This window comes from Eubalaena glacialis, chromosome 14 (genome assembly GCF_028564815.1).
Source record: "Eubalaena glacialis isolate mEubGla1 chromosome 14, mEubGla1.1.hap2.+ XY, whole genome shotgun sequence".
Taxonomy (NCBI): domain Eukaryota; kingdom Metazoa; phylum Chordata; class Mammalia; order Artiodactyla; family Balaenidae; genus Eubalaena; species Eubalaena glacialis.
Window position 1 is genome coordinate 8539504 of NC_083729.1, and position 143109 is coordinate 8682612.

Here is a 143109-nt window from a genome sequence, read left to right on the forward strand (position 1 = left end):
TGTCACATCTCATCTCTTACTGTTACTGTCTCTTGGAAGTGTGTTACCTTGCCTTTTCATTTGCCTCCTCATTTTTTCTTGAAAGCTGGACATCTTGGTAGAACTGTAGAAACTTAGACAAATTGCTTTTAATCTCTAGAAATGGACCCACTTTTCCTCCTGGCAGGCCCTTAGCGTGGGGGTGGGAGTTAACCTGGGTAGAAGGTGGGCTGGGTTTGAGGTTCCTTGTTGCTATGGTTACCCTCAGTGCACTGAACTCTTCAAATTCCTGTGGGAACACCTTGTGTTTCAGGGTGTGGTTTGCCCAAGAAATACTTGCCTGACTCTCAGCTTTAGACCTTCCCTTTGCACTGGGCCTCACAGAGGGTCCCTTTGCCTGTTATTCTTCCTCTCCCTGCCGTTCTTGTTACCCTGCTGTTGTTTCTGTTATAGCTCGGAGGTGTGGGGTGGCAGAGGGAGACATTCTCTGTTGTTCTGACTAAGTCCCAGTGGCTGCCTCCTGTCCTTGGTTCTCCGAGGTCTGGCTGCCTTGGTTCCCCTGTCCCTGAGCAGCAGATCGAATAACAACCAAAATTTTTAAGTAGTAATGAGTGTCTAGGATATTTCTCAATATCGTCAGCAACTCTGTTGCGGTGTGAAAATATCTGCGATCTGTAGTTGGTGGCGTTGGTTGTAGGCACTGTTGGTACCATTGTGTATTGTTGTCCTACCTTCATAATTGAAGGGGACACTACTAAATGTGAGTTAGAAGTTAGTGAAATGAAGATTTAATTTTTTCCACCTTGAATTCGTGAATGTGTGCTTTCTCTCCGTGGATCCTTTGGACTCCCAGCATGCTTTGAGAGAGAAGTTGCGGGATGAGGGATGGCCAACAGTAACCACTTGACCTGGGACCGGAAGCAGATTGTAGAGCTTCTCTCCTGAGTTAACCTAGGCCACCCCATACCGCACGCTTCCCTGTACTGGCTCGGGGAACCAAGGGGCAGGAAGGCTATGTCCTGAGGACAGCCAGGCCGGTGCTGGGACACAACATTGAAAACAAAATCTCCACCCAGCCCAGAAAACCTCCACAAAGGGAGACGAGAAAGAAAAGCGTTTAATTATCGAATAAGCATTAAACCAGGCCATCCAATAAGAGACTGCAAAGACATTAAGGGATTTCACACGTTCATGCAGCCAGGCTGACATGTGTTCTCGGGTTAAACGACAACCAGTCCTCAGTAAGAGGACCTGACAGCACCACTTGTCACACACGGTTCACCTGGTAACGGGGTGGCCATCTGTGTTAGCTTATTGCCTTTATCCAAAGGAAAAATGAAACTTCTAGTTCCTTTGTGACAAGAGCTAGTTTTGCACCGTGGAGCGAGGCAGGAAACCTGCCAAAGTTAGGCGCCTGCCCTCCCAGAGACGCTGGGAGACAGGGGCGCCATCTTTCTGTCTACATTTCCGAGAGGTGGCTGCCAGGTACTAGGAATATTTCTGAGTTGTACAGGTGCCCAGAGGCTTATTTAGCTCTTAGAAAGATTTACTTTTTAAGATTTACTCTCAAAGGGGCAGAGAAAGAATGTATAGCAAGTGTCCAATAGCAAACGTGCTAAGAAAAGCGGGGAGGGGCAGGCAACCTCTTTCCCTTGTTGCACCAGGGACGATGGAATTTTGTCTTGGTTTGTACTGACCGTCACATCAGAAAGGAGCAGTTGAGTTACAGCTCTGTACTTCCTTCCACAAAACGGAAGGGACGAGGGGTGGAGAGAGAGGCCAGAGGTTTACTGAGGCAGCGTTCCCATGGATGCCGGAGGAGGCGATGTGGACACTCCATCATCTTTGACGCTCCTCGTAGGTGCACGTCATTTTGCTCATGTGTGATGTTAATGTCCTGCTTTGGGTCAAGGGAAAATTGACTTTAGCTCTCCTAAGCACAAAGGAACGTGTGCTTTAATCCAGGAAACTGACTTTAACTCTCCGGAGTGGTTAATCCCTTTCCCAGGCTAACTAAACCTAGCCAATCAATTCATCAGTCCTTCAACGTGTCCTCTGAGACCTCCCTGGGGGCCCAGCATGCACTGGACACCATGGAAGAGAGACGGGTATGAATTCATTCTTGCATTCAAACTGGGGAGTCCACGCCACATTTGAGCCACAGGGCACCGAGCTCCCCATTTCCCCACATGCCTTCATGGGGCCTTTCCACGTGCTGGTCCTTCAGCCTGAAATACCTCCTCCCACTCACACGTCATCGGTCAGGAGTCTTTCCCATCCTGAAGGCCCAAAATGTGATACTGTGTTCCTTATCAGGCGTCTAAGTGTTCAAAATAAATAATAATAATGATAATAGTAGTAGTAATTATCATTACTATTATAAAACTCACCAGAGTGGACCATGTATATTGTGCCAGGCATTGCACTAAGTACTTTAGATCATTTATTCCTTCAAACAGCCCGTGAAACAGATATTTCACCCCTGTTCAGTAGAAAAGGAAACTGAGGGTCAGAGAGGTCAAGATCACATAACTAGCAAGAGGTGAAGCTGGGATCAGAGCCCAGCGTGGAGCCCCTCGCCCTGGCGTCTCCCATCAGGCTTGATCCGGTCTTCTCCGCTCTTCCATAGCACCTGCTTCTCTTCCTCCCTCAGTACTCCCTGACATCAAGGCTCGGACGTTTGACAGACTTAAGGAGGCCTTGAAGGAAGGTGCCGTGTCTGGCTCACGGCTCTCTCTCCTACAGTGTTGAGCACTGGGTCTGGGGTACGCTAGGTGCTGGGAAAGGGGGTATGAGCGGAACTGGGAAGCACTGGACCAGGGATGGACAAGCAAAGGTAGTCATTCCTAGGATGCTAGTGACCTGAGACTGTGTACTGTAGGCGGAGAAGATGACCCGAGTCAATACTATTTCTTCCTTGAAATTTTGGGGTTAGGGGAACTGAGGTAGGTGGTCATGTGAAGGAAAGAGCTACCTGGTGAGCTGTGTGCAGGAGGCAACCCTGGAGAGGAAGCAGAGGAAGCAGCTGGGAGAGGGGAAGGGGGCAGAGCTAAGCAAGTGGAAAGACAGTGAGGGACAGAGAGAAATCTGCCACAGTTCAAGGCCCATTTCTGGAATCCCTGGCCCCTTTCAATGTATCATGCTCCATACACACACACACACACACACACACACACACTCACACTCACTCACTCACTTTACTTGAGTTGTCTTGTATGGGTTCTGTTATAAGGACATTTAGAAGGAATATAAATTACATGTTGACCCTTGGCACAGGGTGCTGGGAGAGGAGATGGTGGGCTTTGAGAGAGGGAAGGGCAGCCGGCCAGGGTACAGGATGAAGGGAAGTGGACTTGGAGAACACCAGGTTGTAAACGTGACTGTGCATTCGAATCTCATGGGAGTTCTGCGATATACCGATGCCTGGGTCCTGGCCCCGGAGACTGCGGTTACTTGATGTGAATGCTGGTCTGGGCATCGATAGTTTAACAGTTCCCCAGGTGATTCTAATATGTGAGAAGTTTTCGTGGTAAACACTGCTTTACCGTGTTAGGGGTGGGTGAGAATGTCCAATTCAGAATGATTTCACTTATTCTAAGAACAAGAGATGATGAGAGCGATGACTTGAAGTCCTTGAGTACAGAGTGACTTTCCTCAACCAACCCCAGGTTCTAGGTCAACAATTAAAGAAGTTGTGTTTAGTTAAGCTCCAGGCAACGAGCAGATGCCAATGTGGATGGCTATTGGTGAGTTTAAATGCTGCATATTTACAGATATGATAATTTGTTGGCAAATCCAGTCCCTTCTGCTTTCTTAATTGTTTGTTTAGAGACGACAAAGGATTATATCAGTTAGCATCTTAATTGGGTGCAAAGGTCTATCAGCTGAAAATTCTAGTAGCTGAGCAATGACCTTGGGGTTGGCCCTGAGCCCACGTGCTATAACGGGTTGCCTAGTGTCTTCTTGCAGGAACCTGATTTTATTCTGTAGCCAGCTTCCCTCACTGAGGTCAGAGGCTGGACCACTATGTTTAGCTTTGGGGGTCCAGCTTTCTGGTGGGGCTCCACCTTCATGATTTCATCTACAAGCCTAATTCCCTCCCCATCCCAAATGCCATCACACTGGGAGTTAGGGCTTCAACATATAAATTTGGGGGGATATAAACATTTAGTCCGTAGCAGATGCATTTCTCAGTTGAATTCCAAATATGTTTTCTTCTCAGGTAGATTCATCTAGTATGGCCTTGCCAATGATTAAAATACCAGTCACCAGTCACTGTCGCAAGTTCCCTACGTGGCCTCATTCCTGCCACCTCATCTCTCCTCTTCCCTTCACCTCCCAACCTTCTCCATAATCCAGCAGGACCCTGCTCTGCTGTGCTTTATATCTGTTCTCATTGGCAAATGCTTGTGCCAGACCAAACAGAGTGACTATCAGTCCTGGGTCTGGCAAAGGAGAGACACTTGTTCACTACAAGGCTGGGGTAAAAACAGGGAGGGAGGAAAGCTATAAAGTGGAACTCAGCATGGCCACAGGGCGGCACTCAACACATGAGTACTGAATGAAGGCGGGAAGACAGTCGGGGCTGGGGGTTGCGGGGCTGGTGACTGCTCTCCATGCCAGGCAGTGTGGCCCGCCGGCCACTGGGGGACCTGCATCTCCCTCTGCCCTGAGGCTGGGGGCTCTCCTTGCTTCCCCGCTGCACTGTGTGCCTGAGCCCCATGAGTCTTGGACTCTGCCCGGCGCGTGGCCCAGGGGAGGGCTCACCGTGCTGTCTGATTAATGTATCTGTTAGGGTGAATTAGGGTGGTGTGGCCTTCAAGCTGTGGCCAATTGTCAGCCGCTCCCCTTAATCTCCCTGCGACTTCTTTTGCCCTCTTGGATGCCTCAGCCCTCATCTATGATCCTCCCCCTAATTTGGGGGTGGGCCCTCTGTGCTTTAGTTCCAAGCATTCGCTCCCCCTGGTGTACCCTCCCTCCTCCTCCTGTGGAACCCAGGACCTCTCATACCTGCCTCTTCCCCCAAGAAACTTGCTTTGGTTAGCCCACCCACGGGCACCCCACTGGGATGGGACCCACTCCACCTCTGGTGGATTTCCAGGCTGCTCTGTGCCCTGCCCTCCGAGGGGGCGAGGCAGCACCGGCTGGTCCCGGGTTCCCATCTGATTCTTGAGGCCCCGAGCAAGGGAGTGGAGTGCCTGTGCTGAAGTCGCCAGGCCTCCAGCCAAACCCTGGCCTTGCATCCTGCGGGAGATTCCCTCCCTCCCTAGGAGACCAAGTCAGGCACCAGAGACAAAGTATAGCCCTCTGGGGGAAATTCATTGTTCTTTCTCTGGGATCCTTTCTGCCCAGGGCATTTACAGAGCTAGCCACTGTTGTCACTGTCAGATGAGTCAATTGCACACCCACCTGCATTGTTTCACGAGACTCAGGTGAAGAGGGGTGAGCATTCACCCTCCTGTCTCCCCTCCCCCTTGCAGAGCCCTTTCAGTTGTGTAGGTAGTTAATCTGGAAAACTTCAGAATTCCCAGGATTGTTATTGTCACTGGATAGAAGGACGGAGATGTCCAGCTAGAATAGGGCGGCTTAGAGCATTCTCGTGGCTTTTCTGTGTAGAGAAAAGTTCTGCCAATCGAGGAGTTGTAATTGTTTAGCCTTACACATCATCAGCCTCCTCTAGGTGTCCCTCCTAGGAGGAAGGTCAGCAGCCTGCTGAGTCTTGAGGCTGGGCAAGCCGGGCACTCTCTGTATCACAGCTGGGCTAAGCACTGAACAAATCCTGGGAATCACCACTCCTTAATGTATAGGGCTCTAGAACTTAAAAATCTTTCACGTGAGCAAAGGCCATGTATTTCACATGATGGCCATTTCCATCCTCAAAGTGGATCTATGTGTTGAGCATCTGCCTCCCATTTTCCAGATAGTGAAACCGAGTCTGAGTCTTCTTAGGATCGAGGGTGCTTGCGTCGCTTTGCCCTGGCATCACTCCTCCCTCCTTCCTCCTCCAGAGGCTGGAGCAAGTTTACTCATCCCTGTGGTTTCCTTCTCCTCTTCCGAGTTGGGCTGAAAGCAGCAGGTCCAGGGATTGGCCCAGGGGATCACCTCAGCTGTCCTGGCTGAGTCACAGCTGGGTGACTGCTGGGTTGCAGACAGAACGGCAAGGGCCCTCCCAGGGGGACTCCAGCCAGGGCAGGATCAGCAGGGCAAGGGCTTTGGTGAATCCAGCTCAGCTTATACTGAAACGTGATCTAGTGTTTTCTCCTCATTGCTTGTTGGAAACAAATTCTCCCTGCAGAGTCTGGACTTGTTTAGATGTAGTGGAAGTAATGGGGATAGCAGGGAAACATAGCAGATGACCCTAAACTTCTACCTAGAGCCAGCCGGCTTCTTCAACGAGCACCAGAAGCCTTCCCCTTCCCGACATGTCTGGGATGGCTGGAAAAAATCTCAGTCTTGGAGTGGCCAGAACTGCACTCGTGTTTCCTTCCAAGCCCGCATCTTCCGTCTTCCCTCTGCATCTCAGTAAAGAGCACTAAGGTAGGCGAGGAAGGAGGGGCGGGCTGCCCCGGCACTTCCTGCGAGGGAGGCTCTGCCGCCTGGGGCCGGGCGGGCCCTGAAAGCAGCCGAGTGGCCCGAGTCTCGTGAGGGCCCTCGCGCCACCCCGCTCGCCCCGCCCCCGGGGGCCGGGCCGCGCAGACTGGGAGCGCGAGGCGGGCTGGGTGTTTGCATACAAAGGCGGCCAAGCGCGCGGCGCCGCAAGGTGAGTAACAGCCTCCCCGCCGCCTGCCTCCGGTGTCGAGTCTCCGTGGAGCCCCGGCCAAACCCCGGCCGCCGCCGAGGTAGGGGCCACAGCCTCTGCAGGGCCGGGCTGGGCAGGGCGGGGCGCGGCCCGGGGGCGGGGGGCGCGGTCGGGCCGCTGCCGGCCGGGGGATGCGGGACGACGTGATGCCCGGGGACCACACTCTGTCCCCGCGGCCCTTTCGGGGCAAGTGTTTCGGGGAGGGAGGCGGAGAACAGGCCCAGGGACCCGGCGGCCTCGTGAGCATCCCTCGGGCCTTCTCCCAAAGGGCTGACCTTGATCGGCGTGGCGAACTCGAGGGGTGGCCACGGGACTCCGTTCTGGCAGGACCTGTGGGTTGTACCTGGGCAGCAAGCAGCCCTTGCTTAGCGCCGGGGACTTTTATGAAACTGTTCGGGGAGGTGGGGGTGGGTTATTTAGGATACCTGCTTTGCTGTGGAGGAAACAGGCTCGGGGAGGTTGACTTAGGTGCCCAAGGTCACACAGCTGCTGGGCCCAGGCTGAGCCCGGGTTGGAATCCTGGTTCTCGGATTACATACAGTCTGGTCCCTCCTCTGCCAGCTTCTGTGCACCTTTCCTGCAGCCTGATGGGTGCTAGGCCTTCCATCAGATGCCCCTGCGAATAATTTTATTTTGGGGAAGGCGGGGAAGATGTGGGATGAAAAGTAGTGTTTTGGAAATAACTTGAAGTGCCGTGGAGCAGCGTGTATAGATAACTGGCTGATAATTTGCGTGGAGGGTAGTGGCTGGAGAACGCAGATGTCAACCCCGTTTTTGACCAACAAACAGGAACTTGACTAAAACAACTGGCCGTGTTAATTCAGAGAGTTTTTAGAGCCCAGTAGTTTCCAGGAGTGGTTTGGAGAGATGAGCTTGTCAACTGTTTTTATGGGAGGGGGCGGGTAATGGGGGGGTGATTGTGAAATTTACTGTTTGTCCCTGTTCTATATTTTGGGTCTTATGAATTAAAGTAAACAATTGCGGAATGTATAGCAACTGAGAAATAAACACACACGTACGCGTCTTCCCCCCAGAAATGGTGGAAATCTAAGAGTTTGTCTTCCGGTTCTGTATTTTGATAATGCTTCATTCACATCTGCCGACATCTGTTTTATTATCGAGTGTTTTTGTGTGTGGGTGTGTGGTTGGAGCTTTTATGCTCGTTTGTGTGGAGGGCCGTATGGTGTGGAGCCAGGCCTGGACAGAGCCCTGGACCTGAACTTAGTGGGCCTGGAGGCCTGGGCTCTCGTCTGGGTTCTGCGTTAGCTTGGCATTGGGGCCCTGCCCAGGTGCCTTCACCATCCCGGGTCTCAGTTGTCAAAAATCTCAGCACTCTGGAAAAGAATGGCTGCAGGGGACAGACCTGCTGAGTCTTGTTGCAAGGGAGAGAACTTGGGCACTCGGGTGGGGCACCGATGGATCTCCTGGTCTTGAGGGGACCTCGGAAAGGCTGGGAAGTCTGCCCTGGGAGGGGGTAGGGTGGCCAACCTGGCCAGAAGGAAGTCTGTAAGCCTGCCCACCACCCAGTCAGCTGTGTTCAGGGCCCTGGACCAGAGGGCGGGGGTGGAGGGCAGGAGATGGAGAGAGATTTCAAAAGAAGGAAGTCTGTAAGCCTGCCCACCACCCAGTCAGCTGTGTTCAGGGCCCTGGACCAGAGGGCGGGGGTGGAGGGCAGGAGATGGAGAGAGATTTCAAAAGAAGGGCCTGAAGCCTATGGGGCACACAGGCTGGTGCAAAGAACTTGGCTTTGTAGTTTTGGCCACTTACCCACTTGTAACTTGGGCCAAAGACACATTCTCTTGAGTGTCTCTCGAGTGTTTCTTCTCCTAGGAAATGAAGGGAGAATCACACCCATTTGCAAGTTATGGTAAAAGTTCATTGAGATATACAAGAGCCCCTGGGAAAGAATGCGGGGTCCCTGTGGTCATTGTTACTTTAAGAGAGGAACACAGGGTGCCAGTGAGGAGGGCTAATTGTAGAGTTGGGACAATCCTGCCTGACACTGGCCTCTGGGCTGTAAATCAGCGCTGTGGGACCCCCTCTCACACTGTGAGTGGGCCTCCCCTGGGTCCTTTCTCTTCTGGGTTCAAGGTCTAAAAGGTACCTAAATGTGATGAATTGATTTAGGCAGGGGTGCCGATGGGGATGGGTGAGGCTGCAGGCAGCTCATTCCAGGGAAGGCCTGTTGGCGGGGATGGCTTTTGGAGCATTTTGAAAAAGACCTGGAAGACGGTGGTCCAGTTAGGACACTGAGGCTGGTGGTTTGACCTGTTTGCACTTCAGCTTCCTCAGTGTGACCGAGCCATGAGAACTGGGAGCTGTTGAGGTGACAAGGAACACGCGAGGCCGTGATGCACGGTCAGTGTTGGGGCGAGTGCCCTGGGGGTGGGGGGCGGGCCAAGTCCCACTTCTTAGGTTTCACTGAACCCTGGCGGGGTTTATTACGCCCTAAGCCCACTCACTCAGAATCGGAGTGGGATTTGTGAAAAAAAGCCGAGCAAAGCCCGAGCAAGCCCATCAGCGGGAGCTTTCTAATCTGTGAGCAGAGGGTCTAGAGAGAGCAGGGGCCTGACACCTGCTTTCATTCCTGGCAGCAGGTCCAGCTGGGGGAATGCAATGTGCCGGGCTCAGGAGACCCTCCTGACAGTAGGGGGGGCTGTCAGGGAGACTGTGACCTGCCCCCCTGTCCTGTGTCCTCCACACTTCCCTGTGTGCCCCTTCTCCTTCCTCTTCCCATGTCTCCCCCCGACCCCGCCCCACCTTTTATTTAAACAGTAAGAAGTGAATACTGGCGCAGGCCAGTATTCTTCACAGCGCAGCCTGTCACCCTCTGGTCCTAAAATCAGTTTAGTAGACCCATGGGCATTTTAGAAAAGGTGAAATAGAATAGCAAAGAAAATCCCAGACCCGGACATACTAATCTGAGGTTAGGTATTGTTTTGTGAAACTTGTTTAGCTGAGATGCGTGTGCGTGTATGTGTGTGTGTGCACGCGTGCCCCCGCGTGCGAGCTCTGGTGGAGGGAAGGGGGGTGTGTGAGACCGAGTGCCTGGTGTGCGGGGAGGGGCCTGTGTGTGTCAGATGTTGGCCCCCGGCAGTCACCGCCTGCTGGGAGGTGGCCCAGGGCGGTTCTTCCGCATCCGCTGTGCAGCTGGAGGGCGGGTGGGAGCGAAGGGACAGGGCTCCGCCTGGAGAGGATGCTTTTCCGCGCCGGTGATGGAAACCACATCTCTCAACACACCGAGCAGGTTTGGGATTCTTGCGACAACGGTTTTTCCTGGTGCTGGACGCTGGGCTTTCGAGTAAAGAGCTACAGGTTGTTAGAGCAGAGTCATGGCTCTGCCTCGACTGCCTGTTTACTCCTAAGGCCGACTGCAGACCCTGCATTCGAGACACCCTGCGTGCGCAGTGCTCCTGGGACACGATCAGCACGCTTCCACCATGTGCCCTGTTCCCGGAAGGCCCGTTATCTCCTTGGACACATGTCTTCTCTCTTTTGGGTGAAATCTTCCTCTGCATTCACTGGTCTCTCTAGGCATCCACCTTTGGTTTACAGAAGATAGAAGCAGCGAGGGTCCTGGGTTAACGGGGCACCCACAAGGCAGCTCCCCGCTTTGGCCAGAGAATTTCCTGCCGGTGAACTCTGCATCACCCCAGCCTGTGGCCCAGTCTTCGGGTTGCCTTTGGGCTCAGATTTTTGGATAAAATGGAAATGTATTCCCAGCCTATTGGAATCTAACCATACCCTTCTGATATTTCTGTATTAATTTCAACCAGTAGTATTCTTCGGCCCTGTCTTTTCGGGAGGGTGCGACCTAAATAGCTGAGTATGCAAAGCGCTGTCAGGCTGCAGCCTTAACTCACAGTCCGGCCTTTGGCGCCGTTGGTGACCAGAGGGTTAGCACCTGGCTTTCGTTTGGCCGTGCACTTGGAAAAGAACTCCACGTACACCCATCCTATGAGGTGGGTGCTGTTAGGGTCGTCCGTTTTATAGATATGAGACTGAGCGGCCGAGGGGTCGGTCAGTCGTTCATGGTCACGGCTTAGCAGGTGGTGGAGCTGGGAGGTGAAGGCCAGCTGTCTGCCTCCGGGGCTCAAGCTCTTACCCCTGAGCTGTAGGCAGCACTCTTGAGCATCCAGGTGATATTTGGGTGGAGGGAGCAGGGGTCGTGCAGAAGTCGCAGAAGCAGGGCTTTCTTTTTGGCCAAGACACAGACCTGGACAGGGGGCCCTTGCGGGGGTGCAAAGAGAGGCTGCAAGCCCTGTGCTCCATTCGTGAGTTACAGGGTCAAGAGCTGGGGGATCGGGGTCTAAACCTGGGCCTGTTTTTCCAGCACATTGGCCACCGGGGTAGTTCAGCCGCCTCCACCCTCCACCCCCCCCAGGCCTTTTGTGCTCCTTGGCAGGGACCTGAGAACACTGAGCACACGGGATTGTGAGATTGGAGCGTTGCACAATCCCAACGCTGGAGGAGCGGTCACCCATCTGACCTTTCCAACCAAAGCAGGACCTCCCCGCATCGCCCCCTCCTGTCCAGCAGTTTCAGTGCTGGGGAGACCCTGACACCGAGCAGACCAGAGTTTGCCATCCCTCCCCCAGTTCTCTGAGGTCATTAAAAATTAACGTTAAAGCAGTACATGCGCATGTAGAAAACAAAACCCAGGAACCAACGCGGTGGAAATATTCGTGATGAAAAGTGAAGGTCTCCTCCCCTTCCCCAGGCCTGTTCCCTAGGGTGAGCCTGTGAACCTTGTTTGGTATGTACATCAGTCCATAATTTTTTTGTGCATATGAGAATATGTGTAAATGTAATTCTTAAAAATGGGTTCATATTATAAATATTTTTGTACTTTTTTCACACAGTATATATACCTTTTCATGTTAGTATTTGGAGAACTACCTCTCTGTCTCTTTTTTTTAACAGCCTCATAATATTCAATTATATGGTGTGGGTGGTCCCTAATTTACTGAACTGAAGTCCTGTAGATATTTGTTTCTAATTTTCCTTATTATAATCAGTGCTCTGATTACTGTTTTGTACATAGCAGAAGAATTGCTGGAGTTGGCTGGTGTGTGCAAAAAATGACAGCTGTTGCCACAGTGCTTCCCCTGTTTATTACCCCACTGGCAGGGAGTGGTGAGTGTTTGTTTTTTTCCTGTTCTCACCAGCCCCTCAGGTTTTTACAAAATGCTTTGATTTTGGACCACCTGAAAGGCCTCCTTTGATTTGCATATCTTAAATTATGAATAGGATTGAGTATCTTCTCATACTTCATTGACCAAATGGACTTCTTTCTCTGTGAACTCTCTCTTTTGCTCATTTTTCTATTGGGTTGGTCTGAGGCCATCTTAAATTGACATTAATATTTTAGAGGTGGATGGTATTAGCAAAACCACAGGGTTACGAGAGCTGTGGCTGGGGTATTGAATTTTGGCAGAAGTTCCAAGAAAGCAGTGTTTCTTGGCAATCTGTGAACCCTGGAGAAGGAGTCTGCCAATTTTGGATGAAATGCTGATTTTTCTGATGTAACAATGAGGTGAGAAGTCATGAGACCTCCATTACCTCATGTTGACAAGTGTTCGCAGCGCTGCCCTCTGGACCCGTACGAGACTGGGGTAGCTGGCGCGTTTGTGCATCTGCTGTGTGCCCGGAGTGTGGGGGCTCCTCCCGTGTGGGCGGCCTTCAAGGAGGAGAAAACCTCCTGGGCCTTCCCTCTGTCTTTGCTGAGTGTCTGGAGTTATTCTGGACGCCCACTTTCCTGACTGACTTCCGCAGAGTGACAGCCCCCTGCATCCTGGACACACTCACGCCCCACGCCTCCTGCCGTACCCTGAGTCCTGCAGGATGGCCTGGAGCTGGCTCGCCCTTCCTCTGGGCCTGGAGCTGAGCTGTGACGGGCAGGACGCGCTTAATTCAGAGAGGGCTTTGGCGCGGGGACCCCAGGGCGGGCAGGTTTTGCTGCTTCATCACTTTTGTCAGGAAGTATTGATATTAGTCTGATCTGCAAGCTTTTCAAAAGCATCGCAAGTTTTTCTGGTGAATTTTTCTTACTTTGGACCAGAGTGTCTCCTGAAGAACACTGGCCTGCCAATAAAGTCCCTGCATCCCCAGGGGTACTGACGGACACAGAAGTTTGCTCTCTTGCGTACGATGTTTCTCGTAGCGCTCCGTTCAAGATGGTCGGACTAACACCAGGGGCAGCTGCTGCCAGACTCATCTGGTCCAGACTGGCCAGGGGGAAGAGACTTGCCCCAGCGTGTGCTGTCAGCGCGGCAGGGGTGGCGTGAAGCCCAGGCACCTGGACTTCCAGTCTGGCGTTGTTTACCCTGCATCACGCTGCACCTAAGTCATACTTCCTCGTTGGTCTTTTGTATATAATTTATCACACTTGCCAACTGATAAATATCAATGCACAGTGCTCTGAAGAAAGACTTCCTCTTTGCCGTTACTATAAATAGCAAGAAGAAGATACGCTGTTTATAAACTAATTTCATTTCCATGTAAGTCTTATTAGTCAAAATATCATTTTTGGAATTTCTTAGAAATTGTCTTTTTTTAATGCTTTGTATGAAAACCAGCGTTTGCCTCGTGACCTCCCAGGTGAATGTGATCTTGGCCAGTTCTGAAGCAGCACGATGTTTATATTGTTACTCAGAGCTGGTCAGACCTCACATTTGGACCCCAGACGTGGAGACAGAGTCTGGAATGTGCTCAGCGGAGATCAGCCAGGGGTGATGGGTGGAGGCCCCCCACCCATCCCTGTGAGGCCCGGCTAGAGTGCTAGGGCACAAGGGGCAGTCACATAGCCGTCCTCAGATGAAGAGAGAGACGTCCCGGGGCTTCGGGGAGCTGCGGGGAGAACCCCAGGGAGGCAGCTTCTGTCGTGTCCTTGAGGAAGAATGGTCCTAGCTAATAAAAGCCAAATGGCTTAAATACGCCCAGTGGCAGATGCTCAGTCTCCCAGAGCAAATTCTTCAGCGTCCAGAAAGGTTATAGATGGACGTCCACGTTCAGTTGTTCAATAACTGAGCCAGCTAAGATGTAAGACTTTCAGCTTCTCAGGACAGGAATTAGCCTTGGCTGGTGCCAAGCCCACTGCCGGGCACAGGTGAGCGTTTGTGTCATCTGCTGGGTGCAGGGGGAGTGGACGTGTGTGGGAAGGGGTGGGATTGGCTAGTTACTCACCAGTCCTCAGAGGTGACTTTCAGACGCTTGAGGTAGACCTGGATAAAAAGGAGGAGGAGAAGAAGGTTTTATCCATGGGTATTTAATTTAGATTTTAATGGTAAAATCTCTTTGCCCATTTTCTTCGTTAACTCAAAAGTAATGAGACCCTTTCCAGAGCTGCCAGGTCCCTGGGGCATGGCCCTGACTATTAGCTGGTGGCAGGGCTCAGCCGAGCCTGTGCGCCTGCCCCGAACACCTTCTGCTTACCTGCGTGTGCCACCTGGAGATGTCAGAGGATGAGGCTGGTCTGCCGCTCCTGGACCAACCGGCAAGCACAGACATACCCCTGGAGCAAGCAGACCAATTTCCAAGCCAGCAGATAAAACTCTTAAAATGTACCGTGGTGGATAACTTTGCCTTCACCGTTGGAGAAGCGAATATATTTTTAAATGCTGTGCGTTATATTTACCTTTCCGCAGGTATAACTTAAAGTCTGCGTGCGCTGCCCCCTATGTAGGTCGGACCATCAAGTCATACGGGAGGTTGGCAGGATTGTCATAGTGTTGGATATAGACTGAACCTGGGTTTGGATAGTACTTCCACCCCTTACCCTGCCCAGGTTATATATAGACTCTCTGCAAACTGGGAAAATTATATCCCTTGCATCATTATGATAACTAAGCAAACAATTTAAACTCCTGATTATTATCCCATCTGGACAGTGTACCAGCCTTAATGGTATGTGAAAACGGACAGCAGGTTTAAAGGTTTGTGTCACGCTGGTTTGCTGCGTTATTGTCTTCACCTAGCGTTGCCAGTAAATATCCACTCAGTGGACGTTGAGAAGTCCCTCGGAGGCGCTCCTTTGAGCAGAGCAGCTGGCGGGCCGGCACGCTGGCCCCGGAGAGCAGTAGCTGGTTGGGTTTCTGTGGGGGTAATCCTGCTGCTGATCACAGGAACACAAAGTCAGAGGCCTCGCCCTGCGTGATGTTGGGTTGCTTTTCCAATCAGGACACTCCCTGCATGTGTCTTAAACCCAGATTCCGCAGGAGTCCCTTAGGCATCTGCTGTGAGGGGAGAGGTGACAGCACACGGCTGCGTGCACAGGGGGTGGATTCCTGGCAGGCTCGCTCCAGGAAGCCATGAGTCATCCTGAGGACAGAAGTGCCAAAGATGTCTTCAGATCCCAAACTGAATGAAGGAGGCTGTCTGACCTTTTAGGCCTTGAGGACTGTGGGGGAAGCTTTTGGATTGACCTTCTGCAGCCCCGAGGAGGGGGTAGCTGAGGGAGGTGTGAACGCTTGTGAAAATGTCACACCCAGAGCCCATGACTGAGTCCGACTTATCGAGTCATTTGCTCAGGGAAGAAATGGCAGACGTTTGGCCTGTGCTTTCCAAGGGCAAAGACCTTTTCAAAGTCACTGTCTTGTACCTCGCTCTTGGTGACAGCAGCGAGGCCTCATCAGAGAGGCCGTGTGAAGACCTGGCCGCCGTGCACACAGCTCACAAGTGCCGGAGGAAGGCGAGCACATCCAGGCCTTTGGAGCCCCATTGACTAAACACACATGCGCACCTGAAAGCGGGGAGCTATGTTTGTCTGTGACCTTACTGAGGACTACAGCCTGGGTGCTCCAGAGAGGCAAGGGGGGAGCCAGGGGATAGAGGAATTTTTTGCTGAAAACAAAAAATGTAGTTGAGCAGCGAAAGACTACTGCTAATGACAAAACCCCAGACATGTCAAGTTAAAGATTTGAGGGCTTGTCTATGAACGGGAAGATGCAAGAGTCTGGGCTCATTGAAATGAATTCTCTGAAATATATTTTAATTGTCTAGAGCCGGTATCCTGTTTTTCTCCATCCTGAGTTCCCTTCAGGGTGCACCGTTGGGGTGGCTGCAGTGGCGGTGGGTGGCTTGATGGTGGGGCGACATTCACTGTTTACCAGAATGGCAGGCAACGCTATTTGTTTACTGAAATGGCAGGCAGCATTTTTTTTTTTTTTGGTCCACACCCCCAATTTTATGCAGTTTCTATTTTTCATACTTATCCTTTATCTTTCATGGCCTGTTTGTTGTCAAGAAACGTGTTATGAGCTTGTTACCTAAACTGCGTTTGTAGTGAATTTAGTTGGGGGCATTGTCTCCATGAGTTTCATGTTCCTGGGAGAGAACAATTCCCGTTTTCTTAATTTCTTCTAATTTTTGAATTTTAGCGCTGTTCTCCTCATACCCAGACTTGCTAAGCTACTTTGAGGTGGTGTGTGCACGTCTGGAATTTTTTATGATGGGACAAAAAAAAATTCCCAAACAAATCCCTCCCCCCTACATCCCTGCTCTCCCCCTCCCCCCACCAAAAAACAAAAAAACAAACAAAAAAAACCCCAACAACCCTAAAACAAAAAAACAACTCCAAACCCCTGGTTTCTTGCTTGGGATGAAAACTTGCTTTTATGATGTTGTTATGACCAGGTCATAGAATCATCAACTTAGAGCCCCATTCTTGAATTTCCTTTACGGCCTCTTTGTTGGATCGTGGTTGAGATTCTTTGAATACTCCCATTGATGCTGAGCTCACTCCCTGTAATGAGTCAGTTCTCTTAGAAGCTTGGTCTCATAGATTGTGCTTTCCACCCTGGCTCTGGGATGGCCTCTCTCTGATTCCGACTTTAATTACAATCTCTGATCACCTGGGTAGCACTGGATACCCTGTAAACGTGTGCCGAACGTTACCGACTTTTAAAACTAGACGACTGCCATCTGTTTTGCTAAAGCCACACGACTGGTTTTTCTCTGACTGGGCCTCACCCGTTTATACCAGTTCTGTCCAGCAAGAAGGGGAGGCAACGCTACGCACAGCAGGACAGGGAGTTCCAGGGGTTCAACCTGGGCCCCCGTCCTCACTGCCGCTTACCAGCTGTGCTGCCCTGAACACCACGCATGCCCGGCGCCCCAGTTCCTTGTCGGAAATGGGATAATGATGTCGGTCCTGAGTACTCACCTATTATGCAAAGGAGTTTCATAGATTTGCATCAGATGAGCTGCCCTGGGCAAAGGAGTTTCGTGTGTCGTGAAGTGCTGAACAAATGTCGTGTGGAGGCTTGCGTGGCCTTTCACCTGGGATTCAGGAAAAGGTGATTATTAGTGATGAGTGGCCTGCTGAGGATTTGCAGCACCCACGGGGTGGGCGTTGGGTCTGATGGCTTTGGAGTATTCCTTGTTCTCCAGAGTCGGTAGGCACCCGTCGTGGTTTTCCAAGCCCATTTAAATCTTTCTCCAAACCATCATTTTATCTTCTTGCCTCCACTTATTATCCCTGGAGTTCCTGGTTGTTGCGTCAGGTAAGAAGCATGTGTGTCCAGACTGCACCTGCAGCTCCCCGGAGAGCCTCACGGAAACAAGGATCGGTCTGGGGGCGGGGGGGCTGGGGTGACCGACAAAAAGTTAACATCATACGGCAGTAGAATTTGTTTTCTCAGAGAGCCTGAAATTCTGTTTCATTCTGAATGTCCTTTCAAAGATGATCCACAGGTTAGCCTTTGCTGAAATTCTAGTAGAGTTAGGGAATTTGTTTTCAGTAGTTCTCTTTCATTAGCTTCTGGTACGTTTCCTCATTTCTCTTTATGTGATGACCTGTCTCCTCGTTCCTCATTAAAGCACTAGAATATTGTGCCTACCCGTGTCGCCATGTCTGCCCCGGGGGCCCCCTCTGTGACATAGCTCCGCATCCCCCTACCTGCCACCGCTCCAGTCCTGTTCTGCCACGATGGTCACCAGGGATAAATAGGCTTCGCCTGCACTCTGGTCCGTCACTCTGGGACGTGCGTTTGTTTCAAAGTGATAAGAGTAGGACCGAGGCAGCTTTGATTGTGCATCCTCTGTTTCCATCGAACCAATGCAAAAGCGTTCCCAACCAATGAATCATTTTCACTTTTTGGAAGACAGTCACCATATAGATTTAATTCAATCACGTCATTCCACACGTACCTAGCTTAATAGACAAATACAAGAGATTAGGCTCCTGGCAAATGCTGATGAATGTAGTCAAAGGCAGCCTGGGAAGTTAAAGGAAACGTGGTCGTGTGTGGCCGCAACATTTCCTGGGTCCCTGGCCCCCTCCCTGTCCTCAAGGAGGGCAGACAGCTTGGTGGATGGGGTCTCTCCAGCCACTTGACAAATGACAGCCTGCATTTATCAAGCAACTGCCCAGGATGGGAGGGGGTGGTGTTAACTGAACAGGAGGGCCAGTGGAAGGTTCAGTTCGCAAAACAATGAGTGATTTTGGGCGTGTAGATGAACAAGGTATCCTGACATGCAGATGAGGACGTGGAGGACGCGAAGGGAAATACAGGTTAAGGGGTGATTGTAGAACTCTTGCGGAACTTAAAGAGATGAAGGTAGAAGGAAATGATGAAGGTGAGAAAGGCTTAACAAAAGTGGTGATTCTGAGAGTTGTGTTTATTGAGACAGTTTTGCACTCTTTGACCTTTGCTAAGGTGAGGTTTCTCAGCCCCGAGTCGAGACCCACCAGCCTTCTTGGAGAGGAGTAGCTCCGACTTGGATGTTGCCTATCGTAGCACCACTGTGTCACGGCCAGGAAACACAGCCACAGTACGAAAATGGAGACACTGTTATTTCCTAGATAACATGCCTTCGATAATAGTCTCCTTGACAGAACCGGGAAGGGAATTAAAATCACTTTTATCCACTTGCATAATAAATGAGCGGGAATGATTCCTGAATTGACGATTAAAGGGGTTGGCCTAAAATAATTCAAAGCCCCGTATTTAGGTTCTTTTTTTTTTTTTTAATTAATTAATTTATTATTGGCTGCGTTGGGTCTTTGTTGCTGTGCGTGGGCTTTCTCTAGTTACGGCGAATGGGGGCTGCTCTTCGTTGCGGTGCGTGGGCTTCTCATTGTGGTGGCTTCTCTTGTTGCGGAGCACGGGCTCTAGGTGTGCGGGCTTCAGTAGTTGTGGCTCGCAGGCTCTAGAGCACAGGCTCAGTAGTTGTGGCGCACGGGCTCAGTAGTTGTGGCTCGGGGGTCTAGAGAGCAGGCTCAGTAGTTGTGGCACATGGGCTTAGTTGCTCCGCGGCATGTGGGATCTTCCTGGACCAGAGCTCGAACCTGTGTCCCCTGCATTGGCAGGTGGATTCTTAACCACTGCACCACCAGGGAAGTCCCTAGTTTTAATAATTGATGCTCTTCAAGCTGAAGACGCTGTTGATTATGAATGTTGTAGCTAGAATCCCCAGTGGGGATACGCTTTTGGATTTTTGTGTTCCGTGGTGTATTATCTATTTGGGTCTAATACCACTACTGCAGTGGTTTCTAACTTAGGGAAGAGTATCCGGAAAGACACTGTTCCAATGGCATGGAAAAATCTTAGAAAGTTAGTAGTATTGCAGGAGGTCAATCTGGAAGATGTCATGTTGAGAAAAATATATTTACCTGTTTCCTAACCTCAGAGTTAAGCACAGCTTAGAGAGCCCCAGTTTGGCCAGAGGGTTTTTTTGGAGTTTTGGCTCAGCTTTGCTAGAAAAACTTTTTTTTTTTTTTTTAAATTAATAGCTACTGTATTTATTTATTTATTTATTTATTTAGGGCTGTGTTGGGTCTTCGTTTCGTGCGAGGGCTTTCTCTAGTTGCGGCAAGCGGGGGCCACTCTTCATCGTGGTGCGGGGGCCACTCTGCATCGTGGTGCGCGGGCCTCTCACTATCGCGGCCCCTCCCGTTGCGGGGCACAGGCTCCAGAGGCACAGGCTCAGCAGTTGTGGCTCACGTGCCCAGTTGCTCCGCGGCATGTGGGATCTTCCCAGACCAGGGCTTGAACCCGTGTCCCCTGCATTAGCAGGCAGATTCTCAACCACTGCGCCACCAGGGAAGCCCGTAGAAAAACTTTTGAACGAGGGTTGTGGAATCCCGTTTCACATGGTCAGTGAAGCCTTGTCAGGTGAAGCAGGTGTTTCCTGCCAAATTCTGAGATTAAAATCAGGAGATTGAAAAGTAACTTGGAATGGGGTGAGTGGAGGACAGGTGTCTCGAAGCTGTTCAGTGGAACTTGCAGCATTTGTTTTGTGTACAGGTTTTGCTCATCTTTGGCTTCTCTTGAGGTCCAGAAGGCACTTTCTTCTCCAGGGCAAACGTTCCCCTCAGGGCCTGCTCGTGTGTCTCCGCGGACACCGTGGCAGGAGGGAGGTGAAGGGTGGCAGGGAGGGGGACTCTGGCTGGCCTGGCTTCTTCACTGACATCAAATTAGCTTCTTCCTTGAGCCTTTTACTTCAGACAGAACTGACGGAAGTGAAACTTGGGAACCGGTGCCCAGCTGGTTTATTCTTGTATTCGGTACCTATTCACCAGCATGTATTTACAAGAGACCCTGGACGAGGGGAAGGTCCAGGAGAGTGTGGTTGCCTTCACGCCCCTCGGCCAGGCAGGCACCGGAGGTGACGTGGGCCCAAGCTGTCACTCAAAGAAACTTTTTAACCAAATAATGGTTCATCTTCCTGAAATGAGTTTTGGTTAAGGCAGTATTTTCCTTTACCCTCCTTGTAAAAAAATTTTAAAACGGTGGTAAAATGCACATGACATAAAATTTATTCTTTTAACCACTTTTGAGTGAACAGTTCAGTAGACTTAATGTAATACATGCACGTGGTTGTGCATTTACACGGTGGACGGCCACCCTCTAGCTCCAGAACTTTTCTCATTTTGCACAACTGAAGCTCTGTCCCCGTTAGACACGAACTTCCCCTGCCCTGTCCCCACCCGCTGGTAATCACCGTTCTGCCTTCTGTTTCTATGGGTTTATCTGCTCTAGGTACCTCAGATAAGTAGGAGCATACAGTATTTGTCCTTTTGTAGCTGGCTTGTGTCGCTTAGCGTAATGCCCTCAAGGCTCATGCATGTTGTAACATGTGCCAGAATTTCCTTCCTTTTTAAGGCTGAGTAGTATTCCATTGTGTCTATAATACTGCATTCTGTTTATCCATTTATCCATCTGTGGCCGCTTGGGTTGTTCCCAGCTTTTGGCTGTTGGGAGTAATGCAGCTGTGAACACGGGGGTGCAGGTTATCTCTTTGAGACCTAGCTTTCAGTTCTCTCGACTGTATACCCAGAGGTGGCATTGCTAGGTCATGTGGCAGCCCTGTCTTAAGTTTGTCGAGGGGTCGCCACGCCGTCGCTGCACCGTTTTGCAATTCCTCCAACAGTGCAAGTGGGTTCCATTTTCTTTACATCCTCACCAGTGCATGTTTCTTCCTACTTTTTAGGTAGCAGCCATCCAAATAAACGTGAGGTGGTAGTGTTCCCCCTTCTAAAAAATTGTCAGCGCCCAGTTTTGGCAGCCCCAGGGTGTAGATGTTGACAGTTCCTAGGAGCGTGTTGCCAGGTGGGACCCTGACCCTGTCATCTGTTAAGGATTATAGACCAGATTTTCTGCCTCCAAATGGAGATGTCTTCAGATTTGTAGATAAGTTATTCAATAGAGGGGGGAGCTAAAGATATCAAAGCAACTTCTGATAATTTGTGGTCGGAAAAATACACCAGCCAATCCCGTGGCCCCCACAAAGGGAAGATCACAGGGCTGGAAATCAAGGAATCTGAGTCCGGCTCCGTCTCTGCCGTGGGGGGAACTTGGCCTGAGTCACTTACCATTTCTGGGCTTATTTCTTGAAAACGAGGGTGTTGGGGCAACAACTCAGTCCGGATCCTGCCAGCTTCGGAATTCTCAGGTTCTGCACGATAACCTGGAATTTACTCGTTAGGAGGGGGAGGGATGCTTTGGTCTTGAGGACAAGAGCAGAGAGCAACATTTCGTTTAAGTTATTAAAGATGCCCTTTCTGTTGCTAAGGATTGAGGAGTGCAGCCTTTATCTTTGGGACAGTTGGAGCTGGAATTGGACCTTGCAGGTCACCTAGGCCAATGTCCTCATCTTACAGATGAGAAGCTAGGATGCAGAGATGGCAATAGCATCCAGTCATGAGCTTTCTCTTTCTTATGAATGAAAAATACTGGCTGGCGGGGCCTGACGCCTTCTCAGGAGCGGTGCCCCCAGAGCAGTGAGCTGGCGTGGGTTCCGGACCTCAGTGCTGGGGAGGTGGTCCCTGTCATTCGGGGTGAGCAGGGCTCCTATGTGAGGGTGATGAAGTTGGGGGAAGCCGTGGGGGATGGGAGAGGGGGCTCGACAGAACCAAAGCTGAGGTAGGATTCCAGGCCTGTGATCTTGGGCGTTTGCCTCACTGCACGATTGCTTGTCCTTAAGTTTTCCCATCTGAAAGGCCTTATATCTACAGGGTTATTGTGAGAATCACGTGAACATGAGGCCATGCATATGAAAGAAATCATACAAAAATGTTATTTTTACTGCGGGTACCCCTGTTGAGTTAGAAGTTTATCTCTCTTAGTGAGCCCAGTATGTTAAAATCTAGGTTGACCATTGTGGTGATGATTTCTTTTATAAAATGATTCCCTAGAGGGAGTGTCAAGGTTACAAAGAATCCTTTTCTGTATTGTTCAGGAACTGTCCCCCCTCGCCTTTTGCATGAAGTTAGTTAACCTGCGCCACTAAGCAGACTTAGAAGGTGCGTGATCTTCTGTATTCTCGTGCCTGGGCCTTTGTTAGCGGTGGGCGCTGCACAGCTAGGGAGCCAGGTCTTCGCGTCTGAATGTGTCTTCGGAAGGTCTGCCTGCTTCCTCCTCTGAGGGAATCCAGAGGGCGTCGTTTATTAAAGTTGCACAGCGAGCCAGAGGACTTTCTCACGCTCTTTTCTTCGAAGCTTTTGTTCACTGCCTTAGGTCTCTGGCTTGTTCTAAATGAGAATTAAATCAGCAGTTCTTGTTTGCCTGCAGGGCATTTGACCGACCACTTTTGAGCCTCCGTTACCTCGTTTGTGAAGCAGGGATGCTAGTATCACTTCTGCTTGTGTCGTAGGGGGTGAGGTGAGGCTTATAAAAGGTAGTTTTTGGGTTTTTTTTTTTTATAACTTGAAAGGACCAGGCTTGATCCTTGGCCTCCAGGAGAATCTGGCTTCGCCGAGTGACAGGAAAACCACCTGTTCCAGTGTAACAGAGGCTCGTCAGGGCCAGGTGTGCACACGCGCTGTGGCAGCTGCTGGAGCCGTCGTTGGGGACCTGGGGCGGGTGGCGTCCGTGTGGTCCCACGTGCTCCTGAGTGGGTTCCCTGAGGAACTGGGCTGTGTGGGCGAGGGCTGGAAGTCATGCTGCGTGAGCCCTGCGTGCTCAGGTGATACTGGAAGCCTCCAGAGCGTTAAGTGTGCAGAGAGGAGGGCACACGAGAGTCTGGACTCAGCCCCGAAGTATAGGCGTAGCTGGGGCTGGAGAAGGAAGGACCCGGCGGGGGAAGGACCACTGAGCAGAGCCGCGTCCCCGAGGGAGGCCGGGCCAGTCTGAGTGTCCGAGTCACATCAGGGTGGGGGACGGGCAACTGGAGGGCGGGCCAGGCCGGCTGGGCAGCCAGGAGGGGTGGCTCACACCGGGGTGGCCGTCAGAGCCCCAGCCGTGAGGAGGGCCAGGGCTCGGTGCTGGCGGGGCTCCCATTGCCCTGTGCCCCAGCGTCTCCCGGATTGGCGCTCTGCCTCGTTTCTTCCATCACTGCCGCCCTTCAGGCTGGCATCCTTTCTTGTTCGCACCATCACCAGAAGCCACAGGTTGGTCTTCCTGCCTTCAGTGTCTTTTCTTGCCTGCCTTCTCTACATTTTTACCGCAGTGCTCTTTCTCAGTCACACATCGAATCCTGATTTTGTGGTTCCCAAGTCCCCGACGGCTTCAGTTGCTACAAAACACCTTCCGAGTCTCCTGGCCGGTGTCGGCTCTCGTCCTCCCCCTGCGTGTTCTGTGCCGCAGGCGCCACCCCCTCTGTGCCTGTGCGCACACCTGTCTGTCCCCCCTGCGTGTTCTGTGCCGCAGGCGCCACCCCCTCTGTGCCTGTGCGCACACCTGTCTGTCCCCCCTGCGTGTTCTGTGCCGCAGGTGCCACCCCCTCTGTGCCTGTGCGCACACCTGTCTGTCCCCCCTGCGTGTTCTGTGCCGCGGGCGCCACCCCCTCTGTGCCTGTGCGCACACCTGTCTGTCCCCCCTGCGTGTTCTGTGCCGCAGGCGCCACCCCCTCTGTGCCTGTGCGCACACCTGTCTGTCCCCCCTGCGTGTTCTGTGCCGCAGGCGCCACCCCCTCTGTGCCTGTGCGCACACCTGTCTGTCCCCCCTGCGTGTTCTCTGCCGCGGGCGCCACCCCCTCTGTGCCTGTGCGCACACCTGTCTGTCTGCCGCGGCCTGTCCGCCTTCCTCTCCGGGGGGCATCCCAGCCCTGCTCCCCACCCGTCGACTGTCGGCCCCTCTGGGATGGCGCTCCTCTTTGCCTGGACGTAAGTCCCTCAGCGTCTCCTTAAGTCCAAACAGACACAACCACACGGACGTGTATTCTCCTTCTCTCTCCTTCACGAGCCCGAGTCCCTCCGGGGGACGGGGTCTGCGTCTTTTTAACCTGTGTTCCCAGCACCAGGCCCCTCGTGGAGTGTTGGCCCTGCATGTTTGCTGAGTGGACTTCGGTTGATCGGCTGGGCAGACAAACCGAAGCCGAGCACGAGTGTCCCTCGAGATGTGAGAGCATCAGGCGGGCAGAGAAGGACCAGGATGGAAACTGTTCAAAATAAAAGTCACTTATTTTTTCCTTCTCAAGTAAAAATAGCCATTTTTTTCTACTAGCATTATTAAACACCTACCCTTTTTGGCGTGGTGGGGAATATGAAGAGATCTCAAATACAGTCTCTCTTCTCAAGAGTCTTAAGATTTGGTCTGTAAAACCTGCACATGATGACAGAGCAAGAGCCACATGTACCGTGGACTCGGAGAGGAAGAGCCGGTGACGACTGAGATCAGGCCTCCTGGGGTGGCCAGGGTTTGGGGTGGGGAGCGCTGGGTGAGGCCCATTCCAGGGGAGCCAGATGCCCTGAGCTGGGTGTCTTTGAAGTCGGGCATGCGGCATGTGCACGTTCACCTTGACTGGCTTTAGAGCCTGCCCCGAGTTAACCGTTTGTGCGCCTTGCTTGTGTCTCTGTTTCCTAGGCTCAAACCATGAATTACGTCGGGCAGCTGGCAGGCCAGGTGTTTGTCACCGTGAAGGAGCTCTACAAGGGGCTGAACCCTGCCACTCTGTCCGGATGCATTGACATCATCGTGGTCCGCCAGCCCAACGGGAGCCTGCAGTGCTCCCCCTTCCACGTCCGCTTTGGGAAGATGGGGGTCCTGCGTTCCCGAGAGAAGGTGGTACGTGACCTGGGGGACGGGTTCTCTCCTTAGAGAAAAACCCTCGCACTTCTGCGGCCTTACGTATCCGGAGCTCCTCGTGGACCCCGAGTTTTAGCTTTCCGTTGGAAAGGGCTGGTCCCTGAATTGACAGTTACTCAGATTGTTCTGATTTCTATGACTGTGTAAATTTCTCCAAGATTTAGTGGCATAAGCCAACAGTTTATTAAGCTCCGGGGGTTCTGTGGGTCAGGAATTCACACCAAGTGCAGCAGGCTGGCCCGTCTCTGCTCTTTGCCGCCTGGGGCTTCAGCTGAAGACTCAGGGCTGGGGGCTCGGATCCTGTGTAGATGCACTTGCTCACTCGGCTGGTGGCCCTTGGCTGGACTCTTGGCCGAGGCTGTCACCCAGACGCCTCCACGTGGGCTCTCCGTGTGGCCTGGGCTTCCTCACACCATGGCGGCTGGCTGCAAGGGCAAGCATCATCCAAGGGAGGGAGCCGGGCGGACTCTGCCTTCTTTTTCTGGTCTAGCCTCGGAAGCCACGTGGCCTCACTTGTGTTGTGCTCTACTCACTGGGGCAATCACAAGCTTGCATGGACCCAGGATGGTGGTGGTGGTGGGGGAGTAGACTCCGTTTCTTGACCAGAGTGACCAACGGAGGTTTGGAATTGTGAGATATTTTGGGGATGTATGTGACTGAAGCGTATGTAGAGACCTGGTCATTCCCCGTGAGGTTTCCTGTTGTGATGAAGAACATGTGTTTTTCCTTCAGGTTGACATAGAAATCAATGGGGAAGCAGTGGATTTGCACATGAAACTGGGAGATAATGGAGAAGCATTTTTTGTTCAAGAGACTGATAACGATCAGGTAAGGAAGGCTGGGTGGTGAAGCTTACTCCCGCGTTTTGAGCGTTGAGCAGCGCTCATCTGGGAGCGTGTGTGGAGAGGTGATACTGGTGCCGGCTGTGTGGGTGACGGCAGAGGAGAAAAGTGGCTGTTTACCTGTCCTGGGGATTTGAGCCACAGGGTGAGTGTGTGCTATGCCTACCCAAGACTGAGCAGTCCCAGCCTGCTGCGTTTGCTCCCGGTTTCCAGGGAGACAGAGGAGTTGAATGACCCTGGCCTGAAACCATCAGTCCCAGCCTGCTGCGTTTGCTCCCTGTTTCCAGGGAGACAGAGGAGTTGAATGACCCTGGCCTGAAACCATCATCCAAAGCATACAGGTTATACTCGTGTGTCAAATCTCAGACGGCTGAAATGTTCTAATTTTTGTTTAGTGAGTGACCAAATCACATTAATTTTTTATTATGAAAAAATGTTTAACAGCTCTATTGAGATATAATTCTCACACCATGTGCTTTAGCCATCTCACGTGTACTGTTCTGTGGTTTTTAGTGTTTTCACGGATACGTGCAAGTCATCCCCGCAGTCAATTTTAGAACAACTTCATTGCCTCAGAAATAGACTCTGTACCCTTAAGCTACACCTCCCCTATCCCTAAAGCCCTAACTCCCCACCACCCTGGGCCCTAAGCAACCACTAATCAAACTTTCTGTCTCTATAGATTTCCTTAATCTGAACTTCCATCTGAGTAGAATTACATAGTTTGTGGTCTTTTGTGCCTGACTTCTTTCATGTACCATAATGTTTTCAAGATTCATCCGTGTTCTGGCTGTGTCAGTACTTCATTCCCTTGTATGGCCGAATAATATTCCACTGTATCTGTATACCACATTTCGTTTATCTTTTCATGTGTTGGTGGACACTTGGGTTTGTTTCCACCTTTTGGCTGTTGTGAATAACACTGCGTACAAGTTTTCGTATAGACACATGTTTTCATTTTGGGGGGTGTATACCTGGGAGTGGAATTGCTGGGTCATATGTAACACTGAATTTACCACTGAGGAACTGCCAGACTGTTGTCCAAAGCTGCTGCACCATTTTACATTCCCACCAGCAGTGCACGAGGGTTCCGATTTGTCTATACCCTCATCGATACTTGCTCCTTGACTTTGTGATTCTAGCCATCCTGGTGGGTGTGAGGTGGTATCTCATCATGGTATTGATTTGCATTTCCCTAATGACTAATGATGTTGAGCATTTTTTCTTGTGCTTATTGGCCATTTGTATGTATTCTTTGGAGAAGTGTCTATTCAGATCCTTTGATTGTTTTTTATTGGGTTATTTGTCTTTTTATCCTTGAGTTATAAGAGTTCATTATATATTCTAGATATGAGTTCCTTATCAGATAGATGATTTGTAAATATTTTCTTCCATTGTGTGAGTTGTCTTTTCACTTTCTTGATGTTGTCCTTTGAAACACACAAGTTTTAAATTTTGATGAAGTCCAATTTATCTGTTTTCTCTTTGTGGCTCGTGCTTTTGTTGTCACATCTAAGAATCCTTTGCCGAGTTCCAAGTCATGAAGATTTACCCCCATGTTTTCTTATAAGACAAACCATTTCTTTTTACTCTTTCATTCACTGGGAAAGCCACTTTGAAGGGATCTGATGTAGAGATTCCTCAATAAAAACCACTTGAACTAGTTCCTTTATGAGAAGATAGCCTATATAGAGGAACGGCTCTAAATAGCTCCAGGCTCTAAAATGAATGCCCATAGTTTCAATTTCAGGACAAAACCATCCCAGGCTCTGCTTCCTTTTGGTCTTCCCAAAGGTGCTATGGTCTCTCCCAGCCTCAGCCTTACCGCTCAGATGTGGATTTTATACGTGTAGCACATTGTCTGATGCTCTCTAAGCCACTTTATTTATTTATTTATTTATTTTTGGGCCATGCCGCGGCCTGCGGGATTTAGTTCCCTGACCAGGGATCGAACCTGAGCCCCCTGCAGTGGAAGTGCGGAGTCTTAACCACTGGACCGCCAGGGAAGTCCCTCTCTAAGCTACTTTAAACTATCAGCAGCATGCTTGTTAATCCCCTCTCTTTTGTATATATTCTTTACTTCTTTTTTTTCCCTAGATTTTCTTTCAAACTAGTTTATTTAGGGGTTCCATTGTCTCTCCTCAGTACATTTTATGTATTTCTCATGTGCTTCTTCACTCATTAGTTCACCTAGTTCCGGGTGTCATCTTGATCGGCCAACCATCTTCGTAACAAGATCTATTGACAAGTCCTGGATTTTCTGATAGAGCTTCATTAATTTCATTTACTTCTCCTGATAGAGGAGAATAGAGTTCACGAGCAGCTTTCACATTTTCCAAAGCATCAAACTCCTCTTGTTTGTTCAGTTCTGTTGCAACTTCAGGCAGATTACAGTAAACAACATCTCCCAAAGCTTCCTATGTAAAACTGCTGATTCCCACTGTTCCAATACCGTTTTCTGTTGTTATCCATTCATGTTTGTCTGTGAATTTTTGCATATGTGTCAGGCTGTATGTACAATAGTTACATTGTTCCATTTTATCTAACAATGCTGTAAGGTCGGGATTATCATTTCCATTTTTCTGATGAGGGAAACAGACTCAGAAGTTAAGTGACTCTGCCCAAGATCACATAGCTCATCAGAGATGGAACCCTATTTTTTACTACTTGTTACCAGGTTTCTGATAAGAAATGAGTCATTTGATAATAAAATGATTGCTATAGTTTTTTAGAAAACTGGTGAATCATTATAAAACAACTATTAAATTGACAGGCGGTAGAGGTTTTTTTTTTTTGGTTGTTGTTATTTTTGTTTTTTTGTAGAGAAGAGGGTCAGTACCTAATCACTTGACAGCCACATACCTAGGTGTGCCCTGGTGCAGGTGGGCACTTGGGGCACGGTGTGGGGACACTGTCAGATGTTTTCTTTAAAAATTATTATTATCCTCTTAATTCAGTGCATGTTAAAAACACACACACACATTCTCTCTTACACACACACACACCCCCACACACACTAGAGTGCAAAACGGAGCCCAGTTCCCAGGGTAATGACTCCAAGCCCATTTTTTCCTCTTTACTCTGGAAATTTCAGACCAAGTTGAATTTTGGTAGCCTGAAATAACTGATAATTACCTCACTTTGTTATAATTACGAAAACGCAGGATTCAGTACAAAATGGCAGTTAGTGACTTGTCGACTTTATGACCACCTGTCAAATTCGGCAGCCGCATCTGCAGATCGCCGTGAGCGCCCCGTGCTCCCCACTGCCCATGGTGCTTGGGCTCCGGAATTAGCACTGGTGGGTCGTCGGCACCACCAGCTCCTTAAACCCCAACTAACAACACTCCTTCTTGGAAATGTGTTCTGTCTTTTAGGAGGTGATCCCCATGCACCTGGCCACCTCCCCGATCCTGTCGGAAGGAGCCTCGAGGATGGAGTCCCAGCTGAAGAGGAACTCCGTAGATTGGATAAGAAGCCTGGACCCCAACACGTCAGCCCAGGTCTTACCTCCCAGCGAGACCCCTTCAAGTGGCTCTTTAGTGAAGAAGCGAAGGAAGAGGAGGAGGAAGTCGCAGCTGGACAGCCTGAAAAGGGACGACAACATGAACACGTCCGAGGATGAAGACATGTTCCCCATAGAGATGAGCTCGGACGAGGAGGCCGAGCTGCTGGACAGCAGTAGGTAAATGTGGGTGAAAGGGAGGGCCTCAGTTAGAACTGGGTGAATTCGTTGTTTAGGATGATCCTTTTTTTTTTTTTTTTAAATTGACGTATAGTTGATTTATAATGTTGCGGTAGTTTCAGGTGTACAGGAGTGAATCAGTTTTTTTAATATATACGTATATATATCTGTTCTTTTTCAGATTCTTTTCCCTTATAAGTTATTACAGAATATTGAATAGAGTTCCCTGTGCTCTACAGTAGGTCCTTGTGGTTTATCTATTTTGTATATAGCAGTGTGTATCTGTTAATCCCAAACTGCTAATTTATCCCTCCCCCCTTTCCCCTTTGGTAACCATAAGTTTGTTTTCTATGTCTGTGGGTCTATTTCTGTTTTGTCCATTTGTATCTTTTTTTTTTTCGATTCCACATATAAGTGATATGGTACGATATTTGTCTTTCTCTGTCTAGCTTACTTCACTTAGTATGATGATCTCTAGGTCCATTCATGTTGCTGCAAGTGGCATTGTTTCATTCTTTTTGATGGCTGAGTAGTATTCCATTATGTATATATACACCACATCTTCTTTATCCATTCATCTACTGATGGACATTTAGGTTGCTTCCATGTCTTGGCTGTTGTGAATAGTGCTGCTATGAACATTGGGGTACAGGTATCTTTTCGAATTGTGGTTTTCTCCATATATTGGCCCAGCAGTGGGATTGCAGTAGGATTATTCTTATAAACTTTTTTTCCCCCAGAATTTCTTACTCTTCTGTTAATGCATTTGAGACTGAATTTTGGAATCCTGCAGGCCCGATTCTAAAGTAGCATAAAGATGGGATGTAGCTTGTGACAGAGAGACGATTGGTAACATCCTTGGTGATAACTCCAGCTTTCCAGATCAGAACCAAGAAACAGGAGCTCAGCGAATGAATACTTCATGCATGAAACCGTTGTTTCAGAACCCGCTTATTCCTATTTGAGCACCACCTATGAGCCCGGCAGTTGGGCTGATGGATAGCTGGAGGCCGATCTGTTATAGACTTAGGGCCACAGGTGAATGTAGAACATGACCGGTTTCTCCACAAGCAAACTTTTCAATTTGGATGAGGCCCAAAGTTGAATGGACACCTGTTATTTTTCTTTGCTTTTAATAGTGTGGTGGAATGCTGTTTCTGGGTATTACTATTTTGGTGAAAAATGCCATTTTAAAAAGCCAAAACATTTGTAAAGAATATTTGATGTTTCATATTTTTATGTAATTCAGTGTAATTTTTGATCATTGTTTTTGTGTCTTGTTAACACAAAAGAAGGGAGAAGGATGGATAACTGAATCATGTTGCTGTACACTTGAAACTAACATAACCTTGTAAATGAGCTATACTTCAATTGAAAAAAAAAAGGGAGAAGGAACATCAGGATTAACCTCCTGCTTTGTTATTTAGAATAGGATTTTTTTTTTTTCCCCTGGCGAAAAATAAAGGCACATTGGCAACGTCGATTTTCCTAACTGTGGCCTCTGATCTGCTGTGGGCTCAGAAGCTGGGTGGTTGGGTTTATTACAGTCGCCTTCCCTGCGTGGCTTTTAGTTCCAGAACTTAGTGTTAGGTATTTCAGATAACATCCAAAAATAGAGACCAGTGGCCTCTGCGTGAGTGAAATAGTGAATCCTATTTCGTTGAGCATGCTATACCTGAAACGAGGTAGATTTGCAGCCATTTCATAATTATAAGACTACGATTGGGGGCTTCCCTGGTGGCGCAGTGGTTGAGAATCTGCCTGCCAGTGCAGGGGACATGGGTTCGAGCCCTGGTCTGGGAAGATCCCACATGCCGCGGAGCAACTAGGCCCATGCGCCACAACTACTGAGCCTGCGCGTCTGGAGCCTGTGCTCCGCAACAAGAGAGGCCGCGATAGAGGCCCGTGCACCGCGATGAAGAGTGGCCCCCGCTTGCCGCAACTAGAGAAAGCCCTCGCACAGTAACGAAGACCCAACACAGCCATAAATAAATAAATAAATTAAAAAAAAAAAAAAGAATGCAAGAGAGCAAAAGTTCACAGTTTAAAAAAAAAAAAAAACTACGATTGGTTGTGACATTTATTTATTCTGCTAGACGAAACATTATCTGTGTACGGCCATACAGGGATTTGGTAGCTCACTCGTGCATGGCAAGAGTTTTATTAACCCTCTGGGTATGGTTTTGGGCCCAATCTACCTCTCAGGCTTTTGCGACATGAAATGTGAAAGACAACTCCGTAGGCCCTACGGTGTAAGTAACAAGCAGTGTGGTCATCGAGCCCATGTCTAAGTCCCAATTCTTGAACAAAATCACTTTACATTTATAATTCAGCCAAAGCATGAGCACACAAAACATTTCTCTGAGTCACTTTTTTCCTGTCCACATTCCTGGAATGTGCCTGGAATATGCCTGGGTAGTTTATTTATTTTATTTTTAAAAATTTTATTTATTTATTTATTTTTGGCTGCATTGGGTCTTCATTGCTACGTGCAGGCTTTCTCTAGTTGTGGCGAGCGGGGGCTACTCTTCGTTGTGGTGCATGGGCTTCTCATGGCGGTGGCTTTTCTTATTGCAGAGCACGGGCTCTAGGTATGTGGGCTTCAGTAGTTGCAGCACGTGGGCTCAGTAGTTATGGCTCGCGGGCTCTAGAGCGCAGGCTCAGTAGTTGTGGCGCGTGGGCTTAGTTGCTCTGCGGCATGCGGGATCTTTCCGGACCAGGGCTCGAACCCGTGTCCCCTGCATTGGCAGGCGGAGTCTTAACCACTGTGCCACCAGGGAAGTCCCGCCGGGGTAGTTTAAAAGGAGATCATGTTAATCTATGAAGTATTAGCGATAATCAAGGAAAAAATGGAAACTTGCCTTTATTATGAATCTTATCACTAATAATTCTTTGACTTTGATTTTTTTTTTTCTTTTTGGTCTGCAGAACTCTTTCTAATGATATACCTCCATTCCAAGGAGATATCCCTAAGGAAAACCTTTCCCCAGTCATGACTTACCCTCAGTCAGCATCTTACCCGAATTCTGACAGAGAGTGGTCACCTAGCACCAGGTGAGTGGCTGGTGTGTGTACGTGTGTGTTCACCTGTCCTGGTCCAGAGGATTCCAAGTCAGTTACAGGAAACATGTTTAATAAAATAGTGAAATCTAAGTAAAAAATGAAACGAATTAGGACTGGAAAAAACACAGTTTAGAGTAGGAGGTACAGATCAGGATTAAAACCAGAGCATGTGCAGATCATAAACTTCTATCTAATAGCAAAATGGAACTACAGATATGGCTCTTAGCTTCCCCAGGAGACACTGAAAGGCCAACCACTTGTTAAGTTACATAAAGCTAATTGTCAACAGGAGCAGACAGGTGACAGAGCCTTTCTGGAACCTGAGCCCTAAAGTGGGATTCAAGAGCAGAGAGGTTGCTTCGGGGGCCCCTGCGGTCATTCGGGGCTGTGAGAATGATGCCTTCTTCCCTTGCTGCGTTTACGAATACTGATTTCCCTGAAATGAACTCTCAAGGGGCCCTAGACTTCCTGTATCAACTTGGAGAACCAGAGCTGCTCGGTGTGTGGGGACGACTCTAAAGCCTTTAAGGCTGCGAAACCCGTGAGGATATGTGAGCCCTTCTGAGCAGTTTTCAGGACTGGGGAGGGGACAGAACTGAAGCGTGCCTTCTCAGCAGGGATACTATCACCCCTGTCGGGACAAAACTTGGTTCTGGGGTGGCAAAAAAATCTTAGATATTATAATAGTGTGTGGCTTCCAAAGGGCCACAGTACATAAGCAGATACATGGTATATCCATGGCATTACAATTTCATGGTGGAGGGAGGGCTGTTGGGAAAAAAAAGGTCCCGGAGGTGTGGCGAGAATGGAAAAGAGGTTGGGAAGCACTGATCTAAGTGACAGTGACATCCTTTGGTTACTCGTCCTCCTAACGTGTTAGGTTTGCTTCTGGTCTAAAGGGGAGGTGTCGGAGCCCCCAAGCCCTGGCACGTGCTGCAGGGCTTCCCACCTGAAGCCAGGCTCACGTAGACACCACTCCCGGTTCCAGTTTGACCCGAGTAATCTCATTAATGAGATGGCATGGTCAGCCCTGTGCGCTGAAGTTGAGGTTGGAGAAAAATGGAGGCGTCACGTGCCTGGTTTCTAGCCAGGACCGTGACAGTGCACGTTCGTCAGCCAGGGTGGGGCTGGGGGCCCGTGGAGTCCCCTCATGGGGGGTCTGTCTGTCCTCAGGCCAGCCCTGTCCAGTAGAAACATAATGCTAGCTCCATATGTGATTTAAAATTTTCTAGTAACCATCCTTAAAAAATGCAAAGAAACTGATGAAATTAATTTTGATGATCTATTTCAATGACCTGGTATATCCAGAATATTTTCATTTCAGGTAATCAGTTTTTTAAAACATTATTGAGCTGTTTCACGTTCTCATTTTCATAAGCCTTTGAGTCGTGTGTCTCATATGTGCAGAACATCTCAGTTTGGACCAGTCACATTTCAAATGCTCAGTACCACATGCAGCCCATGGCTATCATATTGGACAGTGCAGGTGTAAGACCTTTCTAGAACCTCGTACATTCTCTCCCGAGGTCTGTGGAGTTAAACCCTGAGGGAAAAAACACAGTACTTTTAGGAAGAAAATGATGTGGAATATTTAGAAACCACTAATAGGTAGAAAAATCTGTTCAAACACTCTACATTAATTTTAAGCATCTAAAACAAATGTTTTCAACACAATCCTGTATATGTTTCTCTGTCTTTCATGTTTTGCTCTGTGAATCCAGAAGAATGACCATGTCAGATTAAGTGATCTGGCCACTGTTAAATGCAATTACAAATTAGGATAAACAGATACATTTCCATACTTGGGTTTATGTGTTTTCTTTTAAGAGACAGTTACCAGCCCAAATTATCAAGCCTTTTGGAGTAAGTCATTTGATTAGGCACTAAATTCTGACCCAAGAAAAGCGAGCTTTTATGGGCATATGGTTGAAATAGAAAGTGAAATGGGTGTCTTGGCAGTTTCCTGTTTTTGTGGTTCAGAAGATTCTTGTTGATTTCTTAGTGATTTCAACATGTGATCCTCTGCTATTGTTCGATGCCCAAGTACCTTCACTTTCTTAAAGATGTTATCGTGGAGAGTAGTCAAATAATTGATAAGAAATTTTGTTTAATTGAATTGACCTGTGATTTCTCTCTCCTTTAATGTGGATCACGTGGCATCCAGTAGCCTGATAGATTGCAGGAGGCGCCCCCCTCGTGTGGCGGTTGCGGCCGAGGGCGGTCTTTCTAGCTCTTGCCCTCCACAATCTTCCCACTTCCACGCTTCGGAAAGGTAGATGGGTTATCTTCCCACCGTGGATGTCTTTGATAATAAAAACTTTGATCTAACTCTTAGAACTATGTGTTGCCATTAACCAAATTACTTATGTGGAAAATACATGTAGATTCTATGAAGTGAAAATGTAGATTTAACTCTTACCAATCTATTTTACCAACTAACCAAATCACTTATGAAGAAAATACGTATAGATTATTACTTTTCCTTTCATTTTAAGCATTTGTCGATGGTTAGATTTTTTTTTTTTTAAAGTACTAAATTTAACTCTCTGGAAATTAGGGTCAAGCATATAATTCTTTCTAATTTTGTGACGTGCTTTGAAAAATAGAACAATGCATTGAAAATTGGGAATATGATCTCTGTTTTGTGTCTGGGGTTGTTCAACAAATAAGTTTACGAGACTTTTTTAAGATGTTGCTTAAGCATAAGGAGAGTTATTATTATAACTCACTCAATAGCTTATGGACTTTCTGGGACATCCCTGGCGGTCCAGTGGTTAAGACTTCACCTTCCAAGGCAGGGGGTGTGGGTTCAGTCCCTGGTTGGGGAGCTAAGATCCCACACGCTTCACGGCCAGAAAACCAAAACATAAAACAGAAGCAATATTGTGACAAATTCAATAAAGACTTTAAAATGGTCCACATCAAAAAAAAAAAAAATTCCTAAAAAAAAATAGCTTATAGACTTTCTGTGTAATATAATCAGATGTTTCCACAGCATTTGTAGCATAGAATTTTGGAGAACAGCATAGGATGGACTTGAAGGTTTGGGTTCCTAGGTTAGAGTCTTCATCTGAGGCAGAGGCCTTAGATTCCTGCCTCCATTCCCTCAACGTTGCCCACGCTTTGACCTGCCTGCTTTGTAGACTTACAGGGTTTTCTTTAGAAACCTGAACAGAGAAGCTGTGATTAACTTCTACCTGGGAAACTGTTTTTCTTCTTGATTGAAGAACCCAATCTCAGGACGTACTTCACTCACAGGTTACTGTGCAGAAGAAAGGCCATTTTAAAATGAGGGCAACTGAGTTGTGAGCAGTTATAACTGATGTCCCTGATTGGGATTTCAGGAAAAATGCTGAAAACTATTATGGCTAATAAATGCATTAGTTATGAAAATCAATCAGTGACCTTGAAGCTTACTTTTTTGAACAACCCTTATCTTAAAAGTCTAATATTTGGTAATCATATTAGAAATTTTGGAATCATCTTTCTCATCGATCACACTCAGCATTGGGAGTCTTTTTCCTAATTCATCTTCTGTCTGTCTGAATTCTCTCAACAAGCAGCGCAGACTGTGCTCATGTATTTGGGTGCAGCATCCTTCCGAGAGGCTGGTGCGGCCTGGGGGCCAGCGTTTATTGTAGTGGCACAGTGAATGTGAGAGGTGGCACGTCTAGCTTATGGCTCACACAGGGCTGGGTCCTTTGTGAATATGAATTTGCCCACCTGAATGCCTCTGTGGAAACCGTATGGCTTGTAGCTTTTATCACAGCATCAGAATGTTAGGGATTCTGGAGTTGAGCGGGGTGACAGAGAACCGCGTTCAGTGTGGCATTCTTCTAGAGTGGGGTTTGGTAAACCACAGCCCGTGGCCCCAATCTGGCCCACCCTCTGTTTCTGTAAAGTTTTATGGGGCACAGCCAGTTTGTCCATATATTGTCTGTGGCTGCCTCTGCACCACAAGGGCAGAATTGAGTAGTTGCTGCAAAGATCACATAACCCACAAAGCCTGGAATTCTTGCTACCTGGCGTCTTAGAGAAAACGTTTGCCAACACCTGACTCCAGAGCAGGCTCAGTCTAAAGGGCTTGACTTAATTTTGTGCGGTGGGTAAGACAATGTATTTTTCCAAAGAATTTATAACAAAATATAAATAAATTGTATTCTTTTCAAACAAATGATTTGAGGTTTGGGTGCAGCGCCGATGAGGGTAGGAAGCCAGTTACGATGGATTTCCCCCGTGATGCCTCTGGAGAAAGAATGACCCAGGTCACAGTTGTCGGCACAAAGGCCCCTCGCTGGAGGCCACAGCGCTCCATTTGCACATGTCACTGATACTGAACGTGTAATTCTGGACACTTCGGTGCCAGAAAAGCATTGACCCTTTGGAGAAAAGCAGACTTAGGAAACTAGAGGAAGCAAGACAGGTCGGAGGTGATAAACACTTCACCTCTCCGACGTCTGGAGGGCCCAGCGTTCCTTCTCAGGGGACTCCTTCCTTATGGGCACGAGTGTGTGTGTGTGTGTATGTGTGTGTGCGCGCGCGCAGGCACGCTCATGCGTGTAGAGGTGTCCCGTTGTTTACACGCCCTCGGTATGCGGTCTCAGGGTCCTCCTCTCCGCAGACTGGCCAAGCGGAGCCCGAGGGCTGCCACGTGCCGTTGACGTGGATGGAGGGCAGCGGGCGCCCAGGGAGGGGGGAGCCAGCCAACGTCCACCTCCATGTGAAACAATGGAGAGAAGCAGCATTTAGTCTGTTTGTCCGAATGGCTGGACTAAAGAGAGCCAGGAGCAGTTTAGCCATTCAGGGTCCCTATTTGTCTGAAACGAGCTGTGTGTCATCCACGAGCTCTCCTTGTCCTGGCAGGAAAGTTCTCTTCCCTTGGAGCTGACATCTAACTTGAACAGATGAATGAAACCAAGCACATGGATGAGAGGTGACTTAGGGGAGACCGTGTGAGGGCTGTGAGAGAAGGTGCAAAAGGAAAATTGCAGGGGCTTTCTTTCTCACGTCATTTAAAACTGTCATCTTACTTAGAGGAAATGGTGCAGGAGATGGAAGACCAGAGATAATTAAATGGGTCTTTTTTTCTCATCCGCATGTTGTTTAGAAGGCTGTGAGAACTCTGTAGATAAGTTGGTGGTTTCTGTGCTTGGACCGAGGTATGACGGCTCAGGGCTCCGGAGTGAAAATGTAGAAAACGCAGAGAGGCAAACCCAAGTTACAGCCCCTTAAAAGCTGGTCTGAGAATTAAGCATCATGATGTGTTGTTGCAGGAAGAGCTTAGCAAATAGGAATCTTTGAAGTATTCTTGGAAGATATAATATTTTGCAAAATCTCAGCTTGGAGGTCCCTGCCACGTTAGTGAGTTATTGGTGGCATCTGGCATTTGTAGTAAAGTTGGCCCATGATCAGTTTCCCTGTTTTCAAAGCCGGTGCAGATTTATACATATTTTCAATATAGGATATAATGGGTGCATGTCCGAGATGGCCAGGACCTTCTTGCAGCTGTCTGCGAGTTGAGGGGCTTGATTTGGAAATTGGCATTGCAGGAGCGTTGAGATCAGGGTGAGGCAGGGAAAGATGGCAACCAACTTTTCTTCCCTTTCCCGTTTCATCTCTCTTTTTTCCAACTTCCCCTTTTAAATGCTCCTCCTTCTCGTCTTTACTTACTTGGAATTTGGCGGCAGGTTGGGACAGGGCTACCCAAATTGGGAGCACCTTCCCCCTTGGCACGTGTTCTGTCGACCCCTGGTGGCCACAGAGGGGTAGTCATGAAGCTGTGGACATAAGGCAGTGGCGGGTTGGGGGCATTTTTCTGGGCTCTCCCGAACCATAGAATTCTGGGCCAAAAACAATTTTAAAAGTTTCCCTTCCCACTTTAATCGTGCATTTGTGTTTTCTTAAGTCCTTCAGGTTCCCGACCTTCAACACCTAAAAGTGATTCGGAATTGGTCAGCAAGTCTGTGGACAGGACAATGCAGAAGAATAATCTAGAAATGCTCTGGCTTTGGGGAGAATTGCCCCAAGCCGCAAAGGTAAGTGGCTTTGGGGCTTTTTTTTTTTTTTTTAAAATAATAATATTGTAAGATCCTTGAAAGATGCTACGGCCTCTTGTATCCCCAGTAAATCTTTGTGATATGAATAAATGAATAAATGAATGAGTGAGTGAGTGAAGATTGAAAGCATTCCTGTTATGACTCAAGAAGGGCAGCTCTTTGGAGACTAGGTCTGTTGAGGCTGAAGTTGTGGGTTAATTCCCTTTCTAGGTTATTTAGGTTATTTAGCTTTCACGGAAAATGCTGATTTCTCTGCCCACAAGTGGTAGTGCTGATGCAGCCAACCATCTTTACAAATTCATGTCATTTGTTGCTGGAGAAACGGCACGAAAGTGCAAACCCATCACTTCTTCTGGCAAAACAGTTCCGGCCACAGATCCACTGTTGAATTGTTTTCATTTGTGCTCGAAGCTATGGGATCAGATACAGAAATGCATACCCTCTCCCCACTTTCTGGCCCACAAATTGCATTTCGGTTTCTGTTTGGATAAATCTTTTCCATAACTGGAAACTCCTTGGAGAGATAGAGTCAGAAATGCTAATTTCCCACTCGTGTGAACCAGCCACCAAGTCTGCCCTTGTTCATTCATGTTTTGAGGGTAGACTTCACTGAAATATAACACACGTTCAGAGAAATACCCAGATCCTAAGTGCCGAGATCAGTAAATTTTCACACTGTGAATGTGTCCACGTGACTTGCACCCAGACCAGGAAGTGGGACTAAATCAGAACTTGGAAACCCTCCGACCCTTTGCAGTTACTGTTCCAACTGACCGCCCCCCCCAAACCCCCAGGATAAACCCAGTCTTGACTCTAACAGCAGAGATTAGTTTTGCAAGATTCATCATGTTGTTGGGTGTAATCGTAATTCACTTGTTATTACTGCAAACGCCCTGTGGTGTGAATATACTTCCCATTTTCCTGCTGGACGTTTGCGTTCCGTTGCTAATCTCACTCACTGCTCTTTGGCAGTTGATGTTTTCTGTGAAAGTTCATTCACTTTGGAAGTACTGTCCTTGGTTTCCAGACCTTTCGGCAGGTACGGAATCACCAGGTGACTCTTGAGGCTTCACCATGTCCTGCCAAGTGTGGGCATGGCTCTGGAGATCCTTACCTGCCCAGGTGTTCTTTGGTGACTCAGTTTCTCTCTGACCTTCTCTCTCCCTCCCTGCCCCTTTGATCTAGTCATCTGCACACAAGATGAAGGAGTCCGGCCCGTTGAACAGTAGAAAAATCTGTGATAAGACGCACTTTCAAGCCGTCCCCAGTGACTCTTCAGACGCGTTCAGTGAACAGTCACCGACACTGGCTGGGGGGTCTCCCGCGCAGCCGCTGTGGGAGCAGAACAAGCCGCAGACAGAGATGCAGTTCGTGAACGAAGAAGACGTCGAGGCCTTAGGAGCCGCAGCGCCCCCGTTGCCTGCGATCGAAGAGTCCAAAGCCCTCTCCGCCAGCGCTGCCCCGGCAGCCAGCAAGACGGATTCGCCTTCTAGGAAAAAGGGTGAGGGTGCCGGCGCTTCCCAGCTCCCTCCCGCGAACTTGGGGCTCGGCACACTACAGCTTCTTCCCCCCAAAGTTCGGGGTGCTTCAAAGTGGAAACAGGACATCTCTCCTGTTCGGTCTGTACCCTTTTGCTCCATATGTGAGTTCTCAGAATTTAGTCGTAGAAAATCCGACCTGAAGGAGGCCTCGGGGATAGTGTGGTGAGCCCCGCTCTGTGCAGGTCAGCGATGCTGGGGTCCAGCACGCGCTGGGACTGCACAAGACGTTGATGACTAAGCTAATCTGTGCCCCCTCTCCCCTTGCCCCTAGTTTCTCTCTCGTGCATTATCCTGTTTTAATTTCTGCGTACTGTGTGTCACTGTTTCAAATGATCATTTGTTTCTTTTTTTGCCTGACTTCCCTACTAGAACATATGTGCTCTATGAGGTCAAGAGTCTTTTTGGTCTGTTTGCCTGTTTCCTTGGTACTTAGAATAGTGGTTGGCACGTAGTGGGGGCTCCTTACATATAGCTGAATGCCCACCTGGTTGCCTGTCTGGAGCAATGACATTAAGCCTATCTGTTAGCCATGTGGCTTTGTGCCGTGTTCTAGGTTTGTATGAACCAGTGACGTAATTCTCCAGCAGAAGTAAACTGGAAGGCTGCAGTCATGGTGCCCAGGGGCCGATGGTACCCTCTTTAGGGTACCGTGCTTCAGAGTCTTGATGGGGAAGTGCTTAATGAAAGCGTTATTGTTTAGTAATAATAATAACAACAAAACCAATACCATTAATACCAATAATAATAATAATAATAATGGTAATCGTGTCAATATATTGAGTGCTTAGTACTCTTCAGGTCCTTCCCAGCTGGGGAGCTGAGGCTCAGCGAAGTTAGGCAACCGGCCCAGGCCACACAGCTGGCGAGGGTGGGAGCCGCATGCGAACCTGGGCCGTTGGCCTCGGCGGCGATGCTGTGCCGCTGGCTTCTAGCTCTTGGGTTTCTTGCAGTTTGGGCACATCTGCACACTGTGCTCAAGTGCCCTTTCTGGAGACACTCAGAAGTCCATGAGGTTGTTTCTGGAGAATGGTGCTCTGATGTGACCCCTTTGCTGTTTTAGACAAACGAAGCAGACACCTTGGTGCCGACGGCGTCTACTTGGATGACCTCACAGACATGGATCCTGAAGTCGCTGCCCTGTATTTTCCCAAAAAGTAACAATCCTTTTTATCCTTCATATCGTTTTTTGTAATCTGAATATTAATCCGGGAGTCCGTTTTTTCCTTACATTTGATTAGAAAGTGAGTAAGAAAAGGCTGCCGGAGGCTTATGTTCTACTGTGAGAAGAAACCAGTAAAAGCAGTGGACTCTCTGTGTAGATGTGAGCGTGTGGGTGTGTCCCCGGGGTGGCATCTGAGCGGGAACGCAGGCACGAGGCCACCTCCCCGATGACACCAGGGTGGTATCGCAGCGGTCAGTGGCCCGCACCCCGAATCAGTGGCAAAGAGCGGGCATCTGTGTGGCCCTGTCCCTCCCCCGGGGAGAGCCTCCCGTGGCCATTGGGGGCCTGTCTTCAGTTCTCCCGTGATTTGCAGGGAGGGCCAGATCCTCGGAGCGTGTAACAGAGGACTGTGGCCTCTTAGGACAGTGTGCTTTCTCTTCCGTCAGTTTCAGTGTGTTTGGGAGAGGGTGCAGGGAGACGTAGAGGCCAAAAATGATCGTCTTCCCTCCTGAGGTCGTTCATTGAGCTTGTCTGTCTTTGTCATGGTGCCTGAATGAAAGTCTGTCCCGGGATGAAATCATTGGCTCCTCTGATTGCCAAAGCCCCTTGATATCCATGTGAGACCTCACAGCCCGTTCCACTCTTCTGCTTCCAGCGGAGACCCTCCTGGGCTCACAAAACACGCCAATGACAACGGAACCCGTTCAGCCAACCAGTCTCCGCAGTCCGTGGGCAGCTCTGGCGTTGACAGTGGCGTGGAGAGCACCTCGGACAGCCTGAGGGACCTGCCGTCCATCGCCATCTCGCTGTGCGGCGGCCTCAGCGACAACAGGGAGATCACCAAAGGTACCGTCGGGGAGCCGGTCCTCAAGCCAAGAGCGCCCCCTGGTGGCCGCCGCTGGGAACGGCTCGAAGCCTGGGCTCCTAGAATGAGTTCGGGTCACAGGCGATGTTCTCTGGCACGGTTAGTGGAGCACACATGACCCACTGTTGCTCAGGCCCCGAACGTTGCTGCCTGGCGGTTGGCTGACCTCAGGTTTTCTGTGGGTCACACGTGGCTCCAGGCGGCAGCAAAGCCACTGGGGTCACGGGTCATCAAGTGTGCCCGCAGAGCACAGCGTGTGCCCGTCCTGCAGGGGTGTCCCAGGGCGGCAGCGTCGACCTGGGGAAAACGCAGTACATTGCAAGTGTGCAGAAGTGCCGGAGGAGGGAGGGATGTCTGAGCAAGTGCTGGGACACATCCCGGCTGCATCCGAAGGGGGCACCCACCCTACTTATAACAGTGGTTTCCCAGCGTCTTATGCCAGTTATGTGGTGAGGTGGCCCTGAGACCCCCAGTCGATGCAGTCAGCCATTCCAGCTGATGATTCCTGGACCTGGTGGCCCTGGGTGTTTCCCACCCCAATCTGCCTTAGGCAGGTCACCGCGCTTTCATTTGTGACTTTGTCCATCCTCACGACCACCGAGGGCGTAGGCGAGGTTCCTATCCCCGCGTTACACGTGAGGGAACTGAGGTTCGGGCAGGTTGGTCACTTGCCCAAGGTCACACCAGTGACTGTGACTTAAACCCGGTGGCCGGACCTTGAGCCCTGCTCCCTGGTCACCTGCTTCTGCGGGCACGTGTGTTTACCGTAGTCCCACATGCCTGCTGCCGCGGAAGCGCGTGTGCACTGATTAAGGGTCAGCCTGCCCCCCATCCTCCGACCGCCCCACCTCCCTCCACTTATGTGCAGACACTGCCCCCAGACTAATGGAAGCCCCCTTTGCCAATAGATTTTATAGGATTGTCTGCACAGTTGGAATGTATAGACTCTCAGAAAATAGCTGTGAACATGAGCGAGTGAAAAACAGGCCTGGGTTTTGAACCAAATTTTCCTTATATTTTCCCTATGCTTGCTTTCACAGATGCGTTTTTGGAACAAGCCGTGTCATATCAGCAGTTTGTGGACAACCCTGCCCTCATTGACGACCCCAATCTTGTGGTGAAGATCGGGAATAAGTAAGTTCCTCCCGAAAGTCATTTCAGCCGTCGTGTGATAATGCTTCAGCTTCAATTTCTCAACTATAGAGACCTGGACGATAGCTCTTGGAAATACATGAAATTAAGTCTTTGTTAGAAGTCTACTACTGTCTCTTCACCCTTGGCAAAATGCTGCGTCACTATATAGCGAGAGTGTTGACGTAACTGGATCCCGGGGGGTCTACACTCACCTGCATGAGATTTCATGATGGGAGGTGTGATGTCACAGCCCTGGCCCGTGGGGCTCGGCCCGTATGATGCGCGGGTGTCGCACGATAGACTGCACACACCCCGTGAAAGCTTCGTTGTCTAGGGTCAAGGGGCGTGCACGTGTTTTTACAGACTGTTGGCAAACTTCTCTCTCCAAGAGGAAGCCATGGACGTTTACGCGTTAACTGAGGGTCCTAGTTTCCTTTTCCTTGAAAGGTGGCAAGAAACGCCCCAGTGCGTTGGTGGTTGATACGCTACGAGGCGAGGGCTGCTCTCAGCTGGCCGCTTGGTCGCCCGCCACGCCGCGTGTCCTGCCAGACGGCCGTGGCCGCTGTGGGTTTGGATGGAGGAGGGGCTCCTGCAAGGGCGGGGCATGTGAGGGCCGGGCCGGGGTGCTGGCCACAGTCTTGGGCTCTTTAAGGACCCAGCTGGAGTTCCAGAGCCTTCCACGACCGCTTCTCAGGACATGAGGTCTTCAGTCTGAGCCTTGGTCTTCTGACATCTTTTTGTTGTTTCGTGTCAGATACTATAACTGGACGACGGCGGCACCTCTGCTTCTGGCGATGCAGGCCTTCCAGAAACCTTTGCCAAAGGTGAGCTTTACCATGAGAAAGAAAGGGACACAGAAAATGATGGCGAGATGAATCTGGGGGGTTGGAACTTAGCTTTTAATTTAGAAACCACGAGGTGAATTACACCGTGCTGTTTGGAAAGTCCAAGGGTGTAAACGTCAGGGTCTCTGTTGCACCTTGGCTGTCCTTCCCCCCTCCTCGCAATCAAGGCAGTGCCGGTCCGAGCCCGGCCCCCTCCAGTCCCCTGTCCCCGCACCTGCCGTGCCAGGGATACAGGTGGAGGCAGAGCAGACAGGCCGACGTCTGAGCCCAAGGGAGACGAAGGGAGAAAGGGTGAAGGGTGGGAGCAGGCAGCAGGGTTGGGCGCAGGGAGGTAGTGTACCAGGTGCCAGGTGCCACCGTCAGCATCAGGCGTCCCTCAGCCAGGAAGCAGGTCCGGGGCTGATGGGCCGAGGAGGAGAAAGTGCGGGCTCTGGGCAGCTCGTAGCTGCACCTGAGCGCAGGTGAGCGGCTGCAGGGAAGAGGCAGGCGAGGGGCAGACGCACCGCTGCGGCCCCGCTGTGCCCGCATCCTCCCCCTGCCGGTTCCCTGGGCCTCGCCTGGGATTGACCGTTTTCCGGCGTTGGGTCTTTCTACCAGATGCTACGTTCTTTTTGCTGCAGAGGCCACGTCTCACACTTGCCTCCTTCATGTGCTTAGCGAGCGCTTTGTGCTGCCGTGGATGTTGTGGTCTGTCGGAACTCTCATCTCTGAGGTTCCTGAAGGTCTAATCCGACTTCGTTGAGCCCCTGGTCTCTCCTTTATGGTTGTGTGTGTGCGTGCTTTGGGATTGTGACCTCATCCTTGGTGGTGCTTTATCTGTGAGTATCCTTTGTGGACTGGGCCGAGGGCATGTTCTCCAGAGTGGGTTTTGTTTTGTCCTCGGCAGCTTCTGCATAGCATCCATGGCCCAGCACAGACTTTTATGTTACGTGTCTCAGCTCTTACAGATCCAAAAGAAGAAAGAACAATGCACTAGATACGTAGTGATAAAGTTCACAGAAAAAGAAATGACTCCTGAACTTAAAGAAATGAGTCTTTGTGGTAGGCGTTCTCAGTCTTTCTACAGGTTGTTAGTAATTTTTTGCATTCTGTTTTTGGTGTTTATCTAATACAGAATTTATCTTTATATGTAGAATTTTTCATCGTTTTCTTTTGTGGCTGCTGGGTTTTGTATCACACTTGGATATTTTGAGAGTCATGAGTGAGGTATCAGGAACCATACCAGTTTTTTTTTTTTTCTCTCTTCAGCCGATTATTGAATCAAGATGCTTTGGTTGCAAGAAACAGAATGACTACAAGTGCCTAAAATAATAGGGGTTTATTATCTGGCATAATAAGAATGCTAGAGGTTGGTAGTTTCAGGCTTGATGAATCTGGGTGAGCTTCTTTGATTTCCTTGGCTTCCCCTTTATGATCCCAAGATGACTGTTTTACCCATCATCTCCTCATACAGCCGCATCCAAAATAGGAAGGATAGAGGCAGGCTTCTCACACTTCATTGGCCACAACTTGGTCACATGACCACCTCCAAGCCAGTTGTTGGCAACACAGTGGAATGGCCAGTCGAAGTGGTGCTGACCAATCGAAATTCCTCCCCTGGAGCTGAGCCTGCCTTCCCAGAACATCCTGTACAGTGTAGTCTGATTCTCGAGCCAAGTGTTGGCTATGTTGGCAAGAAAGAAAGGTGATGATTCACCCAGGGAAGCAACCGAGAGGGTCTGGCAAAGCTACCTAATTATCCCGATACCTTTCATTAGATAACTCTTTCTCCCACTGATAGGCAGTTACAACTTTATCATATTACTACTTCCTCCATGAATTTAGATTTATCTCTGGACTTTGTCTTCTGTTGCATCAACATGTTTACTCATGTCCCAACACTGCATTCTTTTAAATACTATGGTTTTTAAATGTATTTTAATAAAATAAATTTTGTTAAGGCTCATGCCTACTTATTATTCTGTCTGAGTTTTCTTGGCGAGTTTTGTTTGTTTGTTTTATAATTGAACTTTAGAATCAGTTTGTCTAGGGTTGAAAAGAATCCTGTTAGTTTTTTTTAATTGGAGTTTTGTTATATTTATGGATGAAATTGGGGGAATAAGGTAATTGACATCTTCATGAATTGTCCTATTAGTGAATTGGGTATGCGTGGTTTGCTTTTTGGTGTATTTTGTGGTTTTCTTTTGTGTCAGGTAGGGATTTCTAAATGGTAGAAAGAAGCACACATCAGGCTAAATATGTGAATTATTTCTCTTTCCACTTACCTGCAACTCGTTCGGTTGAAAAACTTAAATCTTTCATTACTAGCTGAGGTATCAGCTACCTGATAGTTCTGTAAACCAAGGAAAGGAAATTAGATAACATTTACCTTGGTCCTGGAATTAGCCTCAAGATGGCTATTTTGTTCTTTGGAAATATGTAGAAAATTATTATTATTTTTTAAAAATTTATTTTATTAAAGTACAGTTGGTTTACAAAGAAAATTATTAATTAACATTTAATCTCCTCCTATTCAATTGACATTTATTTAGGGCAAGAGTATGAATTTTCTTTTTAATACCGGAGCTTTTAAATCAAATGCATCTATTAATACTCAGTGTGCCAAAATTTGGAAACTTACATTTACTAAAAAGATCCTGTGCATTTTACCTTTTGTTTAAGACTGTTTACCGTATACCTCATGTTAATCATTTCATTTTTTATTTTATAATCATCTTATTGAGAATAATAATATCTTAATCAGTCAACCACTTTAATTTGAAAACTTCTGGTCTGACTAATCACTAATGATTTTCAATGCTTTCTTTTTCTGTTGTTGTTGTGTTGTATTTTATTTGTTGTTTGTTTATTCCTTTAACATCTTCTTAAGTCTTCATGCTTAAGTTATCTTAACGTAATTTTGGACCCCATTAGGTTTTGCTTCTCAAAAATTTTTAATCCACAAATAGTATGTTGTGTTTTCTCTGATTTTTTTTTTTTTTTTTTTTTTTTTTTAAATCTTACTTTAATTTGCATGTGTGTGTCTTTTGGTTTGAATGTGCTAAGTTGATCTTTTTTTGGTTCCATTATTTATGTTACCATCCATTTAAAACAGGCCACGGTGGAATCTATCATGAGGGATAAGATGCCCAGGAAGGGAGGAAGATGGTGGTTTTCATGGAGGGGACGAAACAGCACAATCAAGGAGGTGAGTCTGAAAAACAAAGAGTGTTGCTACTTAGCTCAGCGAATTTTGGTTTTGGGCAGTAGGGTTTGTCTTCATGCGCGTGTCAGTGAAAGAAGCCATCACACTGAGTGTGCAAGAGTCAGGCCTGCCACAGGGTAGGCAAAGGCAGCACAGAACGAGGGGAGGTGGAGAAGGGCCCGGAGAGGTGAGCAGAGTTGCCATCACCTCCTGGCTCTGTTACCTCTCAGCCTGGGGACCGTGGTCGGGTCACTCCTGCTCTGGAACGTGTCTTCATCTGTAAAAAGAAGAGATTCAACGTGATGTTTAAAATTTTTTTTTTTTTTTTTAAGTGAAATATCTTCCTGTTGCTTGTGAGAACAGTTTTAACGAGGTAGACTTACAGCCTAGACTAATTCCCATTAGTCATTGCACTTCAGTGGCTTTGGTTTCCATTTCTATAAATGCCTATAATTTGTTTCAGATCTTTGCCAACCTCTCAACCTATTTCTTTGCTTGGCTTCTGTGCCAGTGTGTCCGCCTGGTCTTTCCCCCCCACCTTGGGGGCTGTTCCTCCCCCGGCTCAGCCCCTTTGTAAGTGGGTCCTCAAGGGTTGTCTTAGAGCCTTCTCTCCTGCTTCGACTGCCTGTTTTTCCCTAGGCAACCTCATTCACGCCCATGCGATGACTCCATTTTTATTAACAAGGAAGGCGTTTTGTATTCCATGTCCATTTATCAGACAGCCAACTAGGCAGATATCTCCACGTGGATGCTTCAAGCGCTTCAAACTCGTCATTTCTGAAATCGATCTGATGGTTTTCTCTAGAGTTCTTCCTTTGTTGGACCACCGTCAGAAAATGGCACCACTGTCCGTCCACAGGCTAGTACTTCCTTCTTCCCTCATCCCTCCTGTCAGTTTACCATCCTAAATATCGCTCAGGCTTTCCATTTCTCTCTAGCTCCACACCCCACAACTCAAGGCTGCCGCCTTCCCTCCGAGGATTGCTTCCAAGTGGTCTTCTTGTATCCATTCTTGCTCTCTCTTCCTCATTCTCTGCAGTTGCATTGGTCTGTGTAGTATAATGGCCCCATTTATATTCCTCCCTGCTTAAAAGCTTTCCGTGGTTTCCCAGCGCTCTTATAATTAAGACCAGTGTCCCTAGCATGGTCTACAGGACTTGTGTATCCTAGCCCCTGCCTCTGTAGAGCCTCACCTTTTGCCATTCTCCCCCTGCCCTCTGTGCTTTGGTGGCCCTGGCTGAAAGTACATTCTACCCCAGGACTCTTGCATGTGCTATTTCTCTGCCTAGTGTTCTTCGGACCCCTGTCACCCTTCTTCACTTAATTAACTAGCACCTCAAGTGGCCCTTTCTGGGCAGGTTAGTCTAGTCTGCTGTTCTCTGCTCTCCTAACCCTGCCTGTGAACTTTTCCTTCACAGGTTTTCTCATCGTTTATAATTATACACCGATTAGTACGACTGTTTGATTGACATCCCTGTCCCCTCCAGACCCTAAACGTCATGAAGACAGAGACCACACGTGCTCGTGGCTTTGATCCCTGTGGTCTCCCGAGCACCCGTTTTTGGGACCCAGAGCAGGGGTTCGGCAGATGTTTGAGGGAATGCTGATTATACTTTTGGAATCTAGTGTGAAGAAACCCCAAGGGCAGCGGTCAAGTTGGTTATTATAAGAGTAAAAGAAATCCCAGGAGCTCAGTTTGTTTATTTCATTAGTTCAAAGGGAAAGAGTCTGTTGGGAGGGTGTCCAAGATAAAACTGTTCTTGGGCATTTTCTGTCGGCATACCTGAGCTTTACTGACTGTCCCATTATCTCCAAGGGGTATAAACACGGTAGAGCAAGCGTGCGCTTTACTTTAGGAGACTTAAAGTGTAAGGGGCCTTTCTGATTCTCTTACTGGAGAGCAGAATGTTCGAGAATTTAAGAAGAAGGCTACTTCAGAGACCTAATTTTGCACAGTGTCCAGAGTTTCATTAGTTGGAACTGCGGAGAATGCGGCATGCAATAAGGAAGAGTTATGAAATCTCTTAAAAACCTGAAATATATTTCAGATAGATACACATTTTTGCGCTGGTCTAATAAAGAATTGTTAATAGTGGCGGCTAAGTTACCTGCCTCAACAGATAAATTAAACATTACTGGGCCTGTTCTCACATCAATTATTTGTGTGCTTATAAAAAGCTAAAGAGTATTTGGAAATAGCTTGTACCCATCAAATGTTAAGCTCATCACCCTGTTTCTATCACTCATTTTCTTTATTCATATTAAAAACATCAATCTCTACCCCCCGACCAAATGACCACAGATCATGAAATTTGATTGTAAATTCTTTGTCCTTTGACACACCTGTCTGGCCTGTGATGACTTCCCGTGATGTCTGTGGGGCTAGTGGATGTTCTCCTCCTCCCTTGCCTGCTGTGGGCCAGGCTCTGTGTTTATGCGCAGCATCTCCGTGGTCCTCATGGCAGCGTTAGGAGATGCATGTCATCATCCCTGTGTTGCTGGTGAGGAAACGAGGCTCCAAAAGGTTCCATGACTTGCCCGAGGTTCCTAAGCCAGGGCAGCAGGACTTGGCCTAGAGCTCTTAGAACTCCAAAGCTCTTTCCAGTACATCAAAGGAGCATCTTCTATTAAGAGCATGCGGTATTGAGAAAGAGAATGCGCCCATGTTTCCCTCAGGCAAAATATGGTGTGAAAATATTTTCAGGCATTTCTATCAGCAATTATAAGAAAATATTTTGAAAGCCCTCGCGTATCCAAGCAGCCCTTGATAAAGCATTTGCATAAGCTACAGTGATTATGAAGTTTGGTTTGGTGCCAAGAATACTTATGGAAAACAGACTTATTTTTGTCAAAAATATTTCTCAGCTTAATTGTAGACGGCTAAGCAAAGGAGTAACTAGGACCCACCATCCCTGCTGGGGGCGTGCCATTGGGGAGGGCATTGGGGCCCTGCTCTGGACTTTGGGGAGCCCGTCACAGAATGCCAGTGGTTGTGTAGGTGGTTTCCCTTTGGCGTGTCCATGATTCTTTGTCTTCTTCTTCTCCAGGAAAGTAAGCCAGAGCAGTGCCTGGCAGGAAAGAGCCACAGCACTGGGGAGCAGCCATCACAGCTGGGCATGGCCACCAGGTACAGTGCCAAGTCACCTTGGGGTGTTGTGGCTCCTTTCTATGGCTAGGGTCAAGGCACAGATGCTGATAGGGTTCACCGAATAGCCCAGGTCCAACTCAGTGACCTGGAGCAATTTACTCAAATTGTTGTTCCCATGAATCAGATGGAAGCGTCTGCTCCTTAGATACCGAATTTCCAAAGTAAATGTGAGGCGTACATGAGATAATGTAACGAGCACTCCTCGTGGTCTTGGCATGTGCTAGCCCTCAGTTTACAGAAGGTGATAGTAGCAGTGGTGGTAAATAATGATGATGAGGATGAACAACAGCGTTAACAGTGGCATGAAAACAAGTTGCGCTTCTGAAGGAACTTGCCTTTCTCTATAGTTTAAACACTTAACCCGGACTTACATTGATACTTTCCTAAGTATTGATAGGGATTCCTATTAACTTGGTATAGGCGACCTTAGATTTTGATAATACGGATCCATATTAGTCGTGTTTTGTCTTCAGGGTAACCTACTTGTACGGGATTTGAGGGTAACTTCTGTGAGGGCCATGCCATCACCCACTAATTCGACGGTGTTATTGCATATTGATGCTGAGTGATCCGAGCTAGTATAACACCTTTTCCATATGACCTCACCCTTCCGGTATTCCTGTGCTTGAGAAACCCAGGATTGCGTTTCTTATTTAGCAGGCAGAAAATGCTAACATGTTCATTGAGGGCAAGATGCATATCTCTATCCTTTTTATGCCTTAGAGGCCAAGCCAGTGGCTGACCCAGAGCAGGCATGTCTTAAATGTGCTATTACTGAACTGATGAGATTTTTCCAGTATATTGTTGTTTCATAGGGGAGGCGGGCTTAGATTTCAAGTCCTTGGATTCCTGGCCATAGCTCTGTATCTTAAACTATTTTATTTCTAGAACTCATTGTTGGAAATAGAAACTCATGTAGGTGTCACATAGGAAACAGTCTGATTTCTTTCTTGTCCTCTGTGGAGAAGAGTGTGCGGGACCTGATAAAACTCTGCATGGCAGGGCCGGCTCTCGGCTGGGATGCTATCAGAGGACACCCTTTCTGTTCCCCCTGGTGGTGCCCTGGCGCTGCCCCTTCCCACCTGTCCCCCTGCCGGTCTGCCCTGGACAAGGGAACAGGGTTGAAGAGCTTGTGTGTTTCTTTTCCAATCTTCACCCTCCATCTCTGGCTCATTCTCTGGGGAGGGGCTTTCCAGCACGGTTATCTGGATACCTTCCCGACCTGGAATTTTGAGTGTGCCTTGAGTGAGCTTGGAGGGGAGAAGGCAGGTGGAGCTCGGGCTAAGAATGCACAGTCCTGAGGGGGTGTAGGAGGCCTCTAGGATAGAAGCCAGTGGGTTTTCGGTAAGTCGGTGTTTGAAGCAGCAGGATGTACATGGCAGACTTTGGAGTCAGGCAGACCTGGCTTGGAGTCCTGGCTTTGGGTAAACTCCTTTCTGTATCTGAGGGAAGGAACTAGCGTGCTGTCTGTTCCCAGAGCAGCCAGGGAGGGAGACACAAGCAAAGATGCCACCCTTCTGTCCTGAGCAGTTTAAACCAGCAGTTTGGCTGCACTGGAAATACCCTGCTCTCCTGGGGCTCTTTTTGAGACCCTCTCTGTCCTGCAGTAATTTCCAAGCAGAAGAGGCAGCATAAGCTGGGACTTTGTCACTCTTCTCTGTGATCTTTGGCGAATTCCTCAGCCCCTCGGTGTTTCCTCCTTCATCTGTGAAATGGGCACAAGACTGACACCCACACCGCAGGTGTTGGCTCATCTAATCCTCACGGCAGCCTCATGAGAAAGGAGGTGCAGAACGTAAAACCCAACAAGGCCACATGGGCTGTGCCTGAGGCCAGGAGGGTGGCTCTGTGGTGGCCTGGAGGACACAGGCTCGTCTTAACCATGCAGTTGCAAGTGTTTAAATTATACTCCGCAATATGGGCCAAATGCAGGATGTCCACCAAATCTGGCCTGCGATATGCCAGTCTGAGACCTGCGGAAGGCTGGCCAGGGGCTCAGAGAGGTTTAAAAGGGACAGAACGCGATGGTGGCTGGTACGGGCTGTGTGTTCTTCTCCTTCCTGGCCGCCCGGTGGGCCGAGGGTGGAGGGAGCGGCAGGGCGCTTCTGGAGCTCTTCCTGAGCTGGAACATCGGCTGACACAGTCCATCTGAAGCGCTTCGGACTTTCTTAGTATCTGATGTGATCCTATTCGGATGTTGACAGAAACGCTCTGCCCTGTTAGGTAGAAAGAGTTTGACTATCGGCCACTCTGAGTTAGTCAGTCAGGCTACATTGTTTTACGAAACCTGAAACACGAAGAATTGACTCTTGCGAAAGGGATTTGAGGTTCTGAAAAGTCTTCGTGTGAAGTCTTCTGAGCCGTATACATCTTTTCATTTTTACTGGCATCCTAGTCCCCTAATTAGATTTATGCAGTTGACTGAAAAAAAGTGTCGGAGTGCTTTCCTAATTGACAGACTTGTGATTGACAGAACAGTCCCTGAAGTCTCATAATTGAGCAAACAGCTTGTCACCATGCAAGTCATTAAAATACCATCAAAAACTGCACACTGACAAGTGTGAACTTCAATGTTGTTCCCAGCTCCTCGGCTGAACGCAGACACTCGAGTGAGATGAGCCCTTTTGTTTAGTTCTGTCGCTCCTTGCAGACGCCGCAAAGCCAGTGACAGTAAGGACTGCTGCAGGAGTGGGGAAGGGGGTGGCCAGGTCCGCAGATGACCGTGCCCTCGCCCTAAGCCGGCACCGCCAGCTGAGGTGTACAGCTCCCTTTGCAGTTTCTGTATCTGTGTTTTTCTTTCTGCGCTCCCTCAAACGTGGCGTGCTGCACCGATCTAGGGGGTTTGGTTTTCGTTTTAAAGCAGCAGATGGAGATAAGAGCTCTTCTGCCTTGCTTCCACGTCCCACCAGCAGAGGCTCACACCAATCTGTTGTCACTGAGAGCTTCAGTTCACATTTGGATCTCATTTCCCACCAAACTGTTTGTGTGGAGCATAACATTTTCCAGTTCAGCGAGGGGCCTGTAGCTTCATCTCTTGGCTTCCCACCCAGGCACTGGTCAGGCCGCCTGGCTCCAGGACCACGTGTACCCGTCTGTCTGAAAACCAACCGCTAGGTTGTTGGTTCAGAAGGATCGGCGTTGTTTGTAGGATCGGCGGGGGTTGGAAGGGGAGGGGACTTTTGTGTCATTTTACACATGAGCCACCGAGGCCCAGAGAGGAGTCCTGTGGTTGTGAGGCCTTTCCTGGGACGCCTGTTTCCCGGTCCACTTCTTTCTGTCTCGTACCTGCCAGCCTCCAGGACCTCTTGGTGGGTGGGATGCCGTTTGCTCCCCTGCACTTTAAGATGAGGAAATCTAGTCTGAAAGAAAATAGTCTGAGCAGGATAACACAGCCTGAAGTTCCTGGGGTTCAAACCTGGGCTTCTCAGGTCTCCACCCTACCTAGGACCGGCCCCCAGTGTCACAGGTATAGATTCATCCAGTTGTAGCTTAACCCCGCCGTGGACCAACCAGGATTCTAGGCTACGTGCTCATTCTCCGTGGACATAGTCACCTGTCCCCACGGCTCGTTCACCAGGGCTGTGTCCCCGTTTTGGCCAAGTCTGTGACTCCAGCCCGGATTGTTCTGTGAGCTCCTGGACCCCTCGTCCGGCTGCGCTCGGATGTCCTCTGCCTTCTTAGCATAGCACTGGTCCAGCTCTGTTGTGATTGCTTAGACAGAACGCCCCGGGGAGCGCAGGGGCCAGGCTGCTTGCTGTATCCTCCACGCCTGGCATGGTGCCTAGAGGCATCGGTGGCATGAGCTCAAGTCCACCAGCCCGCAGCCCACAGGCCGCCCCTCGTAGGGCCCCGGGAGCAGGGGCCTGGGGAGGGGCGGCTTATTCTGGACGTGGAAGGAGCCAGTAGAAAAGAACACAGAAGCGGGGTGCCGTGTAATGGGGTCTTCCCTCTTGTCTGCCCTAGTGCGGGGCAGTATTGGATTGTAGGAACTGCTTCTGGAACGAGCACATGGGGCAAGAAAGCAACAGGCTGCAGAGGAAGTACCCAATCACTTCCTGGTAGAAGGGAAGGGAGGGCGAGGTAGCAGGAGGACAAGGTAGGAGTTCACTGAGATGCAAAGATGAGATGGAGCCCCGTGTGCCTGTCTTGCATGAAGGGACGCGCTGAGCCAGAAGCTTTGCGGGGAGGCGTGCATCCGGGGAGTCTCGGGCGGGGCCTGCTCTGGGGCTGCCTAGCTTTCTCCATTTAGCCTAACAAACGTTTACGAAGCACTTTGTAGGGCGTTAACGGCATTTTTAAAGAAAATGGTCCCGGGAAGCAGGTCTAGTACTGCTGGGTTGGGGTCTATGCCATAGCAGGATTTGAATCCAGGGAACAGCTAATTGCTGACATGCCTTACCTGAGCTATTTAAAGAAAATGAGCCTGCTTCCCACCTGCACCTCCCAGCCCCTGACCACGTGGAGAAGTCCAGAAGCGCTCGGAGCACTGGATTCTGTGCAGGTGAATAAGGTACGGCTCTTGCTCCTGGGGCAGCCTGCTTAGGGGTCCTGGGGAGCATCGGGGGGCCTTTCTTGGCTCCCCCGGCACCTGTTCGTAAGGCCTAGAGTGTCCTCGTTATTTGGAATTGTGCGTTTGGAGCGGTGTGTACTGGGAACTGATCAGCTTGGACGTGCAGAAAATGTGGGCTCCTTGTGCTTGGCCAGCAGCCTGGGACAGGGGAAGAGAGAGGATGTGAGCATCCTCCAAGGCCAGGAGGGCGCTTAACCCCGCTGATCAGGAGGGGGAGCCTCTTGGTTTAAAGTAGAGTGATGGTAACAGGGACGTGAACGAGGAGAGGCAGTCCCGGATGAATAATGCAGGAGCCGCATGGATGGGATTAGTGACGGCGTCTGGTCGGTGACCACCCCAGAGACAGCACTGGGAGACACCCGATGGACTCCGTCATCGATTTCGGCCTAATGCATTTTTAATGGCTACCCAGATGTACTTCCTAATTGGCAATTACATCACTGTGTGTTCCAGAATAAAGCATGAGTCATCCTCCAGTGATGAGGAGCACACGGCCGCCAAGCTGTCCAGCTCAAGCCACCTCCCCCTGCTGTCCAGCGTTAGCTACAAGAAGACCCTGCGCCTCACGTCAGAGCAGCTGGTGAGTGTCCTGTCCTCCCCCTCCACCACGCTGTGGGCACTGGCCCAGCCACGGCCACCTGGACTCAGTGGGTTCCACGATCCGGGCGTCCCTCCCATGCTCCGGCTCCGGCTTCAGCTCTGGCACCTTCTCTATCCAACTGCCTGCTGCCCCCCCGCGACCTCACATGCCCCTCTCGGTGCCTCCGGTTCACGCCCCACGTCAGCTGCTGCCCAGCCTGGCTCCTCGGCGTCACTTCCCCTGTGCCGGCCCTGACGCTGCCCTGGAGGCTCCTGTCCGCAAGTGTTGGCGGAAGGCGGCCTGAAGGCGTGAATTTATTCTGAGCTGTGAATGACGGATAGCCCAAATCTCGCAGGGCTGTTTCCACTTTTCCAGAGATGTGTTTGTTAAGTCAACCGCATCTCCTGAACTGGGGGAACTGGAGCACTTGTGATGGGACTCAGAGAGCTTCCGGCAGCAGGGCGCCATCCTGATCACAGCGTCCTCTGCTCTGCGGCTGTACCGCCCATTTTAATCCCTGGACCCTGTTTCCCAGGAGCAGACAGCGAGCAGGTGTCTGCGCCCTGCTGCTCTCCTAAGAGTTCGTGGGGGCCAGGCTTCGTTGTGACGGTGTCTGATGGGAAAAGAGAACGGTCAGGCCTGACACCCTGCGCCGCTGGGGGCGATCTGGACTCCTGCCCGCAGCTGGCTTGCACTCGGGGGCCCCGGTGCAGAGATTCAGAGCCGCTGAGAGGGGATTCTGCCTTCTGAATCTGGTGTGACTTCCTGGGGTCTAGCTTCTGGGCTTCTGGGTGTGAGATGTACCTGATAACTGAGACGACTGCTTTCTTCCAGTCTGTGTCTGTGTATTAACTAGTACTCACGGCTGGTTCGGGGAACGTATTTTCACACTTGACTGAGATTCGTCTCCCCGGCCATAGCCCTTCGTGCTCAGCCGTGGCCTAGTAAGTGCATCCCAGTCTGAAGTTGTGATTTCCTGCGGCAACCCTCAGAGCCTGTCACTTACAAACCCCAGGGGACGTGGGTGAGCTGCACTACCCTGGGGCCTGCGAGGGGGCCTGGGGTTCAGGTTGCCCAAGTCCTGGAAGGACCAGTCCTCCTCGAGAGCAAGACAGGGAAAGAACTGTACGGCGGCCTAGGGTGGTGCTTTGAAAAAAAAAAATCCGGATCTGCTTTCTCGTGGAACAGAAACCGAAGATCCCTCTCTCTGAGCCTCGCCCTCCAGCGGACACAGAGTTCATATCTTTCAGAAAAGCCTGAAGTTGAAGAACGGACCCAACGACGTGGTCTTCAGCGTCACCACGCAGTACCAGGGCACGTGCCGCTGTGAAGGCACCATCTACTTGTGGAACTGGGACGATAAGGTTATCATCTCTGACATCGATGGAACCATCACTAGGTGGGTCCCGCCGACTCGGGGCCGTGGGACCCCGGGGTCTGGAGCCAGTGTGTCAGTTCCTCTTTCTGGGGCATTGTGCAGCTCATGCAGTTCAGTTTCTGGGGTGGTCGGTGCCGCCCGCGGAGCCATAGCTCCTTGATTTAAACAGCTGCAGTGGGGGATCGGGGGTCGCTTCCCTCTGGGGCGGTGGCTCCTTGACTTTGTTGCTCAGTTTCGGGGTTTCCGTCCAGAGAGCAAGTCGTGCATCCCATTTGCATTTTTTAATGAGGCATTTATGGTGCGATGAGTCAGAATGACTTTTTTTTTTTTTTTCCCCTTTCGTGATGCCCTTTTAACTTTATTTTTCCTGTCTCTGTTTTTATTTAGATCAGATACTCTTGGCCACATTTTGCCCACCCTTGGGAAGGATTGGACCCACCAGGGCATCGCCAAGCTGTACCATAAAGTGAGCCAGTAAGTACACAGCCGAAGTACTTGCGGCAATCCGTACACAGAACCTTTGCTGACGGGCTGACTTACAAAGACGGGTGTCCCTTGGCCAGGGAGGGTCCTGAGCGCGTGGTGAATCCCGCCAACTTCAGATCTGAATTCAGTACCAAAAGGCAAGAAAGGAAGTGGCTGGGGAATTGCAAATTGACAGAGGAGGAAGGCGGTGGCAGCCTAAGGGGAGGGGTTGAGGTTCAGTTCATACTGAGGAATGGCACAGGTAGTCGGGTGAGGACATGGTGGTCTCTGATGTAGACCAAGGGAGTTATTTTAGGCTGAAAAGGTCCAGATTCCAAGCAGGTTTTGTGGGCCAGCCAGCAGTGCACATCTTGCCCACCTGGTCCGGGGAGCGCTCGGAGGGGCCGTACCTGGGACGTCAGTGTGGGAGGGTAGATCTTGAGTTGCTCTCGTGTGTCGGGCACATCTGTCACTTCACTTAACTCTTACAGTAGTTCCGAGAAGCAAGGAATATCATTTCTAGGTTTAGAGGGTTAAGACAATTTGTCCAAATTCCCAGAGCTGCTAAGAGGCAGAACGCACTGAAACCCTGGTCGGCCTGGCTCCAAGTCCAGTGCATCTGTTCTGGCTCGTCTCCAGGGTTCAGAGCTCTTGGGGTCCCCATCCCTGCACCACCGCCAGCAGGTGCTTGGTCCCACTGTCTCCATCTCTCTGTGGACTAGAGTCTCCCACGTAAGTGAAACCTCTCCGCCCCACTGCTCTCTGTCCTCCAGTTAGTTAGAGCCGGGAGGTGCCCTGGGCTGATGGGACTCCGCCCCGGTGTGCGCACCTCCGGCCCACGGTGGCGGTGACGGTGGCGGTGGTGGTGATGGGGAACGGGCACTCAAAGCTGTCGCCAGTACTCTGAGCACAAGTGAGTGAAGTACACTTTCCTGCTCCTCATCCATTCATTTATCCAGTGTTTATTGAGTGCCTGTTGCGTGCCTGGTGCTGTGATGATGACATAGACATGGTCTCTGGCCTCCTGAACCTCACGCTTCGGGTTGCTGAGGCACGAGGTGCCTGGGAGGACCTTTTCTCCTGGTGGATTCAAAGCTTCTCACTTCTTAGATGCCCAGCTCATTGATTTGACTTTCCTTTTCTGGATGTCTTCCTTAAGAAATGTTAAAAGTAATACATGCTTCTTTGAAAAAAATAAATAAGAAAAACGAGAGAAATAGAAAAGTACAAAGGTCACATCTTTCTCCTGCCTTACCAATAAGCTGCAAGTTATCGGCTACGAGTATTATACGTTCTCTACCAGTGGAACTACTGTGACCGGTTTGGTTCCGTCTGTACTGAAAATTCATTTACATGCTCCCCCGCCCCATGTGCACATTATTTAATGAAAGATCCTTCTGTTTCATTATGTGTGAGGTTTACCTCATTCTTCTTAACTGCAGTACAAAATTCCATGCTGTGGATAAACCATCCTGTATTTAATTAGTCCTCTGTTGGTGAACACGATAGGGAGTTTCCAGTTTTTCACTCTTTCCAATAGTGATGCAATAAGCATTTACAGAAAGTCTTTATTATGTACAACGAGCATACAGATAAGTAGAGAAGGTACGACACTTACAGAAGGGCCGCTGTAAGGTGGATTCTCAGAAGGAGAATTGCCGGTGGAAGGCCGAGCACACGGAAAGTTTTGGTCGATATTCCCGAGCTGCCCCCTGAGAGGTTCTCCCGGCCTTGCTCCTGTAGGCGGTGTGTTCAGGGCCTTTCCCGCCACCTCCGCGCGGCTGACTCTTTGCCTCGAAGGATTAATCCACTGATGAGCTGCCTTGAATAACCTGACACTGAAAACTGTCTCTATTTTTAGTCGAAAGAAACCCCTGTGGGTCAGGATACAGGGTAGTTCACAGCCTGATTCATTTTGGGTTTTGGAACATAAAGCTATTCCTGTTCTTACTGTAAGGTTAAAAAAAAAAAAAGGCACTGTGTTTTGCCTGTTCTTTTTTTTTTTGGTGTTGATTTGTGTCTCTCCTGGGTTTCCCTAGAAAAGGTATCTTCTTGAAAAATAAAGTTGCGTAGCTTACTGAAGAATGCCTGATCGTTCTTTTGGTTCGATTGATTGATTTAGAATGAGTCCGATCCGTGGGTGAGGATCTGAGAATTACAGAGTGCTTGTTGTGTTTTCATTTTGGTTGAGAGGAGGGAGCTTGGCACTTAACTTGTTCACTGAGTTTGAGGTGGCACCCGGACGGTTAGACCAGTGATGTTCTGGCCGTCCCCCAGGCTCTGTACAAGAGCAAGGGCAGGCTCCTTAGTGTGGCTCTCAGACCCCGCGGTTTCGGGTCAGCTTCTGTTAGTTCCTGATTTGCTGCCGCTTCTCCGCAGACCTTCTTGCTCGAATCCAGTCTGACTGTTCCCCACCCCGTATCCGTCGTTTTCCCATCTTCCCACCTTTGCTCACATGGTGGCTTCTGCTTGGCGTGCCTTTACCTCTGATTTTTGCCTCCCCCAGTTTTTCAGCCTGTAATGCCCGGCTCAGACCCCGTGGTCCTCATCAAGCCTCATCAAGCCATCAAGCCTCTCCAGGCCAGAATTGGTGCCCCGGGCAGCTCTATGGCCTGGATGCGCTGAGCCTGACCGCAAACCCGCTCTGCACCGGGCGCTGTTCCGGGTGCGCTAGGGGGTGCTGCCAGCCCCCCCCGTCAGGCACCCTGTGACCCCCAAGAAGTACACCTACAGCACGCCCCGTAACGAGGCACTGGGGCGGGGTGTGGTGAGAGAGGCAGATTTTACAGACGTCCGTGAAGGAGAAGTGAGTTCTGATTGGAAGGGCGAGGAATCAAAGAAGGCTTCAGTGAGAAGGTGGCGCCTGAGCTGAGCCTTACTGGACGAGCAGAGTTCTGAAAGAGAGGAAGGCTCATCACAGGTGGAGGTAGGAGTGGGAGGAGGGGCCGAGAGATGGGCAGGTTCGTGGGGGTGAGGAGCGCTCACAGAAGGGAGGCCCCGGTGCAGAGGGCCCGCGGTGCGGGGGGCCGGCGGTGCGGGGGGCCGGCGGTGCGGGGGGCCCGCGGTGCAGAGGGCCGATGGTGCAGGGGGCCGGCGGTGCAGGGGGCCCGCGGTGCAGAGGGCCCCGGTGCAGGGGGCCGGCGGCGCGGGGGGCCGGCGGTGCAGGGGGCCGGCGGCGCAGGGGGCCCGCGGCGCAGGGGGCCGTCGGCGCGGGGGGCCGGCGGCCTACGTGACCTGGAAGTTGGCTGGCACCAGACGGCAGGGCCCGTGGAGGCGGGGCTGAGAACGAGCCTGAGTTTGGCCCTGACCTTTCCTTTCTTAAGGTGGCAGGCGAGTACCCTTCCTCTACGGCTGCAGACAGGGCTACCGAGTTCCCTTTCCTGTACATCACTGGCGTTCAGTGGGGATTTTGCCCCCCATGGTATATGTGGCAGTGTCTGGAGACATCTTTGATTGTCATGACTGGGGCGTGTCATTGGCAACTAGTCATTGAGAAACTCCAATATAGAAGCTTATCTTGCAAAATTAAGTAGAAGAGGTAGAAGGTTACCCAAACGGAATCTTTCCAATCTATTTCAGTATCTCTCCAGGCCTCTAAGAGGGATGTAGAGATTGGGACGAAAGGAGAAAATCATTTGTACTAAGCCTGGCCATGGAATGATGCCTTCTTTTTGTCTCTGGCGTTTCCCCAGAGCCCTGTTCTAGTTGCTGAGATGTCGGAGGGGTAAGTGTGACCCACGTGTGTGTGTTGCACCTCTGTTCACTGGTACCTCTTCAGGCAGGGCTGTCCTTCCTGCCCTGGGGGTCCCTCGTGGCCACCTTGCTCCGTCCCGTGTCCTGTTTCCATCACAGTTGGTCCCGCAGTACACTCTACTCCTGCAGGGAAGGGCTGTGCTGGGCCCCTGAGCACGCCCAGCCCAGCCTGGCTCGGGAGTGTCCGGTGGGTATGCCTGCTGTGTCCTGCTACCGGCTGCCCTTCTGAGCGAGGGGTCTTACCCATGAGGGGTACCGTTGAGAGTAAGCTTTCCGGTGACTCTCTGCCACCTGAGAGACTGATGGGAACACCTGGCGTTTCACACAGCTTTCACGGGGGGTGAAGGCTCTGGAGAGGTGATCCCTGCTGCCACCAACAGGCATTTCTCCCGTTAGGACGTCCTCGAGCTGCTTTTCCAGCTACGTTTAGTAACGGCCTTTGAAGCAGAACACTTGTGTGGTGAGGACAGCCAGTGGCAGGATGAAGCCATGAAGCATATTTGCAAACCAAGCCTTAAATAAAATTAGCATCTCAGACCCCTGCAGGTGGCAGCTTTTAGGACTTCGATGTGAAGAGCTATATACAGAAATAGTGATTTAAAAAAAGAAGATTGCATTAATTAGACAGCTCAGATACAAAGATGTTTCATTAAAATGGTTGCTTGATTTTCAGATGCATCCCTGTATTGCAAACAACCTGATATTTCTAGATTCTCTTCGTCCCGGCACTTTCCTGTTTCTTGGTTTTAAAGAACATATTATTAGGCAAATCTCAAGACAAGTCCTTTGGCCAGCACGAAGTATTCACGGCGGAGCAGTAAGTCGGATAGGAAGCGGGTAGTTTGTATTTACCCATGCAGCAAAGATTTACAGAGTGTCTGCGACTTGCCAAGCACTGTTTTCGGCGCTGGAGTTAACAGCGAGGAATGAGACAAGGTCCCCACCCTCAGGGAGCTCGTGGATTAATGAGACACAGTCAAACAAGGGGCTGTCGTGTAATGTTAGTGACCGGTGGTGCATGAGGAAAAAAGCAGAGCGAGGGCTTAGTGCCTGGGGTGAGGGTGAGGGAGGGTGTGTTTTATTAGCTGGGCGGACGAGGGGGGGCCCGCCGAGGAGGTGCTGTCTGAGCAGATCTGGACGAGGTGAGGGGGCAGGCGAGCCCGGAGGCCCAGGGGAACAGCGTGCAGGCAGCAGGAACGGCAGGAGCAGGAAGGGGTGTGGCGAGTGCGAGGACAGTGAGAACACCTGGTGTCCAGCCCGGTGCCAGGGAGCAGATGAGGCTGGAGAGAAAGGCGGGGACCGGGTCTCAGTGGCCTTGCGGGTCCCGGCGAGGAATTTGGATTATATCTGAGAGAACTGGCAAGGCTTTGGAGAGTTGAGTATTAAGTTTTCTTTCTCTGTGGAGGCTCGGCGGGGGGCAGGGAGATGATTGATGCTGTTGCAGGAATAGAGGTCAGAGGTCCCGCTGGCGGGGGCGGGGGGACTGAGGGGCGGCACGGGGTTCATGGTGTTACGGGTGGGACTGAGCGGGCTTGCCGATGGGTTGCAGTGGGGCTAGAAACCCAGGGGGGCCCCTGAGATGTGGGCCTCCCACCTGGGCTAGCAGGGGTGCCGCCCCCAAGGTGGGGTGCCTGGAAGCGTTTGAGGTACTACTCGTGGGTATCTGATGGGTAATGTGGGGTGTGCCGTTGAGTGTATTGCTCTGGAGCTTAAGAGGAGGGGGGTCTGGGTTACGAATGTAAAGTTGAGAGATAACAGTGTACAGAGAGGGGTCTGGGCTACGAATGTAAATTTGAGAGATATCAGTGTACAGATGGGGTTTAAACATTTTTTTTCATGTATTTAATCCGCTATGTTAAAATATTACCATTTAATCATGTACTCAATATAAAAACTCTGGGAGGTATCTCATATTCAGAGACATATCTCATGTCTTTATAGTAAGGCCTTGAAATCTGGCATATATTTTATATTTATAGCACAACATCTCATTTCGGACTCTTAAGTTTTCAGCGGTTCAAAAAAAGGGACATTGTAGTTCTCCTAAAGTAATAAAATTGTGTTTAACAGAAGAATTCTCCTGTGATCTGCTTCTTCACTCGCGATACTTCCGACACCAGATATGTGGGGTTTTCACACATTTCACCATTCCCAAGTTCTCTTCAGACACCAACTGGGTGTCCAGTAGTTTAATTCTGGCACTAACTACCTAGTTAGTGCAGACCCCACAGGTTAAGGGCTCATTCCCGCAAGGCCGCCCCAAATTCAGGCACCAGTCGTAAGTGGTAGGTCCTCAGCTTACCCACACTTCTGCCTGACTTGGCTACAAAGTGAGGGTTCCCACATGCCCTCCCCAGGTTTGATGACGGCTCATAGGACTTGGGGAAACGCATTCACCGGTCTATGTTATCAGGGTATTATGAAGGATACAGCTGAACAGCCAGATGGAGATGTATGAACGGTCCGGGTGCAGCTAAGTTGGACAGTTTGATGCCTCCGGCCTCAGTTTCCCTAACTGTAAAGCGAGAGGAAGACACCTACGGAACAAGGTTCCCGTGAGGATTAAACCGAGTGAGGCCGTGAGGGTCCTTGAGTAAACGGCAGGGAAAGGCGTTCAGGCTTCTTTCTCCATTAAGATTTTATAGAATGCGGCCTTTTGCTTGGGAATTAGAGCAGCGCCCTTCCTCCTGAAACAGATACAGATCAGGGTTTGCGCACGCGAGATGGCTCCATCGTGTGATGCTGTTAAGCGTGAACGTTTCGTCTCTTTTTCAGAAACGGGTACAAGTTCCTCTACTGCTCCGCACGGGCCATCGGGATGGCGGACATGACGCGGGGCTACCTGCACTGGGTCAACGAGCGGGGCACGGTGCTGCCCCAGGGGCCGCTGCTCCTCAGCCCCAGCAGCCTCTTCTCCGCCTTGCACAGGTGAGGGCTCGGCCTGCCCGCCCCGCGCCCCGCACCGCTGGGCTGGCTCAGGACCCCCCTCCCGCTCACCGGAGGTTTTGCCAGAATAGCTGCTTTACTCGTCCTCCCAGCCGACACCCCCGCTCTGTGCCGGGCCCCGGAGATTCAGCCTCAAGGGCGGGTCTGGCCTCATCACCCATCAGCATCCTTCGCTGGCTCGTCACGGCCCTCGGGAGAAAGTCCAAGGCCACGAGCTCGGCATCACGGGCTCTTCACTGCCCGCCTTGTCCTCCTCTCCCGTCTCATTCTCTCCGGGTTCTGTGATGCAGTCGTGCTGAACTGTCTCCGTTGTCCAGAGAGATGGTCTCTGCTTTGAGCCTTAGCACATGCTGCCCTCCTTCGTGGGGAGCTGCCCCTCTCCCTGCATCGCTGGCCTGAGTCTTAGTGACTCTGAGGATCTATCTGTGTGCTTTCCATCCAATCGGGGACCTCGGCTGGGTTCAGTGGCCCCTCTACCAGCCACCATCACCACCTGCCTGGCCTGAGACCTCCCGTAATGAGGAGTCCTGGTCACACCGTTTATTTTTATAGACCACCAGCCCAGTTCTTTTCTTTGATTGGTTATTTTTAAAAATATTTATTTATTTATTTTTTAACATCTTTATGGGAGTATAATTGCTTTACAATGGTGTGTTAGTTTCTGCTTTATAACAAAGTGAATCAGCTATACATATATATATATCCGCATATCTCTTCCCTCTTGCGTCTCCCTCCCTCCCACCCTCCCTATCCCACCCCTCTAGGTGGTCACAGAGCACTGAGCTGATCTTCCCTTGTGTTGCAGCTGCTTCCCACTAGCTATCTATTTTACATTTGGCAGTGTACATATGTCCATGCTATGCTCTTACTTAGTCGCAGCTTACCCTTCCCCATCCCCGTGTCCTCGAGTCCATTCTCTACGTCTGCATCTTTATTCCTGTCCTGCCCTTAGGTTCATCAGAAGGTTTTTTTTTTTTTATTCCATACATATGTGTTAGCATACAGTATTTGTTTTTCGCTTTCTGCCTTACTTCACTCTGTAGGACAGACTCTAGGTCCATCCACCTCACTACAAATAACTCAATTTCATTTCCTTTTATGGCTGAGGAATATTCCATTGTATATATGTGCCACATCTTCTTTATCCATCCATCTGCCGATGGACACTTAGGTTGCTTCCATGTCCTGGCTATTGTAAATAGTGCTGCAGTGAACATTGTGGTACATGACTCTTCTTGAATTATGTTTTTCTCAGGGTATATGCCCAGTAGTGGGATTGCTGGGTCGTATGGTAGTTCTATTTTTAGTTTTTTAAGGAACCTCCATACTGTTCTCCACAGTGACTGTATCAATTTACATTCCCACCAACAGTGCAAGAGGGTTCCCTTTTCTCCACACCCTCTCCAGCATTTATTGTTTGTAGGTTTTTTGATGATGACCATTCTGACCGGTGTGAGGTGATACCTCATTGTAGTTTTGATTTGCATTTCTCTAATGATTAGTGATGTTGAGCATCCTTTCATGTGTTTGTTGGCAAACTGTATATCTTCTTTGGAGAAATGTCTGTTTAGGTTTTCTGCCCATTTTTGGATTGGGTTGTTTGTTTTTTTGATATTGAGCTGCATGAGCTGCTTGTATATTTTGGAGATTAATCCTTTGTCAGCTGCTTCGTTTGCAAATATCTTCTCCCATTCTGAGGGTTGTCTTTTCGTCTTGTTTATGGTTTCCTTTGCTGTGCAAAAGCTTTTAAGTTTCATTAGGTCCCATTTGTTTGTTTTTGTTTTTATTTCCATTTCTCTAGGAGGTGGGTCAAAAAGGATCTTGCTGTGATTTATGTCATAGAGTGTTCTGCCTATGTTTTCCTCTAAAAGTTTGATAGTGTCTGGCCTTACATTTAGGTCTTTAATCCATTTTGAGCTTATTTTTGTGTATGGTGTTAGGGAGTGTTCTAATTTCATTCTTTTACATGTAACTGTCCAGTTTTCCCAGCACCACTTATTGAAGAGGCTGTCTTTTCTCCATTGTATATTCTTGCCTCGTTTATCAAAGATAAGGTGACCATATGTGCGTGGGTTTATCTCTGGGCTTTCCATCCTGTTCCATTGATCTATATTTCTGTTTTTTGTGCCAGTACCATACTGTCTTGATTACTGTAGCTTTGTAGTATAGTCTGAAGTCAGGGAGCCTGATTCCTCCAGCTCCGTTTTTCTTTCTCAAGATTGCTTTGGCTATTTGGGGTCTTTTGTGTTTCCATACAAATTGTGAAATTTTTTGTTCTAGTTCTGTGAAAAATGCCATTGGTAGTTTGATAAGGATTGCATTGAATCTGTAGATTGCTTTGGGTAGTAGAGTCATTTTCACAATGTTGATTCTTCCAATCCAAGAACATGGTATATCTCTCCATCTCTTTGTATCATCTTTAATTTCTTTCATCACTGTCTTATAGTTTCCTGCATACAGGTCTTCTGTCTCCTTGGGTAGGTTTATTCCTAGGTATTTTATTCTTTTTGTTTCAGTGGTAAATGGGAGTGTTTCCTTAATTTCCCTTTCAGATTTTTCATCATTAGTGTATAGGAATGCAAGAGATTTCTGTGCATTAATTTTGTATCCTGCTACTTTACCAAATTCATTGATTAGCTCTAGTAGTTTTCTGTTAGCATCTTTAGGATTCTCTGTGTATAGTATCATGTCATCTGCAAACAGTGACAGCTTTACTTCTTCTTTTCCGATATGGATTCCTTTTATTTCTTTTTATTCTCTGACTGCTGTAGCTAACACTTCCAAAACTATGTTGAATAACAGTGGTGAGAGTGGGCATCCTTGTCTTGTTCCTGATTTTAGAGGGAATGGTTTCAGTTTTTCACCATTGAGAACGCTGTTGGCTGTGGGTTTGTCATATATGGCCTTTATTATGTTGAGGTAAGTTCCCTCTATGCCTACTTTCTGGAGAGCTTTTATCATAAATGGGTGTTGAACACCAGCCCATTTCTGATGACCCTCTCCCCTTCCCCTTCATGCCCGCATTCAGGACAGCCAAGCCAAACTAAGTCTGGCCTCCTGGTGGGGGGCAGGAAAACAGCGGCCTCCCTGGAGCTGGGGGCCCAGGGCAGTGTCCTGAGCTGCTCTCAAAGCAGTGGATTGAAGTTTGAGACTTATAATCATACAGTCACTCATGTGTCTCTGTATAAGAGTCCTGAGATGTAGACTGTAAGGCCCTTTTAGTGCTAAGGAGGGTTCTGGAGTCCGTAGAAGTCCTTGCAGAGCCAGGACCAGCCGCTGGGTCTTCTGACACTCAGTTTGGGGCTCATCAGCATCATCATCATCTAAATTACGTTTTGTTGAGGTGCGGAAGAATAGTTTTAAAATATATGCAAGGCATCTGTCGATAGATAGATAGATAGATAGATAGATAGATAGATAGATATGCAGTATCTCTGTAATATACACAAGCTGAAAGGGACCCTTGAGATCATCCAATAATCAGACAGTGAACACCAGCCTGCCCACGACCGAGATAAAGCGAGAGGATGTGCTCTCACCCCTCCCTCTGAGCCGTAATAGTAACTGCTATCCCTGGATTTTGCGTTAGTCATTCCCTGCTCCTCTAAATAGTTAGCACGTGTATGTGTAATCCTAACCAGTATGTTGAATTGTGCACATTTGTGAACCTTATGTAAATGAATCATATGTTCTTCCGGAACTCACTTTTACTGCTCAACATGACGTTCCCAGGATTGTTGAGAGTCGCTGTAACCGGCTCGTTTTTGCTTCTGTGTAGGTCCCGTTGTTAGACTCCACCACAGCCCGCTTATCTTTTCTACTGTTGGTGGGTGCTTGAGCCACTTCCGGTTTTCTGCTCTTAGGAGCAGTGCCGCTTGTGTGTGTCCTCTGGGGGCACCTGTGCAGTGTTGCCCCAGGGTATACCCCCAGGAGCAGGATTGCTGGGCCGCAGAGCACGCACATGTTTGGTTTTCTTCGGCCATTGCGAACTGTTGTCCAAAGTAGTTGAACCAGTTCGTACACCAGAAGCAAACAGTGCGAAGTGTTCCTTCCATCGGCTTTACTTTCTTACCTACACGTTGTCAGCCGTTTACATTTTTGCTACTCTGGTGGGTGAGAAATGTCTCTTTTCACGTGTTTATTGGCCATGTGGGCTTCATCTTCTGTGAAGTGCCTGTTCACGTCTTTCCCCTTATTTTCCTTTTGATTTGTAAGAGTGTTATAGATTCTGCACACGTAGCCTTTGTTATGAGCGCTACAAATATCTTTCCCCAGTTTATGGCTTTTGATGAACATAAATCTGAGTTTTCTTTAGTTGAACAGATCATTTCCCCTGTAGTTTTTGGACTTTCTGTGTGTTGACAAAGCCTTCCCTGACTGTGGGCCTGAGGAAAGTCTCCTATATTTTACCTAAAGGTGTTGCCTTTCACGTTGAGGTCTGTAATTCACCAGGAATTGATTTTTGTATATAGAGTGCACTAGGGGTCCATTTTCTTTTTCTCTTTTTCCTGTATGGATATTCAGTTGTCTCAGCACCATTTGCTGAAAAGAGTGCCCTTCTCTTCTGCTTTGACTTGTCATCGTGGTCATAAATTGAAGGCCCATAAATGTGTGCCTCCGTTTCTGGCCTTCGTTCATCTGTGTAGCGATTTGAGTCACATTCCATAAAAACATGCAGACAACAACCTGGTGAGAGTTTAATTGAAATGACAGTGAATCTGTAGACCAATGGAGAATTAATATCTCATTATAATATTGAGTATTCCAATTCAATTGTATGGTATATTTCTTCATTTATTTAGGTCTTTGCTAATATATTGCAATAAAGTTTTCAACTTATTTAGAATTTTTGCACTGGCGTTCCCGAGTGAGATTGGCCCACACTTTCCCCATACTTTACTACCTCTTTCGGTTTAGTTTTTGAGGTCATGCTGGCTGGCCTCGGGAAGCGAGTCTGGAGAGGTTTTCTCTTCCTCTGTGCCCTGGAATTCTTTGTTCCTTGGATGACTGGTGGAGGTCTTTGTTGAAATCACTTGTCTGGGGTGTTTTCCTTGTGGGAAGACTTGAAAGTACGGATTCACTTTCTGTCTAGTGCTTCTCTGGGATGGCTTAACCGACTTAACGCATATTTAACTTCTGAAGATGCGAAAGAGCTCTTAGTATCCCAGCACCTTTGACGGTTAAAAGTAGTTTGATGCTAATGAAGCTGACGCTCTCGTGCTGACCCATTATATATTTGTTTTAACAGAGAAGTGATCGAAAAGAAGCCAGAGAAGTTTAAAGTCCAGTGTTTGACAGACATCAGAAACTTGTTTTTTCCAAATACAGAACCCTTTTATGCTGCTTTTGGAAACCGACCAGCTGTAAGTAGTAGTCGGGTATATACAAGTTCTTGAAATTACTGTCTGTTCAGATAGCCGTCATCTGAAAGGCTGACCTAGACTCCCATGTGAAGCCAGATTCTCCTCCTACTAGAAATAACTGCTAAAGAGCCGCTTGCCTGCATCTAAAGGCAAGGAGATCGTCATTATTTCGTGGCCTCTAGTTTTCTTTGAAGGTGGGCTTGTGGGTTTCAGTTTGAAGTTTGAAACTAGAAACTTTAAATTCCAAATTGCTTGCTAAATTAGTAAAACAAGAACGTTAAATAGGATTAGACCCTTTCTACCGGAATGGAACCACAAAGCACAAAGGTGAATTCAGTGTCTCAAGTTTTAAGAGTGTTATTTCCTATGGTAAAAGTAATACTTTGAGATTTTGTGCGTACTTCCCAAATTTGCTAGAAAGGTCAGCATTCTGGAGAATGTAGTTGGGTACTTACTTCCCAGTCAGAAAATTCTCCTGCTTTTGAAACTCATGCCCAAGAAAATGGGTCACAGAATAACCTTAAAGAATGTTAGAACTGCAGGGGATGTAGTAGGTGGTTTACTTTTTAACTCAGTTCTTGAATAGAGGGGTGAACTGAGGCCCAGAGAGGACAACTGACTTACTAGTTTCACATCCAGAGACATTCTTTCTCTACACTACTTGGAGGTATTATTCGAGTTTAATGAAAATTTTATAACACAGGCAGACCTCGTTTTATTGCGCTTCGATTTGTTACTCTCCGCAAATATTGGATTTTTTTTTTTTTTTTTTACAAATTGAAAGTTTGTGGCATTGAGCAAGTCTGTCGGCACCATTCTTCCAACAGCATTTGCTCACTTCCTGTCTCTGTGTCACATTTTGGTAGTTCTCACAATATTTCAAGCTTTTTCATGATTTTATACGTTACGGCGATCTGGGATCAGTGATCTTTGATGTGACTGCTAGGACTCGCTGAAGACTCAGATGAGGGTTAGCATTTTCAGCAATAAAGTGTTTTTTGTATGCACCTTTTCTAGACATAAAGTTGTTGCATACTTTATAGAGTACAGTGTAGTGTAAACATAACTTATATACACCGGCAGACCAAAACATTCGTATGATTGGCTTTATTTGCTTTGTCGTGGTGTCTGGAACCGAACCCGCAGTAACTCTGCGGTCTGCCTGTATTTGTATCAAATCTGAAATATTTGTATTTACAATGAACTCTTTTCTTCTAATTAACACTTTACCAAATATAGGATGTGTACTCGTACAAGCAAGTGGGAGTGTCTCTGAACAGGATATTCACTGTCAACCCCAAAGGAGAGCTGGTGCAGGAGCACGCGAAGACCAACATCTCCTCGTGAGTACTGTGCAACCTCGCTGTGATCGCCGTGTCATTACTGTTGTCATCATCTTGACCTCGGAGTGGTGTTTCACAGTCAACAGTATACCTTTTTAATCCTTCAGTGCCTATATTTTAATCTTTAATTCCTACAAGGAAAACATATGTTAACATCTCGGATTTTGTCCAGAACCTAACTTTTGGACAGCCTGCATTAAATCAGATCCCCACCGGGTCGAAAATTTAAACGAGTGGTTAGATGCTGCTGCAGAGTGGAATGGCATGAATTTGAAAACTACTGGCTTACATTTGCCAAATTCGTTTTGAAAGCCTAGAATGCGAATTGGAAATATAGCCAGATTAAAATATCAAGAGAAGTTATATTTAAAGATGAGGAACCTATGTAGCCCTTCACATACTGACCTGTAATAATATTCTCACCAGAAGCATGGCTATGTGATGGTAAGAATTCTTCTCATATTTTTGGCCGAAGCACATTCTCCCCGAGGCCGTGGGCTGAACTGGGTTTACTGTTTGCAGTGAGGCCTCCTGGCTGGCCGGGAATCTCCCTTGACTTGGATGTGTCTCGCTTTGGGTCCCTGACTTCTTAGAGTGGAGAGTGCTTCCTCAGCTTTGCCCACTGGGTGATGTCGGGCAGACAGGTGTCGTCCTGCCTTGTCCATTTCAGAGGCCGCATCCCTGGCCTGACCCCTGCAGACCTGGAAAACGGCCTCTGGCCCGAGCGACCCCAGGGGGCCTGCTGGGGCCCTCCTCATGTGGAGGAGTTGGACTGGGGGAGTTCGGGTCTAGCGGCTTCCCAGGGATTGGTTTTTTTGTTTGGTAGAGATCTAGGTTCCCCTAGGGCAGATTTTCACTTTCAAGAGGATCCTTTTACCCGTTGGAGTCTAATCCAGCTTAAACAGGACAGTTCCAGGCTAGAGGGCGCCCTGGGGTCTGCCCCCCCAGGCCTCTCTCCCCCATAGCCAGGCCAGGACCTAAGTAAGCAGCTCCCAGGGTATGTGGGGCGAGAGGGGAGCGGGGGAGCCAGGACCCGCCTCCATCCTTCACAAGGGGAGGCCGTGCGGTGCTGCCTGATGGGCAGAACGGCAGCAGGGACTCTTTCTTCCACACCCCTTTCCTTACGGTTTCTCCCTCTCTTGAGTTCTGAGTGGCCGCGCTGATAACGTCTCAGTTCCCTCTTCTCCGTCGTTCCCCAAGTGAAAGTGTTTCCTCCGTCTCGAGGAGAGAGCGGATTTCCATTTAGGGTCAAAAGAACTCTCAGCTGATGGCACACTGCCCTGAAATGGCAAAGGTTTTTGCCCAGGCAGCAGCCCAGTGGCAAGTCTTGTCATGAGGGGTGTTGACAGGGGGATGCCAGTATCTACGAAGGTCTGCCCAGGAGGCCTCTGAGGTTATCCCATTCGCTGAGACGCTGGGGTGAAAATGCACGCTTTGCCCACGCCTTGGGGGAGGAAACTTTATTTATCGCCAAGGAATGGTGTCGTCTTCCACCTAGACCGGGAGATGTGATTCTCCCTGTGGGAGAGAGACTCTCCTTCCCCAGTTTAAGCACACACTTTTCTCTGGCACCAAACTCGGTACCACCATTTCAAAGCCAAGTGGGTGCTTGCCCCTTGGAAGCTGGGACATTGTCTCGGAGAAGTCAGGGGCGCACGCTGATGGGGGGCTTCAGTGCTTTCTTTCTTGGTGTTTATGGCCAGCAGTGTGTGAGCTCTGCCTGCTCTGAAGGAGCCCCGCGTGTGGAGGGTTGGTCCGAGAGAGGCACAGATGGAGTGGGTTCGGATCTGGCACCCCCGAACCCTGATGACGAGCCGTGAACTGCCCCCTGCAGGGAGGGGCCACCTTCCAGAGCCACAAAACTCAAACAGACAGGTCTCCAAGCCAGGGGGTATTTTAAAATTTTGTTTTAATCCCTAGGAAAGACGATTCTTGCTTACTAAGAGAGCTTTTCCCCATTTTGTGCAAGCACAATGTTTCTCATAAGTTCTTTGGAGGTCCTTTATTAAATACACACACACACATCCTTATTTAAAAGTTATTTTATGCCTCAGAACATGCTAATTCCTTGAGTTTGGATTTCAAAAGCCCTTTTTGGTTCTTAGCCAATTAGAGCTGGAGAGGGACCTGTGGCTGTCAGGGAGGACTCTGAGGATATGCAGGGAGGCCTGGGCTTGTCACAGTTTCTGGTTGGAGGTGCCCGGAGGTCTGAGAATGCATATTCAGTACAGCAGCTTTCTTTTTGTAGTTCTAGGCCACAGAAACTAATATGCAACATCTTCTTGGGAATACACAGAAAACAGAGTGAGAGAGTCTTGCAGAGAGCGTTGAGAAACACTGGTCAGGTCCAAGTCCATATTCATAAGGACCTGAGGCCCAGAGAGGGCAAGACACCTGCCCAGGGTTCCACAGCAGTAAGGCGGGAGTAGATCCCAGGTCTCTTGACCCTCATGCCAACTATGGCTTTTTTTCCTGAGGCTAACAATTAGCCAGGGCGAATTATGTTGTAGTGTTCATGATTTATTGTTGAATAAATTTATGGAGCATCGGCTCACATCATTTTACCGTGGCATACGTTATCTAATTTAATTCTCATATGAGCACTGTGCACAGTTTTCATTTTCTCCCTTTATGGTTGAGGAAATCGTGGCTTAGAGAGATGAAGCCACTTGTCGGAGGTGGCACAGCCCATAAATGGCAGAGCTGAAGGTCAGATCGGAGTCTCCTAACCCCAGGGCCCACTGCCCTTTCATTGCACAGTGAGGCAGCCTCTGGGTGACGCTCCGAAGATGTGCCTTCTCTGTGATTCTTGTCTCCACTGCCCCCAAGGTGGGCGGTTGTGTCTGTCATGCTGTCTTGCTTCTGTTCCTTCGAGTCAAGGCAGGTCACACCCGCCTCGCCCATGAGGCCGTCTCCGACTCCCCTCCTTGGCAGACTCTCTGGTTTCCCGTTAATTAGTGAGGGATTATTCTAGAACAGCCTCCCTCGTGTTAAGCACATGGTCCATCCCTGGGCGTCCTGGATCCCTCCTGACTCCCGGGCACCGCTGGTGGGTACGTGCTGCTGTCCCGCGTGGCCGAGTGTCCCTCACAGGCGGTGACGTTGTCCGTTTTCCTCCCAGGTACGTGAGACTCTGCGAGGTGGTCGACCACGTTTTCCCCTTGCTGAAAAGGAGCCATTCTTCCGACTTTCCCTGCTCAGATACGTTCAGTAACTTCACCTTTTGGAGAGAACCGCTGCCACCCTTTGAAAACCAGGACATTCATTCTGCATCAGCATAGTACGTTCCGGGCCACCTCTTGACATCCTGTGAAGATCGGGCGCCCCCATTAAAAGATAGGTTTGGGAACCTGCAGTCATTTGCTTAAGAGAAGAGGAGCATTTCTCTCCCGGCCCCCTGGCCGGGGTTGACATTTCTAAGTGATGTGTACGTCCTAGACGGGACGTCGGGTGCGTCCCTGGTGGGGAGGCCATGCCCGGTTGAGGCTTCAAGCCCGTGGCAGCGCTGCCCTCCCCAGCCTGCTGCAGGCTGGGAGTGGTTAGTGTGCAAGATGGGCTGTGAACCCGGGGGGTCCCTGGGATGACGGGATCCAAGGAGGGGCGCCAGGTGTGCACGACTTCTGGGAGAGTGGGGGACACATTTGTGCCATGTGGAGGGCTGTGCAGGGTCCCGTGACCTGAATCTGAGGTCTCGGAAGGGACTCCAAACCCCACCGTTCTGGGCCTTGACCTTGCGGATGTCCCCTTGCGGTATTTGCCGACTGGTCTGATGTTTTTAATTCCTCTGGTTAAAGCTAACCTATATAACTGGCATATTTTCCCCCATTTTTGTGGCACAAGGCTGGAATGTTTATGCCTTAACGCACCCGTGGCAGACATTTTATTTAGAATGTGCTTTGTCCAGCGCCCTGTAACTCTGCGATGCCTTAAGTTCAGATTATAGGAAATATTACCAAGGCAGTATTTCGAATCAGTTCGACACTCTGCCATCAACCTGTCCAGCAACGCGCTGCTGAAAATGTGGGCTCGCACAGAGCTTACGCCAAGCGGTGATGATGTCAGTTTCTTTTGGGAGCTCTCAACAGAAACTGGTTGGTTTTAAGAAAATAGTTTGAAGAAGTTAAATTATATTCTTTGTAGATAGTATTATTTATTACCTTACTCTGATTGGGTTACTGTTATAAGCATTTTAGCCATGTTCTTTCTATTATAACTGTCAGTAATACATTAAAAAGATATACGTGTTAGACCATCCAAAGAGCCTTAATTCTATAATTCTCACAACACTGACCTTCTTTTGGAATTTATGAGTCATACTTTTTATTTCCTTTAGCTTTTCCCACTCAGATTTAAGGGCAAGTGGATAAGTAGTCATTTGAGTGACATTCGTCAAGCCGGTAGAAGATGATTCTTTTACTTGTTTGTTAAATTGGCCTGTGGAGAAGAGAATAATTTGAAAAGTGAAAGAATTATTTTGGTAAAAGATTTCGCTTTTCGAGCTCTTATTTTTTTCAAAGAGCGTTTTACTCCAGTGGTTGAAATGCTCTCCTATTTAAATCGCATGGTTAGAGTCATGGAGGCAAACAGTGGAACAGTTGAATGCAGTTTTACTCTTTCTGTGAAAGAAAACCCAGAGGCGTTGCCTTCCCTGTCGCCGGTGGGCTCTGCTGGCAGCGGACGCCTTTCCCGAGCGGTTCGCGTGGCCACGCGGAGAAATGCAAACACCCGTGCGTAGCTGGTCGCAGATTCTCAGAGCAGCAGATGCCCTTTTGGAGGCATTAAAAATGATTTAAAATAGTCCTGCCTCAACCTGGGCTAGCCATTAGTGACCTTCAGAGGCTACATTCATTCTTTCTGTCATGAGGGTATTTTGGGGTGAACTTCAACTGCTGTGAACTACGTAGAAGCTCACGGGCCTGCAGAGGCCGGCACAGTTTCTCCCTTGCACTGGGAGGAATCTGGCTATGAGACTGGGTGGCCTGTCCCTCGGAGCGGGTGCCCTTCATCAAGACGACCAGCTGTAGTTCTCCCTCGCAAGAGCATGCAACTTTGGACCCCCAATTTTGATGCACCCTAAGCTTCCACGCCACTGCCCTCTGAAACAGAGCATGCCTTCCAGAAAGTCGCACTCGGGCCTGAGTCAGGTTCAGAGTGTGACCCCTGGAGAGGCAGTGACATTCACACCTGCCTCGTGGCTTCGGAAAATGGGATTCGTGCCCGGACAGCACTCACGCATGTGCCAGCTGGTTTTATCTGTGCTCACACAACCGTAACTCAGTGACCCCAAAGCCACGTGCTAAGATGCTCTATTTGGACCACGCATTTCAGAGTTGCCCGATGGAAGCGAATCCCTCCATTGCGACAAGTCATCAAACATTCATCACACGTGATGAAGAAAAATATATGTCCCTGGTACGTTGGAGAAAATGATGACACCTTCAAAGAGGAGTCCCTTTTCCATTTTAGGTTTGGATCGCCACTTTAAATATATTTTATTTACAACGCTTGATCTGTATTTGTATATGCTGGTACAATGATAAAAATCACTGTAATACTTCATTGCATTGTGCTGGATGCAAAGCTAGGATGTATTGTAACAAATGAGACGAATGAAAGACTTCCCTGAAAATCAGGTGTGTGAATTTTAAATAGTTTTTGGTAAGTTATTAAGATGCTGATTTCCTACTGTGTGATATCAAGCATGTTATTTTCTACTCAAAAAACAAAAAAACGAAACCCTTAACACTGTGAACTGTTCATTCAATATTTGGAATAAAAGAGCCCGTCTCTTCTGATGCCTTCGGTGAAATACTGACCCTCTGTATGCACTCGGCGGGGAAGGAGGGGTGAAGACAGAGAGGAGAGGAGAGGGCTGCGCCCCTGGGCTCATCCCACCTGGATGGGAGTGACTCTGGAGCAGGGAGGGTTCAGTTAAACGCTGTACCTGAGGTGCCTCCCAGGACCTGGCCTATAATCGGTGTTTGACACGTGGCTCTTACACAGCTGGGCTCTGTTCCCTGTTCTTGAATGGGATGTCAATCAGGTGCAGCCACAAGAGAAAACACAGGAGAGGCTCAGGAAAACCAAGCTTATTATACTTGCAGGTTCTCAGAATGGGAGGCAGCTCGCCAGCAGGGCCACGTGGGGAAGCACCAGGGTGGTCAGGAGGCAAAAGACAATGAGGGGGGGGAGCTGAGGCCACGGCCCTTGCTGGGATTTCGGCAGGAAAGGCAGGGCAAGGTGAACAGCTTAGGACTGCCTAGTGCGAATCATTTCAGTGGCCTCTGAGCTATAGGGGTGGCCCTTGGTTGCCTGGTGCCTTTGCCCTGGGCTGATTAAGGCAGAGGACTAGTGCCTCCTTGGGGTGCACAGGCCAGACAGGAGGCCTGGCTCTGGATCAGCTAGTTTGCATATCACAGGCATGCTTCAGCTGGGCCCTTTGCTATCTCTACAAAATGGCCAGCCCATCTTTCCCAGCCAGCAAGTTTTTTAAGATCCCAAAACACTATAATATACGTTAAATAAAAGAGACAATACAGGTTCCCTTGCCTCATGTCCACTGTCCTCATTTTTCGCACACTTTCTGTGGTATACCCGATTTGTCTCTCATTTTGAACAAATCAGTCAAAACCCTTGGCGAGTTCACCCAGATCACTTAAAAGCCGTCATAACTCCTATTGATTTTGTGCATCGTCGACATGCCTGAGACATCCTATTGATTTACCTGTGTGCGTCAGCCTGAGTGTTTCAGGAATAAATGTAAGAATGTTGGTCCCTAAATACTTCAAAATGTCTCCACAGGGTACCAGGCTGAGCTCCTCCTGAAGCCCAGATCCAAACAGTTCATCTCTTCATGCCTTTGTATCTTAAAAACAAAACAAACTCTCATTTAGCTGAACATCACAGATTTATTCCAACCCTGATTTCAAGTTGTAGGTGCTTTTATCTGGAAAGCAAAAATCAGTATAAACTGCGGTCTTGGGCCCGGCGATCCCCACCTGCTCGCCCATCACCACTTTCTCTCCGTGGAGCCAGTAGGCTATGCTGTTTCCATTCGGTTGTGCAGGCAGCCCTCACACATGTGCCAGGGAAACCAGTTCGGTAGCTTGCATTTCCCCAATGTCTCAGCTGTAATCACCTGAATATTCAAAATACTTCCTATCCTTGTTTTCAAACCCTGATACACCCCACCAGATTTGCCAGTGACGTCATCGGACCTCAAGGAACATTGCCGATGGGTCAGTGACCACCGGCTTTGGACCTCAGAGTGACCTTTCCTATAAAAGGTAACGCAGGCAGCCCTGGTACACTCCTGGGACAGGAGGACAGGAGTGGAGGAAAGTTACACAGGCCCCATTTTAAAAACTGAAACTCTGGAATCTGACTTCCTTGTTCCAGCAGGAGTGTCGTCCTAACCAGCTCTTCCAGGGAGCTTTGTCACATCACCCATCATTTCCTACTCATCTGCCTCCCCTTGAAAGTGTCTGTACAAAGCACTGTGCCCTGCTTCTACAGGTCTGCAGTGGCGGGGGGTGGCGGGGCATCCCGTCTCTGCGCTAAGCAAAGATAAGGTGGTTAAAAGCGCCACTAGAGGGCTTCCCTGGTGGTGCAGTGGTTAAGAATCTGCCTGCCAATGCAGGGAACACAGGTTCGAGCCCTGGTCCGGGAAGATCCCACATGCCGCGGAGCAACTAAGCCCGTGAGCCACAGCTACTGAGCCCACGTGCCATAACTACTGAGCCTGCGCTCTAGAGCCCGCGAGCCACAACTACTGAGCCCACGTGCCACAACTGCTGAAGCCCGTGCTTCTAGAGCCTGTGCTCCGCAACAAGAGAAGCCACCGCAATGAGAAGCCTGGGCACTGCCCCGCTCGCCGCAACTAGAGAAAGCCCGCGTGCAGCAACAAACACCCAATGCAGCCAAAAATAAAATAAATAAAATAATTTTTAAAAGAATAAAAAAAAACCCAAACCAACCAAAAAAAACGCCACTAGAGTCTCCTTCCTGTTTCTGACCCCTTTTTCAACTCCTGCTGCAGTGGAAGGTGGAGGTGGGTGTCACCACCACTGCGATAGGTCTTGGTGTCTGCAGGAAACCAGAATTTGAGCAGACAGAAGCTGGCCCTGGAAGTCATTGGCCCCCAGATGGCCACCGGGGGGCGCAGTCTGTTTTGGTTGGCAGTTCAGCCTTTAAACGCATTGTCCTGGCTTGACAAAGGCCCCTCCCTGCAGTGCTTGCCTTGGAGGCCAGCCAGGTGTGTCGTGAGCTTATGGGGAGAGAAAGGAGTAACATGCGGGACCATTCGGGTACCAAAGTGCCTTCAGCTGGCATGGCCCCCGGTCAAACATCATTAACCGGCCTCGAGGAGGGAGCAGTTTGTGGCTGCTTGTCATTCAGGTCTAAGACCCATTTAGATTCGTGGTTCTCAAAAGTATATAGTCTCAGGGCCTGTAGCGCCAGCATCAGAGCTTGCTAGAAATGCACGTTCCTGGGCTCTTCCCTGGGCCTCCTGAATCAAACCCTGGGCGTGGGGCCCACAGTCAGTGCTCATAAATCCTCCCCAGGATTCTGATGCACGCTCAAGTTCCAGAGGACACACCTGAGGCCGGATCCTGTTCCCCAGGGAGCTGCTTCAGTATTATAGCAGCTGACATCTAGCTTTGGCCTGGTCAGGGCCACAGAAAGGAGCTGCTGAAGGATGGGGGCCCCTGGAAACCCAATACAGCGCCTCGACCGACTCCAGGGTGTCCTGAGCCTTGGAGGCACAGCTGCCAGCCTGAACCACCTTCCTGGGCATCTCTGTCCGCTGGTCCCGGCTGGGAGGAGATTGGAGTGCGTGTGAACCAGCAGACCTGGGCTCGGCCCGGATTTCTGACTGGCTCCCTTCCTCCCCCAGATTGCTGGAGCCTTGAGTTGCTGTCCTGTTGCCAGCGATCTTTTCACTGGTGCAGGAAGTCCATTCAGCCTTGCATTGCTTTTAATGAGTTTTGCAAGCAAGTAGCCTCTTCCGGTGACTCAGTCTGCCTTTTGTGAACCGGAGATGGTGGTTTTAGGTTTCACTTTGGAAAGTAACCACGACTTCTGCTGCTTTCTCCTCTGTTGGAATCCGAACAAGTTACATTCATTTTGCAACAAAGAAATGTAAATGTAGGAGCGCCAGTCATATTTCTGCTCTGATTGTAAAAACATCCTTTTCCGAGATGCATGACAGAGCCAAGCTAAGAAGAAATGGTTTATATTTTCAAGGAACACATTCATTTGGGAACTTTATATTTTTCCTTCCAGAGTGGCCTGATAGTTTCGCTTTTATTCTTTTGTCTTTTTGATTCATATTTCAGGGATATCCTAAAAATAAACAGTGCCTGTTGACTGAGTGAGGCGGTTAACCTCTGTTTTATTGAGGGAGATTTAGTCCTGGACAAAAGTTCGTGTTCTTGTTTTCATGCAGCACACAAAGGATGACAATGGAAATAATTTCTTATGTAGTAAAATTGTTTTCATCGGGACCTTCCGCAGAAATAAGTTTACGGTACCCGAATAGGTGAACCTCTTAGGATTGGAGAGTGTGTGTTAAGTGGACAAATGCTACGTAGCATCTTTTCTCCAACTCAAACAGTACAGTGATCTTCAAAATGTTGCGGTGTTGAACTAAATTATTTTTATATGGTTGTATTTAAGTACGCGTAAACAGAAAGCAAGAGCCCTTATACAATAATAAAACCAAAATGCATTTAAAATTAAGAGCAGATAAAACTAAAGCACCAATGAAATTCAAATTAACCTGAATGTTATGTGGTAGAAAATGATGTGTTAAGGCTAGCGAGATGATGCTGGATTTGGGTTTATAATAGAAGTATCCGTGTTTTATGTTTCATTTGTCAGCTTGATTCTTTTGATTTTTGAGCATGGTGGGTCATCATTTAAATCATTATTAACACTGACTTCTGCAAAATACGGTAATGAAAAAGTCCTTATTTCCCATTTCCAGCAACACTGACGGCTAATGAGCGGTTGCAGATTCTTCCAGCAGGATGGGGGTCCCCTCAGTAAATTGTCTGATGGGATGAGCGTGGCACCGACTTGGAAATGGGGACTTTGGTATTTAGCCAGGGCTCGCACTACCGAGATCCCATTGTCCTAATCTGTTTGAAGTGCCATAAAACTGTCGTTTGGACATCGTGTGACATCATTCAGTACTTAATGCATCAGCACACTTGGAGGCTGGGTCTGGGGTGCCCATCGCCCTTCTCTCCTCCAGGATTCTGGTTGATGGAGCACAAGTGAAGAAAATGGGCACTCACAGGTCAGCTTTTTTCCCCCAAATGACAGAAGTTATGGAAGTTGCCTGAAGTTTCATTGGAGCGTTTAAATATCTCTTTTCACCCCCCTAAACTAGAAAATTCCTCCCGTCTTTGGCTCCGTGGAGAAGGGAGCATGCCTGCCGCTTTTGGGCCCAGCCGGCCTGCACCCGCATCGTGCGACAGAAGCTCAGCCCCCCCACCGGCCAGGGTGAACAGCGAGGAGGAGGCCTGCTTGGCAGCCCCTCCCACAGGGCGGGGACCGTCCCTCCAACGATGCGGAGGGTCTGATGGGCTAAATGCACATCTGCATGCATTAAAGGAGGCAGGTGGGCAATTCTGTTTCCAGGGAACCAAAGCGATTTTGAAACTTCTAAGGATGGTTTTGCTTGCTTTGAGAGAAAGTTGGCGAGTGGTCAGGTAAGAACCTTTGCGTGAATTTGGGGGGGCCCTGGGATGGCTTTCCCAGGGAATGGGGAACCAGGCCTGGCACCTCTCCTGCCCATGAGCACTTCCTGTCGCAGGAACTGGGGCAGGGGAGCTGAGCAGCCCCCAGATCCTCAAGGTCTGTTCCAGTTCACACGGCACCTGGAGAAAAGATGGGGGAGAGATCTAACCTTGACACCTGGAGATGAATGGGACCTTGGGTGGCATCTATCTCACCTGAGCTCTCAGCTCCTCACCCCTGCAATACGCAGCTGATGAGAAAGCTCCAGACCTGGGTTCCTGAGATATCCTTGACATCCTCTGGGGACAGGGACGGGGACGGGGCGGGTGGGGTGGGGTGGTGAGGACAATGAGGTTGACTTGGGCCTCAGAGAAGACCTGGCTTTTTCTCTCAGCAGAACTGCAGTACCTGGCAACGAGCATCCTTTTACAACAGTGTAAAATCATCAGCTAAAGTACAAAAATTGAAATTCAGATACAGGAAATAATTTAAGGCTGTTGATGTACAATGTATGAAAACGTGAACTTATGAAAAGGGCAGACATTAAAACTGAGCATGTCCTGCATGTCTATGGGGAGGGTCTCACCCATGCCTGTGGATAAAACATGGCTTTTCTGAGGCCGTTTGTTTCGGTATAGTTGATATGCCTGTTCATATTGATAAAAGAAATGTTCACATATTGAGTTCCGGGGAAGTCATTCTGGCTTGTACATGAGATAACTCGAATTTTATGCTAATTAGAACAGCTTTCTTTGTGGCCTACCAAGTGTACATTGTACATCTGCTTTAATGATTAACGAAAAGGGCACAATGACCAGAACTAAAGAATGTCCCTTTTTTTTTTTTTAAAAATATTTATTTATTTATTTGGTTGCACCGGGTCTTATTTATTTACTTATTTTTATATTTATTTTTGGCTGTGTTGGGTCTTCGTTTCTGTGCGAGGGCTTTCTCCAGTTGCGGCAAGCGGGGGCCACTCTTCATCGCGGTGCGCGGGCCTCTCACTATCGCGGCCTCTCTTGTTGCAGAGCACAGGCTCCAGACGCGCAGGCTCAGTAGCTGTGGCTCACGGGCCCAGCTGCTCCGCGGCATGTGGGATCTTCCCAGACCAGGGCTCGAACCCGTGTCCCCTGCATTAGCAGGCAGATTCTCAACCACTGCGCCACCAGGGAAGCCCAAAGAATGTCGATTTTTAAAATAAAGATTAAATGCCTCCGTTCCTGGGACACCAATGCTGGGCCTCCTTTGATGATAGGACTCCCGTCCCAGGTGCCAAGGCCGTGCTGACTCGACGTGCACGTGCTGGTCTGTTTGTTTGTTTTAAGGTTGAAGAAATGTATCCCTGACTTACTTCATGTTCTTTGTTCTGATAAGATACAAAACCGTGCTGAGATCCATGCTTCTCTGGAGCACGTCCTCAGAGTAATCTGGGAAGGTGGCTTCTGGGCTATAGTCCTCAGTGTGGCTCAAATAAAACGCTTTTTTATTCTTATTATAGATTGTTTATTGATTATTTTCTTTGACAATATGTTCATTGGAACAAGGCCTCTAAGGACACCTCTCAGCTGGCGTGCCGATAGACCGCATTTACAGGAGCGCCCCTCTGAGCATCTCTTTCCAGTTTACGGAGTGCTTGCACATTCCCGAGCTCACTGGCTTGGTCCCCGCCCCCCCACCCCCCCACCCCGGGCGCGCCTCAAGCATCTCTCAAGGCCTGGTGTAAGCCTCACCTTCCTATGGTCTCTGTGAAGCGCTCTGGATGGCTGCCGCACGCCAGTCATTCAGTTCATCCTGACTTGCTGAGCAAGACCGAGCCGGGCCAGGAACAGGGAAGTCTCCATTTCCCTGTGTCATCCCACTTCAACTCTGAGCCCCATAGAAGGACATGCTCTTATATTTCTTTTCCAAAGCAATGATCGCAGTGCCTGGCACCTCGTTTATGTCCAGAAAGGTTGATTTGCAACCCGAGTCGGTCTTGCAGTCTTTCCTTACAGGCACCAGCATCCTACCTGGGCATGAGTTTCCTCATCTGTGAAGTGGGAGAGCATTGTTATCCCTGCTGGCTCCACACGGTTGCCATGAAGCAAATAATGGCACAGAATTATGGGCACGTCTGTGCTTTGGACATGGCACAATCCTAAGTTTTATTGTCATTGCTGTTTCAGATCACTTTTTACATTCGCTCTGTTTTACTGAGGAAAAAATTGACATTCAGAGAGACTGATTGGTCGGAGGTCCTCTGATGAGTAAAAGGCAGAGCAGGAACTGGGGTCTCCAAATCTAGCATGACCTCAAGTGTTAACAGGCCCTGTCCCACTGCACCCACCGAGAGTGGCAGGCGTATGGGTGGCCCCTGGGGCGATGGAGGTGAAGTGGGCAAAGATCAGAGCAACCCCTCCGTGTGCCCAGAGCTCTGCACACAAGAGAGGCATCAACACGTGTCCTGGCTGAGCTGGCGGAGACAAGAGGACACAGAGCAGGGAACAGGCCGTGAGAAAGACCTGAAGCATCTTCCACAAATTACTCAGGGTGGAACCATTGTGTGCGCCACAGTGCCTTTTCGAGCTAACACGTTTTGAAAAACGGGGTAAGCACTTCCTGTTTCGACCAGAGATGAATGCAACCCAGGCCCTGTGCCTCTCACCAAGCAGAGCTTGACCTTTCAATTCGGAAATATCTGCAAGCACCCAATTCTGCTTGGGTGGGCGAATGGAGCACGTGTCACTGAAACTCCTGCCAAAGACAACGACTCTGGGCTGCACGGGAGGACTCGCCAGGCACCATGAGACCTACCGATTGGACGCACCAGAGCGTGAACTGAGGAAACAGCGTCTGGGGCATGGGAGTGAGTGAACGGCACTCGTCTTCGGCCTTCTGTTCTTTGTTTGCCACAGATGTGTTTCAGCAACCTAGCAACACAAAGGAATGACACTCGTGTTCAATTGCTGAATTCCTGCTGTATAATATCCTGCTGGAAATGTTAATTGGTTTTGGACTTCCTGTGAAAATGGGGCAGGGACAGGGCATTTGGAGACCCTGAGCTTTTGGAGGTAGGGCAGAGGTGGTTAGCTGTCCTCTGAAGAGTCCTGCTGTCCTGGAGAGTCGTTGCTGAAAAGCAGCTTCCTCCCAGGGACCAAGTTCCCCAGCCCCCAGCCCCCAGCCCCACATCTAGGTGGGGCTGTGTCACCCCCATCTTGGCGACGGAACTAAACGTGGCAGTGATCTGACCACCTCTGGGCCAAAGTAGTTGAAAAACAGGTGTGCCTCTTTCACATTCCCTGTCTCTCTGCGTCACTGGAAGCGAAGGTCTCCAGGGCAGAGCCACAGGATGGAAGGAACCTGGATCCCTGAATCACTCTGTAGTAGGCCACCTGCCAAATACGCAGATGAACTTTGCAGAAGGGGAAATAAGTTTCCATGGTGATAACCTCTGAGATTCAGAGGTTTATTTGCGACAGCAGCTAGTGCTACCTCACTGATCCACAGAACGGGAGAACAGTTGAGGGAAGAGATTCTGATTGGAGAGGAGCATGATGGCAGAGCCGTCCTGGGGAGGGAGGTGGCCGCCCAGGCCTCCTGTGACAGCGAGGTCACTGTGCTTTAGGAGAAGTGGTGTTTCATCCTGAGTTCTATGTTTTCTTTTTCTGTTGGTTAAAGAAGGAGAAAAAAGGAGAGAGGTATTTGACAATGTGAAAAAATGCTACTGAGAAGCTTTCTTCTCCCATAACAGTTTTTTTTTTGGAGAAGGGAGGAATTAGAACTACATTGAAAGAATGATAAGCAATAAAAAAGGAGCAACTCTCAGCCCCAGGAAAAGTAAAAAGTTATAGGAATACAAAATACCATGGCGTTTATACTAGGAGGTTTGGGGATGGGAAAAGAGGCTATATGAAAGATAAAATCTTCATCTATCATAGTAAGTCAATAAGTAGTATCTAAATTTGGTTAATGCAAATATTATAGTACGTTCATACTATTTAGAAATAGAAAAAATTAAATACCAGAATCAACAGCTCAAAGAGTTGGAAAGGCCCGTCTCCAAGGAGCGGAATGCGTGTGTGTGTGCTGGACAGGCCAGGCTAGATTTTGGTTCTGTGTCTTCTAGTAACACTCTTTGACTTTTAGGACTATGTGAATATATTATTATGGTTTCAGTAAAACAGATGAAAATTATAAAAGGACGCCAACAAAATAAAGTGAGAAAGAAACAAAAAGAGCAACACAGAGGAGCAGGAAAGAAGCAAGAAGAGGAGAGAGAAACGACCTGCGGAGACTAGACCCAGCACTCGCCTCTCCTCCCCTCCATGCTTCCACTCTGCCTAAGGGACAAGGCTTCTTCACTCATCAAACTCTTCAAGGATAATCCTTTTTATTCCATCCAGTGACCAAATCTCAAGAGCACCAATCCATTTATTTATAAGCTGCTTTATGCCTAGAGTGAGTGTTCATGGAACAATCAGAGTGGTGTCTGGTACCTTAGAGCTAGTACTTGACCATAGAGCCAGCCTCTGAAGGAGTAAAATACATTGCAGACCCACTATACGCCTGATAAAATGCCAGGGGCTCCGAGGAGCTCGTGGTCAGGAGGAGATGAATGTTTAAGAAATTGTGTGCTGAGGTGGGGCAGGTGCAGCGATAGAAACGTCCAGGGTCCTAGGCGGGGGTGGCAGCGTGGAGGGAAGGGCAAGTTTATCTGGGGGCGGGATGGTGGGTGTTAGGGAGGTGCCTGGACTGAGTCTCAAGTGATGCCTAGATGTTTTCCACCCGGGAAACAGGGGGGTGGGAGTAGCTTTATGAACTTGATGTGGTTAAAGGAGGAGTTTGAAGTGTGTGGAGACACGGTCAAGAGGTGGCCACGTCACGGTGTGGCCAGGCCAGAGGGTCTGGTCTTGCCTCACGTGCAGTTGGTGGCCATTCGAATGAAGGAGGGGGTGGCCTGAGTGCCAGTCACGCCATGGGCCAGAGCAATGGGCCGGGCCAAGGGACTCACTAGAGACTATCAGGGCAGCTCCCGGAGGAGATGCTGAGGACCCTGAGCTGGGCGGTCATACGGCTTGAGGAGAGGGAACTGGGGCCCCTGGGGCGGAACCCAGGATGAATTCCGATGTCCGACATGAACACGAGTGTCCGGAGGAGCCCCTACCTGTAAGCCCAGGGGAACAGGACCAGCCAAGGGCAGGGACCCGGCAGATGAAGAGTCAGCCCGAGACGCGTTGTGTGGTTCAGCCCCGAGGACACCCCACCTGCTGGCACGAGCGGCAGGTAAGGCGTCCAGTTGGACACACGTTTTGTCCCCAACGAGGTGGACAGGAGAGATTCAGACACAGGCCCTGGCCCCTCCCTCAAAGCTGCTTCCCCTCCCCCTCCCCTGCAGGGATGCCTGGATGCCTGTCCCCGAGGCCTAAACTGCAAGAGGAGGAAGGGCTGGTCCGCTCAGAGAGACCCCCCTGCGCCCGGATGCGCGTCACTTCTGGCTGAACAAGTCTCAGACCCTCTCAGAGCCCCCGGAGCCCAGTTCCGAAAACGTGTGAGCGGGGGGACCCAGCTTCTGCCCGCTCCTCTCTCAACCTCTGAGCCCAAGGCTGGCCGGATGGGCTCCCAGCAACTTCACACCTGAGGAGAGGGAGGCGGAGCCTCATCTGGGCTCAGATCCAGGTCATCTCCATCCCAGCTCTTCCCCTGTTCTTCCAGGAGAGAGGGGGCTGTGGACACCTTGTCCAGGTTAAAAAAAAAACCGTGATATTTGGTTCCTACAGGCCTGTTAGTTCTTCGTGCAGAACGGAGGAGGAGTAATTGATACATTTCGGTGCGTTCTGGCTGGGAATCTCTGAGCATAAACTTTGCAAGTTTTACATGAAGGAGATTCTTGGTGGGGAGACAGAGCGTTTACAGACCCTGTGGGCCTCCGTTGTCCTTGCGGAGGCTGCAGCTGTGTGCCCGCATCAGAATTACAGCTGTGGCTGATGCTGGTGAGAAGTCTTAGAACAGAGAATCTTCGAGGTCCTACCATCAGAGATCCTCAACCTTGGTTGGATATTAGAATTAATGGGATGGAGGTGGTATTTTAAACATCACTGATGTGTAAGTCCCGCCCCAGACCAACTGAATCTGAGTCTCTGGATCTCCATCCTCCAGGGAGGTGGGGCTCGGCTTGCTCGGAAGTGCTCACATCGTAAACTCTGATTATTAGAGATTTGAAAGACCCAGACAGTGGGTTCAACCACAGCAGCGTGATGGTGGATTTTATCTACAAAAGGATAAAGACCTTTGTGAGCCGGGGGAAGGAGTTGTTTTCTGAGGGTTATTCCATCTTCTTGAGTAACGCAGAGAAAAAAAACCAAAACGGAATTGTCAGGAAACAAAACGCTACAAATAAATGTGGTATGCTCTGCTGAGGGAGCAGAGATTGATGTGATACATGGTTAGGCACTGGGGGTGCCAGGAACACCTGGGGAAACAGAAATGAAGAGACTTGAAGAGGCAGAAGGGAGCCTCTAATAAATACGGAGACTTCAAATTTCTCAGGTTTTCAGGACGACGGCAGTGTCTCAAATGTCACTTTCTGAAAAGCAGTCTATTTGCAGCCGTCACCGCGAACCTCCTCCAAGGTGAAGGCTTCCTGCTGAATTTGTGCTTCTGGAAAAAAAACGCGACCAACAAATGGCCAGACTCACAGGGATTCTGCTGAAGCCGAAACCAAGCAGACTGAACTTTTTCCATGTATTTTCCATTTCTTGTCCTCTCACAGAAATTTCTGAAATCTGTAGTGGTGTTTGGCTGAGTGCTGAACTGTGCAGTGAACTGGTCTCGCCACCATAATTTTCACAGAGCTAGGGATTTGCTAGGGTTTTGTAACATTTGTGGGTGGGGGGGTGGTGCTGAGGTAATCTTGTGGTTCTTCATGGATCTTTGGAAAAATGGGGCATACGAGAGACTTGGCTTTGGATTTCTGCCCCTTTGCAAGTGTTAAGAAAAAAATCACATCCCTTCCATTGGAAGGAGCTCAGGAAGCAGCCACTTCGGAACAAATCCATCCAGAATCTACTTCCATCAGGACCTCTTTCTCTAATCCTGAGTAGAATGAGACATTTGAAAGGAGAATTATTTTAGATTCGATTTCTTTGGCCTTTAATTCCTATGTGGAAATTTAAAAATGGGAAACAATTTAGTGTCCATATTTGAGAGCATTCTTTTTTTTTTTGTAAATTATAAATATAGATGCCAAATAATGGCATCCATTTTTCTTTTTAAATTTATTTATTTATTTATTTATTTTTGGCTGTGTTGGGTCTTCGTTTCTGTGCGAGGACTTTCTCTAGTTGCGGCAAGCGGGGGCCACTCTTCATCGCGGTGCGCGGGCCTCTCACTATCACGGCCTCTCTTGTTGCGCAGCACAGCTCCAGACGCGCAGGCTCAGTAGTTGTGGCTCACGGGCCTAGTTGCTCCGCGGCATGTGGGATCTTCCCAGACCAGGGCTCGAACCCGTGTCCCCTGCATTGGCAGGCAGACTCTCAACCACTGCGCCACCAGGGAAGCCCCTGAGAGCATTCTTTAATGTATATTTGGGCTCAGTGTACAATCTCTCCAGGGCTGTATTAGACTATATGGCTGAACTTATGTACAAAGTGAAATAGAGTAAAGGTGAATTTTCAGAAGAGGGGAAATGTGGCCTTGGAGTTAATTATTGTCTTGCTTTTTCCCATCAGAGCTTTTGGTGGTACACATGGAATAGTGATAGGAATTGAGGGGGTGGGTTCACACCTTGGGGAGCGATGTCCCCATCAGGAGGACAGCTGCACTCCTAGACACACATGCAATTCGATGTGAATGCAGAGTCTGGTGGCAGCAGCCACCCTCTTGGTTTCAGTCTGCATTTGATCAGATGCCACCCTCTGAATAGCCTGAGGGACTATGGGTGATGTAAAACATCCGAACACTATCCCAACAGCCTACTCACCCACTGACCTTTCTGCGGTTGGTAAAGTGGTCCTCAGAAGAGATCAGATTTTAGAATCATCTTTCATTTTTTAGTTGTGCAACATTTCAGGTGGATTATGGATTTGATACCACCTCATCCCAGGCAAATAGCCACTCTCCGGTTGGATTAAGTTTTCTGTTTATTTAGCCAAAGGTGCAGACACCTGTTGGAAGTGAGGTGGCCACACAGAGCGGAGAGCAGATGATTCACTGTGATGCATTAGAGTTTCCTCTGGCCCTTCATTTATCTGCAGGACAATAGCCAAGTAGGATAGTCTCTCGCTGGGTCTATGAAAGTAAATTTTTTATTGTTCTGTTAATATCCAAGACAGCCCCGTCCTGCAAGTTCACCCCTGGACTGTCATTTAATATTTTTTTATCTAAAGAGAGAAAGGCAGAGAGAGAAAGAGGGCGAGGGAGAGGGAGAAAGAGAGAGGGGAATTGGTTCACAGAGTTGTGGGTGCTGCAAGTCTGAAATTTGCAGGGCAGGCTGGCAGCCTGGAGACCCAGGGAGGAGGTGATGTAGCTCAAGTCCAAAGGGAGTCTGGAGGCAGAAGTCTTTCTTCCTCAGGGGACCTCAGTCTTTTCCTCCGAAGGTCTTCAGTTGATTGGATGAAACCACTCACATTATGGAGGGTCCTCTGCTTAACTCAAAGTCTACTGATTTAAGTGTTAATCACACCTAAAAAAATACCTTCACAGCAACATCTGGACTAGTGTTTGACCAAACATCTGGGCACCAGGCATAGTCTAGCCAAGTTGATGCAGAAAAATTAACCATCACAGATGATAAAGCTGAAACTCAGAGAAACATGGACTGGTGTAGCTAGGTCTTGAGTCGGGAGCTGACTCCAGAATTTGTTCCATTAAAGCCACACCGTCTCATTTAGTGTGTGTATGGATGGGTAGGGGCACCGGACCTATTAACCCCGGGGTCTGCTGATGGCAGCAGCCATTTTTCCTGCCTTGAAAACCTTCTGGTCACCTTACTGGGAGAAAAATCTGGGATTCCCCCAGGTTTCTCAGGATAGCATCTCTGGAAGACAGTTCTTGAAGACCTGGCTTTGTGGGAAGGTAAGGATTCCTGGGTAGATGCTGGAGGCTGGCCCAGTTCAGTTCAGTTCGATTCAATCCACCCTGAATTCTTTTGCCCTGACCATGTGTTGGTTTGCTGTGGGCTACAGTGTAGGGTAGGAGAAACAGAAGAAAATACGTGGCTCGTGCCCTCTGGATTTGGTGGAGAGGGAGGCAGGCAAGCACAGAAACAAAGACTGCACAGAATAAAGAGGACTGGGGTACATATTATAGTGGGAACCCAGGGCTGCCCCAGAGGATGACCTGCCGCATTACTCAAATCAAACCTTTCTAATTCAGTCCTTAATAGACAATACTGAAAAATACAATTTTTAAAAGGCCTATTTAAATATGTGTTGCTTTGACATTTTAGCCAAGCTTAGTTTGCCTTTGACAGAGAGCTTTATGATAAAGAACTTGTGATCAGCGGTGACGTGAGTATGTGTATGTGTGTGTATAATTAATCGGAAAGAACCAACAAACATGGATTTGAATCCTAATTGGTGCTAAAATTAAAATAAAGGTAAAATCAAGACTCTCATGGAAATACATAATGAATACATGCCAAGAATTTTATTTAACTCATTAATTAATGAGGGAACCAGTAAAATGTAAAAACAGGTTCAATGGAGAATTCAAAGAACACACAAACACAGGCAGTCAGGAACTGGGAAATGAATTTGCAAATAGATGCAAAACAATTCAGTGTCCACAGGGCAATAATCAGTTGTGGCTCCAAGGACCAAAATTCATTTGCATTTCCACGGACAAGAATTATTTGCATTACTATCAGTTTTCTACAGTTTACAGAGTAGTAAATAGCACAAAGAAGCACAGAAGTTTTAGATATCTTGAAAGGATGCTCTAGAAAGAACACCTAGTAATCTGTTTTATTCCCATTTCAGAGACTTTCACAATTTTTTTTCTGACCCTGGGGAATACTGGGATAGTGGCTTTGGGCATGTTATTTAACCCCTTCATTCCTCATCTGTAAAATTAGGCTGATATTTCTTCGCCAGCTTGTTTTGCAGATGAAAAATAATAACATACCTATAAATTTTCTGACATAGAGGATTTTTCCAATCAATATTAGATCTTCTTGCACTGTATTTTTTTTCAAACTGATATGCGAATTTGCTCTCCCATAATCTCTTCACCCGTGCATTTGTCCCTTCAACTTTTGCTGTAGGCCTATGACACCAGGCACGTGCCAAGCTCTCACGCACAGATAATGATCACACAATGAGCAAATCAAAGGCTAGGAGGAGCTTTAGACTGGTGGCAGGGGGTGTTGAAGAGACAGACCAACAAGTACATCAGTAATTATGATTTCCTGTGACACGCACAGGGATAACTGGAATCCTGGGAGGGTAGCCCAGGGCATGCAAGTAGTGGTTCAAAGCAATGACTCAGGAGCCGCACTGCCTGGGCTAATTAACTGTGTCCATGGGCAAGTTACCTAACCTCTCTGTGCCTCAGCATCTTCGCCTTTAAAATGGGGAGGATACCTGTAGCTTGTGCAGACTGAATAAATGAATTAATGTTTGTGAACATTTGAAGCAGTTCCTGGCACCTATTAAGTGCATTCTAAGTATTAGCTATTACTATTTAATGAATTAATATACGTAGATTGAACAAAAAGTAGTTTCTACATAAAAACCCAAGTCAGGGAAGGACAAAAATCATAGGACAACGTTCATATCTCCTGGTTGCTAGACTGAACTGATAAACCACACTCATGCAATCACTTGATTTTACCGTGTTCTGTTTTCTCCCGCAGGTCGTTTCTTCCCCAGGCTAAGCTGGTACGGAATTAAATCTTATGGACCCTGCTCAGGCCCTAGCCCGGCCAAGGCTCTCTGTGTTGGTGGGAAGGGTTCTTTTTCCGTTCGGGTAGGAGCAGCCGGAATAATGAAACTGAAGCTGAGATCAATGCCGCACAGGCTTTATTCAGTGGCCAAAAAATGGAGAAGCGGGAATTAAGTTCACAGAGCAATTTCTTGCCCACGTGGCAAGAGGAATTTAATTTAAAGAGTAAAGACAAAGGGAGGAGGAGTGAGGCTAATGATGGGGAGGCATATGCATTAGTCTATGGGGAAGGGGCGGGGCTTTTCGAGGGAGAAGGGTGCCACCCCCTTTTTATCCTTTTTTGGTCCTTAATGTCTGGCCCTGGTCGCCGGTAGGTGTGTCATTTAATATGCTGATGTAGTCAAATCAGCGTATAATGAGACGGGGTCTGTTGGAGGTCAGATTCGTCACCACCTTGGTCCCAGCTGGTCCCATCTGGTTTTTTTTGTTTGTTTTTTGGTAGCTTCCTTTCTTATCTCTGGACCCTTTAACTTAAAGATTTACGTTTAACTCCTGCTAAAGACTGATTGGGCTGGTCTTTTGGCCTCAGTGGCTCAGTGGCTGCCGGTCCTGAATGCAGGGGACACGTGAAGGAGGTTGAAAACAGACTAGATTTAAAAGGCTCTTGCAAACCCTTAACGACCCCCAGAAAGGGTGAAGATGCTAACGCTATGGGCCCTTTCTCCTACCCAAATGGACCAGCTCCCGTCAGCTCTGCAGAATAGCCTCCGAAGGCATTTTTCAGAGTTTTCACCTCGTCAGAGAAGGCATCTCTAATTCTCTGCTGTTTTTTCTGTGTGTGGCACAGTCTTCAGCGCGTATAAAAATCTGATGAGTCACCATTTGGCCCTGGGTTAGAACTACAAGGGGTGAAGCGATGACTTGAGCACGTGTTATATACCAGGCATCGTGAGAGGTGCTTCGGCTTATTAGAAACCTCATGCTCAAGACCGCCCTCAAGGTGAGGGGAATGAAGGCCGTGTGTATAATGGACGTGGACGCGAACCCAAAGCCGGTGCCAAAGCGGGCTGAGTTTCTCTGCACGGAGATTGTGAGGATCTGTCTCTTCACTGGCTCTGACCCGCTGTGGGGCAAGCTTCCCTGAGCCATGCTGCTCAGTGGTAAATGGAGGGACAGGTGAGCAGAGAAGGAGGTATGGACAGGGAATCTCTCACAAGGCTTGGGGCCCGGCCGGGTGGGCTGCGGGGTCGGGCTGGAATGGATCTCACCGGCCACACCTTCCCGGCCCACTGCCCCCAGCCCAGCCACACTGAGCCACCAGCCCTCCGCATCGCCCCGGCTCTTTTCTCCCCTGAGAAATCTGGGGACCATTTTCTGAAAACATTGGACAGATCCCAGGCAATCCCTACCCTAACTTCTGTTATTAGTTCCCAGTGGTAGAGACAAGAGTATCACCGGTAATTACACAGCAAAAGCAAGCTCGAAGGGCCCTGGGTGGGCGGGCTAAGACTGCCCTGCATGTCAGGAGCCCCCCTCCTCACTCCTGGTGTCACCCCCGGAGAGTCCCTTCCCCTCTCTGGGCTCCTGTTTCTCCGCCATTAAGTTAACTGATGGGGCTGGACCACAGTTCTCCAAGTACGGGCTCTGGGCTGGCAGCCTCGGCCTCAGCACCACCTGGGAACTCATTAGAAATGTGCGTTCTCAGGTCCCACCCCAGACCTTTGGAATCAGGCATTCAAGGCTCAGGGTGCAGCAATTTGTTTCCCCAGGCCCTTTGGAAGGGGGTGGTTCTAGTATAACCTAAAGTTTGAGAACCACTGGTTAGGTGAATTTTAAGTTTCCTTCTGGCTCAAAGAGTCTATGATTCTCTCCTCTTATCTACGAAGAGGACAGAGTATACCTATTACCAATAACATCTGGGATGATGACCGGCAGGAGAGTGGCCTCACACAATGAAAATGGAGCTAAAATAGGCGGCTCTGGAAGTTCCTTTCAAGGCATCACCTATTATCGCTGTTACCTGAATGCCATTTGCTAGTTTATTGAAGCAAAAAGCAGACCCGTGGGAAGGTCCTGACACCCTGCAGTGAACGCATTAGGAACAGCTCTCGTTGTCCCTGGAAAGGTGCCCTGTGGGCAGCACCTGAAGAGGGAGGCTGACAGCAGCATTGTGCATCTCAGAGCGGACACTGTTTCTCCTACTGGTTCCTGACACAATTGGGCAAGTGTGCACTGGCCCGGCCGGCCTCCAGCTGCAGCTGTGTGCCCTGCGCTCCCTGGAAGGGCGCCTGGCAGCCTGAGAAGGGGCGATCTGTTTCCCCGGGAGGATCTCCAGCTCCTGTGGACAGGTTTGTCGTTCACAAAACTTCTGCTTTCCGGAGCTAGCCTGGGACGGAACCAGGAAACAGTTATCTCAGAGCCTAGCACATAGTAGGTGGGGTGAACATCACACATCATCATCATTGCTAAGAATTGCTTCAGGGCTCAAGTGGAATCCCAGAATCAAATTTGGGCAGCTCCTTCGCTCCTGATGCTGCAGGGAGGGACACATGATCTCACCTTCCTGCTTTCCCCAGCTCCTGTCTAACAGATAAGCCGTGGAAGGAAATTACATTTTGCCACGTGGCAGGCTTGATGGTTTCACGTCTACGATATCGTATTACACTCACCATGGCATTGCTGGGTGGAAGTTGTTTCTAATTTCCAGATGAAAACTCTAGGGTGCAGAAAATAAAGATCCTGACCAAAGTCACACAAAAAGTGAGTCTAGAGTCAAGATACTAAATTTAATTTCATTTATTGACTATTTATTATGCAGGCAAATAATGTACTCATTATAGAATGGGTTTCTCTAATTATCCTATGTATTTAGTTATTATATCTACTTCTTTTTATTGATTTTATTTAATATATCTATTTAATTATTCTAATCATCCCAGTAATGCTTTAAATGGGTATTATTGTCACCATTTTACAGATGAGGAAACTGAGGCTCAAGGGGATAAATTAACCTACCCTTGGTCACAGAGCTAGGAAGTGGCTGGGCTTGAACTGTACCCCAGTAGGTATTTGGATGGATGGAAAACATCATAGTCTGTTCTCAGCCGTGTTCCTCTGGGGTGTGGATTTGAGTGGAGCCTGGAAGAACCTTGCTTCCTCTCCGTGGTTTCAGTGTCTGAATTTTCACCAGCTTAGAATACTTAGGCTTCTAATCTCCTTTAGCCCCCAACCCCAAGTGATTCATTTTCTCAGTGAGTGTGGATAGTCCTGGACAGGTGAGCCATCAGGTAAGTCACATGAACTGTACCTGATGAGACATTCCGTGAGGCGTTGATGTCACAAGCTCACACACTGAGCACGTAGTTCATCTACAGGCTTTCCTTTGGACAGAGGCACCTCGAGGGGTATGAGAACCCCTGGAGCTTGGGCAGGAGGTGGGGCACCTGTCCAGAGGAGAATTCCAGAAGGAAAGGGATGGATGAAGGAGAGGGAAGGAAAGGAGAGGGATGAAGAAAACCATCACTACATTTGCCTCTTGGGGCCATGTGCCCTCCATCTTGCAGATGAAGAAATGGGCCTAGAGATGTTAGAAGACAGGTTCGATTAAACTGGAGTCACTCAGTCAGCGAATCATTGACGCCCACGACAAACTTATTCTGAGCATCTTCTCTGTGCCAAGGAAGGGGAAGACAGAGAGAAGACACCATCTCCACCTGCAAAAAACCCACTGTCGAGTGGCAGATAGATAGACTATCCTAAGGGATCATACAACAGGACACGGTCTGTAATTTTGGCCAAGTAACCTAAATTTCACAGATACGAGAACAGTGGAGAAAACGCCCTTCCTGACTTCCAAGTAACAACGATGAGCGTGGGGTCTGCAGGTCACAGAGTGCATTCACGCGTCAGCCAGAGGGTTGAACGCATGGCTGGTGAGGGGATAAATACCACCCCACGTAGACATGTTTTGCTGAGTCTAAGATGACATGACCTGTGAGTGGCAGAGCTGGAACTTAAACCTGTGTCTGAGATTTGAAATCCCATGTGGTTGCCAGCATCAGGGTAGGTGAGCAGGGGCAGGGCTGGGGCAGTGAAGTCTATGGATGGGAATAAGCTGGGGAAGGCTGTGGTGACATCACCCAAAGTGTATCCCTCAGACCTGAGAGATTCAGGTCAGAGCCGAGAGCAGGAGATAGAGGCAGAGAGGTCACAAAATGTCAGCGTGCCTCACGGCAGAGTCCTGGGGAGGCCAGGGAGGGGAAGGAGGAGGGATGGGCCATTACTGACTCTGATTGGGCACCAGGTATTTTACATGATCTCATTTAATCGTCACATGAAACTACGACGTGGGTTCATGATCTTGCTTAGGGATGAAGGGAAGTGGTTTGCTCAAGTCTGCCTTGTTAAGAAGCGTCAGAGGTGGGTTTTGAACACTGCTCCCTGCCTGACTCCAAGTCCACTTCTATTCCTACACCGGCCGGCATCCCCATACTGGGTTCCACCCCATCCTGTAAGATCTTTACTGTGGCATCCGTCTCAGCTGTCCTGCCTCAGCCATGTTTCCTGTGGTGACTCATGGTGGATCATACTCTAGTAACAACTTTAGTTTGGTGTTAGGGTCTTACAACCATCTAGTGGAGTAAACTGGTATCCATCGATCCAAGAGACTTGCTGTAAGAGGCTCAAAAGGGAAATATCAATATAGAGGTGTGGGACTAGCTCGGAAGAAGTGCTTAATTCTAGAGAGATGGAGAAAAAGGAAGCAAGCAATCCAGGCTCAGGGAACAAGTGTAAGCAAAAGCTTAAAGGTGGGGCATGCAGAAGTCTTGGGGTTTATATGCCTGGAGTGCAGGCCCTCTGAGCTGGTGGTGGGAGATGAGGCCAGAGTGGGCGATCTGGGCTGGATACAACGGCTTGGAGTGCCTGTAGGTGATAAGGAGTTAATGGAGGGTCTTAGGGAGAAACGCAACACCAAACAATGGAGAAAATTCTTGTCCTGTTAGTTGGGGCCAGGGAGCAGGGATTCCTGCAAAGATAAAGGTTTTTGGTTGAGTGAGTCTTTCCCGAATGCTGAGAGGGAAATGCATCTCAGGTGGCCAGGACTAAAGTCCTCCTGAGACACCTCCTCTGAATGGCCTGAGTCATTGGAGGCTAGAACATTCTGAGGGCCGGCCACGTGTGTTTGTCCAGGATGACGCCGTGTGAGCACTTAGACCCCAGTGCTTCTCTTCACGTCTCCTGCTGATGCCTCTGCTCAGCTGTGGCTCCTTCTTCTATTCGCACTGGTCCAGGGACAGGAGACAAGGTCCCTGCTGCCTTGGCATTGCCCTTGTAGTTGAAGTACAGACAGTAACGGTGTAATCAAGAGGATGCTCTAAAAGGTGCTACCTGGAGGTGAGGCAGAATTATTTTTTATTTTTTTAAAGTATTTGTTTATTTATTTATTTATGGCTGTGTTGGGTCTTCGTTACTGTGCGAGGGCTTTCTCTAGTTGCGGCAAGCGGGGGCCACTCTTCATCGCGGTGCGCGGGCCTCTCACCATCGCGGCCTCTCTTGTTGCGGAGCACAGGCTCCAGACGCGCAGGCTCAGTAATTGTGGCTCACGGGCCCAGCTGCTCCACGGCACGTGGGATCTTCCCAGACCAAGGCTCGAACCCGTGTCCCCTGCATTGGCAGGCAGACTCTCAACCACTGCGCCACCAGGGAAGCCCCGAGGCAGAATTATTGCAGGGGCCGGGTGGGGGAAGTGTTTGCCTTGGAGAGGTGACCGGCTAAGGTCTGTGTTGAAGTTGAGCACTGAAGGTGAGAACAATTCATCCATGAGATGAGCAGGGGAAAGGGCTTTCCAGGCAGAGGGAACAGCAAGTACAGAGACCTGGGGCTGGAGAGAGCCAGGTGTGCTCAGAGCGGTGAAAGAAGGCCAGTGTGGCAGCAGGGGAGGGAAGGGACATGACAGGAGCTGAGAGAAAATGGCAGGTGGCTGATTGCTCAGGGTCTCCCTAAGCCATGGGGAGGAGGTGGGGTTTGTTTTGAGAGCACGGGGAAGTCACTGAGGTATTTTAAGGGGGTGGGGGAGGTGGTGGGAAGGATGAGTAACAGAGGGCAACAGTGAACGGGAGGGTCAGGTGGACGGAGGCTTCCCCCAAGGAAGGGGCGGTGGGGCCGTGAGCAGCAGGTGGGTTTAGGAAATATTCTGGACGTAGAGCCAGAGGGATTTTGATTGCTTAGATGGGAGGCTTAAAGGAAAAGGAGAAATCAAGGGTGTTGCCTGTGTTTGGGGTTAAACTAGCAAGACGGTGGTAGCAGATAAAGCGAATTAGGAAAGGCAAAGGGAGGAGCCCACTTAACTCCATGTTGGACATGTTAAATTTAGGATGCCCATTGGGTGGTTGGATACATGGGTCCATTGGACTTGGCACCGTGGAAGGCTTTAGAATCCTAAGAAGAACATTTTTGGAAGAATGGAAATGAGGACATGGAAGCAATGAATTTGGATGACCACTTTGAGGAGTTCTGCTCTGAAGGGGTCAAGGGGAACTGTTTTTTTTTGGGCAATTTAAATTTCTTTCTTTGTTTAATTGAAGTATAGTGATTTACAATATCACGTTAGTTTCACGTGTATAGCACAGTGATTCAGTTCTACATATATATATTTTTCAGATTATTTTCCATTATAGGTTAATACAAGATACTGAACATTATTCCCTGAGTTATACGGTAAATCCTTGTTGCTTATCTATTTTATATATATAGTAGTGTGTATGTGTTAATTCCATATTCCTAATTTACCCCTCCTGCCCTCCATATCCCTTTGGTAATCATAAGTTTGTTTTCTGTGAGTCTGTTTCAGTTTTGTAAATAGATTCATTTGCATTATTTTTTAGATTCCACGTATAAGTGATATCATATAATATTTGTCTTTCTCTGTCTGACTTAACTTCACTTGGTATGATAATCTCTAGGTCTATCCATGTTGCTGCAAATGGCAACATTTCATTCTTTTTTTGTGGCTGAGTAATATTCCATTGTGTGTGTGTGTGTGTGTATACACACACACACACATATATATATACACACACACCACCTCTTCTTCTTTATCCATGGGAAATTGTTTCTTGATAAGCTAGGGGTTATGTGCTGAATGGTATCCCCTCAAGTTCATATGCTGAAGTCCCAACCCCAGTGCTTCAGAATATGACTGCATTTGGATGGGGCATTTAAAGAGGTGATTAAGTTAAAATGAAGTCTTTAGAGTGATCCCTAATCCAGCATGACTGACGTTCTTATAAGAAGAGGAAATTTGAACATGTAGAGGCACCAGGGATGTGCGGGTACAGAGGAAAGAGCATGTGAGGACACAGTGAGATGGTGGCCATCTACAAACCAAGAAGAGAAGCGTCAAAAAACCCAACCTGCTGACACCTTGATGTTGAACTTCCAGCCTCCAGAACCGGGAGAAAATGAATTTCTGTTGTTTGAGCCCCCAGTCTATGGTGTTTTGCTACAGCAGCCTGAGCTGACTAATACGTTCAGCTAGTCAACACCCCTAAGGACATTTGTCTGCGTGTGCACTTGGGCCTTTGACTGTTGGCTGAAATGACCACCCTCCCTGCCCCCGGTCTGCTGGCCAATATTGCTCAAAGGTCACCCCCTCTGGGAAGCCTTCCTTTATCCATCCTTTTCCACCTTTTCCAGAAGCTCCTTAGGGCAGTGGCAGGACTTAGCTGGTGCTCTGCGCGGTGCCGCCTGCACTTCTCATTTGCTTGCCTGCTTCGTTGTATCTTTTCTGCAGTGTGCATCACCTTTTTATGTTGCCTGTGCTTTGCGAACTTGCCTTGTCTGTCTTCCTCCACTGGTATGTAAGCTGCATTCAGAGGGGCAATTTTGTCCATCTTGTCCCTGCTGCATCTCCAGGGCCTGGGACAGTGCCTGGGAGCTGGTAATCACCCAATGCACTTTTGTTAATGAATAAATAAGTAAGAAATAATGGTGCAAATATCTCTGCCACTGCTAGGCATCTTGCGCTCCCAGAGGGAAGGTCCTGCCGTTTTGATGTGCCATTTGTTTTTGCCATAAGAATCATAACTCGGTGTTTTTCTTTGCCTTTGTGTTCCAAAAAAATGAGGCAGTGTTTGGCTTATACAGTGAGTGTTTCTGACACGCTCCATAACGATACTGTTGAGGAAGGCTGATCAAGGGTTTGCTAGCCTGAAACTTAGTTTCACATCCTGTAATATATGACCTTCTCACTTCTCTGCCTTTGCCAAGCTTTGGTAAAAAAAGTGGTAGTGCACCTATGTGCAATCCTAAACCAGGGTTATACTCCCAAGGCCTGACGAACTGCCCCACAGTCAAGGTGTGGGCAGTGCGGGTTCTCCCGCGGTGCCGTGAAGGGGAGGGCCAGGCACACCTGGTCCGCAGTGGGTATGCTTGCTCATCCAAAGAAGAACAAAGGCTTCAGCTTCTGCCTTCCTCTCTGCAGTTTTCCTTGAGTAGATGGAGTTTTCCCTCAAACCCTCTGTAGAGTCCATGTCCTTCCCACGTGGGATAAAGAGTTGAAAAGGGGTCATTTAGAGGGCAAGCAGCAAAGGAAGCCAGCTGGCTCTGCTACCTGCTCCCCAGCCCCCAGTGTGCGTGGGAGGCTGTCTTAGCAGTGCAGCGGGCGAGGCGCTGGAGAGCCACCCCCTCGAGTGAGGCCAGCTGCCCCACCTGACAGGCTGGGTGCCCTGGGCAAGTTCCTCTGCTTCTCTGAGCCTCTGAACTCATCTGGCAGAAGAGCATGATGACATCTACCTTGAAGCCGTTTGTGCGGGTCAAGCAGCTGCTGCACAGTAGATGGTCACTGACTGTCGGTGCTCTTCTCCCTTCCTGGGCGGGATCATTGTAATCTAGGACTCAGGGCCTTGGGACAGGGATGAAGATCTTAGGTGAGCAGATTTACCACTGGTTTGGGTCATTTTTGTCCTCTTATTTTTAAACCGTTCATTTAGAAATGAGGGAACGGTGCTGCTTCCTAGCTTCTAGATCTCAGTACTTCTGACACGCTGCTGACATGAGGGTCATTTTTCTCTCTGACTAGCTGTGCATTGTTCCTCCACAAGTTAGGAGCCTCCCACTTCCCCTCCCCCTCCAGAAAGTCAGCTCCCCTTGCCGAGAGGCTCCAGACCAAGGGTTGAGAGCTGCCTGGTCCTGAAGCTGGGATCTAGTGGCGGATGGTGTGCAGGTTCCCTTCCGCTTTGACTCTTTTTCTTTTTCTCAGAGGGTTTATGAGAAGCTTGTGCTCATTCTTTCCTGTACTCATTCAGTGAACACTTACCAAGTATCTACTTCTATCTAGGGCATGCACAGATGAAGATAGTGCTTTATGTATGGTAGTAAAAGATGAACAAAGTCTCTGGGTATTCAGATAAGGGAACAACTAAAGAGTGAATGGGGTTGGGGGGGGAGGTTTCACAAAGGGGTGATATTGGAGATGGGCCTTGAAGGTTGAATAGGAGTTTGCCTGAGAAGGAGAGTCATCCCAGCCAGAGAGAACAAGAGGAAGAGAAGTACTACAAAGATTCAAAGATGTGACAGATCCCAGTGTGTTTGGGGATGTTGAGGTTTCTGTGCCGGAGTCCATGACTGGTGCAATTTTTGCCTGTGTATAGGAGTATGGATAGTAGGTATGCTTCTGTGTTTATAGGAAGGTCGGGTGTGTGTGTGTAGGGGGGGTGATTGGGAGGGGAATGAATGGAACGGTTGGTAGGGCCCAGCATGAAGAGACTTGATGAGCCTGAATATCACCAGACATTGGAGAGGAAGAAGGGTCCTAGTCTGGGACAGGAAACAAAGGGGGTAAAGCTGTCACAATAGTGAATGGTTTTTCAGAACCCTCAGTGGTGGCTGCCACCGGCCACCTAGGACTGGTTCGACTCCCTTTAATCTGGCGCCTGCCTGTGCAGCTTGATCTCCTTCCTAATGTGGCCCCTCCAGAACAGCTCAGGGCTAGGAAGAGGTCCAAAAGGAATCAAACCCCTCCCAGGCTTTGAAGTAGTTTGTAATCTTGGAGGATGATAAAGCCCCGGGCATTTCCTGAGCGCCACTGACAAACACAGCTGCTGTTCTTATTTTTGCATTTAGTTTTTCCTATTCTGTTGGATTCATACAGACAAATTACAAAAAGACCCAGTTACTGAAGCCTGGTCCAGTCATTCACTCAGAGAATGTTTATGCTTCAGGAACTCTTCCAGGCTCTATGAGTTCAGAAAGAGGATGGATTTTTCAATGACAGCAAATTCATCGTCTTGCCCTCTGTGAAGTTATTATCTCCCTGAACCTCAGTTTCCCATCTGTAAAACTAGCAGAGCAATTCTCACCTAACTGGAACGTAACATTCAAGGTACATGGAAGCATCTGGCTCATCAGAGGCAGATTTTTGATGCTCTCCTCTGACATGTACCTTCTCTCTGAAACATTGTTTTATACTTTGTTTGGGCAGGGAGATGGGTGTGGTTCCCCAGGCCACCAGCAGATGGCGCCCAACAACGCACCCTGCTGGGAACGAGGTTTCCCCCGGTCCCGAGCCCTCCCCTTCCCCCTGCCTCCCCCACCCACTCCAGCCCCTTCCCTGCCTTCCTCCCCTTCTCAGTCATTCCAGGACCCAGGCAGAAAGTCGCACAAAACACTTTGTGTTTGTCAGCAGATTCCTGGAAGGTCAAGCTGAAGGATGAATGCTCCTGGGTAGGACTGGAAGGTTCTTTTTTCTTATTTTCTTATTTATTTTTTTCTTTTCTCTTCTTTTTTTTTTTTGTCTCCCATGAGTTGCATCACTGGGCAGCCTCTTGGCTTTATTCATCAGACTCCTGTGGTTTTTAGACCTTTCCCAATTGTTCTGTGTCGGCTTCCTTTCCAGGTCCCTTCTGGCCAAGGCAGGATATCCAGTGTTGGCTGTGGCCAGGGAGCTGGTCCTTGTCCAGCGTTTTCTATAGTCTCTCCTTCTGCCCACCCATCGTATCTCCCACTCCCAGAGCCCAAACAGATGTGGTCCTGGGGACGGAGACCTGACATTGCTGTGATCCCAGGTGACTGTCTCTCAGCCCCAAGTCCCACATAGGGGAGTCTTGCCTGGCAGGGAAATGGGTTTCATCTTCAAAGTCTGATTTTTTACCTTGGAAACCCTGGCCTTTTGCCTTCCTCTCCCTCTTCCAAACCACACATGTGCTGCTGCTGGTATTTTTAATTTTGCCAGGTCTTCAAAGAACTATCCCAAATTGGGTAGCCATTTGTTTTGCAGGTATCCTGGGATGGTCCTAATTTACCATTCTGACCCATTGTCCCTGCGTCAGGTTTTAGGACCAGAGAATTGATATTTTGTTGGAGGAAGGTGAGTCTGGCCATCCAGAGGCATGCTGTATGCGGTGTAAGAAAGTGCTTTTCTTCTTTACTCATCACCCTCACTCTATGCTGGGCACTGTGAGTTATGATATGTGCAGGGAGCAAGGAAAATAGACCTGGCCCCCAAGGAGCCCTTGGACAAGGGGGCATTAGAAGACAGACACAAATATAGTCCCTGGAGTGAGACACGCTGTGGAATAGATAGATGACACGGGTCCAGGAACTAAGAGGTGGGAGCAGGAGTGGATCTGCTCACCGTCACCCCCTGATGACCCACTTGGGGAGTTTATGTTTCCTGTCACTTCTGCAACTTTGGGCTCTGAGGGTCTAGGGGTCTTGGGTCCCAGAGTGGCAATGTCATCACCAAGGAATACAACAAGAACCCATAGACTTAAAGCTACAGCATCTTCTGGCTATTTTGGGCTCTTTGTGCCAATAATCATGAGGCAAAGAAAGGAGTTCCTCTACTGGTAGAGGTAATTGGCTGTGCTCATCATGAGGAAGTGGGGCTGCTGCTTTATAACGAGGGCAGGGGAAATATGTTTGGCGTTGAGTTGGTCCCCTGGGCATCTCTTGGCACTCCCACACTCGATTTTGACACTAAATGAGCAAGTTCCATAGCTATGGCTTAATAGGGGCTCAGGCCCCCTTAGGGGATGGTCGGGTCTCCCTCTGCCTCAGGAAAATCCACATAGGTCAGCGGTGCTAGCTAACATGGTGGGAAACAGTGTGGGTGGTGGAGGAAGGAGATGATGAACTTCAGATACGACCTTGGGAACAACGCAACTGCCCCTGTCTTGTAAGTTTCCCCAGGAAATATGCCCAATCAGAATCCCGAAGAAGCTGTGCCTTAATAGAGTGAACTTAATATGAGAGGCAAGGGATGTGAGTGGTGAAGGGTTGGACTGCCTTGTTGATGCCCATGTAGACCGCTTTTACCTGATAGTTCCTTCTCTTGAGAATTGCCTTGGATAAGTGGGTGCAGCCCTGGAAATTCTTACAAGGTTATGCTCTCCCCCAGAGGATGGGTTCCAGCCAAAGGTTAACTTGGGATACAGAAGACTAGACTGACCCCTTGCCTCAAGGTAGGACAACTCTAGGGTTTCTTTTACAGTCCACATAGGCTTCAGCTGAGCCCCAATTTTTGCTTCGCTCTCTCCACTGCCCCATCTGCTTCCCTCTCCTCCATAAAGATCTTACTGAGAGCCCTCCCTTAATGGATCACTTGCACAGGGATCCCTGACTTAGTCCCTGCTTCTAGAGAACCTGACCGAAAATCTATAGCTGTTGGAACAGAAGGGAAGGAGATACTTTTGTCTGGGAGCTCAGAGGAGGCTTCCTTCGGGTAGGTCTTGAAGGATGCATGGGAATTTGATTATAGGAAAAGACATTCTAAGCAGAGGAACAGCGTAAGAAAGGTACAACAGTCATGTGCTCTGTCTCGAGAATATTGGGATGTTTTATCTGGCTGAAGTGCTAAGCTTATGGGGTAGGATGGGCTGTGAATGGCGGAAGTAGTTTGAAACTAATTTGTAAAAGTCCAGGTAAGAAGATGGACTTCAAGCTTTACATCCGAAATAACCCTGGCTAGAGCTCTTCCCTTGCTCTGTTGCAATTGGCTCGGACCTGAGGGACCACCACTTAGGAGTTAATGGCTATATAAAAAAAGCATCCTATGTCACATTCCAAGTCAGTGGGAGAGTTAGGGTGTAAAACTCATGCTCCCAATTTCCAGCCCAGGGCTTTATCCTTTGCTCATAATAATGAAATCCTTTGACTACTAAAATAATATTTTTAGCCCACTCCTGCACTGTGGAGATAGATGTATCCTGATTCATCTATTCCTAATGTTCTTAACTGTTTCTTTTTTCTTAACAATTCCTAACAATTAATAGTAATTCAGATTCATTAGCCTCACTCTATGTCATGTGCTTTCATGTACATTATCTCATTTGATTCTCACAACTACCCAGTGAAGCACGTAGTGTTATTCTCATGTTAGAGATGAAAAAACAGAGTCAGTGAGAGGTCAAATAAAGTATCCAGTGGAGAAACCCAAGATTTCCCCACTTTACGACTAGAGTATGTTTTCTTCTATGTCATTTATTTTTTGTTGCATAACAAACCACCCCAAATCTTAGTGGATTAAAACAACAGCAACTTATTTATTTGATGACTCCCTGGGTTGGCGATTTGGACTGGGACCAGCTGGGTGGTTTTTCTGCATCAGTGGTGAGCTCCTGGTTGGCTAGGCAGCTGTTTCTCGAGGTTAGCTGGCTTGCGGCTGGGGCACTGGGGCAGTTTGTGTCTCATCACGCCACAGACAAGCCCAGGCTCTGTCGCACGGTAGTTGTCTTAGGATCCAAGAGCAGCCAGGTTAGACAGGCTCCAGCGTGTGAGCGCCTTTTAGCCTCTGTTTGTGTCACAACGGCTAACATCCCGCTGACCAAGTTACCTGGCTCAGAATCTGTGTGGTGGTCGCTGCCCAAGGGCATGGATGCAGGGAGGGAATAATTTGTGGCACTGTTCATCTATCACATTTTGTTTTCAAAACACTTTTTTTAGATTATAAAAATGAATGTATGTATGATATATTTATATATTATACATGTATTATATGTATATTGTGTTCGTGTGGAAAATTGGGGAGATACAGAAAAATCTAAAGAAGGACAAAAATCATCTATAATGTGCCACTCAGAGATGATCATTGTCAGTATTTTAGTGTTTCCTCCTGTCTTATGAGCATGTGAGTGAATTTATGACTGTGTGTGTATATATGTTTGTGTAATATTTTCTTCTAAAAGAATATCAGAGCCTGCCTTTTAAATTGACATTATATTTTGAACATTTCCCCATGTCACCAAATAATTCTTGAAAATACGATACCTTTCAATATTCAGTCATATCTCTCCACCATATTTATCCTTACCCTGTCTTTAATTTATTAATTTTTTTTCCTGCTATTTAGGTTGTTTGCATTTCTTTTTGTTTGTTTGTTTTTAGGTATTATAAACGACAGTATATTGAAGACTCTGGAATATAAATCTTTATCCACATTTCTGGTGATTTTCCTAGGACAGATCCCCAGAAGTGAATTACTAGATCAAAGAAGATAACATTGCTAGGGCTTTTGATACATTTTGCTAAACTGCTTTCCTGGAATTTACTCTCTCACAGCCTGCATTGTGGCACTCTCAAGAGTGCTAAGTATTATCTTGAAAAGAGAAAAATGATCATTTTTGCCAATTAGGCAAAAAATGGTAACTTATTTTAATTTGCATTCCTGGTAAGCAGTAAGGATAAACATTTTAGAAATGCTTATTGACCACTTATAGTTCTTCTGTGAATGTCTTTTTCTTTAAAAAAGATGTCCATTTTACATCCATTTGTATGAATTGCCCTGTATTCATGTTTGTTAAATTACAAATATTTTCCTACTTAGGTTGTCATTTGCCTTTTAATTTTGTTTGGGGAATTTTTTTTTGACCTGTGGGGTTTAACGTGTTTTGTTGTTGAATCTATTTTTCTTTCTTTTTTGATAACAGCCATTGCTTTCATGTTTAGAACGTCTTTTTTGACCTATCTCTTAAAAAATGTAAGATGTAGTGGCTTTGCCACGTAGCAGAACAATGTCCAGAAAGGCTGTCTGTCTCTGGAACCAGAACTGACAGGTAGAGCTGATCTGCTGTGTGACATTTCCCCTCCAGCTGAGCTTCTGTCGACTGCCTCCAGGGTCCCTGGTTAACTGACACAAGGATGCTTGGCAAAGGCCTTTGGGGCCTCGTGGTGATGCTGTGAGCCCATCAGGAAGCCTGCGCCTCGCTCACACCCGCTGCTTTTCCTCTTACCGTTGGCCCCAGCCTCCCATCATCCTGCCCGGGAAGCGGGGGCCACAGTCTTCTTTGTGTCTTTTATAATCCTGGTTGGACTCATCACCAGATACTCCGAGGTCCACGCTGCGTGGTAGTCTGTCGTCTTCCCCATGGTGTGAACTTGAATCCCAGTGGCCGTGAGGCTGGTGTGTGACGGCGTTGCTCAGCGGATTGATGAGCAGAGCCACCCCTGTCCAGCTTCTGTACTTCAAAGCAGCTTTTTAGTGCCACCTGTGGAGTAATCGAGTGGTTCTTTCTTGATGTGCGCTAAAGATGCAAGGAAATAACATTGGTGTTGCAGATTCTCATTTGTACTGATGGGGATCTGAGGTTGATTTCCTAGTGGTAACTGGGAGGGAACATGGTTGTAGTGGAAAAAGGTGGAGGATACAGAGCCATTCAGAACGGGGTTCCCATTCCTTTCAGCCTCTTATTACGTGGCTCCGACCAATCACTGACCTTCCTGAGCCTCTACCTCTGATCATTAGTAGAAACTGCCTTTCTCAGAGAACTGTTATGAGTATGGAATGAGGTGATGTAGATCATGTATGGAATGAGATAGTGAGATTATGGTTGGCACATAATAGGTTCTCAGTAAACGGTCAATAGTATTTTTTTTTTTTTTTTTTGGCCATACCTCACGTGGCATGCGGGATCTTAGTTCCCTGACCAGGGATCGAACCTGTGCCCCCTGCAGTGGAAGCGTGGAGTCCTAACCACTGGATTGCCAGGGAAGTCCCGGTCAATAGTATTTTTATCCAGAAAAAAAAAAAGCGATCTAAGTAAAAAAAATTAAATGATGGTTTAGAGATGTTGGCAATTTGTGAAAATTTCAAGAATAATTTTTTGGAATGTCAGGGATCTGTCACTATGCTTTCCCAGAAACATGAGGTGTGATGGGTTAGGTGTAATGCAAAAACACAGCACTGCACACCTTCTGTAAGCATCGATTTTGATATTAAAACACACAGTGATATGTAATGGAGTTGGATGCAAAATTCACATGAACTTCTAGGAAAAAACATAAGGCTTCAAGGAAATTGCTCACCAGGGCAATTTGAGGGAGCAGTTTCCTCCCAGCCTTCCTGGAAGAGAACTTCCCAGGAAGGTTCCCTCCTCTTGGGCACGCGCAGTATCTTTATACACTCCTTGTGGGGACATTGGAGCTGTGGAGAGACTATATCTTGTTCTTCAGGCACTCCCCTGGCCCCTTGACATTTGGTGTAACTGTGGGACTTGTCATAGACAACGAAATGTGGGCAGAAGTGATATTTGTCATGGGAGCAGAAGCTTATGGGCCAGCATCTGGTTCACCCTTTTGTTCTGTCCAGTCTCAGCCATCGTGGAAATGGGACGAGCTTCTCTTAGCCTGGGTCTCTGGCAGGGTCTCCCAGTAGGTCACAGTGACATGTATTGGGTGGGCCAAAAGGTTCGTTTGGTTTTTTCCGTACGATGGCTCTAGTAGCACTTAGTTGTCTTTAACTTCATTAGAAACAATCTTGTTAGATTGTATGTGACAGCTGTCATATCAGTGTGCATTTAAAAAATGACTTATCAAAATTGGTGAATTTTTGTGTAGCCATTTTAATATTGAAGATGGAAGAAAAAAGCAACATTTTCGGCATATTATGCTTTATTGTTTCAAGAAAGGTAAAAACGCAACTGAAATGCAAAAAACGATTTGTGCAATGTATGGGGAAGGTGCTGTGACTGATCAAACGTGTCAACAGTGGTTTGCGAAGTTTCGTGCTGGAGATTTCTCGCTGGACGTTGCTCCACGATCCGGTAGACCAGTTGAAGTTGATAGCGATCAAATCGAGACATTAATTGAGAACAATCAACGTCACACCACGCAGGAGATAGCTGACATACTCAAAATATCCAAATCAAGTGTTAGTCATTTGCACCAGCTTGGTTATGTGATTCCCTTTGATGTTTGGATTCCACATAAGTTAAGTGAGAAAAACCTTCTTGACCATATTTCCTCATGCCATTTTCTACTTAAATGTAATGGAAAAGTTCTGTTTTTAAAACAAATTGTGACGGGCCATGAAAAGTGGATACTGTACAATAATGTGGAATGGAAGAGATCGTGGGGCAAGCGAAATGAACCACCACCAACCACGCCAAATGCCGGTCTTCATCCAAAGAAGGTGATGTTGTGTATATGGCGGGATTGGAAGGAAGTCCTCTATTATGGGCTCCTTCCAGAAAACCAAACGATTCATTCCAACAAGTACTGCTCCCAATTAGACCAACTGAAAGCGGCACTCGACGAAAAGCGTACAGAATTAGTCAACAGAAAACGCATAATCTTCCATCAGGATAACGTGAGACCACATGTTTCTTTGATGACCAGGCAAAAACTGTTACAGCTTGCCTGGGAAGTTCTGATTCATCCACCACATTCACCAGACGTTGCACCTTTGGATTTCCATTTATTTCCGTCTTTACAAAATTCTCTTAATGGAAAAAGTTTCAATACCCTGGAAGACTGTAAAAGGCACCTGGAACAGTTCTTTGCTCAAAAAGATAAAAAGTTTTGGGGAGATGGAATTATGAAGTTGCCAGAAAAATGGCAGAAGGTAGTGGAACAAAAGGGTGATACATTGTTCAATAAAGTTCTTGGTGTAAATGAAAAATGTGTCTTTTATTTTTACTTAAAAGACCAAAGGCACTTTTTGGCCAACCCAATAACACAAGCGAGAAATCAGCCTCTGTTGTTTTAAGTCTCTGGGCATTGGGGATTATTTCTTTCTGTAATTGCAGCAGAACCAAGCTTATTCTGACTGATACGCTACTTGAGGGCAGATGTGGAAATGCAGATGGCTTCACTTTGCCCATATGGCCTTCACAGTGCTGCATTCACAGCTGACACTCAGATCTGTTTTATTTCAGACACTAATGGAGCAGGTCTGGGCCTCGCCGAGAGGATTTGGGTGTGAGGGTGACTAAGCTGGAACATTCCATTGACACCTGCCCCCGTTGGTACCAGGGCCCCAGCACTGGTTTGGCTGATGAGGTTCATGGGGAGAAATAAGGGCAAGGACAGACCTTTGCTCAGCATCTACTGGGTAGCAAGGCCTGAACTAGGTGCTTTCTCTACGTTCTAAAGATCATAGCAGCCTAGGGAGTTATTATTATTACTTCCCTTTTATAGATGGGAATGTGGTATCTCAAGGAAGTAACTTATTCAAAGCCCCAAAGCTGGTAATGGTCCAGGCTGAGATGCAAACTCAGGCTGAGGAAATGAACTATGAAGGGAGAATCTGTGTCCTTCTCATCCATCATTTATATTTCTCTGAAGTGCTGATTCTCATCAAATTAGAGCCAGGAAGCATTTTCTGACCACTCAGTCTAAAAAGGATCTTGTCCCCTGCCTCTGCATCATCGTTTTTTCTTACTGTGTGTTTTCCTCCATAGCTCTTAATTGTTTACTATCTGCCTCTCCCATCATGCTATAAATTCTAGCACAGAAAGGACCACATCATCTCACTACCTCTTGGGTGCCCAGGACTCGTTCACTAATGGCACACAGGAGGCATTTAGTAAATGGTTGCTTTATTCAATAAATGAAGATCCCATATGTCGATGGAGGGTAATGTAGAGGTTGAAAGCACAGACTCCGGAGCCATACTACCTGGTTTTGAATCTCAACTTTGTTACTTCCTGGCTGTGTGACCTTGGGAAAGTTACTTAACCCCTCTGTGCCTCATGTTTCTCATCTGTTGAATGAGGATGATACTAATAACTTTCCTCATGATAGTTGTAAGGATTGAAAGGTTTGTAAAACAACTTGTAAAGCGTTTAGAACAGTGCCTGGCACACAGGAAGTGCTCAGTGAGTACCAAGCATTTGTATGTGTGAGTCCACTGGACAGTGTCCAGAATATGTTTCTCATACTATCGCTGGTAGAGCCCATGAGAAAATGGTTGATGCTGCAGCGCTTGAAATCATTTGCTACAGTAGAAGGATCATGGAACTTGCAGTCAGACTGACCTGGAATGCTATCAATACCTAAGTTCTGTGACCATTCACCAGGTATGATAAACTGAATGTTTGTGTCCCCCCAAAATTCATGTGATGAAACTGAACGCCCAGTGTGATGGTATGAGGAGGTGGGGCCTTTGGGAGGTGATCAGGTCATGAGGGTGGAGCCCTCATGATGGAATTAGTGCCCTTATCAAAGAGACCCCAGAGAACTCCCTCCTGCCTTCCACGTGAGGACACAACAAAAAGACTATATACCAGGAAGCAGGCCCTCACCTGACATCGGATCTGCCATCATCTTCATCTTGGCCCTCCAGCCTCCAGAACCGTGAGAAATAAATATCTACTGTTTATAAGCCACCCAGTCTCTGGTGCTTTTGTTACAGTAGCCTGAGCGGACTAAGGCACCAGGTGATTTGGGCAAACCCATTGCCCACGTGAATTTGTTTCCCCATCTGTGAGTTGTGCTGTGTTAGCAAGCACATAGACCGACATTGCGGGGAGGGAGTGATACACAAAATAATGATGAAAACAGCAATGACATATATGCATGGCAGACTTAGTATGTGGATAAGATGAAACTTGGTCTGTGAAGACCTCCTGCTCAGTGCAGGCGAAGAGCCTGTGAGTGTCTGTAACAAATGTGAACAAATGTATGGATGAAGGTGGATTTTGCTGAATGAATGCAGAGAAGAGACGGCATTGCTTTTTTGGCTTAGGACTTAAAAATCTTGTACTGTGAGGGTAGGAGAGATTATGTAGGCGACAAGAATTTCTCGGGGATTAGGTGAAATTCTGGCATTGAGAATCGCATTTTGAAGATTTTGCTAGGCATAACGTTCCTCTTGCCCTCCTCATGGGGCGGCCTGTGTGGGAATGGCTCTCTACTAATCTGTCGTGACATGGCTTGAGCTCATGATCACGTCTTCCGCTTACTACTGACTATGTGGGAACAAAGAAATCAAAACCATGGTTCCTAAAAGATTCCCTAATGGCTGCAATATTTTGGCTTTCTGAGCATAACTGAATTAATTCATGGTTTTTGTAGACTAGTAATGGAATCCATCGACCTATGGCTCTGTCATGCTTGTTTGGGAGATATGCCAATTGGTTCCATTAATTCTGGGAGAAAACAGTTGTCAGCCAGTTTTTCTTTGCACCTCACCTGCACAGTTAAACATTGGGTGGTCTTTTTCTCCAGTTGAATAGATTAATCTGTTCCTTGTATAAAAGGAATCGTGAGCTGAAACATTACATCAAACTGCCAGTCTGCACCCTACACTATGGAATATCAGCTTTATTAGTTCCATTCTTCAAGACATTGTGAAATAATGGGAAGCACATTGTGTAACGGAGGTACACTTAATCTGTATGGCAGATTTCAGTGCACACAATTCCAAATGACCTTCTTGGTTTTCTAACTAAGTGTAAATTACCTAGTAACAACGGAGTTAACGAAACTACTATTCACTCAAAACAACATTGCTATTATTCATTTAATACAAAGTCCACATGAGATGCCTCTAGTATATGAAATACATTATGGGTAATTATGCAGTTGCTAAAGTCTTCTAAAGCATTTGTTTGAAAATTCAGGAAATGGAAACATCAGCAAATCCAGATGTTAATTAACCTTGACAGTGATCACAGTGTAACTCTTTTGGTAAATAAGGCTGGGAAACATATTGTTATTGTTATTTGCTAAACAAGAGGGAAAAAAAATCTAGAGGTTAATAAAGTTTGCAAATCACTTCTCAGCTACTCCCTCATTTGTAATTTTCGACTCCATTTTAGAGAGATTCCGGGGAAATTATGGCTGAAAATTTTTTGAGGGAATGTGACACTTCTTGAGATGATGAAGAAAGTGATCTTCGGAAGTTGTTTGGTCTAAAAAAAACCATTCCCTTTCCTTGTCAAGGTCATCCTATTTTCACAATACGCAAGCGAGAGGTTTGTTTAAAAAACTCAAAGGACTTCAAAATTCTACCTAATCAGAACTTTAACTCTGGTGCCATCCTTAGTCAATAAGCATCTTTTGTTATCTTCCAGGCACAGTGAAGGCAGGTACTTCATTGGGAAGAAGATTGAGGAGGAAGATTGGGAGAACTTCTAGATTGATTAAAAAAAAAACAAACACCCTTCTATTATTTTACTTTTTATCCTTTTTTATGTATAAAATGTTGAAATATCAGGGTCAGAGGAAACTTTACAAGTCATTTAATCCAGTTGACCACTGAATTTCCTCTAGAGAATTTGTGTCACTGGTCTTCTAACTTCGACTTGAAGTTGGGTGGTGGGAAGCTCAGCGTGAACTTGCAGTCTTCCTAGTTCAGCTCTCTTTCACTAGATTTTGTAAACAATTGAAGTAGAGTTGATTTACAACGTCATGTTAGTTTCAGGTGTACAGCACAGTGATTCAGAGATATATACATACATATTTATATAGATATAGATACAGATATAGATACAGATATAGATATGGCTATTCTTTTACAGATTCTTTTCCCTTATAGGTTATTACAAAATATTGAGTAGAGTTCCCTGTGCTATACAGTAGGTCCTTGTTGGTTATCTCTTTTATATATGGTGGTGTGTATCTGTTAATCCCAACCTCCTAATTTATACCTCCCTCTTTTTGACTATTAATTTCTTCCTTACTTATTTAAAAATTTAGCTAAAATTCATTTCCTCAAAGTCTCCTTGGTCCTAATTCCTTCTCCACCTCCCTCCACCCCCCCTTTCCCCTTATGGTCTCACCCCCACGTCTAATTCTTCTACAAGACCAGCTGTGTCTGATAGCATCCCTCTGGCCCTCCAGACCCTCTCTTCACCTCGCCCCTCTGCTCTCTGCCCTGGGACGCTGACCTATATGGAATTCAAGGGGCTTCATCCGTGGGGTCCTGTATGCTCTGACTTCTGGTTGGCTTTGGCCATAGGAGACTGAAAGGAGAGAGGAGAGTGAGTTCGGATGTCTGTATTACCTAGGGGCCTACCTGTGGGGTTCTCTCTGGTTAGGTTTGTTCTTACTGATGGTCACTGATTTTTTTTCAAGGAGACCTCCTCTCTACATGACTTCTTCAGGTTTCAGGAACTACTTCCTCCCTACATACTCTGTGTCTTGGGGGGACAGCGTCTCTGCTTCTAGCCTTCTTCTTTTGTTCCTTTTGCACCTATTCCATTGCAAATAATCCCTTCGTAAACAAATCTTCCTCAAATTAACCCAATTGGATAAAGCCATCTGTTTCCAGTTGGGACTCCGGCTGATACAATAGCCCTTCAGATAATTCTAATACACTGCGTATCCACTATGTCTTCTCCACTCGAATGCCCCAAGATCCCTCAATTGCGACTAACATTGCATGGCTTTAGGAATTCTACCCATTCTCTGCAATGTTCCAATGGGGCAATTTCCCTGATGAAGTGTGGGACCTAGAGCTGAAAGCAGTGGTCCCGGGCTGATCAGAACACGGCAAGGGAGCTTCCCTGGTGGCGCAGTGGTTAAGAATCCGCCTGCCAATGCAGGGGACACGGGTTCGAGCCCTGGTCCGGGAAGATCCCACATGCCGTGGAGCAACTAAGCCCGTGTGCCACAACTACTGAGCCTGTGCTCTAGAGCCCGCGAGCCACAGCTACTGAGCCTGCGTGCCATAACTACTGAGGCTGTGCTCTAGAGCCTGCGAGCCACAACTACTGAGCCCACGAGCCACAACTACTGAAGCCCGTGCGCCTAGAGCCCGTGCTCCGCAACAAGAGAAGCCACCGCAATGAGAAGGCCGCGCACCGCAACGAAGAGTAGCCCACGCTCGCCGCAACTAGAGAAAGCCCGCGTGCAGCAACAAAGACCCAACGCAGCCAAAAAAAAAAAAAAAAAAAAAAGAACACAGCAGCGTTCCCTTTCATTGCCTCTGGAGACCACGTTAGCCACTGACACAGCTGAGGGCACGCGTGCAGACCTCCTTTGGACCCCGCGTTGTGTGGTGGCCGCATGCCGAGCTTGTAGTTGTGCTGTGTGATGTGAGGCTTGCTGTCGGTCAGACCTCAGGGTGAGTCCCGGCTCCACCACTTACCAGACGTGCGAGCGACTCTGAGTCCATAAGGTGGGCTAAAGTGCCGCTCCCTGCCTCCCAGCTGTGTCCTGAGAGTTAAAGGAGCCAGTGTATGGGGAACCGCTCTGTGAACTGTGAAGAGTGGTGCAGCTGTGACTTATTATTCATCAGGTGGTGGTACCTCTGCTCTTCTTCTTCCTTCTGTCTCTCCCTCCCCCTACCTCTCTACTCTCCCTCCCTCTCCTCTTCAGCAGCTGCAGGGGTGTCATCTTTGACAGAAATGTCTCTCAACACTTCATCTCCAGATCCATCAACGTTCTAGGCATTTCTCAAAGGCCAGCTCACGATGGCCGCCTTCCCAGCACTCTCCCCGATCAACCGCTCTCCTCGTTTTCTGCTAGAACCTTTGTATTTCTCCTGGAACACTTTGCTATTCCTAACTCTTAGAAAGCTAGAGACAGAAGGAATCTTAGTTATCCTCTGGTGCTACCTTTTTGTTTTAGAAAAATGAGTAAGTTGAAATTTAGGAGGGGGAGCAACTTGTCCAAATTTATGGGGTAAATGAGAGATGCAGTCAGAACCCAAAGCCAGGACTCAAGCCTCTCGGCCCAGAGCTGCTCCCAGGACACCCCTGCACCTTGAGGACTGTCTGCCCTGCCCCATGGTGGATGGTGTGTCCTTTTACTATTCAGATGTGAACTCTTGGAGGGCAGAGGCTGTGACTCATTCTTCTAAGTTCTCACCTGTAGTGACATTTACCTGTAGCCTGGCCAGTCTATTCAAGGCACAGATGACTGCTGTACTGAGGCTGGAATGGAGAACAAGACTGAAAAACTGGGATTGTCTTAAGTCAGATGCTGACTGAAAGCTTCTTCATCTTCTGCCTCCTTTCTCACCCCAGATGATATACCCACTTTTTAAAATCCAAGGCCAAGATGGAATTATCACTTGCCCCATTAATTTTAAGTGAACATTTTTGAGATTCCTGGATCTAACTGGTGAGTTCTGCTGAACAGAGGTTTTGGAACACTGTCAAATTAAAAAGGCTCAGGAGTACATGAAAATGGAAAATTCAGTTGCGAGGAAGTGACTTCCTTGGCTTATTGCAGTGAGAAAAGTTAGCTGACAAGAGTGAATCTTCAAAGAATTAATTTACAGAACTATGTGTTTAACATTGCAGCCTCAGCTGAAAGAGCCAGAGAGTCGGAAAAAGTGCGTGTGTGGGGAAAGTTACTGACGGCCTTGGTACCTTGTGAGGAAGGCAAGCCAAGTCAGCATCCCAGAGTGGGGAGGATGGCCCTGGGGGCCGAATCTTTCCAATGAGGTACACTCTGCAAGGTAGCGTCTTGCCTCCTTGAGGTTATGCCGGTAGAGCTTTCCAACAGAGTGGCCAGTGTCCTGGAGCTTCCTTTCGAGAGCCACAGAGAGCTGAGAAGCCAGGCTGATTCTTAGCATGCCATCAAGTTCATGTTTCTCAAGGAGTGTGGTAGCACATCGAAGCAAGACTTGTTGTGATAGCTACATGCAGGAGAGCATTTTTTTTTTTAAACCATGGGAGCAGGGGTGGCTCTAACACCTGCTCCTCTGCTTCCTAATGTGGTATATATATCCTGTGCTCAGCTGCAAGATTGGTATGGCGGCATGCAGGAAGTATTAGGGAGAGAGTGGGGTATTCTGAAGATAGCACCAGCTTTGGAATCAAACAGAACGGGGCTTGAGGCTGAGTTCTGCCATTTAACTTGCTAGATGATAATAACTTACCTCTTTGAGGCTCAGTTTTCTCCCTTGTGAAATGATGACAAAGAAACTTACCTTGACAGCTATTGTATTGCATGGCAATCAGTATCTCCAGTTATAGCTTATACTAGTACCCAGCACCTAGTAGAGGTTGCTACTGATAATGGTGCTGCTGATAGAGATGACAGCGATGGTGGCGGTCCTCATGGTGCTGGCGGCTGAGTAGCAATGGGGCTTTTTCTTCCCATTCAGTATTTTGAAGTACATGATTCTTCTTTGTGATTAGGAAGTAGCACCCAAATACAATAGAATAATGGGATTCCCTGGCTGGAGGAGATCATAAAGACCTTTTCCTCTAACCTTCTACATGTGATGCCTAAATACATTTAAATTAGTATTTCGTCCTCTGTTTCAATATCCTCCTGATGGGGCATTCAGTAACTCACTACCCTGATGTTGATCAAATGGTTTCTTTCTGAGCAGTAGTTTGTTTCCTAACCTGGAAAATAGGGTTGATAATGCCCAGGTATCAAGATTGTTACAGGGGTCAGAGGTCATGCATGTCAAAGGTCAAGACAGGAGTGCAATAACTGTTTTCCTCTCTCCCTTCTCTTTCCCTTCACTGGAAGCTGCTTGTTTCATCTTTGGATGGCTCTATTTTTTTTAAAATCAATTTCTGACTCCCTGGGCTTTCAGTCATCAGTCTCAATTTCCCTCTTTGTGGCCACTCAGGATGAATTGAGTCAGTCTTCCCTACGCCAGCCCTGCAGACATCACTCTTGCCCCTCAGTGTCTCATCTCTAGTCCCTGGTTCCTTTGGTCACTCCTTGTCATCACATGGTTTCCAGGCCTCTTGCCCTATTTAATCTTCTCTGAGTGTGTGCCTACTTCCTACTCAAACCATGGTACCTCTCAGAGTCAAGGGAGACAGGGTATTTAGAGAGCATCTCACTTGTAGTTTTGTATCTGGAGAAACAGACGCCCAACATGAGGAGTATTAGCACAGCAAGTTCTGTCGTGGTCGGCGGCATGTCCCAGTAGGTGTTTTCTGATTTATCTGTTTACAGCTGTGATGCCATTGTGGCAGCAACTTTTATACTTTCATTGCAGTGTTTCTTAACTCTTTCGAAAATGGGCTCCAGATACAGCAAAAGGGTTCTCTTGGTGGTAAGAGTATCTGGATTCTTTTTTTTTTTAAATAAATTTATTTATTTATTTATTTATTTTTGGCTGCGGTGGGTCTTCGTTGCTGCGCGTGGGCTTTCTCTAGTTGCGGCGAGCGGGGGCTACTCTTCGTTGAGGTGCGTGGGCTTCTCATTGCGGTGGCTTCTCTTGTTGCGGAGCACGGGCTCTAGGCGCGTGGGCTTCAGTACTTGTGGCACACGGGCTCAGTAGTTGTGGCTTGCGGGCTCTAGAGTGTGGCTCAGTAGTTGGGGTGCATGGGCTTAGTTGCTCCGCAGCATGTGGGATCTTCCCGGATCAGGGCTGGAACCCGTGTCCCCTGCACTGGCAGGCGTATTCTTAACCACTGCGCCACCAGGGAAGCCCTGAATTTTTAAAGAACATTTTACATGCAACAGCAATTGGTGTTCCTTAGCACAACAACTTGAAATTTGGATGAGCATCCACTCTTTGAAGCTGGTGCAGCTGTACGGCAGAGGCGTGGAGCTGGTTATTTTTATTCCACATGGCAACAGGGTGGTGAAGAAGAAGGCAAGCTTCCCCTGTGAGATGGGGCTGAAGTACTTCCTCCAGTTACATCTAGTAGTTCAAGTGCAAGTGCATCATCCTATCTCTCTAGACCTCAGTTTCCTCTTCTTAAAAGGAGGGTTATGACCTGTTCATTGCCTAACACTAAGGGTTGTGGGAAGATTATGTGAAAATAATGTATCAAAGGATTTTTTTGAACGATAAAGCATGATGCATAAGCACAATTTCTTGCAATCTAGGCTGAGTAAATTTTCTACTGCCCAGTTATCTTCTGTGAATTCACAGCCATCTTGGTCACCTGAGGCAGGTTGCCAAGTATGGAGTACACTCAAGTTCACTGTTCTGGATTTTTCTTTTCTCAAGCTCAAGTTCAAGACTCCAGTTTTCCTGAATGTCTTCTTGGACGACATCAGCCATGGTGAGTTTTCTGTCATCTGAGCCTAGTCCTACCTGTTATGTTTTTTATTTCGGGCACAGTTATATTATTCTACTTCATGTTTGTCTCCCCTTTAACCAGTTTCCAGCAAGTTCTGCCAACTTCAGGTCTTACAAGACTGTCCAATTAAATCCTTTTACATCTCACAAATGCATAAAAATAGAGCTTCTGAAGCAAGAGATAAAAGCTGAGAACATGTTGAGTTACCTTCCATTTATAATGATTTGATTATAATCAATGATTTGATTATAGTGAGGTTAACTGTTTCTCTTAAGTTTTGGGCCATACATATTTCTTTTTTCCTCCCTCCTTCCTTCCTCCCTCCCTCCCTTCCTCCCTCCCTTCCTCCTGTTACTGAACTAAACTTGAGTCCGCTTGCCCGTGCACAGTAAAGCCAATCTACTGACACCAGGCTTTGTGAAGGAAAATGCAGCGTTTTTTGCGGGACGACAAGCAAGGAATCCAGATAGCTAGTGCTTAAAAGATCAGAACTCCCCAAAGGCTTTCAGGGAAAGGTTTATAAAGACAGGGTGAGGGAGGGGCATTGTGGGGTGTGTGATCAGCTAGTGGACATTCTTCTGATTGGTTGCTGGTGAGGTCATCAGGAGTCAACATCATTAACCTTCTGGTTCCAACGGATCTGGGGTCTGTGTCATTGTGGGCAGCATACAGTTCACTTCTTCCACCTGGTGGGAGTTTCAGTATCTGCAAAACAGCTCAGAGGACATGGTTCCAAATATTATCTACAGCCCTTGAGGAGGAACTAAATGTCCTTGACTTTGCTTAATGGCCAAACTAATATTATTTTGTCTTGCTTGACTGTTTTCCTTTCTTTCTGCATTTTCTCACTTCTCTGATTAAATTTATTCTTTGACTAAAGTTTTTGTACAGACAAAAGGCAGGTAGAGGGCATGGGGGAAGCCCTGTTCTGGGAAGACCCCACAGTCTCCTGCTCGGTTATACTTCCCTCCTTCTGCCCTCTCTCTCTCTCTCTCTCTTCTTTTCTTTCCTTTAAAAAAAAATTCTCATTTGTATCTTTTCCAATTACCTTCAATGTTTATTTTTCTAAATTTGATAGATTTTGCTTTATGGTTTTTATCTTTGTTGATATACTTCAAACGTCTTCTTATATATGAAGATTATGTAAATATTGATCAATTTTATCTAAGTATTCTTATGTGTTAAAAAATGGAATCTTTAATTTATTTAGAACTTAGATTATAAAATATGTCAGGGTTCTAGTATGGTATTTTTTCCCTAAGTGTTTAGCTAGGAGTTTCATTGCCTTTGCCGAGTGGAATCCTTTTTCTTCCCAGCTGAAACAAAATTATACCATTCCATTGATTTGCCTGCCTATATTGGCAAGAGGCTATGATTCTTTCTGTTTTTGTTATTTTAGTTTTAAAGAAGTTCATTTTAATATCTTTTATTGCATGGATCCCCTCCTTTTATTTCTACTCTTCCCCATTCCCTCCCTCATAATGTCCCATTTAGTTTTATGGATTTATTCCTATAGATAATCTTTAGGATGTCAAGTCTCCCAAGATATTCCATTGTATTTTGATTGAAATTGCATTACCACGATTGGATAAAACAGACTCCAGAAAATAAAGTAAAACAAATAATAGCAGAGTAGAAATTCAGTGTTATACAAAAATAATAATAGAGCACCAAATCAAAGTGAAATTTGGATGGAGAGAAAAATGACAGATGTAAAAAATCAGAAAAAAGATGATGTAAATAAACATGGACTAGAAAAAAGAATAACTGCTAGGCCTAAAGAACAAATCAGCAAAAATATTCAAAGTAATACAGAATAAAATGTTTCTAAAACCAAGTAAGTTGTGAACCTGTCAGGTGAACTTTATCCAGAAGATTTAATTAAATCTGACAACCATATTTACATATCCTGGTGAAAATATTGAATTCCATGGACAACCAAAGAATCCTAAAAAACTTGACAGAAAAAAAAAAAAAAAGTATAGTGGGAAAAAGTCAAGGAGTCCTCAGACTTCTGTCTACAACATTGGATAAAGGCAGTCAATGGGGGGGCTTCCCTGGTGGTTCAGTGGTTGAGAATCTGCCTGCCAATGCAGGGGACACGGGTTCGAGCCCTGGTCTGGGAAGATCCCACATGCCGCGGAGCGGCTGGGCCCGTGAGCCACAATTACTGAGCCTGCGCGTCTGGAGCCTGTGCTCCACAACAAGAGAGGCCGCGATAGTGAGAGGCCCGCGCACCGCGATGAAGAGTGGCCCCCGCTTGCCACAACTAGAGAAAGCCCTCGCACAGAAACGAAGACCCAACACAGCCATAAATAAAAAAAAAAAAAAAAAAAAAAAAGGCAGTCAATGGAATAGCATCTATAAAGTTTGGGAGGATTATGACTCAAAAATTCTATACCCAGCCAAATTGTCCTTTGTAATTTCAACAATTAACATGCATTTTCCTATTACAAAAGAAAAATATGTTCATGATAGAAAATAAAAACTTACTATTAAAATTTAAAACATCTTGGGGGAGGGGCAAGATGGCGGAAGAGTAAGACGCGGAGATCACCTTCCTCCCCACAGATACATGAGAAATACATCTACACGTGGAACTGCTCCTACAGAACACCCACTGAACGCTGGCAGAAGACGTCAGACCTCCCAAAAGGGAACAGATGCCCTCAGGGGACCTACATGCAGAGGCGGGTCCAAATCCAAAGCTGAACCCCGGGAGCTGTACGAACAAAGAAGAGAAAGGGAAATCTCTCCCAGCAGCCTCAGAAGCAGTGGATTAAAGCTCCACAAACAACTTGATGTGCCTGCATCTGTTGAATACCTGAATAGACAACGAATCATCCCAAATTTAGGAGATGGACTTTGGGAGCAGGATATATTAACTTTTCCCCTTTTCCTTTTTTTTGTGAGTGTAGATGTGTATGCTTCTGGGTGAGATTTTGTCTGTATAGCTTTGCTCTCACCGTTAGTCCTAGGGTTAGGTCCGTCTGTTTTTTTTTTTTTTTTTTTTTTTTTTGGCTTAAAAAAATTTTTTTTTCCCCTAATAAATGTTTTCTTAATAATTTTTTCCTTATTTTCTATTTTTAAAAAAATTTTTAATAAGTTTTTTCATATTTTTTATTTTAAAAAATTAAAAAATTTTTTTTTAATAAATTTTTTCTAAATAATTTTTTTCTTATTTTTAGTATAAAAAATTAATAAATCTATTTTTAAAAATTAAAAAAAATTTTTTTTTCTTAATAAATTTACTCTTAATAATTTTTTTTCTTATTTTTTATTATAATTGCTTTATTTTATTTTATTTTATCCTCTTTTTTTCTTTCTTTCCATTTTTTCTCCCTTTTATTCTGAGCCGTGTGGATGAAAGGCTCTTGGTGCTCCAGCCAGGCATCAGGGCTGTGCCTCTGAGGTGGGAGAGCCAACTTCAGGACACTGGTCCACAAGAGACCTCCCAGCTCCACGTAATACCAAACGGCGAAAATCTCTCACAGATCTCCATCTCAACATCAAGACCCAGCTTCACTCAACGACCAGCAAGCTACAGTGCTGGACACCCTATGCCAAACAACTAGCAAGAGAGGAACACAGCCCCATCCATTAACAGAGAGGCTGCCTAAAATCATAATAAGGCCACAGACACCCCAAAACACACCACCAGACGTGGACGAACCCACCAGAAAGACAACATCCAGCCTCATCCACCAGAACACAGGCACTAGTTCCCTCCACCAGGAAACCTACACAACCCACTGAACCAACCTTAGCCACTGGGGACAGATACCAAAAACAATGGGAACTACGAACCTGCAGCCTGTGAAAAGGAGACCCCAAACACAGTAAGATAAGCAAAATGAGAAGACAGAAAAACACACAGCAGATGAAGGAGCAGGGTCAAAACACACCAGACCTAACAAATGAAGAGGAAATAGGTAGTCTACCTGAAAAAGAATTCAGAATAATGATAGTAAGGATGATCCAAAGTCTTGGAAATAGAATAGACAAAATGCAAGAAACATTTAACAAGGACGTAGAAGAACTAAAGAGGAACCAAGAAACGATGACAAGCACAATAAATGAAATTAAAAATACTCTAGATGGGATCAATAGCAGAATAACTGAGGCAGAAGAACGGATAAGTGACCTGGAAGATAAAATGGTGGAAATAACTACTGCAGACCAGAATAAAGAAAAAAGAATGAAAAGAACTGAGGACAGTCTCAGAGACCTCTGGGACAACATTAAACGCACCAACATTCGAATTATAGGGGTCCCAGAAGAAGAAGAGAAAAAGAAAGGGACTGAGAAAATATTTGAAGAGATTATAGTTGAAAACTTCCCTAATATGGGAAAGGAAATAGTTAATCAAGTCCTGGAAGCACAGAGAGTCCCATACAGGATAAATCCAAGGAGAAACACACCAAGACACATATTAATCAAACTATCAAAAATTAAATATAAAGAAAACATATTAAAAGCAGCAAGGGAAAAACAACAGATAACACACAAGGGCATCCCCATAAGGTTAACAGCTGATCTTTCAGCAGAAACGCTGCAAGCCAGAAGGGAGTGGCAGGATATACTTAAAGTGATGAAGGAGAAAAACCTACAACCAAGATTACTCTACCCAGCAAGGATCTCATTCAGATTTGATGGAGAAATTAAAACCTTTACAGACAAGCAAAAGCTGAGAGAGTTCAGCACCACCAAACCAGCTTTACAACAAATGCTAAAGGAACTTCTCTAGGCAAGAAACACAAGAGAAGGAAAACACCTACAATAACAAACCCAAAACATTTAAGAAAATGGGAATAGGAACATACATATCGATAATTACCTTAAATGTAAATGGATTAAATGCTCCCACCAAAAGACACAGACTGGCTGAATGGATACAAAAACAAGACCCATATATATGCTGTCTACAAGAGACCCACTTCAGACCTAGAGACACATACAGACTGAAAGTGAGGGGATGGAAAAAGATATTCCATGCAAATGGAAATCAAAAGAAAGCTGGAGTAGCAATTCTCATATCAGACAAAATAGACTTTAAAATAAAGACAATTACAAGAGACAAAGACGGACACTATATAATGATCAAGGGATCGATCCAAGAGGAAGGTATAACAATTGTAAATATTTATGCACCCAACATAGGAGCACCTCAATACATAAGGCAAATACTAACAGCCATAAAAGGGGAAATCGACAGTAACACAATCATAGTAGGGGACTTTAACACCCCACTTTCACCAATGGACAGATCATCCAAAATGAAAATAAATAAGGAAACACAAGCTTTAAATGATACATTAAACAAGATGGACTTAATTGATATTTATAGGACATTCCACCCAAAAACAACAGAATACACATTTTTCTCAAGTGCTCATGGAACATTCTCCAGGATAGATCATATCTTGGGTCACAAATCAAGCCTTGGTAAATTTAAGAAAATTGAAATCGTATCAAGTATCTTTTCTGACCACAACGCTATGAGACTAGATATCAATTACAGGAAAAGATCTGTAAAAAATACAAACACATGGAGGCTACACAATACACTACTTAATAACGAAGTGATCACTGAAGAAATCAAAGGGGAAATCAAAAAATACCTAGAAACAAATGACAATGGAGACACGATGATCCAAAACCTATGGGATGCAGCAAAAGCAGTTCTAAGAGGGAAGTTTATAGCAATACAAGCCTACATCAAGAAACAGGAAACATCTCGAATAAACAACCTAACCTTGCACCTAAAGCAATTAGAGAAAGAAGAACAAAAAAACCCCAAAGCTAGCAGAAGGAAAGAAATCATAAAGATCAGATCAGAAATAAATGAAAAAGAAATGAAGGAAACAATAGCAAAAATCAATGAAACTAAAAGCTGGTTCTTTGAGAAGATAAACAAAATTGATAAACCATTAGCCAGACTCATCAAGAGAAAAAAGGAGAAGACTCAAATTAATAGAATTAGAAATGAAAAAGGAGAAGTAACCACTGACACTGCAGAAATACAAACGATCATAAGAGATTACTACAAGCAACTCTATGCTAATAAAATGGACAACCTGGAAGAAATGGACAGATTCTTAGAAATGCACAACCTGCCGAGACTGAACCAGGAAGAAATAGAAAATATGAACAGACCAATCACAAGCACTGAAATTGAAACTGTGATTAAAAATCTTCCAACACACAAAAGCCCAGGACCAGATGGCTTCACAGGCGAATTCTATCAAACATTTAGAGAAGAGCTAACACCTATCCTTCTCAAACTCTTCCAAAATATTGCAGAGGGAGGAACACTCCCCAACTCATTCTACGAGGCCACCATCACCCTGATACCAAAACCAGGCAAAGATGTCACAAAGAAAGAAAACTACAGGCCAATATCACTGATGAACATAGATGCAAAAATCCTCAACAAAATACTAGCAAACAGAATCCAACAGCACATTAAAAGGATCATACACCATGATCAAGTGGGGTTTATTCCAGGAATGCAAGGATTCTTCAATATACGCAAATCAATCAACGTGATACATCATATTAACAAATTGAAGGAGAAAAACCATATGATCATCTCAATAGATGCAGAGAAAGCTTTCGACAAAATTCAACACCCATTTATGATAAAAGTCCTGCAGAAAGTAGGCATAGAGGGAACTTTCCTCAACATAATAAAGGCCGTATATGACAAACCCACAGCCAACATTGTCCTCAATGGTGAAAAACTGAAACCATTTCCACTAAGATCAGGAACAAGACAAGGTTGCCCACTCTCACCACTATTATTCAACATAGTTTTGGAAGTGTTAGCCACAGCAATCAGAGACGAAAAAGAAATAAAAGGAATCCAAATCGGAAAAGAAGAAGTAAAGCTGTCACTGTTTGCAGATGACATGATACTATACATAGAGAATCCAAAAGATGCTACCAGAAAACTACTAGAGCTAATCAATGAATTTGGTAAAGTAGCAGGATACAAAATTAATGCACAGAAATCTCTTGCATTCCTGTATACTAATGATGAAAAATCTGAAAGTGAAATTAAGAAAACACTCCCGTTTACCATTGCAACAAAAAGAATAAAATACCTAGGAATAAACCTACCTAAGGAGACAAAAGACCTGTATGCAGAAAATTATAGGACACTGATGAAAGAAATTAAAGATGATACAAATAGATGGAGAGATATACCATGTTCCTGGATTGGAAGAATCAACATTGTGAAAATGACTCTGCTACCCAAAGCAATCTACAGATTCAATGCAATCCCTATCAAACTACCACTGGCATTTTTCACAGAACTAGAACAAAAAATTTCACAATTTGTATGGAAACACAAAAGACCCCGAATAGCCAAAGCAATCTTGAGAACGAAAAATGGAGCTGGAGGAATCAGGCTCCCTGACTTCAGACTTTATTACAAAGCTACAGTAATCAAGACAGTTTGGTACTGGCACAAAAACAGAAATATAGATCAATGGAACAGGATAGAAAGCCCAGAGATAAGCCCACGCACATATGGTCACCTTATCTTTGATAAAGGAGGCAAGCATATACAGTGGAGAAAAGACAGCCTCTTCAATAAGTGGTGCTGGGAAAATTGGACAGGTACATGTAAAAGTATGAAATTAGAACACTCCCTAACACCATACACAAAAATAAACTCAAAATGGATTAAAGACCTAAGTGTAAGGCCAGACACTATCAAACTCTTAGAGGAAAACATAGGCAGAACACTGTATGACATAAGTCACAGCAAGATCCTTTTTGACCCAGGTCCTAGAGAAATGGAAATAAAAACACAAATAAACAAATGGGACCTAATGAAACTTAAAAGCTTTTGCACAGCAAAGGAAACCATAAACAAGACCAAAAGACAACCCTCAGAATGGGAGAAAATATTTGCAAATGAAGCAACGGACAAAGGATTAATCTCCAAGATTTACAAGCAGCTCATGCAGCTCAATAACAAAAAAACAAGCAACCCAATCCAAAAATGGGCAGAAGACCTAAATAGACATTTCTCCAAAGAAGAGATACAGATTGCCAACAGACACATGAAAGAATGCTCAACATCATTAATCATTAGAGAAATGCAAATCAAAACTACAATGAGGTATCATCTCACACCGGTCAGAATGGCCATCATCAAAAAATCTAGAAACAATAAATGCTGGAGAGGGTGTGGAGAAAAGGGAACCCTCTTGCACTGTTGGTGGGAATGTAAATTGATACAGCCACTATGGAGAACAGTATGGAGGTTCCTTAAAAAACTAAAAATAGAACTACCATATGACCCAGCAATCCCACTACTGGGCATATACCCTGAGAAAACCATAATTCAGAAAGAGTCATGTACCAAAATATTCATTGCAGCTCTGTTTACAATAGCCAGGACATGGAAGCAACCTAGGTGTCCATCATCGGATGAATGGATAAAGAAGATGTGGCACATATATACAATGGAATATTACTCAGCCATAAAAAGAAATGAAATGGAGGTGTTTGTAATGAGGTGGATGGAGTTAGAGTCTGTCATACAGAGTGAAGTAAGTCAGAAAGAGAAAAACAAATACAGTATGCTAACACATATATATGGAATCTAAGGGAAAAAAAAAAAAAAAAAAAGAGGTCATGAAGAACCTAGTGGCAAGATGGGAATAAAGACACAGACCTACTAGAGAATGGACTTGAGGATATGGGGAGGGGGAGGGGTGAGATGTGACAGGGTGAGAGAGTGTCATGGACATATATACACTACCAAATGTAAAATAGATAACTAGTGGGAAGCAGCCGCATAGCACAGGGAGATCAGCTCGGTGCTTTGTGACCACCTAGAGGGGTGGGATAGGGAGGGTGGGAGGGAGGGAGATGCAAGAGGGAAGAGATATGGCAACATATGTATATGTGTAACTGATTCACTTTGTTGTAAAGCAGAAGCTAGCACACCATTGTAAAGCAATTATACTTCAATAAAGATGTTTAAAAAAAAAAAAAAAATTTAAAACATCTTAAAAACTCAGAACCACATGGAATCCATATTTTAAAAAAAATTCTAGTTTCTCCACTGCTTCCTTTTTCCTGCAGCTGCATGCAGTGGGGCTTAGGGACTTTGTGGAGATAACTTGTTTACATTCATTCTGCTCCCCCAGTCCTCACAATGATGACTGGAATTTGGCTCCATATTTGTACTACCTACCAGGCAGAAACATTTGATTTTGATTTTGGTTAAAGCAGAATTTAGAAACAAGTTAGGAATGAACACATAGCATGGAAATGAATGGACTTATGTGCCTGTAGATTTGAGATTTAAATGTACTCCTAAGTTTGAATGAAAACCAGGCAAAGCCATTGGAATAAATTCTCAGTCATTTGAAGCTTCATAATCCAGAATTGTCAAGGGGTTCATCTGGAGCAAAGGTCGTTGCCATGGGCGGAATTGGGCAGACACAAGTTCGTGTATGCAGTGCTTTATTTAATTTGTGTAACTTTGGTTTCTTAGATCACAGAGCCTATATATATATATTATTTTTACTACATATAAAATGATGATAATTATGTCCATCTTACGTCGTTGTGAGGGTTAAACGAAATGATATGTATAATCAGCACAGCAAGACACTGAATATTAACTCATTAATAAATGATGACTGTTGGTTAAAATAATAATTTAGTAAACATAATAATTGTTAGCTTCATTTCAATGCTGGATAAAATCAGCGGATACTTGAAACCAAGAGATCAGGAAATTAAACATTCCTTCAACATCTGGGCCAAGTAATTAATTCTCATATTCATAAGCTTTGGTGATACATTATCAAGTAATGTAGGCCTCTTGTGAATTATAACTTTTTAATTAATTCACCTCAGGGGTACTGATTAGTACTAATTTATAGCTTAGTTTGCATATACGTGAAAGAGGTAAAACTACGTGTCTTTTGTCTGCACATACATACGTGCTTCTCAGATTTTGCTCTAAGCCAAGCCAGTCCCTCCTCTCAGTCTGTCTTGCTCCTTGTGCATAAGATTTTCCTGCAGTTTTTAATAATGCTGGCCAAAAAGGCAAACCCTATAGTAATCTGTCCCATTTGCAGGCCTAGAGGGACATCTTTCCTCCCTCCCTTTTGCCTTCCATCGGTTCCATTTTCTGCCACTGGCTGTCCTCATGGGATGGGAGCCAAATGCCATCATTGCGTCTTAGTGGAAAGATCTTTAGGTTTGGTGTCGGAAAACTTGGTTTAAGTCTTGGCATTGTTCGCTATTTACCGTTTATGTCACAGAGGCTGTTATTTATCTTCTCTGACACTCAGTTTCCTCTTTGAGGAAGATAGGTTACAGAATATCTACTTTACCAGGTTGTGTAAGAATTGGAAAGATACATAGGTTAAATTGAGTTGCTCTGTTTATGGCTCTTTCCAAGGGGCGGGTGTTGCAATGTCAGAAACAATAAAGCCATTTCTCTGAAAGGGGAATTCCTCCCTGACTTCCTCCAATAAATAGAGAAAGGGGGGCTGAGAGAGGCAGAAAGGACACCACGCAGGGAGGTGGACACTCTGGCTGTGTCACCCTTTCCCTGAACTGGGCGGACGCTGGCAAGTCAAGGGAGGGCTTGGGCGTGGCTGGCCTTCTTTCATCCTGAGAAATGGTGAGTGGGGTCGAGGACAAGCCCCGGGGTTGGGGTGGGGGGGAGTGTCAAGACCATGAGCCTGGGTCTGGCATTGCTGCTGTTTGCTGTGTGAGCTTGGAAAATCCACCTAACCTTTCTGAGCCTTATTTTCCTAGCTGTTGAACTGAAAGTGATGATAACCATCTCCCTCCCTTACAAAATAGCTGCAGGGATTAGATAAGAAAATGAGTGTGAAAGTGATTTATCAAGTGTAAAGTACTCCGCACATGGTAGTTATTACTGTAGATGATCTCAATGATCCCTTTCAGTCCTAAAGATTTGTGATTCTAAAGGCAGTGGTCCGAGCAAGAGGCTTATTTTTTTCTCAAGCAACTGTCGATAAGATTTCCTCCGAGTTTCCAGTTCCTAATGCACAATCAAGGCCCCATCTCCTCCCTGTGAGGAAACGTCCCTCCTTGGGGGCCGTGCCTGCCACAGGGTTATTGGGGTGACTCAAGGGACAGAGTTGAGCTGCGTTAACTTGGGGATGTAGAGTTGCAAAGTGTAATTGAAACTTTTGAGGTTTAAATCCAGTTTTCTTTAGTCAGATTCAGAGTTTTCAAATCCCCTCCCTTTTTCTTTAAACTCAAAAGCTCCAGGAGAGCTTCGATGCCTTCTTGGACGTGAGAACTTCCTCCTGGGGAGTGGGTAGGAGGGACTTCTGATGAACAAAGTGTAAACGAATCTGAAACATATGGATTTGATTTGCCCCACGATACGCACGTTTAAGTCTTGCGTAGAAAAAGGCCTGGAAATGTGGATTTGGTGTTTCCCTCCTAAACTCTAAACATTTATAAATAGATCAAGATGCATGGGGTGGGGAGAACACATTCATTCTTACTGTGGCTGAATGTCTGGCTTAGAGGAGCCCAATCAGACTGGAGCTGCCTTCAGGGGTCCCGATGAGCCCTTTCAAAGGCTCTCCTGGCCCTTTGCATTTGGACAAGTTTGTCTTATCGGCACGATCAGGTGCCTACATTGTAGGTCCAGTGAAAATGAAAACGCAGGTCTCCATGTTCAAAAGTGAAGAATTTCAAGATGGTGGCTGCAGAGGATTAGAACAAGCAGGGTCCCTGGGCAATGATGCTTTCCAGGTGACGTGCCTGGGAAGCTGCCTCTGCTTATCTGCCCAGCACACAATTCCTCTCCTTCCCCTAAGTCACCTCCCAAGCTCAGATCTGCTGTTTCCTTCTTAGGGCTTTCCTTGACTCTCCAGGCGGGCGAGGCACCCTCCACTGTGCTCCTAGAGCCTCTTCTTCTCACCTGGATCAGTGCACCCTTTAACCAGCATGGACTGTTTATGTATTCACTTATTCACTCAACAAACATCGACAGCACTGCCTGCTATGCACAGGGCCCCGTGCCGAGTGCTGGCAAGCCCATTCCGGGAGCGTGGAGGAGGGGAACCTAACTCAGCCTGGGAGAGTCTAGAGAAGTTTTCTTTTGGAGAGGATGCTTCAACTGAGTCTTGAAGGATAAGTAACTGTAAGAAGGGAATTGGAAGGATATGAATAAGACATGGGAGCAGGGAATACCTGCGTTGCTGCTGGTGCATGACGCTTGAGACAGAGGCTGAAGTTAACTGGGGCTGGAGGGGTAGGTTGGCATGAGTTTATCAAGGGCCCTGTAAGCCACACAGCTTGCTCTGTCTCATCCAGGAAGCCACAGAAAGTTGTCAGCAAGGAGTAAGTAGTCAGATTTGCTCTTTGGATGAATGACTCTGGCTGCAGTGGGGAGAGCAGGTCAATACGCGTGGAAGCAGGTAGATAAATTGAGGTAATTCCAGGCAAGAAATAATGGTGACCTTGAATGAAAGAGCAACCGTGGGGAATGAAGAGAAATGTATGGATTCAGGAGATAGGGTGTAAGACTGGTGAGCTTGATGGGATATGGGTGACGGAAGGAGGGGCAAGAAATCACAGATGAACCCTGGGTTGATAATCGGTGACTTGTTTTCTGGTTGTAATTCAAACTGAGATAAATTAGTAAAAGGCTTTTTTTTTTTTTTTTTTTTTTTTGCGGGGGGGAATGGGCATGGCAATGGAAATGAGTTTTGTTTTGAACAACTTGAATTTGAGGCTCCAGTGGGAGCCTGTGTGGAAATGTGCAGCCGGCAGTGGACGTGCACATGGGGAGAGGTCTGGCTGGAGCTATAGATTTCAGGGCGTGAGTATATGGGTGGCAGTCAAACCCCTCCCCTGCCCCATTCAGTAAACTCATCGAGTAGCCATAATAAGATATGACCGGGGGCTTCCCTGGTGGCGCAGTGGTTGAGAATCTGCCTGCCAATGCAGGGGACACGGGTTCGAGCCCTGGTGCGGGAAGATCCCATATGCCGCGGAGCAACTAAGCCCGTGAGCCACAATTACTGAGCCTGCGCGTCTGGAGCCTGTGCTCCGCAACAAGAGAGGCCGCGATAATGAGAGGCCCGCGCACCGCGATGAAGAGTGGCCCCCACTTTCCGCAACTAGAGAAAGCCCTCGCACAGAAACGAAGACCCAACACAGCCATAAATAATAAATAAATAAATATTTTTAAAAAAGTAAAAAAAAAAAAAAAAAAAGATTTGACTGGATGGTTTCCACTGCACTTGACAATGAGTTATTATAACTAATAAATTATAAAATCCACATCAGTAGGGATGCGACAGGAAGCAGTAGGTTGAAGAGTAAATGGAAGGTGCGGAAGTATGAGAGAGGAGGTCAGACGATTAATTTTAGAAGCTTGTATAAGAAGGAGAGACGAGTTTGGATGGTGGGCTAAAGAGAGATTTGAATCAAGGGAGGGTATCTTTAAGATGTGTCTTAGTTCCCTATGGCTGCTGTAACAAATCAGCAACAGCTTAGTGGTTTAAAACAGCACAGATTTATTCTCTTACAGTTTTGGAGATGACAAGTCCTAAAATCAAGGCATCTGCAGGGTTGCATTCCTTATCAGGGAAGGATCTGGTTCCTTGCCTTTTGCAGCTTCTAGAGGTTGTCGGCATTTCTTAGCTCGTGGTCCCCTCTTTGCATCACTCTGACCTCTGCAGCTGTCGTCACATCTTCTGACTCTGACCCTCCTGCCTCCAGCTTATTAGGACCCTTGTGATGACATTTCAGTCCACCTGGACCATCCAGGAAAATCTCTCCATCACAAGGTTCTTAATTTAATCAATCTGCAAAGTCCCTTTTGCTGTATAAAATAAGGTATTCACAGATTCTGGGTGGGGGCATTGTTCTGTCAATCACAGGATGGGAGAGAAGTGAGCATGTTTGGAGTTTGAGGGAAAGGAAGCAGGAAAGAGAGAGAATGGGGGAGAGGGGGGAGAGATAGATAGATAGATATTGCAGATAGAGGAGAGGAAATGATAGTAGTGGACATCAAGTGCAGGTGGAGAAAAGTTTGGAAAATTGGGAAGAATAAAGTAGTTATGGGAGTGGGTATGTTTGGGTTTACAATTCGGGAGGCATGAGGTAGTAGGGCCATGAGAGGGGTTTAGTAGGGAACTTGAGGGGACTGGTAAACGAGTGGAATAATTATTGAAGGAACTTGGGTTGGAGGTGAGTCAGGATAAGCAAAGAGGTGTTAGGGAGGGGCTGAGCATCCAGCTGGCGTTGGAGAGATGATCTTGTAGTTGTTCCCACTCCAGGGTATGCACTGTCCCCCAAGAGCACCGAGACACTTGGGTGTAGAAATTCAGAAAGGCTGGAGCTCACCTGGCAGAGATGGCAGAAGCTATCACGGGGATGGTTTGCTTTGTGTCAGCTTGGCTGGGCCTCGTGATTCCTCGACATTTGGTCAAGCATTGTTCCGGGTGTGTCTGTGAGGATGTTTCTGGATGAGGTTGACATGTGAATAGGTAGGCTGAGTAAAGCACATTGTCCTCCCCGATGTCACTGGGACTCATCCAGTCCGTTGAGGACCATTCTAGAACTAAAAGACTGAGTAAGAGGGAGCTTCGCCTGCCCGACTGCTGGAGCTGAGACATGAGTCTTCTCCTGCCTCAGACTAGAACTGCACCACTGGTTCTCCTGGGGCTCCAGCTTGCCCTGCAGACCTTGGGACTTGGCCTCCTTAATCACATGAGCTAATCTCTGATAATCAATCTCTCTCTCTATCTCTGTCTGTCTCTGTCTCTATCTCTATGTCTGTCTCTATCTCTATATCCTATTGGCTCTGTTTCTCTGAAGACCACAGACTAATCCAGACTTCAGATTGGGAGAGAAAGGAGGAGAGACCAGGAGGGTGTGGGAAAATGGAGGGATCCAGGACCTGGAGGTCTCTTCAAGGTCAAAGACAGAGGTAAAGAGAATGAAGGCAGGAAAGATACGGAAGAATTGGAGGTGGTGGTCAGAAGGCAGGATAATGACGTTTAATATTTGTGAGATGCTGGAGCACCACCTCCAGAGAGTCTAATTAGGTCTGGCTAGGGTGCAACCAAGCAGGTTTCACAGATGGAAGTGCAGAGCACCCAGGGTTGAGAACCTCCTTATCAGGAGTTACTGGTAACCAGTATGACGTGATCTGAGAGGGCTGACTCCTCTGCCCATCATCTGTGATGCCCACCTGCTTCCACGGCGTCTTCCTGTATAGGAGTCCGTATCTGTCCTGTCTCTGCGTGTACTTGCTCCATTTTCCTTTGTGCAGTCACTTCCCCTGTAGCTCTGAGGAAGGTAGCTTCCTTCAACACTCTGCCGGAACTGTTGGCTGCCTGCTTCTTGTGAATGCAGGCATGGCTTCCCTTCTGTTCTTAGTTTCCCACCTCTTCTCTTTCAGTGTTGAATTCCGCTGCTCTGTGGAGAAAGGAAGGGTGTTGTGAATGTCTTTTGGTAGCAAGACTCACTTCCTTATTGGAGTCTGAGCTGAAAACAGGGTCTGCCCTCGGGTAGAAATGTAGACACCATGCATCACACTATTAGAAATAAATCCTGCCATGGTTGGAGGCTGGGGGGCAGAGCTCTTTAATCATTTCATGCCAAATATCACATGGGTTGCACCCACACACCCCAGTTTACAAGTCCTTGTAGAGTGATGAATGTACAATGGACCCTCAATAAATAGGTCTGTTCCTCCAATCAAGTGGCCAATAAGAACGAGAGTTCTAAAGGACCTATTGAACTTGACTTTGAAAAGCATTAAAAATGATGAAATGCTTACCAGGTGCCAAGGACTAAGGCAGACCCTGTGTATGCATGACATCACCTCATTCTTTCAATAATGATGAAACAGAAAACAAGGCAATGATTTGAGCTCTTCAGTTTTGGACAACGCTCTCATACCTCTTAGTGCATGAAAACTGTGTTATTAGAGGCAACAGTCAGTGGGTTTTCATTAGGACTTAACTCTCCCTTTGTTACTTTGGACTTGATTTTTCTGTGTATGATGCTTTGGTTCGTCCTTTAATTGTCAATATAAGATTAGCACCACCCTGCTGCCTCTTTCTCTCTCTCATCTTTCTTGTTAACTGTTTATATTCTGGCTATGACCAATTCTAAGTACTCTTGGCTAAGGTATTTTTAAAAAAAGTTTTTACTTTATTTAGGAGGATTTGAGAAGAAAGAGGGGATATTTTTAAAGTGTGGAGCAGCCAGAACTGGAAGCTGAATCTCATAATATCCTTAACACTTTGGAATAGAAAATCTTCTCCATTCTAGATGTTACTCTATTGTGTAATACTGCATTCAAAATCTAGAGCTTTAGTGCCCCTTTCATACATCTTCTATTCAAAGATGTTAATTTAGCCTTTGTAAAACATTGTATATATTCCAGACCCCTGAGAAGAGATCACTTTTCTAGCCGAGGGAAATTTATTCTGAGTTAGGAAGGGTTAAGATTTTTTTCCTGGCATCTATCTGAATAAACAGTGTGGTTCTGTGGCATCTGAATTTTGCATTCAGATCAGCATTCTTAAGGAAGCAAGATGACCTGATTTTTATTTTCCCTTGTAAGCACGTTGTGATGAATCCACAAAATACTTGCGCCCGTCCCCTGTGTCTGGTGGATAGCTTGCATGATGGTGTTATTTCCAACAGGGTGGTAGTTTATGGGGAAGCATGGAAGGTTCGGGCAGGGAATAGATGGAATCAGAGAAAGCTTTAGGGAAAAAAATATCAGTGAGACTTAGAAGTAGCTGATTGGGGATGAGCCTCTAAGTCCATGATTTTCCTCCATTATACTCCAGAGTGAAAGAGGCAGAGGAGAAGTAATCAAAAGCACAGGGAAGAAAGTCACCGGTAAACAATGCCTCGGGTGTCCTGAGACTGGGGAATTTGTTGATGGTATGAACTCATTGGCTGGAGGAAAGGCCATTGAGTTGGACCTTCAGGAGGACAAGGGAACTTGCAGAGATGGGAGAAGCTGGATGGTAAGAGTTAGGGAGATGGGTGAGATTGAAACAGTGAAGAAGAGAGGGGATGGGGGCCTGAACCTGACCCTGGGGAGGCAGAAGGGGATAGATTTAGGAATCCCAGGTACAACTTGGTACTATGATGCAGGGTCAAATTAGAAAAGAGGATGAGCAAGTTTAGGGATCAAGACCCAGACCTCAAAGCTGCTTTACCTTCATGAGCCTCAGCTTTCAAATATGTAAAATGGGCACAAACATAGCCCCTTCCTAGAGTTCTGAGAATTAAATGAAGTGATGATACTGCATAAAGGCTTAGTCCAGAGCCAGGGGCTTGGGACAGAACAGGATGGACATGCACACTGGTTCTGTCCTCTCCCCTTTCCTGGAGGAGGGGATTAACTTTGAAGCAAAGGAAGAGAGGAAGGGGGAAGGTCACAGAGGAGAAGGGTGGAGAAGAGGGGAATCAAAATAGCCTTACGTCAGTGGCTCCTAAACGCAAGCCCATTTTGATCTTTAATCCTAATATTTTTATTTGAAAATGAGCACAGCACTTTTACAAATGGGGAGGGGAGGAACGTCAAGGTCACCTGGCCAACACTCTGCCTTCATCCAAGTGAGGTCGCTAAGCTGCATCTCATGAGGTTGGGCTTGTCCTGTGTCACACAGCCTGGGAGAGGAGAAGCCGGGCTGAGGCTGCCACCGCGAATTCTGAGTTCTTCCTATTGGTGTCTGGAGCAGAGGAGCCTCCTGGATGGACCCCATCCGCCTGGCCCGGGACTCATGGCCTCCGGGTGGAAGAGCCCAGCGAACCCACACAGGATTTGGAACCTTCCCCGTGCAACCACCCCATGACTTTTACAGCAAAAAATTTCTCTCTAAATCTGGCTAGAAAAAGAGTGAGTCCCCGACGGCCTTAATCTGAGCAGAAAAACGAACGTGTTAAAGTGATTAGGGCTGTGGTTGGGAAGCACCGGACGCTGTTTCCCTCTCCGGTCCAGGGCAGGACGCCCTTAGGAAGACGAGACCCCACTTTTCTGGTGAGAACCCCTGATAGAAACAGCTCCCTTTTCGCAGGTGACAGCATCCCAGGCTGTGCCAGGCCTGCAGCTTCTCCTGTGTGAATCTCGCTATGAGCCAAGTTTATGTTATACTGATTACACTGGAAAACAAAATATTTTGTGTGATACCAACAAAAGCCATGGATACTTTTTTTCTTTCTTCTTTTTTAAAAATTTTTATTGGAGTATAGTTGATTTACAATGTTGTATTAGTTTCTGCTGTACAGCAAAGTGAATCAGTTATACACATACATATATCCACTCTTTTTAAAGAGTGGTCATTCCCATATAGGTCATTACAGAGTATTGAGTAGAGTTCCCTGTGGTATACAGTAGGTTCTTATTAGTTATCTATTTTATATATAGTAGTGTGTATATGTCACTCCCAATCTCCCAATTTATCCCTCCCCTCCCTTACCCCCTGGTAACCATAAGTTTTGTTTTCTACAACTGTGACTCTACTTTTGTTTTGTAAATAAGTTCATTTGTACCCTTTTTTTAGATTCCACATATAAGTGATATCATATGATATTTGTCTTTCTCTGTCTGACTTCACTCAGTATGACAATCTCTAGGTTCATCCATGTTGCTGCAAAAAAAACCATGGATAATTTTTTTCTTTTAATGAGCCTTGATTTAAAGAGAAGTCTGTGTTTAATCATAGCCCATTCGCATCAATTATGTTGTAAACAGAAGGTACCAAGCGATGTCTGGAGTCCCAGGTTCTAGTTCTGGCTGGGCCCTGTCCCCATGTGACTCTGGGTGGCTTCTTTCCCCTCCCTTACCCTCAAGTTCCCTGTTCGTAAAACCAGAGATTTGTTCTACATCTCCAGGGCCCTTCCTCTGGGTCCTGCTGTGTGCCACTGAGACTGTCAGCCCCCTCTTTCTCCAGGAGTTAGACACTCAGGAAAGCAAGCGGTGGCTCACTGGGAACATCTTCATGCTGTATCTTGTCTTCTTTCCCCTGCCCAGAACAACCTGCATGCCCCTACTCTACCTGGAATCCTCTTTTTCATTCTTTAAGACCTGGCTCAGGCCATACTACTTTCTTAAGCCCTTTTTGACCCTGGTGTGAGAGGTTGGGCATTTAGTAGTTTGCTAGGGATGCTGTTAAAAAGAACAATGGTCCCTCAGTATCTGTGGGGCATTGGTTCCAGGATCCCCCTGATACCAAAATCCACAGATGCTCAGGTCCTTATATAAAATGCTGTGGTATTTGCATATAACCTATGCACATCTTCCCATATACTTTAAATCATCTCTAGATTACTTATGATACCTAATATAATATAAATGCTATGTAAATGGTTGCCAGTGCCTGGCAAATTCAAGTTTTGCTTTCTGGAACTTTCTAGATTTTTTTTTTTTCCAAGTATTTTTGATATGGGGTTGGTTGAATCCAAGGATTCAGAACCTACGGATCTGGAGGGCTGACTGTACCACAAACTAAGTGGCTTAAACAACAGAAATTTATTACCTCACAGTTCTGGAGGCCCAGACTCCAAGATTAAAGCATTGGCAGGCTTGGTTCCCTCTGTGATGGAGAATCTGTTCCATGCTCGCTCCTAGTTTCTGCTGGTTGGCTGGCAATCTTTGGCATCCTTGGCTTGGAGAAGCATCATCCCAATCTGTTTTCATCTTCACCTGGTGTTCTCCCCGTGGGTGTGTCTGTCGCCACATTTTCCATTTTTATTAGGACACAAGTCATGTTGGATGTGGGACCCACCCTATTCCAATGTGACCTCACCTTAACAACTACCACTCTATTTTCAAATAAGGTCACATTTGGAGGATCTGAGGATTAGGGCTTCAACATATGAATTTTGGGGGGATACAATTCAACCCACAACAGGTCCCCTTGTGCATGTTTCTGGACTCCCTTCTCTCCCAGCCCCATTAGGCTGTGGACCCGTCTCTCCCAGAGTGGCCAGAGCAGCAGACATGATTCAGCCAGAACCATGTGTCTGGACTGTGGGTCTAAGAAACAGTGGCCAAAGGGAGCAACTATTGCAAAGCTCACATCTGCAACTGGTGGACCAGGAGAGCAGAGGGGCAGATCTTTGTGGGTGGGGCATCAGCTTGGAAGGTGGGAGGAGCTACAGAGGAGGGAGGTGTGGTTAGGGAAGAGAGGACCAGTCAAGACACAGGCAAGGTCACCCAGGTTAGTGCTGCATAATTAAGATGCTAATTCCTTCTGTCCTGGAGCCCTTTGCAGTTTACACACACCTGCAGTTTGACAAGTTCTTTCACATTAAATCCCTGGATGCATGGGAGATGTCTCTTGCCTGGGTGACACTCTTCTAAATTTGTGTAAATGGGCCGTAAGAGGCCAGTCCTTTGTTCACCTGTCTTCCTGGCCCCCCTTCCTCATCCACTGGGTATCTAACTCCAGCCTCCAGCCCGGCCTCCCCTGAGGACTGGTCTGGCTGCCTTCCCTTTGTGTTGCCTCCTCTTTGTCTCCTCTGATTTTATTTCAGAAAATTCCCATCACACAGCCTAATGGCTGGGAGATTTTTCGGGGGCAGCTCCAGTGGTTGCCTCATGTGTGAAATTTCTTTGAAATCATGTTTTATTTTAAAAGTTCATGTAGATTATTGAATTCTATTCCATTTTTCCAAATTTGTGCCAGTGTGAAAATATTGTTTGAAACTACTTAGCTTTGCTCTTGCAAGGAGGTGGGCCTTGCGTCTCCTGTGGCTTGTTGTACCCTTGCCCACCTGTTACATGCAGGTTGCCTGTGCATGCTTCTTCCTGTATTTTTTGCCTGTAACTTCAGTTTTCTTCCCACTTCTGATCTGGCTGAGCACCCTCATAAGCAAAGTCCTCCCCGAATTTCCCTGAGACCAGCCCCTCAGTTACACTGGTCCTGGACCCCAGGGCAGGGCCATACATGCCCTCCAGGGAGCACCCCGTCAGATGCCCCATCTTCATCCCTGGACTGAGTGTATCCCCAGCTGGGGCCACCCGGGCTGGGCCCCTGGGATGCTCCCCTCTGTCATGGGGGAGCCGTGAGCCACTCTTAAGCTGCAGTCCTCTGGTTCCTCCTTCCGCGCCCCCAAAGGAGTGTCTCTCTTCTCTCAACCAAGAGGAAAAGGCAGAGTGGAGGCCTCCCTGCCACACCTGCCCAGCCCAGGGCTTTCCACCTCCTCTGGGAGCCATAAAGAGTGTGGGCTTCTGGGCTTCCCTGGTGGCGCAGTGGCTGAGAGTCTGCCTGCCAATGCAGGGGACACGGGTTCGAGCCCCGGTCTGGGAAGATCCCACATGCCGCGGAGCAACTGGGCCCGTGAGCCACAATTACTGAGCCTGCGCGTCTGGAGCCTGTGCTCCGCAACAAGAGAGGCCGCGATAGTGAGAGGCCCGCGCACCGTGATGAAGAGTGGCCCCCGCTTGCCACAACTAGAGAAAGCCCTCGCACAGAAACGAAGACCCAACACAGCCATAAATAAATAAACAAACAAACAAAAACAAAACAAAACAAAACAAAAAACCCAAAGAGTGTGGGCTTCGGTGTCTGAAGGACTTGGGTTCAAATCTCTCCTTTGTACGGGATCTTGGGCTAGTCTCTCAACTGCTATGGGGTTCCATTTCCTTCTTTGTAAAATGGGAATATTAATTTCAACTCCAGTTGAGAGAATTAAGTGGGAAAATGTGCAACAAGGTACGTAACAGGGTACCTGGCACCGAGCAGGAACTCAGTGCATTTTCCTCCTCATCTCCTTTCCCCCCCCCAGTTGGTCTGTTTCTCCCCTGTCGGGCCAGGTGGTCCTTAGTCCCGTTTCCACAGTCTGCATGACCTCTCTCAAAGCCCCTCCCTTTGGGGAGGTGGGGCCACTGATGTCCTGTTTTGCAGATGGGGAACCTGTGTCCAGAGGGGTGACTCTACCATGGCCAGCCTGGAGACCAGGCTTTCTCCAAGTCTTCCTCTGACTTAGCCTGGCTGGGCCACGGCCACATCTGGGAGGTGTGCGTTGACTGGAGGATGACCAGGACCAGAGGGAAAATTAGATCTTGTTGTCTTGGCCAAATTGACGTCTAAGGTATGTCTTCTCCATCTTGCTCACCTCTCATGGGGCATCTGCCTTCCCTCCCGCTGTGTTTTCCTGTAGCCACACACATGTGCCTAACTCTCACCAGAATCTTCTAGTCATTTGTATCTTAAGATACTAATTTTTGTTTCATAAAAATACTAACTTGCTTATTTGTTATCTTACATGAGTCTCTCTTTGTTTCCTCTTTATGTCTGAAAACTTGCTTACAAGCTCCTTGGACTCAGGGACCACATCTTCTGCTTTTCTTGTGTTTGTTTTCTTAGGGTCTAGCATATTGCTGAGCTCCCGATAGGTCCTGGAAATATTTTGTGTCTGCTTTTCAGTCCACGAAAGCAATAGTAGCTAACATCTATAAATAAGTTAGATGGTTCACCAAACAAAGTTCTATTATATCGTTTTATCTTCTTACCTACTATGGAAGGTAGTTATTATGGTAATAGGAAAACTGAAGTTCAGAGATACTCAGTGACTTGCCCAGGGTTCCACAGCTAGTAATTTTGAAGCAGGGTATGTGGGACTGCAGGACATGGATTGAGCAAGGCTTTAGATGCACAGCACGGTGGAGCACATGCTTGGGTTCTTCCGAACTTAATCTTGCTGCTTGGAAAACTCACGGCTTAAGTTTGTCCTAGTCGAGGGACATAACTGGAGTGATAAATCTGATCTGTATCCTTAAGATGGTTGAGTCCATCTTTGGTCTCAGACTGAAAGGCTCTTTAGGAAATTATTTCCTTATGTTAACTTTTTTTTAAATGGAGTTTTTGGACTAAATACATATTTTCCATTTTTTTATTGCAGAGCACAGTATTTATCTCATAGAGAATTATGATAAACCCCCTGAATGTTTCATGTTTTTCACGATTCATATGGAACAAATTAAAAATAACTTTCCATGGTACACATTGCCCCAGAGAACGGCTCAAAGACCCTTCCTTCCGCCTGCGTCCTCCAGCTTTTCGTCCGCCTCGAATTTCAGCACCTACAATCTGAGAGAGCCTGGGGTGAAGAGGATCCCCGGGGAGCACCAGGCCCCTCATCCTGAACAG

The 143109-nt window shown here is 47.4% G+C and overlaps 1 protein-coding gene across 3 annotated transcripts; it reads left to right on the forward strand.

Moving 5' to 3' along the window:
- Positions 1-6749: 6749 nt before the first annotated feature.
- LPIN1 (lipin 1) lies at positions 6750-76773 on the forward strand. 3 transcript variants are annotated; one of them, XM_061168825.1, is made up of 21 exons: positions 6750-6818; positions 25024-25224; positions 25978-26073; positions 29465-29772; positions 32701-32826; positions 38741-38870; positions 40077-40392; positions 41493-41586; positions 42250-42440; positions 43500-43593; positions 44348-44417; positions 47533-47625; positions 50670-50749; positions 55794-55920; positions 57171-57319; positions 57686-57772; positions 64292-64444; positions 69711-69825; positions 71065-71168; positions 74290-74448; positions 75502-76773. In XM_061168825.1, the coding sequence occupies exons 2-21, from the start codon at positions 25033-25035 to the stop codon at positions 75533-75535; spliced, it is 2718 nt and encodes a 905-aa protein (XP_061024808.1). In that variant the 5' UTR covers positions 6750-6818; positions 25024-25032; the 3' UTR covers positions 75536-76773. The 3 variants fall into 3 exon arrangements, with proteins under 3 accessions (XP_061024808.1, XP_061024807.1, XP_061024809.1); XM_061168824.1 differs by lacking the exon at positions 75502-76773 and adding an exon at positions 35000-35107 and having other exon boundaries at positions 74290-75349; XM_061168826.1 differs by lacking the exon at positions 75502-76773 and having other exon boundaries at positions 74290-75349.
- Positions 76774-143109: the final 66336 nt, after the last annotated feature.

Bases quoted from the DNA above. Each gene is read 5' to 3' on its own strand.
- LPIN1 (XM_061168824.1), top strand. From the start codon at position 25,033: ATGAATTACGTCGGGCAGCTGGCAGGCCAGGTGTTTGTCACCGTGAAG. The intron at 41,587-42,249 runs GTAACAATCCTT...TTCTGCTTCCAG, and splicing joins GCCCTGTATTTTCCCAAAAA to CGGAGACCCTCCTGGGCTCA. The intron at 42,441-43,499 runs GTACCGTCGGGG...TTGCTTTCACAG, and splicing joins CAACAGGGAGATCACCAAAG to ATGCGTTTTTGGAACAAGCC.